At 55.3% G+C, this 138,067-nt stretch overlaps 4 protein-coding genes and 5 long non-coding RNA genes across 24 annotated transcripts; 3 read left to right on the forward strand and 6 right to left on the reverse strand.

The window, feature by feature from the left end:
* Positions 1-2,820: 2,820 nt before the first annotated feature.
* On the forward strand, positions 2,821-40,537 carry FCRL5 (Fc receptor like 5). Of its 4 annotated transcripts, XM_058701538.1 has the most exons (17): positions 2,821-3,036; positions 13,360-13,380; positions 14,602-14,856; positions 16,754-17,008; positions 17,290-17,574; positions 18,992-19,264; positions 21,918-22,196; positions 28,742-29,020; positions 29,394-29,672; positions 31,657-31,935; positions 33,250-33,390; positions 34,870-35,148; positions 35,579-35,695; positions 36,283-36,310; positions 37,260-37,342; positions 37,554-37,622; positions 39,667-40,537. In XM_058701538.1, exons 1-17 carry the CDS (start codon positions 2,895-2,897, stop codon positions 39,789-39,791), a joined length of 3,189 nt encoding a protein of 1,062 aa, XP_058557521.1. In that variant the 5' UTR covers positions 2,821-2,894; the 3' UTR covers positions 39,792-40,537. The 4 variants fall into 4 exon arrangements, with proteins under 4 accessions (XP_058557521.1, XP_058557522.1, XP_058557524.1 ...); XM_058701539.1 differs by lacking the exon at positions 13,360-13,380 and having other exon boundaries at positions 2,824-3,036; XM_058701541.1 differs by lacking the exon at positions 21,918-22,196 and having other exon boundaries at positions 2,827-3,036.
* Positions 13,232-14,616, reverse strand: LOC131496202 (uncharacterized). Of its 2 annotated transcripts, none has more exons than XR_009254378.1 (2): positions 13,669-14,616; positions 13,232-13,432 (listed from the first exon to the last, which is right to left on the reverse strand). It is a non-coding gene; the product is annotated as an uncharacterized LOC131496202 (long non-coding RNA). The 2 variants fall into 2 exon arrangements; XR_009254379.1 differs by having other exon boundaries at positions 13,653-14,616.
* On the reverse strand, positions 15,270-16,873 carry LOC131496204 (uncharacterized). Its single transcript, XR_009254380.1, has 3 exons — positions 16,759-16,873; positions 16,586-16,624; positions 15,270-15,503 (listed from the first exon to the last, which is right to left on the reverse strand). It is a non-coding gene; the product is annotated as an uncharacterized LOC131496204 (long non-coding RNA).
* A 19,886-nt stretch (positions 40,538-60,423) lies between the features above and the next one.
* Positions 60,424-71,562, forward strand: LOC131496523 (SLAM family member 9-like). Of its 7 annotated transcripts, none has more exons than XM_058702163.1 (7): positions 60,426-60,663; positions 62,397-64,431; positions 65,353-65,745; positions 66,114-66,410; positions 67,746-67,880; positions 68,082-68,167; positions 68,424-71,562. In XM_058702163.1, exons 2-7 carry the CDS (start codon positions 64,410-64,412, stop codon positions 68,514-68,516), a joined length of 1,026 nt encoding a protein of 341 aa, XP_058558146.1. In that variant the 5' UTR covers positions 60,426-60,663; positions 62,397-64,409; the 3' UTR covers positions 68,517-71,562. The 7 variants fall into 7 exon arrangements, 6 of the variants coding, with proteins under 6 accessions (XP_058558142.1, XP_058558143.1, XP_058558146.1 ...); XM_058702162.1 differs by having other exon boundaries at positions 62,400-64,431; XM_058702161.1 differs by having other exon boundaries at positions 64,029-64,431.
* LOC131496525 (uncharacterized) lies at positions 63,980-65,467 on the reverse strand. The gene is made up of 2 exons (XR_009254530.1): positions 65,330-65,467; positions 63,980-65,144 (listed from the first exon to the last, which is right to left on the reverse strand). It is a non-coding gene; the product is annotated as an uncharacterized LOC131496525 (long non-coding RNA).
* Positions 71,563-79,732: 8,170 nt separating the features above from the next.
* On the reverse strand, positions 79,733-83,171 carry LOC131496526 (uncharacterized). Of its 2 annotated transcripts, none has more exons than XR_009254532.1 (2): positions 82,042-83,171; positions 79,733-80,432 (listed from the first exon to the last, which is right to left on the reverse strand). It is a non-coding gene; the product is annotated as an uncharacterized LOC131496526 (long non-coding RNA). The 2 variants fall into 2 exon arrangements; XR_009254531.1 differs by having other exon boundaries at positions 79,733-80,503.
* Positions 83,172-116,248: 33,077 nt separating this feature from the next.
* LOC131495295 (SLAM family member 9-like) lies at positions 116,249-123,924 on the reverse strand. 5 transcript variants are annotated; one of them, XM_058700120.1, is made up of 6 exons: positions 123,463-123,921; positions 119,040-119,432; positions 118,375-118,671; positions 116,903-117,041; positions 116,629-116,705; positions 116,249-116,389 (listed from the first exon to the last, which is right to left on the reverse strand). In XM_058700120.1, the coding sequence occupies exons 1-6, from the start codon at positions 123,704-123,706 to the stop codon at positions 116,334-116,336; spliced, it is 1,206 nt and encodes a 401-aa protein (XP_058556103.1). In that variant the 5' UTR covers positions 123,707-123,921; the 3' UTR covers positions 116,249-116,333. The 5 variants fall into 5 exon arrangements, with proteins under 5 accessions (XP_058556103.1, XP_058556102.1, XP_058556105.1 ...); XM_058700119.1 differs by having other exon boundaries at positions 116,629-116,711; XM_058700122.1 differs by lacking the exon at positions 123,463-123,921 and adding an exon at positions 120,354-120,390 and having other exon boundaries at positions 116,629-116,711.
* Positions 119,336-120,798, forward strand: LOC131495297 (uncharacterized). The gene is made up of 2 exons (XR_009253875.1): positions 119,336-119,455; positions 119,641-120,798. It is a non-coding gene; the product is annotated as an uncharacterized LOC131495297 (long non-coding RNA).
* A 7,865-nt stretch (positions 123,925-131,789) lies between the features above and the next one.
* Positions 131,790-137,486, reverse strand: LOC131495504 (SLAM family member 9-like). Its single transcript, XM_058700506.1, has 6 exons — positions 136,751-137,486; positions 135,110-135,502; positions 134,445-134,741; positions 132,973-133,114; positions 132,677-132,759; positions 131,790-132,429 (listed from the first exon to the last, which is right to left on the reverse strand). The coding sequence occupies exons 1-5, from the start codon at positions 136,821-136,823 to the stop codon at positions 132,678-132,680; spliced, it is 987 nt and encodes a 328-aa protein (XP_058556489.1). The 5' UTR covers positions 136,824-137,486; the 3' UTR covers positions 131,790-132,429; position 132,677.
* Positions 137,487-138,067: the final 581 nt, after the last annotated feature.

The following is a 138,067-nucleotide window of genomic DNA, read 5'->3' on the forward strand; positions in this document are numbered from 1 at the left end:
CTTCTTAGGAGGCAGTCCGCACTCTAGCCACAAATATTTACATCCTTCTTACACGAAAAATAAGCTCACCGCCTCCAGAGACCCCCAAAGACTCATCCAATCACAGGATAGGGTTATCAGAGTCAGATTCAATCATCTAAATCAGGTCCAAAGGTAGATGGGCCCCCGCCAATGGGTTCTCAGGTTAGAAACATATAGAGACATTTAAGAGCGGTGAGTCAAACTACCAGAAAGAAATAATTATAATTATATAAATTTATAAATATATATAAATTATAAATAACATATGTAAACATAAATTATATAATTACACAAATACATAAGTAATTTTAAATGTATATGCACCCATAAAACAACTTCAAATTATAAAACAAAAAAAAAGACAAGAAATTAAAGAAGAAATAGACAAATTCACAATTATAGAGGGAAACTTTAACATAATTCTCTTAGTAATTGACGGAAAATCAGAAAAAAAAAAAGCTGTAGCTATATACTGACAATAAATATTTAGAGAGCTTTTAATGATATCACTTACAATAACACGAAAAATACATATCAACTATTTAGGAATAAGCCTAACAAAAAAATGTAATTTCTACAAGAAAGTTACTGACTCCTGGTTTTGGCTCAGGTCATGATTCCAGGGCTGTGGGACCAAGCCCCACGTTGGGCTCTGCACTGAGCGAGGAGCCTGCTTGAGATTCTCTCTCTCCCTCTGCCCTTTCCCCCGCTCCCGCGCTCTCACACACGCACGTGCTCTTGCTCTGTATCTCTGTCTCTCTGTCTCTCTCTCTCAAGTTAAAAAAAAAAAAGGCAACAATTAGGACACTGTGGTTCTGGCATGAGAATAAACAGACAACTGGACGAGAACAGAGTTTCCAGAAGCAGACCCGCATGGCTGTTTGTTTTACAAGGAGGTGAAATTGCATGGTGCTGTGGAAAGCTCGGATTTTCAATAAATTTGAGACCCAGGCAAAGCCGCCATCTGTAAGTGAATATGAACCCTTGCTTATACATAGACGTCAATTCCAATTATACTATGGATACAAAGTAAAAGTAAAAGAAATAAAGTTTCTAGAAAATAACTTGGGAGAATAGTTTCAAGAGCTTGGAGTAGACAACATTTCCTGGAAGGGACAGATAAAGCTCTGACCGTAAAGGAAAAGACTGCTAAATGGACCACCAGAGTTACAGCAGGGATTTGTCAAAGGCTCTATCGAAGCGTGACAGAGACAGGGAAAGACATTCGCAACACATTACCTGGAAAAAGGATCCATATCCAGCTTTAAAAACCCCACAGCACAGAATGAGAAAGACCGAAAAACTAGAAAAAGGGAGAAAGACTGGAAAAGAGATTTCACATTAAAAAGAATATCTAAATTGCCAATTAAATATGAAACATGCTCAGTTGCAAAATTCACCAGGGACACAACAATTGAAACCACACTGAGATCATCCCAGGAGAAGGGCTAAAATTTACAAGACTGTGTATAATACCAGTATCGGCAAGGATTTTGGAGGGACGAGAACTCACACACACAGGTTGACGGGGTGTGCATTAGCACAACCACCCTGGAAGGCAATTTAGCGATTCCTTCTCAAAATATACGCAAGCCTCAGGAGCCGCAGACTCCACTCCTCGGGGTGTACCCAGTAGAAATGTGTGTGCACGCGTGCACTGGGAGACCCGTCCAAGAATATACACAGCGGCGCTCTTTGTGTCCAAAAGCATGGGAAGCCTCCTGGCTCGCGTTGAGGTCCTGCTGGGCTGCCGTGGGTTAAACTCTGTTTACCCTTATGATGCTTCTCCTGTCTCCCAGCGCCGCAGGTCAGGGGGGGCATCACGTATGCAACGGGATATGCATTTGTCCGCATGAAATTAAACGTCCCCTCAGGAGGACCGAGGTGTGGGCCCAGGGGGAGAAAAAAGGTGAGAAACACTACTTGAAATGAAGAAAGTGACATTCCTCATGCTACTAATGTCCTAGGGATCTTCATTGACCAGTATGCCAGGATGAAAGCTTGACTTTTGCAAGTTATCAAAGCAATGCACCAACATAGTATTTGTCACTAATTATTAACATAGTGGTTGTTTACGACTCAAACAATATAGGGACGCCTGGGTGGCACCCGACTCTTGATTTCGACTCAGGTCATGGTGTCACGGTTGGTGGGATCGAGCCCCACGTTGGGCTCCGTGCTGACAGAGCAGAGCCTGCTTGGGATCCTCTCGCTCCTCTCTCTCTGCCCCTCCCCCATTGGCTCACGCTCTCTCTCAAAATAAACAAACATTTAAAAAAAATAAGCAAAAAGAGTAAAGAAAGCCATAAAATGAAGTATTTCCTTTCCATCCACAGTTCTTATCAACACAAATACTATCTTAGGTATACTTTCCAGGAAAAAAAAAACAGCGTATTTGTATCAGCTTGCACACACGTGTTCTATTTGTCACATCTACCCCGCTGGGACGATATTACGAGTACCAACCCACTCCTCGGCTCTCTCTTCCCACTCACCAGGGTGCTGCATGCCTCTCCATGTGGGCTGATCGCCTTCGTAACGGCTGCACTGCATCTCGCCGCAGACATGTACAGAATCTTCATCCACGGTCCCGTATTCATGACCTTTCACGTGCTTTCAGTGTTCTGGGCAGTTATGAACGACACCGCTGTAAACATTCTCTTAGACAATCTGCACATACTTCCTTTAAGGTAATTTCCCAGCCTTAGAGATGTGGGGTCACGGAGCCGTGTGTGTTTTTTTAAGCCTAGAATTTATTTTCTCACCCTGGTCATAGGGCAGGACATTCTGATTCTCAGTTAAAGAAGGGTAGTGCCACTTCCTTCTTTCTAATTCACTAGCACGACCTGCTCTTCGAAAAAGAACTTTCTCAGATGAGCTCCTCGGGGCTGCTGTGGAGCTGTGCTTCTCAAGAATCAAAACCAGCCCTGTTACTCCTGAGAAAAGCCCTCGTCTGGCCTCATCCCGGGGCAGGCCGGGCCTTCATGCTTCTGTGGGTGTCAGTGCTGGTCCTGGGTGAGTACAAGTGCCCAACGCGGGACCAAGGTGGGACGGGGACAGCCTCTCTCTCCACCCCGGGGCTGGCCCTTTCATGGGGCTCAGACGTTCTCTCCTGCGAGGGGAGACTGTTCTCGGGACTCCCCATCCAGCTCAGGGGTTTCTCCCTTGAGTCTGAAGCAGTGGAGGGAGCTGGGATAAACCTTCACCCTTACAGAGAAGGAAACCCGGTGACCACACGGTGAAGGATCTATTCGTTGTTTTTCTGAGATAAATCTTACTTCATGAAGTCCAGAAAATGTATTGTTTGCTTGTTCCCATTGCCTGATTCAGAGGAGACCTTCCTTGTTTCTCTGCAAAGGAGATCATCTATTGCTTGTATGACCAGCCCAGATCCTGGTCCTGGGCACGGAAGGGCACGGTTTCTAACACAACGATGTCTCCTTCCCCTACACCATGGCAAACCCCGGCAGTGATGGGCAGATAAAGATCACAGGGGGAGGGGGACAGCAGGGCTCCAGAGGGAAGGCAGTGAGGCTCGGGGAAAGCCTGGGGCACATAACATTCTTTCCCCCGGGGTTGACTGAAGTATAATTGGCAAATAAAAACTGTACATGTTTAAGATGCAAAAGATGATATTTTGACATACATCTATTGTTAAAATAATCACCACAATTGAGCTAATTAACATTTCTATCTTTTCACTTCACCTTTTGTGCGCGTGTGTGCTAAGAACTCACTGTCAGGATCTACTCTCCCTGCCAATTTCGAGTGTCTGTTCTTATTAACTATGGTCCCCGTGGTGTGCATTAGGTCTCCAGGATTTATTTATCTCGTAAGTGAAAGTTCATTTCCTTGGGTCCACACCTCCCTGGCTCCCCCACCAGCTGGGAAATACCATTTGATTCTCTGCTTCTGTGAGTTCCAACTTTTTTGGACTCCACGTGAAAGTGAGGTCACACAGCATCCATCTTTCTGGGTCTGGCTTGTGTCACTTAGCGTTGTGTCCTCCAGATTCATCCATGCTGTTACAATGGCAAGATTTCCTTCTTTTTTGAGGCTGCATAATACTCCATCATATATATACATATATGTCATATTTCCTTTATCCATTCCTTGGTTGGTGGACTTCCATACTCCTTGGTATGGAAACTTAGAATGTTTCCATATCCTGGCTATTGCAAAGCATGTGGCCGTGAACGTGGGAATGAACACAGGTGTCTCTTCAAGATACTGGTAACATTTCCGGGCCACCTGGGTGGCTCCGTAGGTGAAGCACCCTCTCTCTCTCTGCCCCTCCCCACTCTCTCTTTCTCTCTCAAAATAAATAAACTTAAGGAAAGATTTTTTTTAAAGGTACTGGTATCATTTCCTTTGGATATATATCCAGAAATGGGATTGCTGGATCGTATGATAGTTTTATTTTTAATTGTTTAAGGAATTTCCATACTGTTTTGCATAATGGCTATACTAAGTGCATTCTCACCAACACTGCACAAGGGTTTTCTTTTCTCCACTTCCTAACCAATGCTTGTTGTCTTTTGTCTTCATGATAATAACCACTCTGACAGGTGTGATGTGATATCTCATTGTGGTTTTGATTTGCATTTCCCTGATGACTGAGTGATGTTGAGCATCTTTTCATGTACTTACTGGCCATTTGTATGTCTTCTATTGAGAATATCTGCTCAGGTCTTTACCTGTTTTTCAGTGAGGCTATTTGTTTTCTTGTTGATTTGTTAGAGTTCCTTATACAGGAACTTATACAGTTCTGATAAGGAACTCTCCTTATCAGAATCATGACTTACAAATACTTTCTCCCATTCCACAGGTTACCTCTTCATGCAGTTGATGGTTTCCTTTGCTGTACAAAAGCTTTTTACTTAGATGCAACCCCATTTGTCTATTCTGGTTTTGTTCCCAAGTGCTTTGGGGGTCATATCTAAAAAATTGTGTCCCAGACCAATGTCAAGAAGCTTCCTACCTATGTTTTCTTCTGGCAGCTTCACAGTTTGGGGTCTTACATGTAAGTCATTAATATACTTTGAGTTATTTTTGTACAAATAAAAACAGCACAGTATACAAAAGAGACTATTCTTTCCCCATTGTGTGTTCTTAGCACTTTTGTTGAAGGTCAGTCAGCTGTAAATGTGTGGATTTTTTTCTGGGTCCTTGATTCTGTTCCATTGCTGTATATGTCCGCTTTTGTGCCAGTTGGGATGACTGTATCTTTGTAATATGTTTTAAGTCAAGGAGTAGGTCTCGAGTTTTGTTTTTGTTCAGTATTGCATTGACTCTCAGTATCTTTTGTGGCTTCACACGAATTTTAGGATCCTTTCTTCTATTTCTGTGAAAAATGCCATTGGAATTTTGAGAGGGATTGCATCAGATCTGTAGATCGCTTCGATAATGTGGTGTTTTAACATATTAATTGTCCCAAGCCGTAAACACAGGATGTCTTTACATTTATTTGTGTTTTCTTTCATTTCTTTCAATGTTTTATAGTTTTCAGTATAGAGATTCTTCGATTCCTTGGTTAAATTTAGTCCTAAATATTCTATGCTTGTTGATGCTAATGGAAGTGGGGTTGTTTTCCTGTTTTTTCAAATAGTTTGTTGCTAGTATACAGAAATGTAACCTTTTTCTGTACATTGACTGCGTGTCTTGCCACTGTACTGAATTGCTTATCAGTTCTAACAGTATTTTCGTGGAGTCCTGAGGGTCTTCTATATATAAGATAACCATCTGCAAACAGAGACCGTTTTACTTCTTCCTTTCTGGTTTGGACATCTTTTATTTCTTTTTCTTGCCTAATGATTCTGGCTAGGACTTCCAGGACTATACCGAATGTAAGTGGCAAGAGTGGGCGTTCTTGCCTTTTTCCTGAACTGAAAGGAAAAGCTTTTAGCTTTTCACCATTAACTGTGATGTTAGTTATAGGTTCATCTCTTACGGCTTTTACTACGTTGAGATCCTTTCCTTCTAGACATAATTTGTTGAGAGTTTTTTTTTTTTAATCATGAAAACGTGTTGAATTTTGTGAAATGCTTTTTATACATCTATTGAGATGATCCTATGATTTTCAAAAAAATTTTTTAACATTTATTTTTGAGAGACTGAGACAGACAGAGCAGGCGTGGGGGAGGGGCAGAGAGAGAGGGAGACATAGAATCGATGCGGGTTCCAGGCTCCGAGCTGTCAGCACAGAGCCCAACACGGTGCTTGAACTCAGGAACCTCATCTGCTCAGGTGAGATCATGACCTGATCAGAAGTCAGATGTTTAACCGACTGAGCCACCCAGGCGCCCCTAGATGATCTGATGATTTTTATCATCCATTCTGTTAACGTAGTGTATCACCTTTATTGCATTGCACACATTGGGTCATCCCAGGGGCAAATCTCACATGTTCCTTCTGTTTGCTAGCATTCCATTTTAGGATTGTTTTAAATCTATGTATATCAGAGATATTGGCCTGTAATTTTGTTTTCCTGTAGAACGCTTATTTGGCTGACCTCACAAAATGTGTTTGCAAGTATGTTCTCTCCTCTTCATTTTTTTGGAGGCCTTTGAAATGGTTTGGAGTTAATTCTTTAAGTGTTTAGTAGAACTCACCAGTGAAGTCATCTGACTTCTTTGTTGGGGGGCGAGGGGTTGATTAACAATTAAATATCCTTACTTGTTATCGGTCTGTTCAGATTTTCTATCTCTTCAAGATCCATCCAGTCTTGGTAGATTGCATGTCTCTAGAACTTTATTGATTTCTTCTAAGTTATTCAATTTGTTGGGATATACTGTTCATAGGAGTCTTTTTTTAAATATTTCTGTGCTATCAGTTGCAATGCCTCCTCTCACTTCTGATTTTGAGTCTTCCCTTTTTCTTAGTCTACCTAAAGGTTTGTCAATTTACTTTATCTTTTGAAAACATAGCTCTTAGTTTTGTTTTGTTTTCTTTTCTATTTTTTATCTTCTATTTATTTATTCTCTAATTTTATTATTTCTTTTCTTCTGCCAACTTTGGGTTTCTCAAGGTATAAAGTTAGGGGTTTTTTTATTTTAGGGGTTTTTTTTTATTTGAGGGCTTTATCTTTTTCTTAAAGTAAGAATTTATGACTATTAACTTCTTTCTCAGAATTGCTTTGCTATATCCCATAGGTTTTACAATGTGTTTCCATTTTTATTTCACTCAAGGTAATTTCTGATTTCCCTTTAGATTTTTTCTTCGACCCATTGATTGTTCAAGAGTGTGTTGCTTCGCTTCCGTTATTTGTGAATTTTCCAGCCTCATCCTGTGAACGATTGCTAGTTTCATACCATTGTGGTCAGAAAACTCAATCCTCTCAAATCTGAGACTTGTTTTATAACCTAATACATAATCTGTGCTGGAGAATGTTTCATGACCACCTGAGAAGAATGTGTGTTCTGCTACTGTAGGATAGAATGTTCTGTATACATCCATCAGGTGTACATGTTAGATATGCAAACTCTCCGGTTTAGAATCTTGTACAAGCCTGCCATTTCCTTATTGATTTCCTGTCTGAATGATCTACGCACTGTTGAAAATGGGGTATTAAGGCCCTTACTACTATTGTATTGTCACTATTCCTTATTTCAGTTCTCTTATTTGTCTTCTATATTTAGGTGCTTTCATATGGGGTGCATGTACATTTATGGTTGCATATCCTCCTAATTCCACTTTACCCCTGTATAGTGACTTTCTTTGTCTCTTGTTACAATTTTTGACTTAAAATCTGTTTTGTCTGATACAAGTAGAGTTGCTCCTGGTCTCTTTCAGTTACCATTTGCATGGAATGTATTTTCCATCTTTTTACTTTGAGCCCATGTGTGCCCTTAAATGAAAAATGAATCTCTTGTAGGCAGCACACAGTTGGATTTTTTTATTCATTCAGATATCCCACGTTTTTTATGGGAAAATTTAATCCTTTTACATTAAAGGCAGTTATTGATGGGTAAGGACTTACTATTGCCATTTTGTTCATTGTTTTCCCACTGTTTTGTAGTTCCTTTTTTTTCTTCCTTCTCCTACTATCTTCCTTTGTGATTTGATGATTTTTTTTGTAGTGGTATGCTTTAACTTCTCTTTTTATCTTTTGTGTTATCTACTGCAGTTTTTTTTTTCTCTTTGTGATTTCCTTGTGATTTTTTTCTTTGTGAGGCTTATACTAAACATAACAGTCAATTAAGCTAAGAAATTTATTTCTATCACATATAAAGACTCTACACTTTTTCTTCTCCCTCCCCACATTTAGTTATTAATGTCACAATCTCCTTGTTTTTATAGTCTGCATACATTAACAAATGATTGTAGCTATCGTCATCTGTAATACTTTTGTCTTTTTTAATTTATGCTACAGTTAAAAGTGATTATATATCACCACACAGTATGCTATCGTCTGAATATATGCATCCCCAAATATTCATACGTTAAAATTCCGACCTGTCGGGTGGTAGTTTTAGGAGATGGTGAGGTCTTGAGAGGTGATTAGGTCTTTAGGGCTCTGCAAGGCAATGAGACTAGTACCCTTATAAAAGAGACCATAGAGAGCTCGCTCACCCATCTGCCGCGTTACATGAGAAGATGGCTATCTATGACAAAGCAGGCCCTCACCAGAGATGAACCTGCTGGTGCCTTAATACTGGACTTTCCAGCCTCCAGAACTGTGAGAAATACGTTTCTCTCGTTTACGAGCCACCCACGATGGTATTTTTGTCATAGCAGACTGAATGCACTAAGGTACCATATTTAGAGGATTCTGAATTGGACTATACATTTACCTTCACCAGGGAGTGTGTGTTTTTACGCTCCTAATTAGTGTCCTTGCTTTAGTGCCCTTGAGGAACTCTTTTTGCTTTTCTTACAAGGCGGGCCTAGTGGTGGTGAATTCCCCCCAGCTTTCGTCTCAGAAAGGTTTTTTTTAATGTTATTTATTTTTGAGAGAAAGAGCATGAATGGGGGAGGGGCAGAGACAGAAAGGGAGACAGAGAATCCCAAGCAGGCTCTGAGTTGTCAGTGTAGAGCCCAACGCAGGGCTCAAACTCACAAACTGCAAGATCAGCACCTGAGCAGAAGTCAGATGATTAACCAGCTGAGCCACCCAGGAGCCCCTGTCTTGGAAAGTCTTTATCTCTCCTTCATTTTGTTGGGTATAGTATTTCGACTGGCAGTGTGTTTTTTTTTTTTTTCTTTCAGTGTTTCGAATATATGACCCCACTCTACCCTGGCCTACGATATTGCTAAAGAAATCCACTATAAATCTTACGGGGGGGTTCTTTGTATGAGACTCTTTGATGCATTGTTTTTCTCTTACTGATTTCAAAATTCTCCTTGTCTTTGACTTTTGAGAATTTGAGTATGACGTGCCTCACTTTAGACCTTTTGATGTTCAGCCTGTTAGGGGTTATTTGGGAACCATGAACCTAGATACAGATTTCCCTCCCCAGATTTGGGAAGTTCTTGGTCGTTATTTCTTTAAATAATCTTTCTGTTCTTGTTCTCTGCTCCTTCTGGGACTTCAGTAATAGGTACATTGATTCACTTATTGTTTTCCCAGAAGTCACCGAAGCTTTGTTCACTTTTTCATTTTTTCTTTTTCTTCTAACTGGGTAATTTCAAACAGCCTGTCTTCAAATTTGCTCATTCTTTCTCCTAAGTGACCAATTATGCTGTTGCCACTACTGAATTTTTCAGTTTGGTCATTGTATTCTTTAGTGCCAAGATTCCTGTTTGATTCTTTCTCATGTTTTCTATTTGTTAAACTTCTCATTTGGTTTGTGTATCGTTTTCCTGATTTCATTTAGTTGTGTCCTCTTATAGCTCACCGAGCTTCCTTAAGACTATTATTTTGAGTTCTGTGTCAAATAGCTCATGAATCTCCTTTTCTTTAGGGTCAGTTGCTGGAGCTTTATTCGTTTCCACTGATGTTGTCACATTTGCCTGACTTTTCATGATCAGTGCAACCCTGCATTGGTGTCTCTATTTAGAAGAGCTGATACCTTCACAGACTGGTTTTGGAAGGTAAATACCTTCTGCGGCTTCCCTGGGGTTATAAGGCTGCCTCCAAGATATGGTTGAACAGAGCTGGAGCTGGATCTCACGGCTGTTGCTGGGTCCGCAGTTGGCGGTTCCACTGCCAGGGGTATGAACGGCTCTCATTTCTGCTGGGTCCTTGAGTACTCTCCCACTGAGTTAGGCTGATTCCTAGATGGCCAAGACTGCCTCTAGACTGCAGCAGAATGGCACTGGAGCTGGGGTCACAGGACTACCTTGGCAACAACAGTTGGGTCTGAGCTCAGCGGGCCATGATGCTGGGGCGAAGAAGGGGATGGTTCCTCTCGAGTCTCTCGGCAATAGGATCTAGATGCAAGACCATGAACAAATGAGACCAGATTTGAGTCCCCAGAAAGACGAGGCAGCTCTAGGTCTGCAGCTGGGCTCACAGTCAGTGAGTCTTCTACCAGGGCATGTGCCCGCCTTTTCAAAGTGGTCCTCCTTGGTCTTGGGCTCCAATGGGATTGTGCAATCTCCTGCCCAGGCCCCAAAGCTTCCCCGCTTTTATCTATGGATGGCTGCCAAACATTTGCTTCTGTGGGAGACACAGGTTGGAGAACGCCTATTCCATCATCTCACTCGTGTCATTTTTTTTTTAATTTTTTTTAATGTTTATTTATTTTTGAGACAGAGAGAGACAGAGCATGAATGGGGGAGGGTCAGAGAGAGAGGGAGACACAGAATCCGAAGCAGGCTCCAGGCTCTGAGCTGTCAGCACAGAGCCCGACGCGGGGCTCGAACTCACGGACCGTGAGATCATGACCTGAGCCGAAGTCGGACGCCCAACCGACTGAGCCACCCAGGTGCCCCTCGTGTCATTTTTCTAGTACACGGCACTAACTGCATCTGTGGGTGTGTTTCAGTCTCTATCAGTTCACACACACAAAGGGGGTTGTTTTTACCAACATTGAAAACCTTAGAATAAAATATTTACTCATGTATTTCACAAAAATTTTTAGTGACACGTATGCACAGCCCTGTACGGGGTGCTGAGAATGATGGGAAAGCATGGGAGGCAGCATTTCTGTGCTCAGAAAGCTCATGATCTAAAAGGGCCTCCAGGGGCGCCTGGGGGCGCTCAGTCGGTTAAGCATCCGACTCTCGATTTCGGCTCAGGTCATGACCTCACAGTTCAGGAGTTCAAGCCCCGTATCAGGCTCTGTGCTGACAGCACGGAGCCTGCTTGGGATTTTCTCTCTCCCTCTCTCTCTGCCCTTCTCCTGCTTGTGCTCTCTCAAAATAAATACACAATAAGTAAATAAATAAATAAGTAGGCCTCCAGCAAACCCAGTGTACAAGAAACATCCGCCTAACAAGAGCCCAGTTAAATAAATGTCCAAAGTTACTGACAGTGGTGCAAGCAAATACCACACTGCATGCCAAGGAGCTGGTAATGCCTTCAGGAGACAGACAGAGCAGGAGCTAGAGGAGGCAGACGTGCAGTGGGGCCCAGTGGCAGGAAAAAGCTGCACCAAACACTCCAGAAATAGAAGGACATCCCAACGTTGTGCCAACACAGAGGGACAGGTTAGGGTAATGGCCTGGAGCACATGCTTTGGGGCCAAATAGCCCGTGTTCAGACAAATGGCCCCAAACTCCATTCTGCTGCCTACTGGCTACTTAAACCAGTTTACAGCCTGTAAAACAGGGATGATCCCAGAACGTACTTCACAGAGATGTTGACAAGATCACCTAAAACACTACAGGTAAACATCTACCACGTAGAATATACTCGGGAAAATTTCAGCCACATTTAAAACAATACGAAATCCACGGTGACCAAGATGCTTGGGCAATGGGAAATAATCCGCTGTTCTCTCTAAAGCTCGTAGGTCTGGATTACTTCTCCCCGCCAGCCTCATGTGAGACGGACATGCTCACTGCTGGATCTCCTTTGTCCTATCCAGGCCCTGGCACATAGTCGGCATCTTAAAATTTGCTGAATAGGGGCGCCTGGGTGGCTCAGTCGGTTGAGCGACCGACTTCGGCTCAGGTTTGTGAGTTCGAGCCCCGCGTCGGGCTCTGCGCTGACGGCTCGGAGCCCGGAGTCCGCTTCCGATTCTGTGTCTCCCTCTCTCTCTGCTCCTCCCCCACTCTAGCTCTGTCTCTGTCTCAGAAATGCAATACACATTAAAAAAAATTTTTTTTAATTTGTTGAATAAACGAACGGTCCCTCATCTGGAGTGTCTAGGCAGTTTATAAACTTGCCAACTTTGCCTCCTCTGTCTTCCTGTTACCCATTTCTCAAACCTGTACCTCCTACCTCTATTCACTTAGTTACTTAATTCATTACTTAATAAATACACATTCAATATTTACACAATGTCTCTTAAATGTCAGGCACTGTTGTAGATCCAGGGGGGCATATAACAAACCCAAGAAGCCCCTGCTCTTACAGAACGTCTATTCTAGAGGTGGGAAAGTAAACAAGCAAACAATCTGGGATAAGCCCTCTGAAGAAAAGTAAACATCATCATCTCTCGCCCCTGCCTTCTCATCAGCCTCTCTGCTTCACGTCCGGTCTCTCGGACGTCTACCCACCGTCATAATGCTCCATCGAAGTTACAAATGCTAACCCTACCCTTCTCCTACTTGAAGCCTTTCCATGGCTCCCTGTTGATGATGGTAACACTGCAGCTTTTAGAAGAAAACCACAGCTACTTACCAGCCATGACGTGAGCCCTGCATGCCTCTCCGACCCGACTCCTCCTCACTCCCCTCCTTCCAGAACTCCGTCTCAGCCCCCCTCAACACCAGTGCTACTTCTCCACTTCGGTGCCCTTGCTGCCCTTCTTACCTTTTCCGCCATGTCTTGCCAGGTACAGACACCCCTGCCTGGCTGACCCCTGTTTTCATTCAGTTTTCTCAAGGATCACTCTTTCAGGTACGTGTCACAGCCCATCCCCCTCACCACACACACACACCCACACACCCACACACACACACACACACACACCGGCCCCGCTGGCCCTTCCGCCCTCAAGACGCCCGTGTGTGTTTCTACTACTGAATTTCCATTCCGCACTACGTCATTTTGCTTCGCGCTTCTGCTCCCCCAGCCGTCAACTCCTTGCCAGCAGGTACCTTTTTTTTTTTTTATTCATCTTAGAAGTCCAAGGAGAAGGAGACATTTGACAAGTGTCTGTTAAGTTTTTTTAATGAATTTCTATTGAAAGAAATAATAAAATGAACAGAAAACAACAGCTATGACTTTTGAAAAACCGAAGAATCCTTGCTCTGTGTTCATCTCTGGCTAATTTATTTATTTTGCAGCTCCTGTCCGTGGAAAATCTGGTGAGTTCTCGTCTCTTTTGCTCTTTGGGTGTCCCTGGATAAGAATGTCTCCCTAAAAAACACGAGGTGCTTGCAATGTCTGTCTGAGGGTCTCCAATAGCTCCTGTTCTTGCCGAGACCAGAAGGGATGTGAAAGTGTCACGTGCTCTACTGGCATCACCCAAGGGCCAGGACAGCCACACGCACCCCCCCCCCCCCCCGGCTCTCCCTGGAAGAACTAAGAAATGCACAAGCGGCTCTTGGCCTCTGGTAGACCCTGAACTTAACCCTACCGCAGATGGAACCCACTTGACCATGCAGGACGTCCTCAACTCCATGGCAAACGTGCAGGGCTTGGGATAAGGTTTTCTCCCATCAGCAAGCTCGAAAAACGTCTCTGTAAGCATCGCACTGTGAAGACACGAGCAGGAATACTACGTTCTCTACACGTTTAGAAGTAAAATCCTGCAAGAAATGTTCCTCCTCCAGAAGAACATCCAGCAACCAGGCCCTCAAAAAGAAGAAATGCACCCAAAATAGGAACTGGGGGAGAAGACATATTATCTGTGTCACACATTTTCTTAGTTCTGACTCCCACCACCATTCCCCTGGGTCAGAGAATGTCCTGGATATTTGAGGATTCGCGAACGGCAATACAACCTCTCTCCTTGCCCGAAATCAGCTGCCCCGGGATTTCATCCTTGTCTGGCTCACTTCTGGATTCCAGCAAACGACCTGTCTGTTCCTTGCTCTGCCACAATCAGCTGTGACAAGAGTCTCGGGGCATCTGAAACATCATCTGTGACACGAAGGTGCTAGACAAGTTAATCTCTCAAGCTTTACTCAGTGCCAAAGCCTTCGGAAAATAGGATTTATCCCGTGAGAGAAAGTGCACACCTGTGACGTGCACAGCTCCCTGGGAGGTCCCCATGAGTCGGTGGACGTGATGAAGCAGGAGGGCAGGGGCGGCCTTCTCTAGCGCCCGTAAAAAGCCAACTGACCATTGATCCCACTGACATTCGGCGATGAACCCCGCTGCTTATACTGTCGGCGTGAAATCATTTCTCTCGTTGCCATCCCCTGGGGGCTCCAATCCACAAACAGCCGTGAGCAACCACTGACCCTCCCGGGGGGCTTTCCTGGGGATCCCCCTAAGCCTGGTCCTCGGGTCCGTCCCACGCAGACGGCCGCGGCGGGAACCACAGGCGTCCCCATCTCAGGCTCTGTCTCTCTCTTCCTCAGAAGCTGCGTCCAAACCCGTGATTTCCCTCCATCCTCCATGGACCGTCGCCTTCAGAGGAGAGACAGTGACCCTGACTTGTCACGTATTGCATTTCCACGCTCCAGAGAAAATAAAACGGTTCCTTTGGTACCGCGAGGGTAGAATACTACGCGAAACCCCAAGAAACACCCTGGAGGTCCATGACTCCGGACAGTACAGATGCCAGACCCAGGACTCGCTCCCAAGTGACCATGTGAGCTTGACCTTTTCTTCAGGTGAGAAAAAAAAGAAAGAAAACAAAGAAACCACAGTTTCTTTAGAAACCACACAGTTACCCAGAAGCTGCCTATATTTACGGAATAATAATCTATACAGATGAGACCCAGAGATTTGTTGCTCAGGTCAAAGAAAATTGGAGAAGCAAATTATTTGAATGGTTTCTGAATCTACGTATAGTTTTGGTTTTTTTAATTTTTTTAATGTTTTGTTTTTTATTTTTGAAAGCGAGACAGAGTGAGAGCAGGGGAGGGGCAGAGAGAGAGGGAGACACAGAATCCGAAGCAGGATCCGGGCTCTGAGCTGTCAGCACAGAGACCGACGCAGGGCCTGAACTCACAAACTGTGAGATCACAACCTGGGCTGAAGTTGGACGCTCAGCTGACTGAGCCACCCAGGCACCCCACACGTGTAGTTTCAAACTTATAAAATTTATTTTGAATAATAAGCAGCATGAGGATTTTTCAGATGGATAGGCAGACAGACAGACAGAGGTACAGCTGACCCATGAATGCCACGGGGTTGAAATGCATGGGTCCCCTTCCCAGCAGACTTTCTACAGGACAGGACTGTAAATGTATTTTCTCTTCCTGATGATTTTCTTAATAACATTTCCCTCCAGTTTACTTCCTTACAACAATACGGTCTATGATACAGAGAACACACAAAATACATGCTAATGTCACAAAACGCATAATACTCAGATTTTCCACTGTATGGGGGGGTCGGTGCCCTACCCCCATGTTGTGCAAGGGTATAATGTATACAGACAACAAGAAAAAAAGAAGAAACCTTTCTCTTTTTCCCTGTGTCCTAAAGCCACCTGTTTTTGGTTTTTGTTTTTTTATGTAAAGAGATTCTGATTTATTTTGGTGTAATTTCCTTCTGAATTAAAAAGAAGAAGAGAGAGAATCCCAAGCAGGCTCTGCCCTGCCAGCACAGAGCCCAACACAGGGCTCGATCTCACCAACCGTGAGATCACGACCTGAGTGAGATCGGGAGTCTGATGCTTAACTGACTGAGCCACCCAGGCACCCCAGAAAGAATAATAAATAAAGCCACCTGTTTGAATTCGAAGCAAGTTATGATGTTCTCTGATTTCATGAACAAGGAAGCAGTATGGTAACAAGGAGAAAATGAGATGCTTATCTAACTCTCTGAGCTGGCAATTCCCCTCTTAAGAATTTACCTACTGGAGGGGCACCTGGGTGGCTCAGACAGTTAAGCCGCCGACTTCAGTTCAGGTCATGATCTTACGGTTCGTGGGTTCGAGCCCCGCGTCAGGCTCTGTGCTGACAGCTGGGAGCCTGGAGCCTGCTTCGGATTCTGCGTCTCCCTCTCTCTCTGGTCCTCCCCCGCTCACACTCTGTCTCTCTGCTTCAAAAATAAATATTAAAAAAAAAAAAAAAAACATTTTACCTACTGGAATCATAGACACACTCCTCCCAAACCGAAGGACGCTGAACGGTCAAGAAAAGAAAGCTCATTAAGTAAATTACATGGCATTGCACTGAAGGGAAACTTTGCAGCCGTTAGAAGCCAGGTTCGGTAGCGAGACTGACGGCCTAGAGAAGGGTTCATAGCAGAGTAGGTTGTCAAAGACACAAACATTGCTGCAGTTTCATAAAGAGAACACGGCACACTCTCATGTACGTGCCCATGGAAAAGAGCACCCGACACGTGCACGTCCACATCTGGGCCGCGAGGCGGGAAGGGATCTGTACTTACATTTCTGCTTTCCGAGTCTTCTCAGGACACGTGTTCACTCTAAAATCAGAATAAAAGTGGATTGTAGTTATTTTATGCGTTCTTTTCCCCCATCCCAATCCTAGAAAATCCGTTGGGGACACTAATCAAGAGAAGGCACCGAGTGACCAGGCTCGCGTTGTCTTGCAGAGAACCTGATCCTGCAGGCTCCCCCCTTCGTGTTTGAAGGCGACTCTGTGGTTCTGAGATGCCGAGCAAATGCAGAAATCACTCTGGATACCATGACACTGCACAGGCAGGGCGAGGTCCTGAGCATCTCTGATGAAAGTTCCGACTTCCGCATCGAGCAAGCAAGTCTCAAAGATAACGGAGACTATCACTGTTCCGGATTTAAGAATGGCTGCTGTTCCTACTTTTCCAACACGATCAACATCGAAGTCCAAGGTAAAGCCTTCGTTATCTGCGAGACGGGCTTGCTGAAAGGACGCTCCCTGAGGCAGCAGAGGGTGAGAAGGGTGGGCTGGGATACCCCCGCACCTCAGGGCTCACTCCTGCAAGATTCGGAGGAAGCGCAGGAGTGCTTTGAGCTGAAGGGGGTTGCGGATGGAAAGCGGCCTCCCCCCTGCCTGCCGTGCACCTTCCGCGGCTGCTGCAGACGGGCTGTGTTTCTCTCCAGAGCAGTTCCAGGCCTCACTGCTCTGGGGACCGCTGTGATCCTTCTCTAGAGCTGTTTCCACGTCCCGTGCTGACAGCCAGCCTCTCACCGAGCGTCTCTGGGAAGTCAGTGACCCTGACCTGCAAGACCAAGCTCCCTCCGCTGAGGTCAGACGTCAAACTCTGGTTCCGCTTCTTCAAAGACGACCACATGCTGCAGTTGGGCTTGGAAAGCTTTCTGAAAATCTCGACCCTCACCACGAGGAGCAGAAACCCGCCGTATTACTGGTGCGAGGTCCAGAGAGGGTCTTCCGGCGTCTGCAAACAGAGCCAGAAATCCCAGCTACGCGTGCAGAGTGAGTGTCAGCGGGTTCTGATCCGCCAGGACCTGGGGACGGGGCAGGAGCCAGGCGGAGCCGCACATCAGTGCTTGATTGTCCTGCTGGTCAACTGGAGCCCAGCCCCTCCGGCTTCTTCGGGCCTTGTACTGCCTCCCAACCAATCTCTTGCCTTACCCGCTTCCTGCCTCCTCCCCAAGTCACCTGCGTGGGTCTGCTCAGGCTGCATGGCCTGCACGCAGAAGTGCATTCTCTCACAGCCCTGGGGACTACGAGTCCAAGATCAAGGAGCAGTAGGTTGGTGTCTCAAGAGAGCTCTTTCCATCCTGCAGCTGGCCAGCTTCTCGCCGAGTCCTAACTGGGCTTCTCACCGAGTCCTAACAGAGCCCCGATCTGACCTGATTAGGGCCCCACCTATAGCCTCCTTTAACTTGAATTACTTTCTCAAAGACCCCGTCTCCAAATACAGCCACCTCTGGGGTTAGGGCTTCCACACAGGTATTTTGGAGGAATACAGTGCAGCCAGTGACGTCCTGATGTCTCTGCTGTCTCCCACATCTCTGAACAAGAGTCTCTCTCTGTCTATCGTGGGCCTCGTGCTCTGTCCAGCCCAGGACCATCACGCCCTTCAATGTGTCCGCAGCGTCTCTTCCCTCCCTCCCTCGTTCTCTCTCCCTCCCTCCCTGTTTGTCTCCATCTCTCTTTCTCCCAGGGATGCAGAAGTATCTTTTCCCAATTAGCAGTTAATTTTTGACAATAACCAACACACACATCCTCGTAGGATACAGAGATGGGTAATAACATCGCAGCCACTCCAGAGATGTAGTCGGGGGTGAGGAGGACCCCCGAAACCACCACTCCTTGACCAGGGCACTCAAGGCCCTTAGGGAAGTCATGGCTGCCTAACCCAGCCCGGCCTAAGGAGACTCTTCATTCAGCACTGGGCCAGTACTCAGCAGGCAGACCCCAGTCCTGGCCTCTGGAAACACACAGGCCTCCCATCCTCTTCCTGACCCTGTTTTCTCCAAGGGAAACAGAGGGGGTCAGGATGGATGCGGGGAGAGTGCGGGGACAGAGGAGGGGATCCTGGAACAGTGTGTGAATCTGGAAGGGAAAGGATGAAGGGTGGTGCACTGAGCCCAGCCCCAGCGAGTGGAGAAGCGGAGAACAGGGACTGAGCGGAAGACCCCAGGGCTTGGGCAGGTGGGAGCAGCTCTTCCAGGGTCACAGGCAGAAGGAAGGAACAGGGAGGGGTAAAAGAAGGGACTTCTTCCACCACAGCATCATCTACCCTGGAAAATGGGAGTGGGGTCACCTCAAGGGGGGCGGATGGGGAGAAGGGGGCACGTGGAAGGCAGGGGCTGAAGCCCGGCCAGCACCGGAAACGTGCAGAGAGCAGGCCCAGCACCCGCTGACTGAAGATTCTTTCCCTCAGTCCCTGTGTCTCGTCCTGTCCTCACCCTCGGCCCCCATGGGGCCTCGGTTCCTGAAGGATATACAGTGACGCTTACCTGTAAAGCCGAGAGTGGCTCCTTCCCAATCTTGTACCAGTTCCTTCGCGAAGAAGTCGTCATCCAGAAGATGGAGCCCACTCGGGGCATGAAGTCCGTCATGTCTCTGAGGGCAGAGCATTCTGGAAACTACTACTGCACCGCGGACAACGGCCTGGGTGCCCAACGCAGCCTGCCCGTCTACCTCACCGTGACTGGTAAGTCCTGGGCTTGCGGCCCTCCATCCTCGGCCTCCTTCCCCCAGCCCTCCGGTGGTGCGCTCCCGCCTCCAAGGCCCACCGATGTTCCCGGGGACAGCTGCCTGCCTCTCTGCGCCTGGTCGCTGGCACAGTGCAGGCTCCATCAGAGCCCGGGACGTCCGCACCGCAGCCCCCCTCCCGGCCCCACCCGAGGAGCCCGGTGCTTTCTCGTGCCCACCCCTCGTCCTGCGAGGCCCCATCCTCGCACATGCTCTCAGTAACTGCAGAATCAGTCCCGGGGGCCCAGAGGTGACATCAATTATTGATCACCACACACCTTGATCACTTGGCTCTTGAACATCACGTATGGATCCCAGCAGGGTACAGAGCCACCAAAGGTCCTCAGCCCGCGCGGCGCGATCAGCGTTTCCTCCGCGGGCGCCGGGGAGCAGGAGTGCAGGGGAGAGCGAGTCTGGGGGGCACGGATGACCCCCCCCCCGGCCGATGGCCTTAAGGCCCCCAAGGTGACAAAGGCGAGTGTCGAAAAAGTTACGAACCTACCCGGTTTCTGCGGAGCCTCGAGTCTCTGCGATGTACCGTCGACGCAGAACGAGTTCCGGGCGCACCTTTGGGGGCGGGGATGTACTCATGCGCAGTCCGGTCCCGGCGCAGGACCCACGCAGCCTCAGTTTCCGCTTCTGGAGAAAACACACAACCAGGCTGGTGACGAGCCAGAGTGCAGCCGCTCCCGCAGCTCCTGCGCAGAAGGTCGTACGGAACTGGGCCAGGGAGCCCCGACGGAGGCATCGGACCAAGAGGACAGGGGCTCCGCGCTGCGAACACCCAGAGGCCCGAGGACATCGGGCAGTGACGTCACCGCAAGCGCCCGCCGCGGCGGAAGTGCCTACGTGACGGCGCATGCGCTCGGCTAGCGCTGCGCCGCGGGGTGCGAGCCGTCTGCAGAGGCCTGAGGCGAGCCGGGCCCGGCCTTGCGCACGGTTCTGGGGGCGACCGGCGGGTGTGGACCGGCACCCCGGCCAGCCCCGGGCCGAGGCCCACGAGTACCTGCGGGCCGTGGGGGCAGGGGGGCACCCCGATCTGCACTGCCCGGGACAGGACTCGAGGAGAGCTCGCGGGGGAGCTGAGGGCTGGGAGAGAGCCTGGGACCCGGGCGGAGGCAGGCCCCGAAGGACCCGCAGCGGGAACGAGGGACCCGTCCAGGACCCGGCGGGAGGCTGGCGGTGCAGAGTGCAGCGAGCGTGGAAGGGCCGAGGGGCGGAGGACGGGCGGCAGGAGGCCTCAGACCCATGCTCAGGGCTTGGGCCTTATTCCAAAGGGAGCTCCGGACTCCGCGATCGGGACTCACACCGGAGAGATCACTCGGGGCACCGGGGTGACGAATGGATGGCAGAAAAGAGAAGAGCCCGCCCTGGGAGCCACCAGGAGCAGAGCAGAGGCTCCAGAAGAGAGGCCAGACAGGACCTCAGGCCAGCCCCGCCGAAGGGGAAGGGCCCTGAGCACCGTGGCTCGTGGGAGGAGGCGCCGTGACCCAGAAACCGCAGAAACCAAGGGAAGAACGTATTTGAAGCAGAAGATGTGGCCACTTCAGACAAAGCAGAGCTGCCAGCTGATGAGAGACAAGAACTGAGTCACCTCCCTTGGGTTCAGCCACAAAGCGCTGCATGCAAAAGCAGGAGACGCAGAGGAGAAAAGGGAGTCTGGGTGTGACCGCTGCCTCGCTTACCAGCTGCGCGGTTGACTGCTTTGGGCTTCAGTTTCCTCTTCTGTAAGATAGGGGCAGTAATAGCACCTGCCCCATTGGCTTGTTTGATAGTTAGTGCCTGCATGCATGTGTTTACAAATTATACACGACAGACACCCGTACAGCAGATGCAGATGTGACGGCGCTATATCCTCATTATAATCGCAAAGGCGGAAGATCAACGTTATAGATTGGTGGCGATAAGGCAAAAAAAGCAGGTTTTCACAGACAAAAACAGGAGTGTGAGGCAAAGAAACGGAGACAGGAAACGTAGGCCCCTTCTCTCAGAAATCCGTCCACAGGAGAAAGGGGTGACGGGGAAGAGGACACAGAGATGCGGAAGGTTTTCTGTGGTTGATTTTTTAAATTTTTTAAAGTTTATTTATTTATTTTGAGAGCAAGCCGGGGAGAGGCAGAGAGAGAGGATCCCAAGCAGGCTTCATCAGCACGGAGCCCAGCATGGGCCTCGAACCCACGAACCATGAGATCATGACCTGAGCCGAAACAAAGAGTTGGGCGCTTAACCAACCGAGTCACCCGAGCGCCCCGTGCTTTGCTGATTTTCTAATGTGGAGAGGATTAAATACGTCTACATGGAGTTTGGAAGAAGCCGGTGGAGCCCGAGAACCTGTGTGTGGGACAGAGGCAGGTGGAGAAGGAGGAGGCTTCTTCTGGGGTGGGCAGGTGGGGGCAGCTCTTCCAGGGCCACAGGAAGGAACAGGGAGGGGTAAAAGAAGGGACTTCCTCCACAAGAGCGTCATTTACACCGGAAAACAGGAGTGGGGTCACCTCAAGGGGGGCGGATGGGGAGAAGGGGGCGCGTGGAAGGCAGGGCCTGAAGCCCGGCCAGCACCGGAAATGTGCAGGGAGGAGGCCCAGCACCCGCTGACTGAAGATTCTTTCCCTCAGTCCCCGTGTCTCGTCCTGTCCTCGCCCTCAGCCCCCGTGGGGCCTCGGTTCCTGAAGGACATACAGTGACGCTTTCCTGTAAAGCCGAGAGAGGTTCGCCTCGCACCCTGTACAAGTTTTATCACGAGAATATCAGCCTGGGGAGCAGGTCGGTCCTGTCTGCAGGAGGAGTGTCCCTCCGTGTCACTGTGACGGTGCAGGACTCTGGGAACTACTTCTGTACCGCTGACAATGGCTTCGGGCCCCAGCGCAGTGAGGCCAAGAGCCTCTCTGTCAAAGGTAAGCCCTGCATTCTTGTCAGCCACTCATCTCTGTTTTGCCACTGTGTTACAGAAGAGGAAACTGAGGCCCGATGCGACAAGTGGCGAGGCAGCCGTCACACCCAGACTCCCTTCTCCTTTGCGTCTTCTGCTTTTGCAGGCGGCGTTTCGTGGCTGAACCCCGGGGGCGCTGACTCAGTCCTTGCCTCTCACACGGTTCTTTCCTTTCAGAAGTCTGCACGGATCTCCTCGCAGTCTCCACCTCCCCGACGTGGCGCCCCTGGCAGCCAGCTGTGGGCCTTGGCCCTCCCAGCCCTGGCTCAGCCTGACCCCTGGATAGCTCAAGGGACTTCCCAGCTTTTACCAGAGGAATGCATTCCCTCCGAGGTTTTCGCATGTTCTGTAGATCCCGTCCCCCGGAGACTCTTTCTTAACCCAGTGCCCAGAAGCACTAACACTCAAGCGTGCACTTGGCTGCGAGCAGGGTCACGCAGCCAAGTAGCCGGCAAGCCCGCAACTGGTCCAGAGTTCCCAAGCCGTTGAAGCACTCACGGCAGGGTCGACGAGGGAAGGAGGAAGGGTTTTCTGGAGTTTCCGTGATCTTTTGCCTGAATCCGTGAAAATAAGTTTCATTTTATCGTATCCCATTTTTTAAGTTGTTGTTGAAATATGCCATACGTTCAGAAAAGCACACAAATCAGAGGCATACAGCTCATGGTGACCCATGTAACCACCCAAATAGGTGGCATCACGTTTGGAGTGAAGTTGCTTCTGTTTACACTTGGATCTTTGCTTCTTCGGGAGTGAAAGCCCAGTTGTTTGTGGGTTTGGCCGTTTTTTTGTTTTTAATTTTTTTAATGTTATTTATTTTAGAGAGAGAGAGAGGGACAGAGGGTGAGTAGGGGAGGGGCAGAGACAAGGAGACACGGAATCGGATGCAGGCTCCAGGCCCCAAGCTGTCAGCACAGACCCCGAGGCGGGGCCCGAACCCACGTAACCGTGAGATCATGACCTGAGCCGAAGTCAGATGCTCAACCCTCTGAGCCACCCAGGCGCCCCTGTTGGTTTATCTGTTTTTATGAGAAATAGAAGGATGATGGAAAAACCATGAGCAGGGTTCACCAGACCATTCTACATCATGAGGAAACTGAGACCGGGTGTCCCCAGAGGGGAGGGTTGTTTCGTGGACGTCCAGGGAGCGGGAAAAACAAGACAACACTTGCAGGCACAAGGAAGAGCTGGGAGATCTCTCAGAAAATCACTTATTTCTCCAGAGCAGGTGATACTGGCCTGTGACGAGCTCAAAGCTCACTCTGCTCGCAGGCCACCAGCTGTTTTCCTGTGTCCCCACCGTCATCCCTGCTGCTCCTAAGCACCCTCCCTTCTCTCCACCTCGTGACCTCTGCCATGCCGGCATCAACTTCTCGGCTTCTGGCTGCGACTCCTTGCCGTGTATCTCAGCCTCTGCCCGGCCTCCAGGGCCAGATGGCTCGAGCCAAGGCAGCGGTAGGACCGGGCGGGCAGCCAGGCCCTGGGGGCCACAGGCCTTGCACTGCCCACCTCCAGCCCAACAAAATCGTGGAGACGACACAGCACAGCACGAACTACGGTTCAGAAAATACTTGTTTTAGGGACCCGTGTGCACGGCAGGGACTCTGGGGTTTCCTAGAAAGAGCCAGCGTACTTGAAAACACTTGGGTCGTCCGATCTAAGTATGAGTCAGAAAATCTGAATTCTGGCTCTGGCTATGAAAATGTGGTTCGTAATTCAGGCAAAATGTGTAAACTGCCTTTGTCTTACTGTTTCCACCGTATGCTGGAAGTTAGGCAAGACGGTGATTAGCATCCCTCCGAGCCCCAGAGAAGACAGCGGGGGCAGAGCGGGGCGTGCTGCCGAGCTGGGCCCATTTGCCCGGCCCCCCGGGGGAGAGCGCCACCCGACGGCTTCACCGTCGCTCCCGGCGGCGCGAGGGGAGGCACTGCCAGGGCCATGGGAGTGGGCAGGAGTCGGAGCACGATTGCGGCTGGAGGCAGCAGCTGGTGAGTGTGTAAACTGGCAACGTGCTGGTCTTAGGAACACGTGAGTCTGGGTGGAGTTGTCTTATCTTTGAACAGACAGATCTGAAGGCTCTCTTGCTCCTGGACAACCTCTGTCTCAGCTCACAGAAATCACGAATGACCAAAGGCAGACATTGCCCCAACGTAAATTGTGGGGTCAAGAGATTAGTTAAGAAATTTAAGTGTTGTGAGACCCAGGCTCCGAAGCCGGAATGTAACCTACCTAGGAAAGGCCCCAGCCCTAAGGCGCCGTCCATCCCGTTACCACGTTTTATTTTCTTCTCAAATTTAGCAGTGCCTCAAACTTCTTTATCCCCTGTTTCTTGCCTGCCTCCCTCAAAACCACATTGTAAGCTTCATGAGAACAGAGCCTTGTCACTCTGGGTCTCCGCCACATACCTGTGCCTACTTGGCACCTGGCACAGTGCGGGTCCTCAGTCGGCATTCATAAAACGACGAACAAAAAGCCTTTGAGGCAAGATGAGGAAGAGAACACTGATCTTTGCATCCACTCCTGCACGTGGGCAGAAGTTCATGAGCCCTAGATTTGCAGACAACTGTCTGTGAGCTGGGAAGCTTCACTGTGAGCCAGGCAGATACTCTGACAAAACTATGTACTTTTTTAAGGGACTGTGCCCCAAAGAAACGACAAAGACAGTTTGCGGGAAGGTGTTCTGATAAGATCTACCCATTTGGCATCGATCACCAGCCCTGGGTCAACGAAACACACACAGACACGCGCGCGTGCGCACACACACACACACACACACACAGCATTCTCAAGCAGATACAAGACTCTGAATATACCTCTATCTATTGAAGGATTAGTTATAAGCAAAAAGAAGCAGAATATGGGAGTTTTGCATTGATGCATTTGAAACTGTAAAAGGGGAAGAAGGGACACGTAATTCATAATACTTTTAAAAAGAATTGCCATAGGAAACAAAAAAACCCCACAAATTCTTCTAACTATTCTCAATACAATTAAAGAAAATACAGACTCCAGAAAAAAAAAAAAAACTGCAAAAAGGAACAAACAGGTTAAAGAAGACATGATAAGAAAACAGAAGACATTTTATAAATTAGCAGAGCTCAGAAGAAAAGCCAAAAAAACCCCACAAAGCTCTCTTAGAAATGAAATCCAAGTTTGAAGCCTTAAGAACAGGATGTATCCTTCTGAAAACCGTTAATCAAAGGGAGAATTGGTTTGAGAAAACATGACAGAATGCAAAGTAGAAAAAGAGAAACGAAAGCAACAAAATGTTTGAAATATGGAAACCAGTGAAGACCCCCGTGTGGAATGTCCCTAAGAGAGGAAACCAAACTGAAGAGAAAAAACAAAAGTCCAAGATGTAATAAAAAATTTTCCCAAAGTGAAGAAAATTGAATACGTAGATCGAAAGGCCTGGGTGGCTCAGTCGGTTGAGCGTCTGACTTCGGCTCAGGTCATGATCTCACGGTTCATGAGTTCAAGCCCTGCATTGGGCTCTGTGCTGACAGCTCGGAGCCTGGAGCCTGTTTCGGATTCTGTGTCTCCCTCTCTCTGCCCCTCCCCACTGTGTGTGTGTGTGTGTGTGTGTGTGTGTGTGTGTGTGTGTCTTAAAAATAAATAAACATTTAAAATTTTAAAAAAACATACTCAGGGCGCCTGGGTGGCTCAGTCGTTTAAGCGTCAGCTCAGGTCATGATCTCGCCGTCCCGTGAGTTCGAGCCCCGCGTCGGGCTCTGGGCTGATGGCTCAGAGCCCGGAGCCTGCTTCCGATTCTGTGTCTCCCTCTCTCTCTGCCCCTCCCCCGTTCATGCTCCGTCTCTCTCTGTCTCAAAAATAAACGTTAAAAAAAATTTTTTTTAAAATACTCTAATAAGGTTACTGAATTTCGAGGTTATATATGCACACGTGTGTTCACGTGTGTGCACATGTTTGTTGTGTGCACGTGCATGTGTGTGCATGCACATGCGTTGTGTGTGGGTGTGCGTGCACATGTTATCACAGCAAAAATAAATGAAATTGGTCATCTCAGAAAGAAACATTATTAGATTGGTCTTAGACTTTGCACAGAAACCAATGCTGGGAGAGAGAAGTCATGTCCAGATTTGCTCGCTCTTTCTTTTCTTTTCTTTTTTCTTTTCTTTTCTTTTCTTTTCTTTTCTTTTCTTTTCTTTTCTTTCTTTCTTTCTTTCTTTCTTTCTTTCTTTCTTTTATTAATTTATATCCAAATTAGTTAGCATGTAGTGCAACAATGATTTCAGTAGATTCCTTAGTGCCCCTTACCCATTTATCCCATCCCCCTTCCCACAGCCCCTCCAGGAACCCTCTGTTTGTTCTCCATATTCTGTTTTGTCCCCCTCCCTGTTTTTATATTATTTTTGTTTCCCTTCCCTTATGTTCCTCTGTTTTGTCTCTTAAAGTCCTCATATGAATGAAGTCATAAGATTTTTGTCTTTCTCTGACTGACTAATTTCACTTAGCATAATACCCCCCAGTTCCATTCACGTCGTTGCAAATGGCAAGATTTCATTCTTTTTGATTGCCGAGTAATACTCCACATCTCCTTTATCCATTCATCCGTCCATGGACATTTGGGTTCTTTCCATCCTTTGGCTGTTGTCGATAGTGCTGCTATAAACAGCAGGGGTGTGTGTGTCCCTTCGAAACAGCACACCTGTATCGCTTGGATAAATGCCTAGTAGTGCAATTGCTGGGTCGTAGGGTAGTTCAATTTTTAGTTTTTTGAGGACCCTCCATACTGTTTTCCAGAGTGGCTGCACCAGCTTGCATTCCCACCAACGATGCAAAAGAGATCCTTTTTCTCCGCAGATTTGCACTTTCAAAGGAGGAAAAAGAATGGAGAATTTTATACCAAATCCAAAAGACATGGTCAAACATGCAGGGACCCAGGGAACTTAGTATCCATTAAACCTTCTCGAACAAGTTATATGATGAAAAAATCCAGCCAGCCAAAATATGAATCGATACAAAGGGCTCAAAAGTGCCCCGCCTTGGCTGCAGGCTAGAGTCTGGGAGCTCTGAAAACAGGCTCATTACTAATCATCTCTCTGGACCCATTACATTCAGAATCTCTCAGATGTGGTCTCAGAATCTCTCTTTTTTTTTTTTTTTAACACATCCTTAGTTAAGAATATTGTACACATAGGGTTGAAAACCACTGAATCAGATATGAAAACAAGCCTAATCAACTGTGAGAGTTATGGTCACAGAGAGTGCCAAAGGTGTAAAAAAATATATGTAACAAAGAAAAGCTAGTTGGCCAGATGGGGAAAAAGAAATAAAAGAACAAGAATTTTCTCATGATTACTACTGTTATTTCATAGGGGAGCAGAAAAAAGAATTGACTTGATACATTTTGAAAAATTAATCACAGCTGTCAAATTTTCCATTTTGTAAGCAATATCTGAATACTTTGCAGGCAGTAACTTCTCATTCATGGATCATAGTTCACCAGCAGCCCATGAAAAATCAACAAGTAGACAGAAGAGTCACATAGGATACACGGGGGAGTTGTTCAGATAGAATAACTGTAGGGGCGCCTAGGTGGCTCAGTCGGTTGAGCATCTGACTTCGGCTCAGGTCATGATCTCACGGCTTGTGAGTTCAAGCCCCCCAAGGGGCTCTGTGCCAACAGCTCAGAGCCTGGAGCCGGCTTCCGATTCTATGTCTCCCTCTCTCTCTGCCCCTCCCCTGCGCGCTCTCTCTCTCTCTCTCTCTCTCTCAAAAATACATAATCATTAAAAGAATAACTGTAGAATTTAGGATTAGGAAGAGACAAATAATAAAAATGAGCCTCTGCATTTCTGTGACTATCACTCATGACAGTGTGGGAGCAGGAGCTCTTACCTCCGTTAATGCAAAGGGAAAAGGGTCCAAAGTTTTTGAAGAACAATCTAGCATAATATATGGTTACTTGAAATGTTCATATTCCTCACCTGAGAAAGTCCGCTTCTAAGAACTCATGCTCAGAAGCTCACGTGCAAATGTACCATGACGTGTATGCAGGACTGTGGGACGTGACATCGTAGGAGAGCTGGGACATAAACACCTGCTCGTGGGGAACTGCTTCAGTGTACCGTGGTGAATCCATGCACTGGAATGCTTTGCGGTTATTAACGTAATCGAGCAATGTTTATCCCAAGTTAGCAAATTGTAGATGTCAGAGTTGCATTTTGTGGCGTGTGAATCGTACCACAGTAAGTTGGATCTCTAAAAGCAAATGAGGTAGATCTTTAAGCGATGACGTGGAAAGATGCTCGTGCTGCGTTCCTGAAGGAAAGACCAGGCCATAGACCAGTGCGTATATTGTGGTCCTGTGCATGTGCGTGCCTGTATGCTTTTATGTGTCTATTGATGTGTTGATATGCATGAGTGTTCTGGTACAGGGAAAGATCTAGAAAACGTCATCAATACAGCACAGAGGTCATGTCTGAAAAATGAAAATATAAGAAATGTGAAAAGATACAGGTGTCAACTAACTTACTTTTCTTCCCTCAGTCCCAGTGTCCCGCCCCATCCTCACCATCAAGAGGCCCAGATCCCAGGCCGTGGAGGGGGACGTGGTGGAGCTTTACTGTGGGGCCTGGAAGGGCTCTCCCCCCATCCTGTACCGGTTTTATCACGAGGACAATGCCCTGGGGAGCAGCTGGGACTACAACAGAGGAGGAGCGTCTTTCAAACTCCCCCTGTCCGCAGAACATTCTGGAAAATATGCCTGTGAGGCCGACAATGGCCTGGGGGCCTGGCGCAGTGAGACAGTGTCACTCGACGTCAAAAGTGAGTTGAGTCTTCCAACTTGGGCCTCGTTTCCGACGCGGCCCAGGCTCCGTGACGTCCCTGGCTGTGTGAGTCACGGGTCTCCTGTCCCTCCTTTCCCCCAACTGTCTCCTGACTTCTCGGCAGTCCCTGTAACCTTTGCCTTCAGGCCCCCAAACACACTGGAGACTGTGTATCCCAGTTCTCTGAACTGGATACGGCACCACACGGACCTTATTGTGTCCTCAGATCTGAGGAAATCATCACTGGGCTCTGATAATGTCACAAGGTCACTAAAGACTGAGGAAGACAGGTTCTGGTTTGAAACGTCTTTCCTGTGGAGAGAGATGTTCAAACAGCATGAACTGATGGTTAACTGTTTTTCCTCCCTCAGTCCCAGCGTCCCGCCCCGTCCTCACCGTCAGGACGCCCAGGGCCCAGGCCGTGGAGGGGGACGTGGTGGAGCTTCGCTGTGAGGCCCGGAGGGGCTCTCCCCCCATCCTGTACCGGTTTTATCACGAGGACAACGCCCTGGGGAGCAGCAGGGTCCACAACAGAGAAGGAGCGTCCTTCAAACTCCCCCTGTCCGCAGAACATTCTGGAAAATATGCCTGTGAGGCTGATAATGGCCTGGGGGCCCGGCGCAGTGAGACAGTGTCACTCAACGTCACAGGTGAGTTGAGTCTTCTAACGACAGCACAACCAGGGGCCGACCGTGCCCCCAACTTTTCCGGCGGCCCAGGCTGGAGGTGCCACGGGGCCGTTTGCTATGACATCACAGCAGGCCCTGCCCGCACAGCCTCCATCTGGGAGGTCTAGACTCTCCATTTCCAGGAACCTGCACCTTCCCCTTGCTGTGTGTTCCCCAGAAGCCATCCTGCAGCCACTGTGACCAAGAACGCCCTCACGTAGAAGTAAAGGCTTTCAGACCACAGACCGCATCCTGGTCCGCAATGATGGGCAGGAAAGGACACTTGACGTGGGCGCGTCTCAGCCCAGAAGAGGCTGGGGTGGGGTTTCCTCTGTCTGTCCATCAGGACAAAGGCCGCCTCACTGTCTCACTGGCCCTTGAACTTCTCTCTGGCTCCTCCGGCCCCCTCCCGGAGCTCTGGCTACGAGACTTGCCAGAGCTTCTCCCGACTTTGTCCCCGCCCCTATTGCCTGGGGCTGGACCACCGTGTCCCAGTGTGTGCACCTGCCCCCGTCGCGGGCTGGCCTCCCCGAGATGCCCCTTTCCCCGCAGGGCAGCATCTCACCCACAGCTCTGCCCTCCATCCTGCCATCAGGCCATGGCTCTGACGTGTAGCCGCTGGCGACTGGACACCACGCCTCGTCACCTGCTCCACGCCAGCCTGCACCCCCCTGTACACGCGCCACTCCAACAACCTGCCCTGCTTGCTGCTTCAACCCCTCTGGCCACCGCTGTCCTCAGACCCCAGCAGAGCCCCAGTTCACCGACCTGTCTGCTCCCTCCCGGACGCTGGCCCCCGATTCCACCGCCATATCGCTTGTCTTGGTGCCCACACGGTGACCCCTCCGTCCTCTGCCTAAGGCCCAGAGGAGAGGCCTCTGCTCTCCGTGAGTCTCCACCTGATCCCTGGATTCTGTCTTTCTCGCATTCCCGACATTTGCACACCGATTAGCCCTTTCCGTCCTCCTCCTCCTCTCCCAGTGTCTCCCTCTCTCTAGGACCTTTCCCCGGACATTTATTTAGCATGATGAGTCAGGACCAATCGGATTACCTCACAGCCCTGTACAGATACACTTAGCGACTTCCTGCGGCTGTGTGAAGGGCGGTCAGTGTCCTCCCCGAGGCTCCTCGAGCCCAGCCTCCCTCTCCTACTCATGCCACCCCTCAGACCGCCTCTCACGGCTGCTGCCACCTTGTTACAGTAATTCCAGGGCTCTAGCCTTCTTCCAACTCAGGGCCTTTGCACATGCTGTCTGCCTGCCGGGCACGCTCTGCATTTTCCTCTTCACCTGGTTGATTTCAGATGTCCCTGTGAGGAAGCATTCCCTGACCAGCCCCTGCGAGACCGGGTCCCTGGGATGACACATTTCACAGCACATTAGTCTCCACTTTGCATCAGTCATCGCTGTGTTCGTTCTGCACCTGCTGTTCACGTGATCGCTGCCTATCCCGTCCCCTGGATTGAGGCTTCGGGAGGGCTGGGACGGGGTCTTTCTCGTTCTTGAATCCCTAGCACATGGCGCACTTCCTGGGACTTACTCAGTGCTCCATTAATTTTGGACGAGTGAAGGACTATGAAATGAGCTAATAAGGTGATCAGTACCCATTCTCTGTGGACCTCGTTTCCGACGCGGCCCAGGCTCCGTGACGTCCCTGGCTGTGTGAGTCACGGGTCTCCTGTCCCTCCTTTCCCCCAACTGTCTCCTGACTTCTCGGCAGTCCCTGTAACCTTTGCCTTCAGGCCCCCAAACACACTGGAGACTGTGTATCCCAGTTCTCTGAACTGGATACGGCACCACACGGACCTTATTGTGTCCTCAGATCTGAGGAAATCATCACTGGGCTCTGATAATGTCACAAGGTCACTAAAGACTGAGGAAGACAGGTTCTGGTTTGAAACGTCTTTCCTGTGGAGAGAGATGTTCAAACAGCATGAACTGATGGTTAACTGTTTTTCCTCCCTCAGTCCCAGCGTCCCGCCCCGTCCTCACCGTCAGGACGCCCAGGGCCCAGGCCGTGGAGGGGGACGTAGTGGAGCTTAGCTGTGAGGCCCAGAGGGGCTCTCCCCCCATCCTGTACCAGTTTTATCGCGAGGACGTCCCCTTGAGGAGCAGCTCGGCCCCCTCTGGGGGAGGAACGTCTTTCTACCTGTCTCTGACTACAGAACATTCTGGAAACTACTCCTGCGAGGCCAACAATGGCCTGGGAGCTCAGCGCAGTGAGGTGGTGTCACTCAGTGTCATCGGTGAGTTCATCCTGCCCCACCAGCAGCACAGGCAAGGACCGGCCACTGGAGGGGAGCTGAGGTCCTCCCCCCGGCTGCCAGGACGGCTCGGGCCCCCAGTACTTCCTGCCGCCACAGCCTCCCTCTGTGCATCCAGGATCCTCCCTGTGGTTTCCCCTACAAGAACCTGGACCTTCCTGGCCACCCAGCCCAAGCGGTCTTCCTCAGTGGCATCGAAACTCCTCACTAAAAATGCAGAGGGTTTTTACACCATAGACTATATTCTGATCTGTGGTTAAGATTACAAAGGGAGACTATGGGTCTCTCTGCTCCAGAAACAGGTTTGGCTGTTCCTTGTCCAGGTTTTTCTCTCCTGACCCTCCCCGCCAAGCCTTTACTCTTATGCTTTTTTTTTTTTTTTAACGTTTATTTTTGAGACCGAGAGGGACAGAGCATGAACGGGGGAGGGTCAGAGAGAGGGAGACACAGAATCTGAAACAGGCTCCAGGCTCTGAGCGGCAGCACAGAGCCCGACGCAGGGCTCGAACTCACGGACCGCGAGATCATGACCTGACCCGAAGTCGGACGCTTAACCGACTGAGCCACCCAGGTGCCCCTATTCTTATACTTCTTTATTACCAGGAATATAAATACGCCTCAGACTTCCATATTAAAAACTCCATATTAACATTAGCTCTGTGCGTGGCCTTTTAGGAGACACAACCAGTCCACGTTTTGTTGTTTTTTTTTTTACAAAGTGAATCTTAAAGCAGGGGGGCTGCGGGAGAGCAGCACAGAGAGGTTAGAACAGGACAGCATGGATGCCACGAGCCACCCTCCACCAAATTCCTCCGTTCTCTATGCTGCCCTCTGACCACTTGCCATTCAGTGTTGAATCCAAAGGGAAACGGCTTCTTGTGAGCTCTGAACCAGTTGTGACAGCCCTACAGACCGAACCTCCAACCTCCTGTTCCGGGGGACCTGGGGGAGGGTAGCACAAGTATGCTAAGGGCCACAGAGGTGAGCGTTCTGGTCTCAGCTCTGGAGGCAACTAGCCGCATGACCTTGGCCGAGCATATTTCCCCGTACGTTGACCTCGATATCCACACCCGTAAAGTGGGAAAATCAGACTAGATGGCCATTGTGGTCATCCCCAGCCCTAAAATTCTATGATTTTGGTGCACAGTGACTGTGGAGTATTTTGGACTCAAAGTTTCCTGGAAGGAGCTATTCAAAAGGAGAAACTCCAGAGACTCTTACACACTTACCCTTCAGATCCACCATGCAGGCGTGTAACGTGAGCTAAATGCCACTCCCTCTCCCTTCACAACACAGCGGACCGCGCATCGTGCCCGCCACACTCAGTATTCCTGACGTTCTGCTCACCTTCATGCCTTTGTTTCTATGATTCCTTCACACGATGCAGGCTGTTTCTGCTGCTGCCATCACACCTGAGGGACTCCTTGCCTGGACTCCGTGAGTTATGTCTTAGCTCTGCGACAAGGGTACCGATCACAGAGAACTGCGGGAAAGGGAGAGATTTCTCACCACCACCGCCATCATTGTCCTTGTCATTGTCATCATCATCATCCTCACTGAGCCCTTGCGTGCGCCTGGCCCTGTGCTTAGTAGTTGGCATGCGAGATCCCATTTCATCTTGGAGATTAACCGCCGTTATCCCCAATTCGCAGGAGAGCCAGATGAGACTCCAGAGGTGGGAAGCAGGCAGTCTGCACACAGCTAGCGATGGGAAAGCCGGGCTTCCATGGGCCTGCCCTGGTCTCCACCGTGGCATTCCTTCATCCTTCATGGCCGTGTTTCAGCACAACTTTCGAGTTGTTAACAATTCGTTATTCTGAAGGGATGCATAAATCTTCGTAAGAAAACCGACGGTACAGCAGGGAGAACATAAAAAGTGAAGGTCTCCACCTGCAGCCACACACTTTTATGTCCGTGTACTTCCAAGATATAAGTACTGTTAATAGTTTCATGGGCATTTTTCTAGAAGTATTCAAATGTATTATAAATATAAAAGTATAAAATTTTTCACAGCATCAGATTATACGTAATGATGCAACTTGCGTTTTTCACTTAAAACATACATCTTGGCTTTAGTTTAAAAAATAGATCTTGGCTATCTCTTGTGTTTCTTTAGGCAGCCAACCAGGCTACCTCTAGTTTTTAGCTATTATAAAAATTCTAGCATAGAAATCCTTGCACAAAGACCTTTGCACATCTGATGTCAGTATCCCTAAAGGCAGCAGTCTTAGAGGTAGATTTTTGGGTCAAAGTTGATGTGCGTTTTGAACTTGGCAGGTGTGGCCAAATCGCCGTGCAAGAAAGCGTCTCAAATTTGCGTTCCCGCCTAGAGCATCTCAAGGCACCTGTTTCTCCATAACTCTATCAGTATCCTCTGTCCTTTTAAGTTTTGCCCATCTGATGGGTGTTTTCATTTGTACGTCTTTAATTAGTAATGAAAACAATTGTTCATTGGCTATTTAAAGTTTTTAGTGATTCAGGGGCGCCTGGGTGGCGCAGTCGGTTAAGCGTCCGACTTCAGCCAGGTCACGATCTCGCGGTCCGTGAGTTCGAGCCCCGCGTCAGGCTCTGGGCTGATGGCTCCGAGCCTGGAGCCTGTTTCCGATTCTGTGTCTCCCTCTCTCTCTGCCCCTCCCCCGTTCATGCTCTGTCTCTCTCTGTCCAAAAATAAATAAAAAACGTTGAAAAAAAAAAAAAATTAAAAAAAAAAAAAAGTTTTTAGTGATTCATACCCTTTCACACTTTTCTATTGGGTATTTTGTGCATTTGTAGATTAAGGTTGTTAGCTTTGTCTGCCGTATGAGTTTCAGCCTGTTTTCCAAGATCAAGATCTGACTTCTGCCATTTGTTTATAATTACTGCTCCTTTATGGATACATTAGAAGTAGGAACTTCTATTGGCTTTTGTCTCCCTCAGTCCCAGCGTCGCACCCCACCCTCACCCTCAGGGCGCCCGGGGCCCAGGCCAAGGTGGGAGACATGGTGGAGCTTCGCTGCGAGGCCCAGAGGGGCTCTCCCCCCATCTGGTACCGGTTTTATCACGAGGACGTCCCCCTGGGGAACAGCTCGGCCCCCTCTGGAGGAGGAGCGTCCCTCAACCTCTCTCTGACCGCAGAACATTCTGGAAACTACTCTTGCGAGGCCGACAACGGCCTGGGGGCCCGGCGCAGCGAGGCGGTGCCACTCAGCATGTCAGGTAAGTTTCCTGTTCCCAGGCCACAGATGTGGACAGAATACCTCCTCCAAGGATGTTCTGGTACCCCTGCTGATGTTTGACCAGGACGTTCTCAGGGGCAGGTGCGCAAAGCTGGGAGTTCTCTAACTTGTCATTTTCTGAAGCGTTTCTGGAGTGCTGGTACCTGAGTGGGAGCAGGAGGCCCGAGAGGACCGTTGACTTTAGCGCTCACTGATGGGCTCTGTCCACCCTGGCCCCCCACCCTTGCCCCAGCCGCAGACAGGAGCTTCCTCTCAAAGAGAAGAGCTGTCTCCTGTGCTGCTGCCTCGGGAGTCCTGGCTCCCCAGATTCTTCCCCTCCTCCTCCAGGCCCGGGCACCATCTCCAGGGGTCAGGGCAGGTCAAGGCTACAAGCCTCTCCCTCCAGCTCATGCGTGGGCTCTCCTCTCCAGGGCTGACCGGGAGCAGAAGTGGCCCCATTGCTACGGGTGTCACCGGGGGGCTGTTCAGCACCCTGGGCTTTGGGGTCGTGGCCCTGCTGTTGTATTGCCGGCTCCCAAGGAAAGCAGGTGGGTCACCTCTGCGGGAGCCCCTGCCCTCCCTGTCCTGTCCCCTCAGGCTCGTGCTGAGCTCTCAGCCGCTGCCCCCACCACCATCCCGGTCCCCCCCCTTCCCCTCCTGGTCCCCCGGAACTCCTCTTCACAAACACCGAGTTCCCCAAATAGCCCTAGTGCGTGGAAGATGCCCAGAGGAGAAGAGTTTATCCAGCACCATACCCTTGCGCGCACTCCCCTCTCCACCCTTACGAGGTCCCCAAGGATTGGGAGGAAGAGAAGGAAGACCGAGAAACGGGAGTGGGGACAGAAACCCAGTGGGGCCTCGTGACTTGCTGAGTATCTCAACGGGCAGTGTTGTCACAGCCCATCAGGTCTGCTTCCCCCCTGCAGCCGTCGAGCGTTGCTCTTTACGGAGCCCCCTTTCACATTGCAACTCGGCCCCTCTGGAAGCCAGGCTCAGGAATTTTCATGCCCTCTGCCGCCTCCCTCGGGCTTAGCAGAGAAGGGTCCGCCTCACGGAGCCTGCCCCTCCCTGCGGCCGTGCTCCCGGGCAAGGCCCCCTCCTCCCGTGGCTCCAAATGCTCTGCTTTCCTTTGCAGGAGGAAGGCCGACCTCTGACCCCTCCAGGTAAGACCCGGGCTAAGATCTTGTGTGCTCCGGGAGATGCCCGCAGGGGATAAAAGTTGACCTGGGTCTGGTGACCGCTGAGGACGCAGACAGGTTGTGCTGCCTGCACACTGCGGTCCCCCTTGGCGCAGGTCAAGGCAATTCCCAGGTAGCAATTCACTGCTGCCTTAGCGACCTGGGCCTCCTTGCGTCAAGGGCCAGTTCCTTTTCATTTATTAACTTGCACCCTGCACCACGGTTGCCTTGGCTGTCTGCGTGACCGCTGTAAACACTGGATCCATCCGTGCCCGAAGCTAATCGTAGCTCAGCCGGCCTGGAAATCTCTGAATGTGAGCAACCTGACCCACACCTGCCGTGGGGACAGCCGAGGAGATGGAGTCACGCGACTTGGCCGTCCAGAGAGGCGGTCCGCCAGCCAGACGCGGAGCCGGTGAAGAAGGTTTCCCATCTTGGATCCCGGCGGCTGACCTCGGGAGGCACGCCGCAGCTCAAAACCCTCTCCGGGCGAGCCCGTGGCGGCAGCATCCTGACCATGGGGAGTTCCTGAGTGCTCATCGTGACTGATTCCTCTGAGATGCAGATCTCTCTGAGAGGGGAGGCTTTGGAGCCAGGTTCTAGTTCGCCCTGTCTAGTTACGCGGTCTTGAGCAAGTCACTTTCTCTCTCAGAACCACCATTTTCTCCATCTATAAGAGAAGGATAATAATAGATCGCCCTGACACTGTTATAAGCATCAGCACAGTGCCCGGTAGTGTCACGTGCCCACCACGTCCGGGAACATGTTGCGATTTGTAACGTACTCGTTCATAGCAGCAAACCACCCGGGACGCGGTCGTCTGTGTCTCTGGGCTTGGCAGCCACCTTGCCCAAAGACCTGCCAATGGGGCACGATTCTTACGTTGGCTCCTTCATCAGGGCTCCTGGGAGACACGGCCGTTTCTGTCCCACAGGAGCCCTTCAGACTCCAACATCCGAGAGCCCATCTACCACAATGCACCAGCCTGGCTGGAACTGCAGCCAGTATACAGCAATGGTGAGGAGCGAGGTGCCCCTGTTTGGGCAGCGAGCCGGGGCTGGTCCGGCAGGGGTGGGGCAGGAGAGGACGGGGTGGGTGGGGGGGGGGCCGTGCGGACGCCCGGGGGACACGTGTCCCTGCAGAGAGCGAACTCCAGCTGGGGGAGGAGGAAGTAACTCAGACCAGAGGCAAGAGCCTTGCAGTCTCTCAAACTGCAGTCTCTTTCCAGTAAATCCGAAAGGAGGAGAAGTTGTGTACTCGGAAGTCCAGAGGATTCCGCAGGGGAGCAAACCTGCAGGTAAGACCTGGGGACCCTGGGCTTTGACAGCGCTGGCCGTGCGTGGCCCCGCCTCCGTCCTTCGGGCAGGGTCGCCCTCACTGGCGCCCGCCTGCCCTGCTGGGGTCCCCGGGCCCACCGTGCGGTGCCGCTCTGCCATTCATCACGGACGCCGCGGGATGGCCTGAGGACCGGCTACGCCATCAGGGCTTCTGCACTCGCAGCTGTCACAGGACACAGGGCTACTGTCCCTGTCCTGCCTCTGTCCGATTCCTACTGCTGTCGTGGCAAATGACCAGGAGCTCCGGAGGGGTGGGGGGTTGGGGGGGAGGAGAAGTCAGACCGGCGTCTCCCTGGGCCGCGCTCCTTTCTGGAGGCCCCGGGGGAGAAAGTATTTCCTTACCCTTTCCTGCTTCTCAAGGACACCCCCTCCTCGGTCTTCAAAGTGCTACATCTCTGACCTTTTGTCCCAAGTCAGGTCTCCCTCTGAGTGCAGCTGGGAAACGTTCTCTGATTTAAAGTTCTCAAAATCCCACCTGGATTAATTCAGAATCATTTCCCCTTAATCTTTTTTTTTTTTAATGTTTATTTATTTTGAGAGAGAGAGAGAGAGAGAGAGAGAGAGAGAGAGAGAGAACATGAGCAGGGAAGGGGCAGATAGAGAGGGAGACACAGAATCCCAAGCAGGCTCCAGGCTCCTAGCTGTCAGCACAGAGCCTGACGCGGGACTCGAACTCATGAACCTCGAGATCACGACCTGAGCTGAGGTCTGACGCTTAACCGGCGGAGCCCCCCAGGCGGCCCGATCCTTAATCGTAATCACATCTGCAGAGTCCCTTTTTGTAAGGTCACACTCACAGGTTCCGGGAATCAGGACATGGACATCTTGGGGGCATTATTCTGCACCCCCACACTGTCTCATAGGGGTGAGAGAGCAGATGCGGAAATGCCATTACAGCAGCTTTGAGGGTGACTGACTGCTGGTGGTCTGGCTGTGTCGTTGCCCGCTCGTGAGTGGTCTGCCAGGACTGGTCCCAGCCCAACCCCTCCGGCGTCAGGGAGACAACCCGCTCCCAGCTGCGCTCCGTAAAGAGTGCTGTGTGACTCTAGCCGTTCTGCTTCCCTCTCTGGTTTTCCGATCCTCTTGGATAAGGTCAGATGAACCGTGTTTGTGCCCATTCTTGGTTCAATGGCGCACCTGTAACACATGGACTCACACACGCTCACAACCCCCTTTGAGGCGAGTACTGTCTTCCCTCAATCTTGGAAACGAGGGAACTAAGGCAGAGGACCTGAAACGACTGGCCCGAAGTCGCAAAGCAAGCACATCACTGAACGGTCTGTCTCCGGAGTCCCAGCTCCCGACTGAGCTCTGCTCCTCGGTGTGGCTCCAGGAAGCCTGGAGGGCCACACCGAGCCACGAGGACAGAGCCTGCTTGCAGACTGCCCTATTCCGTTCCAGCTTAAGACCGTGTGCAAGTAATGATAACGTCTGACATCACATCCACACGTGTTCCGAAGTCCCTGTGTGCCAAGTAGTTTTAAGTGCTAAACGTGAATACGCCATAAACGTGCACACGTGTGCGTCTGCACCGTACCTGGCACACAGCAGACACGCGACACGTGACAGACGCTGGAAGGTTCGCACACACACGTGAGCTCACGTGAGGTCACAGTAACCCTGGAGGCAGGTGACGTTACCGCTCCCACCCCGTGGACGAGACCCCCAGGGCAGAAGTGGCGGCGACCCATCCGAGGCCACAGAGGGGCACAGCGCCCCGCTCGGTCGGGGGCCTGCGCTCAAAGCACTCACAAGATTAGAGGGAGGTTCCTGCTCGCGGGGACCGAGGGAGCGGCGTGGGGAGCAGAGTGGGAAGTGAGGCCGAGGAGGGGCCGGGCCCGGCCAGAGGCGAAGGGCTCAGGAGAGGGCCCCGGCGGTACAGGGCGGCTGCCGCGTGGGTGGGGAGAGGCGCCAGGGTGGGACGGGGACACGGGGACACGGGGACTGGGGCGCGGGGAGCTCTGGGCCTCCTTTCCCGGCTGACCAGTGCTCTTTCTCCCTCAGCGAACCCGGACTCCGTGTTAGGGCTCCTCCGGACCCACCTGCCCTCCCACGGCCAGGCCGCCAGCCACCGGCCTTCCGACCCCCCGGGCTCGTCTGTCATCTACTCCCAGGTGAAGGTGGCATGACCCTCGGCCTCCGTGGCTCCTCAAAGCTGAGTCCACACACACGCCCTGCGTCCCAAGCCATCCTGGGGGCAAGGACATCGGCATGGGGTGACTTGAACGGGTCCAGGCCCCATCCCCTGGCCTCTGCCCTCGGTGTGACCGGAGCACGGGACTGTGGGACGCTGCCGTTTCGCAAGTGAAAGTCCGTGCACCTCACGGGCTTTCTGTCTGGTGACACGTTGCTCCCCCCGGGGCCATCCCGTCCCCTGGCTTCCTTAGCGGGCTTCAGCCACAGTCCCTGTTCTGGGTCCCACTCCCGTGCACACGCCAGCCGCTCCTAGTGGAGCCTGCTCCGGGACTTCGAGGAGGCCACCTGCCCCCTTCCTGTGGACACCCGTCACCTGTAGAGACCTCCACCATAGACACCTGCTCCCCCTGGACACCTGCCCCCCCCCTCCCCCCGCCGCGGACACCTGCTCCCCTGCAGCTCCTTTCTTCAGCGCTCTTCCGTCTGGTGGGGCTACCGTGGCAGTCTACCAAGTGGGGACGGGCGCAGCTGGCTGTGGACCTCCCTCCCCACCATGGGGCTGCATTTCATGCCCCCCACCTGCCTGGGACGTTAAGGTCAGCCCCTGACAGCACGAGAGCTTCTCCCCTGCATGCGGGCCCACACCCCTGCCAGTGGGCTCACATCCCCTTCCCGTGAGCCCTCCGGTGTGGGTGCAGGAACGCGTCTCACCTGCGCAGAGCTCCTGTCGGGAGGCTCCCCGTGAGGAGACCTGCACCTCAGAGCATCGGGGGGACGGAGGAGGCCCGACAGGTGGGAACCTCGACCGGGTTCTGGGTCAAGAAAAAGCCACAGGAGAAACTTCGGAGGCAGTTAGGGAAAACTGAATATGAACTATATATTACTGATACTATTGAGTCAATAACCTGGCATTACTTTAAGAATATTTGAAAATACCTGAAATACCTTGAAGTGATTCAGTAAACATTTTTTCACGTGCATGTTAGCGTCTGTGTTCGTGTGTGTTTGTCTTAGCGTGCATTTGTGTGTGCGTGTGTGTGTACGGAGAGAGCACAAACGTGGCAAAACCCACAACTGGTGAATGCAGAGGAGGGCATACGGCATCGGTTGTATCATTCTGTTAACTTTTCTGAGATTTCATTTTTTTAACCAAAACATTGAGGGTGGAGCCCGGAGCGCGTCGGACCCTGGGTGTCGGTTGAGGAGCGCCGCCCGGGCCGGCACCCCTCCCGCCACCAGGGGCTCAGGAGGGAGCCCAGCAAGACCTGGAGGAGGCGGGCCGGGGATTTTGCAGTGAAAACATTTCCCTTCCCCGTCGCTCCTCCCTGAGGCTTTCCTGGTGGAACAGTTGGCTCCCACCATCGGAGCACCTGCCACGGGCATTGGAGGGGCGGGGCTCGCGTGCCCTGGCGGGGTCTGGGGCTCGCGTGGCAGGGAATTCAGACGAAGTGACTTGTGGAGGGGAGCGGGGCAGAGAGGGGCTCTCGGCTTCGGGTGCCGAGGGACCTGGAGTGGCCTCTGACATGTTTGCCCTTCTGACCCGCTTTGGAGCTGGAGTGTCGAGGGACAAAACCCCACTGCCGGGGAGCTCCCGGGAGGAGGCCGCACAGAGGTCGAACGTCGGGTCCGGGGGAGCACCCTGCAGTGGTGGGGTCGGCACGGATACTCCTTCTGCCCACCTCACCCCTGACCGGCTGCGGGCTTCAAGGGTGAGCACGATGGGCCCAACAAGAAGCTAGGGACACGCTGGAATTTTCCCCGAGCACCCCTCAGGCTTCCCCAGTTAGCAGGTGATGATAGATCTTTACCGGGGCCCTGTGCACGGCCTGAGCACGGGGATCTGTTCCCTTCCTCCTTCCCCCCGCCCAGTCGGATCCCCGGGTCTTCTCTGGAGGCGGAGGCTGTCCCTGGGGCGGGCTGCCGCAGGTTCCAGCCGGGAGAGCAGGCGGCCGGCCGGCCGGCCCGCTGGGCTCTCTTGCCTCAGCCTTCCTAGTTGTTTCTCCAGAGAAACAGAACCAGAGGGAGATGCAGAGACATAGGTGTTCATTTGCTGTCAGGAACTGGCTCGTGGGGCTATGGGGGCTGACGAGTCCCGAGATTGGCAGTTGGCAAGCTGAGCTGCTAAGGCTTCAGGCCAAAGGCCAGCGGGTTCGAGAGCCCGGAGGAGCCGCCATGTCAGTCGGAGTCCGAGGCAGGGAGGAGCCTGATGCCCGCACTCGGAGCTGGTCAGGCAAGAGAAGTTGTCCCCTCACTCCGAGGAGGTTCAGCTCTCTTTGTCCCAGCCGGGCCTTCGCCTGATTGGACGAGGCCCACCCACACTCAGGAGAACAATCTGCTTCGCTCCAGCCGATCCAGATGTTAACCTCTTCCAGAAACACCCTCACAGACACGCCCAGAACAACGTCCAAATATCCGGGCACCCTGTGGCCCGGTCAAATTGACACACGAAAACCACCACCCCGATCATAACGGTGGCCTCTTGCCTCCACTAGACCTTTGGGGGTTTTCCTCAGTCAGCTCAGAACAACGAATCCTCACTTGGGGGGGGGGGGGTCTCCTCGAACAGGACGGGCGCCTGCCTGGCCTCCCTCACGTTTGGGGTTAACAGAATGTCGACCGCTCCCGGGTCACAGCTGCTTTCTCTTTCTGTGTGCTTTCTGTGCCTCCCCGAGGTCCGTCTTCCTCTGTGACAGTGCGCTGACCTGCACCCCGTCTCCTGAGTTAACCTCTTCTATTTCGGCTAGCCAGCCTCGTGGTCGCTCCCGTCCTCTCAGCCCCGCTGGTTAGTACTGCCCGCCCGACAGAGACCTAACTCACAAAAGCAGCTACTATTTACTCTTCATGAGCATCGGGTAGCGCGTGAGGCGTTCTGCATCAATCACGCGACCCTCCCAGGAAGTCCGCGCAACAAGTACTCGTCAGCGTCCCTTTTACAGACGGGGAAACTGAGGCTGAGAGTACCCCACTTGCCCGAGGCCACGCATCGGTCAGTTGGAGCCAGAAATGCCCACACTCTTCGCTACCTGACCAACGTCCCCGGCAGGCTTCACGGGTCACCCGTCCCGTGTGGACAGAGGCGTTTGTGAAGCACGGGCGACCTGGAGTCCGAAGGTCCTCCCGCTCCCCATCTGGCCTCCCCGGGCTCTGGCTGCCTCACCCGCAAAACAGGAAAAGTAGCGACAGCTGCTTGACTGGATTACAGGTGGGGACAGTGTTTATGTACACACGGAGCAGGTGTTCTCGGGAGCAGGCAGTGAGGCGCCCGTGCTCGCGGTTTCCTTTGCCTTTATCGCTTCATCGTTACGAGGAAGCAGCTGCTGAACTGCCACAAAGATGCTCCAGAGAAAACGGTGGAAGATGACCCGGTGTCCTTTTTTTGGATGTGCTGCCGAAACGAGCACTTCGGCGTCCTTTCTAACGCGAGAGCAGGGTGATCCGGGAGGAGGCGTCGGAGTGGATGTGCTCAGCGCTTCGGGAACGGACTTCCGTGATTTGGGGGCTATGTGGTCATTTTCCAGAGAAACAGAAGCGAAGGAGTGACTTCTCCAGATGCATTCTCTGGGGGCTCTGACTGACAAAAGCGAGGAAGGCCTCGCGTCGGTGCCCGGCGCGCCTGCAGCTCCCGGGTTCGCGGCCCCCGGCAGCAGGAAAGATCAAGGCCAGGAGGAGAGAGAGGACCCACCGGGGCTCGGCTGGTGGGCACACTGACGGACAAGGGGCCCGAGGAGGGCGGGGCCGGGCCAGCCCGCGTGAGGAGGGAAGGCGGGGGAAGGCAGCAGCGTGAGAGCGACAGACGCCAGTGAGCGAGATGCGATGGCATCGGGCCGGAGGGCTGAGGCCAAGCTCCCCAGATCTGCCGCAGGGCCGGCGTGCGCCCTGGGCAGGCCGCCTGACCCGGGGGGGGGGGGGGGGGGGCGCTTAGTGCCCTCGCCTGGAGAGCGGGACAACGAGAGCACCTGCCCCAAACGGTTGCGGTGAGCACGAAGATGTACAAATTGTAAAAACAAAAAAAAAAAGTTTTCTCGGTCTGGCCGTTTCCCATAAAGTTAAACCCACACTTACTGCACCAGCCAGCCGTCCGGCCCCCTGTGTACTTGCCCGAGGGAAACGAAAACCACCATTTGCACCCCAAACCTGCACACGGATGGTTTTAGCAGTTTTGATTACAGTCACCAAAAACTGGAAACAACGCAAACAAATATCCCTGATGCGGTAAACTCATAAATGGAAGGAGCAAACGGCACACGGCGGAATCCCACGCAGCCCCGAACGGACCAGACTCCCGGCAGGTGTGACCAGGGGCCTGAACCCGGGACGCGTCCCAGCGAGCAAAAGAGGCCACTTCCACACCCTGGAGGCGGCACGCCCCCGTCTTCACGATGTCCTCGCAAGGGGCAGCGGACAGGTCGGCGGCGGCCGGCGTTGGCGGGGTGGGGGGAGGGCTCCCCACGGTGGGCACGGGGGAGCTCGTGGCAGGGGTGGAATGTTCTCTCCTGACCACGAGGGGGGGGGGGGGGGTTCTGTGATTGTGTATACTTGCCGAGACTCCCAGACCACGCGCTGAACGGAACGTACGCTTTTAAGTTGAAGGAGGCCTGCCTTTCGGCGAAGTTCAAGGCCTGCTCCGAGGCGCTGGCCAGGGAACGGGCAGGTGGTGCGGGGTCTCCCGGAGCAGTCTGGGAGCGATGCAGGACTGTTCGCAGCGGGCCGGGCGCGTGGAAGGGCTCCTCAAGCAGCAGCTACAGCACCATCGCCTGTGATCACATTTAAGGGAGGGGGGGGGGGGCCGCGATGATGCCAGTGTACCTGTCACCTTTATTCAAATGACAAACGGGGACGCCTGGGTGGCTCAGTCGGTTAAGCGGCCGACTTCGGCTCAGGTCATGATCTCGCGGTCCGTGAGCTCGAGCCCCGCGTCGGGCTCTGTGCCGACAGCTCGGAGCCTGGAGCCTGTTTCCGATTCTGTGTCTCCCTCTCTCTCTGCCCCTCCCCTGCTCATGCTCTGTCTCTCTCTGTCTCAAAAATAAAAAAAAATAAATAAATAAAATAAAATAAAATAAAATGACAAACGGCCCTGGGGGTGACGAAAGTCGGTCTCCCTCCTCTTCCGGTTCAAGGACACACACACAACGACAAAGGCTCAGCCAAAGCCCGGTCACATTGTTCCGACCGCACGGGCCCAGAGAGGCCTCTCGGAAACCCAAGGAGGGACCAGACGGGGCGGGCGCGGGGCCACCAGGCCACTGCGGCCGACACCCTGTGACGAGGGCCTGTCCCGCCCCGGGGGGCTCAGCCCTGCCGAGGGGACGGGCCCGCGGGGAGGACCGTGTGGTCTCCTGCCTCAGGACGACCCAGGAGCTCTCAAGCTCTTTCTGTCCAGGCTGGGCCTGTGTGCACGTGCTGGCCGGCCCCCGCACGCGTCACCGCAGTGACAAACGACAGCACTGCTGGGCAGCTTCGGTCCCGGGCTGGGGTGTCTGTGACGGAGGCAGGACGGTGGGATCCGGTGCCCAGACTCGCCCCCCGGGACACTCGGTTTGTCCACGTTTCTTCTGGTCTGGTCTGTGGTCTGTGGTCAACGTGAAGAAAGTGGTTGTGGAGAAATGGCGTGGGCGAGGGATGGGCCACTCGGGGAGGCCCGGGCGAAGGCCCCCGAGCCTCCGCCAGCCACTTAGGGGATGAGCCCAGAGCCCCCGAACCCACGGGGTGCGTGCGGTTTAAGCCCCCCGGCCCGATGGCGGCCGTGATGGTTAGCTTTATGCGTCCACTTGACTGAGCTGAGCGAGGCCCGGAGAACCGGCACAGCCTTATTCCCACGTGCGTCTGCGAGGGCGTCCCCAGAAGAAAACAGCACTTGCATCCGTAGACGGAGCGAAAATCATCACCCTCGCCACCACCGGGGGCACCAGCCAATCGGTTGAGGCCCCACCAGAAGAAGAAACGGGGGGACGGAGGGCACATCCACCCGTCCTCGAGTGGGGCGCCCGCCTTCTCCCACCCCCAGTCCCGCCGACGGGGACTCCCCGGCCTCGGCGTATGGCGAGCCAACCCTCATAACGCGACTCTTCCCCTCTGGCGGTGGGTCTGCCTGGACCGTTGGCTCTGTTCCCCCGGAGAACCCGGCTAACCCAGCGGCCCCAGGCGGCCAAGACCACTCGTCACCAGGAAAGTCCCTGCTATCGAGACTTAAAGAAAAAGGAAAAATCTTTGGTTTGTTTGCGCTTTGGTTTTGATTTTGGTTTTCGTCTTGTTCCCGCCTCAAACTCCTAACGACCCACAGAAAGAGAAGACCACCCCCTGATGCAAGGACGCTTCCTTTGTTTCTACAGAATCATACACATTAAAACCTTGGTGTTCCAATAGTGTAAAGGGTGAGATGTTTAGATAAGTTTGTGAAGTCATAAGAAGCCAATTAGGGTAAAAGTTAGAGCTGATTTGGAAAACGAAGGAGGTCTGCACAAATGATTCGGCAGCTTCCTCGTCAAACGGCCCCAGTGCCTGGTGCTGGGGGACTTGCTGGAAGGATCATCGTGCCAGAGGAGTGATTCCGCTGCTCTCTTCCAGCAAAACAAAAATTTTAGGGATTTCTGAATTTTTTTTTATTAAAACCTAAACCTAGGGGCACGCGGGTGGCTCAGTGGGTTGAGCGTCCGACTTCGGCTCACGTCATGATCTCACAGCTCGCGAGTTCGAGCCCCGCGTGGGGCTCTGGGCTGACAGCTCGGAGCCTGGAGCCTGCTTCCGATTCTGTGTCTCCCTCTCTCTCTGCCCCTCCCCCACCCCCACGCTCTGTCTCTGTCTCTCTCAAAAATAAATAAACGTTAAAAAAAAATTTTTTTTTTTTTAAACTAAACCTAACATAGGCTTCCTATTGCGGAAACTTCCTGTTTCATACCTAAACAAGACCTGACTGATCCCAGCTCCCACCAACAGTGGAGAAGGACACCCGGAGGTTTTGGCCACCATCTCCCCACCCGGTCTCCCCTCCGTCCCCCTGGAAGCTCCCCCAGAGCCACTGCCTGTGTGGTTTTCACAAAAACTCTCAGCTGCTGGTAAGCCTCAGGTCACATCTATAGGAGTTCTTGAATTTTCTTAAGCATTTTATTTTTTTTAATTTATTTTTACTATTTTTATTTATTTTGAGAGAGAGAGAGAGTATGAGCAGGGGAGGGGCAGAGAGAGAGAGAGAGAGAGAGAGAGAGACTCCCAAGCAGGCTCCGCACTGTCAGCACAGAGCCTGACACGGGGCTCGAACCCACGAACCGTGAGATCATGACCCGGGCTGAAACCAAGAGTTGGACGCTTAACCGACGGAGCCACCCAGGTGCCCCAGGAGTTCTTGAATTGTGTAACTTGCCTATTTTGTGCCCCTCGTCTCTGTCCCCAGATGAAAAACCAGTAAAACCCTGAAAGAGGCCCAGGAATATCCAAGCACAAGGGAGCTAAGTCCAAAGTCAGGGACAAGGGAGGAGGAAACCCACATTTAAGTGGCTGGTGAAAGCTGCTTTCAGAGAAAGGAGGGCGAGTTGGGCCGGGGGCCCCATGGGAGGGAAGGAGGGGCCGAGATAGCTCACAGGGAGGCTGGTCAGACCCCCAGACACTCCTGAGACTGTTGGTCCCACTGGGCCTGGGCCACATTCACGAGGTCACCAGCTTCAGAAGGAAAAGAACAGTTCTGTGCTTTACATGCGGCCCTTGACAGCCAGTGACCCCGTGTGGTGGGGACGGATTGCACAGGCACCCTCGCAGGGACACGGAAACACGACAGGTGCAAGGCTCAAGGGACCAACACACAGCAGGACGCGTGGCGGCTGTGTGGCCAGTGAGTGAGGCAGGCTTCGTCGCCAACAGTGTTTTCTCGAAGGGCTGGTGACGATAAGCACCTGGCTTCAGAGCAAGATTTTTTTTCCTCCCAACAAGTGCGAAATGAAGGAGACGAAGCTTGAGAAAAATACACACCAAGCAAATACGCAACAGTCGAAACTGAATGTTTCAAACCAAGTCTGGCTCTGGGTAACAGAGCCCCTGGCACAGTCTGTCGCCCACAACCAGACCGTGGCTCCCGTCTGGCCAGCTACATGAGAGGGCGGAAGGGCCCTCGGCAGAGCTCTGGACAGGCGGAAAGCTGCCTGACGGGGCAGAATGGTGCGTATGGGCGTCTGCAGGGACAGCAGCCGGTGGCCTCGGCCCACAGGGACGACAGTCCTCCACGAGGGGCTTTTCCAGTCCTTCCGGGAGCTCTCAGCAAGGGAGCATGCCGGCGTTGGAAGGGAAGGAGGGCAGCAAGCACTCACCGTCAAAGCCCAGAAGCATCCGGAAAGAGAGCCGCTGGGGAAGGTGGGAGCGCCGGCCTCTGCCCGGTCTTCGGGCGACAACCGGGCACAAGGTGACAGACTTGCCCTTGTGTCCCACGTGAGGCAGCCGGGTCCGGAGCAGACCCGCGCGGCTTTCTTCCAGCTGGGGGCAAGAGGCGAGCAGGGCTCAGGAGCCCACGCCCCTCGGTGAACACGTGTTTTGTCAACCATGATGGTGGAAAGGTGGCACCGTGGTGATGGGCCAGAGTTTCATTGACACAGAGGCACGTCAGTTTCTTTGCCCTATTTGGTCAGAGTGCCGGCGCCGGGGCTCAACGTCTCATTGTAAAAAGGTCCCCAGAGCGTCAGGGCCGCTTCCAGACACGTTAGCGCGGCGCTCTCACGCCCTGACGTCATGCACTTGGCCGCCGGGCAGGAGACCTCCAGCCCCGGGAGCCTGGGCCCGTCCCCGCCCCTGCTGGACGGGCGCCTTGAGCGTCTGCTCAGATGCTGGTTAAGCCCTTCTGCTGGCAGGGCGTTGATTCCCCAAAACATCAGTCCGGCGCGACTCCAGCCACGCCGCGTGCATCGTGGGACCACCGTGGTTCTTGGAAACGCCTAACTGGAAACTTCCTCTAAAAGGCACATGACGCTCACTTCTCTCCATATAGTTGCTTCCAGTGGCCGGAGAGCCGCAGTGCACACAGACGGGACAGCAGAGACGAGGGACGGCTGGTCACCCCGTGTCAAGACTCCTTCCCAAGAAAGGGCAGCGTATCCAGGAAGGACCGGTCAGCGGGGCTGCAGTTCCGCCTCGCGCCACCGGGTGTCGCTGACACCACAAGCACAGGCCTTCCCGCCAGGATCTCTGATCCTCTTCAAACTCCAGGTGCCGGGGGGGGGGGGGGGGGGGGGGGGGGGGGGGGGGGGGCTTGGGTGGCTCAGTCGGTTAAGCGGACTTCGGCCCAGGTCATGATCTCGCGGTCCGTGAGTTCGAGCCCCGCGTCGGGCTCTGTGCTGACCGCTCATAGCCTGGAGTCTGTTTCAGATTCTGTGTCTCCCTCTCTCTGACCCTCCCCCGTTCATGCTTTGTTTCTCTCTGTCTCAAAAATAAATAAACGTTAAAAAAAAAAAAAAAAACTCCCGGTGCCCACTTTGAACTCAGCGTTGATTTACAACAATTTGATTACCACACGACCCAAATGGTGGGCAAGTACGAAACCCCTATGCCTTCTGCTTCTCGAATAACCACAAAAATTTGAAGCATAAAACCAGACACACTAAAACCAGACACACAGCAATAAAATGCAAGGTAAAGCTGATTCAATGCCGTGGCTGATGTTATGCCAGCTGGACCTAAATCGGGGACTTGGAATTTCATGGGACTAGTGAGCAGTCATGTTTCTTGGTCCACTGGTTACTTGAGGCCATTCACTATCAACAAGATCAGCCATAGATTGAGTCATTTTTTTAGGTTCAACTTGACTCATTTTAGGGGCACCTGGGTGGCTCAGTCGGTTGAGCGTCCGACTTCAGCTCAAGTCACGGTCTCACAGTTGGTGAGTTTGAGCCCCACGTCAGGTTCTGTGCTGACAGCTCGGAGCCTGGAGCCTGCTTCAGATTCTGTCTCTCTCTCTCTCTCTCTCTCTCTCTCTCTGCCCCTCCCCTTCTCACAGTCTGTCTCTCTCTCTCTCAAGAATAAATAAAACATGTAAAAAAAATTTCCAACGGTTTAATATAAAAATTAAAAATAGAAGTTGACTCACTTTAAGACATCAACCCATTCTCTTGATGACCCAATAAATGGAGGACTATAACCTCACTAATGCAATCCACTCCTACCCCATTTTACACACCCCTTTGCAGTACTGGTTCATTACAATGCTGATGACCTTTGAGTTATATAAATACTGGCCATTCCAGTTATTATTAATACCTTCCTCATACTTGGCAGCCAAAGACATCTTGGGGACCTCGGCAAGAAGGAACTGCCAGGTCCCCTCCATCCTTCCTGTGCCTCCTCGAGGTGTGGCCGGGGCCCAGATGGCCAGGAGCCAAACAGCCCCTCGCAGCCCCAGGGCCCTCACCACAGCCGCCTCTGCCGGTGTTTGCATCGAAGACCACTGACCCCAGAGCCAGGAGACGATGCCGCTGGTGTTGCCTGCGAGGCCAAGAATGTGGGTTCCCCTCCCAGCTCGGCTCAGCTCAGCTCTGCAGCCTCAGCTCTGGACCTCACGGTGCAGAGAGTCTGAAAGGGGCCTTAGCAGAAGACTGTAGAATGCTGGACGACAACCAGAGAGCTGGCGATCCGCGTGGGCGCCACCCACCCCGTAGCCTCTGAAAATTAAAGTAGGAGGTGAGGAGCGTCCCTCCCCAGTTCACCTGAGCTCCCACTGCCTTCATACGGTGCTAGTGCGCACAAGACGCGTGACGCTGGGCAGTTCCAAACAGCACCTTGTGACTTCCACACTCTTGCCACCGTGCTGGGGCGGGGGCGGGGAGGGGGTGCTCTGCCCAGACACCAACGAGCGTCTCAAGTGTGGGGAGTTTCTTGATTCCAAGTGAACATAACTCTTGGCCCTGTGGCAGCCTAGTCTGCTGTGGTTTTTTCCAGTAAAATAGAAAGAAAGAAAGAAAGAAAGAAAGAAAGAAAGAAAGAAAGAAAGAAAGAAAGAAAGAAAGAAAGAAAGAAGAAAAGAAAGGAAGGAAGGAAGGAAGGAAGGAAGGAAAGAAGAAAGAAAGAAAGAAAGAAAGAAAGAAAGAAAGAAAGAAAGAAAGAAAGAAAGAAAGAAACTTTGTAACTTCTGCGAAGCTCTTTATCTCACCCAACAGTTTCTCCCAGAAGGGTTTGCAAAAAAGCAACATTTGCCAGCGTGCTGTTTTCTCCAGGCTCTGCTCCTAGAGATAATGATGCCAATGATGCTGGCTACACAAGGGCCGTGCAAAAATGAACACATGCACACGTGCACACACACACACACACAAATCAAAAGGGCATTCCTGTCACCATGCAGTGGAACCACGTCATAAGCCCAGGCCGCTTGCCTCAGGTGCAAGTTCTCCTAGCAAGTTCAGAGCAAATCCACAGACTAAGCTCGCAGCCCATGGCCTCCCGTGTCTAAACCCACCTGTCGCAGTAACTGAGTAGCCGCAGACATCAACATCCGGCCCAACCACATGGTTCTGAAAGGAGGATCCAAACCGAAAGGGGAGGCACAGTTTTACTCAAAATATCTTTTTGTAAGGTTTTTTTAATTTTATTTATTTTGACAGAGAGAGAGAGAGAGAGACAGACAGACAGCACGTGCGAGTGGGGGAGGGGCAGAGAGAAGGAGAGAGAATCCCAAGCAGGCTCCACTCTGTCAGTGCAGAGCCCCACTCAGGGCTCGAACTCATGAACCGCGAGATCATGACCTGAGCTGGAATCAGGAGTCGGACGCCTAACTGGCTGAGCCCCCCCAGGCGTGCCTACTCATATCTTGAGGCACATGGCACATCAAACTGTCCCCACGGCAACCCAAGAAGTAAAAAACCTAAATGAGTCTAAGACAGAGTTGTAGGAAAGTTACGTTTCCCGCCCCCCTTCTGGGAAACACGAGAAAATCTCGTACACTTAAAATTGGTAACTTCCACTCTACGTACCTTACACATCAATAAAAAAATAGCTGATGAAGCACAAACCCTGCTCCCCCCACTTCTGCGCCTTTCCACGCCCTTCCCTCGGTGGTTCCCGGGCTCCACTGGCCCCTGGAATCCTCTGCTTTGGTTTGGAAGCATTTGCTGTTTGTGAGTAAGGACGGGTGCATCTGTTTCTTTAACGTGCGCTTGACTCTCCCAACGCATGCTACCTCTCACCCGGTCCTGGGAAGGTGAGACGCAGAGGGCTGGACAAACCCTTGTCTGGCGTCTGGATCGGCTCCCCCCCGTGGCCGAGATTGTCCGTGAGCCTCGGGGCTTGAAAGCCTGTCTCAGGGCCCCAGCAAATCCTGTTTGCCTTGAAGGATGCGTAATGCACGCATTTGTTCAGAGGTACCCAGTGAGGGAGCCACCATCACGATGCAGGGGGGGCATATTTCCATCACTAACCCTTTTTTCAATCCGTCGCCCTCCCTCTGGATCCCCCTGGATTCAGGCAACCAACGCCCGATCTGCTTTTGGACTCTGTAATTTTGTCTTTTCTAGAAATTTATGTAAACGGAGTCATGCGGTCTGTGATCTCTTGTGTCTGACGCCTTCCGCTTAGCATCGTGCCTCGGAGAGCCCCTCACATTTCCATGCTTGTTCGTGGCTGGCGTCTCCCTGGTGCTGAATAACGCTGCCCTGTGTGGATGCACCAGAGCGTGATTGTCCACCCACCAACAGATACACTCGAGCTGTTTCCCGATTTGGGCTGTTACACACACCGATGCCACGAACACGTGTGTCTTCGTGCGGCCACGTTTGCTCAGGGCTGGGACCAGGGTGAGGCAGGGAAAGCGTTAGGTGCAAGCTTTAAGGAGGCACTCGCTCTCGGGGTCTTGCAAGAGCAGCCCCGGGTGGGGGAAATTTCCCTCCCTGGACACCTATCTCGTCTCCGCTGGCCTCAGCTTTGGTTTTCATTTCTTTGGGAATGGGACTTTGGAGTCAACAACCAAGAGTGAGATTTTCTGACTCATACAGTCCACGTGCATTTAAAATTATGAGAGACGGGATGCCTGGGTGGCTCAGTCGGTTAAGTGTCCGACTTTGGCTCAGGTCACGATCTCACGGTTTGTGGGTTCAAGCCCCGCTCTGTGCTGACAGCTCAGAGCCTGGAGCCTGCTTCCAATGCTGTGTCTCCCTCTCTCTGCTCCTCCCCTACTCATTCTCTGTCTCTGTCTCTCAAAAATGAATAAACATTACCAAAAAAAAAAAAAAACTAAAAAAAAGCTCCGGTTTGCGTGGCTCCATCTGTCCGTAAGTGGTCCCTCTGCTGTGCTGTTCTTTTCACCGGGTCCCCAGGGTCTCCCTCTTGTGGGAACGCTTTACCTGCCAGGCAGGGGGTTGGCACATTGCTTTCTGGTTTGGGGTCTCAGTCCCTCTAGATTCTCACGCTTTTCTGATTTTTCCTCCAAACTTCCAGCTGCTTGACAGCTCTGAACTCTGGCCTCTGGGACCTTTAGCAGCGCATTTGTGGGTTCTTTTGGTGTTGTGTCCCAGGGTCCGGGTGGGGAAGGGGCCGCCAGGTGCCCTCGGGCCCAGTTTTCCCCTCCGGTCCTTCCCAGCAACCACAGGCACAGGCCCAGCCCAGGGTCTTGGTCTGCGGCTCCAGGAGGCAGAAACAGGGGACACGGGGACCCTGTAGCCAGCACACCAGCAGAAATGCCCTGCTCCTCCCGCTGCTGTGGCACGAGAGGCCACGGCCTGGTGGCGAGTGACCTCGTAAAGCGGCCAACTGCCCTCCGCACCCCAGTTCGGAGCCCTCTGATCGTCCCGTTCTCAAAACAGCTGAGGTAAGGGCAGGAGAAGAGCTTCTGGTACCTGGGCGTCTGAATAACCTGCCTCTTCTCCCAAACCGGAGCCTTCCAGACACTGAATCTCTGGGAAGGGGGGCTCCTTCCAGATTGACTCCGGTTTAAGTTTTCCTCTGCAGGGAACTGCGGGAGGACCCAGGTCATGGGAGAGCACCTGCCTGCTTGGGACAGGTTGAAACGTTAAATGGAAGAAAAGTGATCACTGTGGAGTCGGGCACACAATAGTGCACCTGCTCCTGCCCATGCCGGGGGGGGGGGGGGGGGGGCGGGGGGGGAGGGCGGGGCTGGCTCTGGGTCCCTGGCAACACAGGAACCGCTGCTGTGGAGCAGGATGAGTGGCCCCAAACGGAAGGACGTGCACGGCTCCTCGTCCGCAGGGACAGCAGGTCCTCACAGGCTCCGGAAGCCTCTCCGGTTCCCCCAGGCCCCCCTGAGTCCTTGGTAGTCTCTCCCTCAGGGACCCTCTCTTCACACAATGTAGACGAGTCACCAGCCCACATATGACAGGATTTTCCAAGGGATCATGTTCAGGAATGAGTGTAGAAAATCTGAAAAGAGAAAACACAAGCAGCTCAGAAACCTGGGCTCATGTTCCAAGTTACTGGTGTTCTAGACACACAAGGGCGGTGAGTAGGGAGAAGTGTGAATTGTTCCCAGCATGTTCCTCGTCACTCACATCTGTGAATAAAGCCCAAGGCAGAAAAACCAAAAATATTGGGAACAATTTATGCTCAAAAGTTGTCCACAGTGTTCTCTGTTAAAGACCCTCCCTTTAAAAAAAAATAAAATAAAATAAAAATAAAAAATTAAATTAAATTAAAAAAGACCTTCCCAGTTGTGGGAATAATACAGAGAGATCACAGCATAAACCTATAGGTGAATGAGTTAAAGAAACACTCCACATAAGCAGCAGGGGTCAGGACAGGGACGCCCCGGCCCCCAGGAGTCTCCCTGTGTCCTCACGAATCCCAAAGTCCCCGTCCCCAGACGTGAGCCCTTGCCGCCTGTCTCCAGTTGGACCACCTCCGTAGGCAGCAGGAACGGGATGGCCGCGTTGGCCTGTTCTGGGGGTGCACACAAGGCGGGTCACAGAGCCTGTGGTCTGTCATCTGCGGCCCCTCCCACTCGGATCCCGACCTTCTTCCCACGAGTCCTGGTGCGGGTGCCCGCACCTCTGTAGCGCAGGTGGGGAGGAGAGAACCGCGGAGCCACAGGGGGTCCTGGAGAAGGCGCGGAGCCCCCTGCACAGGGCCCTGCCCGCCGGGGATGCTCGAGGCCTGTGCCCCGCCCCCCTTAACATGACGAGGGCCGGGCTCCCCAGGAGGCGCGACGTCCCCACTCTGTCTGATCCATCTGTGGAACTGACCTACTTCCCAGCCTCCTCCTACCACCCATTCCCCCAGCGAGTCTGGGCCCCTTCCCCCGGGTCCCCAGGGACACAGCTGTGTCTGCGGTCCACACGGCTCCCCTCCCGGGAGGCTTGCTCAGGATCCCTTCCAGGAACAGGACCAGGTTCTCCCAGGGGAGCCCCGCTCTGGGTCCCAGCCCGATTCTTCACCAGGACCCTCCCGGACAGGACGGGGCTGCTCAGCCGGTGATTTCACACAAGCACGTGGGACAGGTTTAATCTGACTTTCAGAGGCAGAAGAATACGGAGGCTCTTGGGACATTTCCTCAAAGAAACCGAGGCAAGGACCATGAACCTGGAAAGTGGAGGCAGAGGGAAGTACAGGGTGGGAGGTCTGGGGTGGGGGTGCAGCGAAGCCGCCTGGCTCAGGGAGGGCAGTGGGGGGGGGGGGCTGGACAAACAGCCGGGTGCCTCAGTTTCCTCTCTTTGTTTCTCTGTCCTTTAAATTATTTTTTAAATTTATTTTTTTTAATGTTTATTTATTTTTGAGAGAGAGACAGAGTGTGAGCAGGGGAGGGGCCAGAGAGAGAGGGAGGCACAGAATCTGAAGGAGGCTCCAGGCTCCGAGCTGTCAGCACAGAGCCCGACGCCGGGGCTCGAACTCACGAGCCGTGAGATCATGACCTGAGTTGAAGTCGGTCACCCAACCTACTGAGCCACCCAGGCGCCCCTGTTTCTCTGTCTTTTAAAAGGGCACTTTTGTGTCCCCACTGCTGTTTCCAGGGTCTTGTGCCATTTTGCAAGGTGGGTCTCTTAGTCGTGCACCAGGTTTCAGGAGGAATTCCTGAATATACCTGTGGGTTAAGGAACAGGCTTTAAGGGCTGAATCACCTGGAGAGGTTGGCAGGAAGAGAAGGGGACATGCCCCAGCCCCCTGCTCATCCCGGGGGAAGCTGTGGCCGGGCCTCAGGGATTTGCAGGACACACAAGGGGGCTGCACTGCCTGGACAGGGGGAGCACAGGCGATCACTGACCCCGGAGGCCAGGCTGGGCACAGCGGGCGTGAGAGGTCTGGGGTGCGGGCTGTCCAGCACAGGGCCCTGGGGGCCTGGAACACCCACAGACCCTCTGCCCTGGAGAACGGAGTGACGACCTCATGGGAGGTTGAGTGGGGGTGCAGACCCATCGGGAGGAGGATGGGCCCCCAAAACCAGTAGGGGTGGGTGGTGTGCAGGACCCAGAATGAGCCTCAGTCATTTCTGCTTGTTTTTCAGCTAATGTCTGGGTGACCTGGCCACACTCCTCCAATATTCGCTGAGTCCCAAGGTGAGGTGAGGGCTCAGGGTCGGAGAAACCCCAGGCACAGAGCCCGCGGTTGCTGTCCCCATCGTGAGCCTGCGCCGGGTCCTGGGTCTGGGCCTGCTGGGGCAGGGGTGAGGCCGGTGCTCACCAGGGTAGGACAGCGGTGGCGGGAACAGGCAGCCTTCTCTGGCCAGATCTGTGGGAACTGGGTGGTCAGAAGCCCGAGGAGCAGAGGTCAGGGGGGCAGGGCCTCTGAGCTCTGACCTGAGTCTAGAAAAACCTTCAGGGAGAGGTCAGCTCAGAGCCTCAGGCCTTCATCGCTGGGGACGCCTGTGGGAGGCATCGTCTGCTTGTATCTGGTGCGGTGTGTGACCCACATCGAAGCTTGGTGCCCAGAGAATTGTCCCAATTCCTCTGCAAGGTCTGTGGGAGTAAAGCCTTCCTCACATCCAGAAAACATGCATTGCGTGCCCACTACCCACATGGCCCGCGTGACACCTGAGGACACAAGATGGAAAGACCTTCCTGGACCTCAGGGGCCCCGATTTCCTTCGGAAGCTCCTGACTTCGCCCCCAGCCGGACGGGGACCCCCAGCCGGGGAGGAGGGGGTCCTGGTCCTGCTGCTCTGCTTGTCCATCGTGCTTGGGTGCCCTGAGACACGGGACTCCGTCAAGTGAGGGGCCTCGGCACCTGGCATACAGTAGGCGCTCAATAATGTCAACCGCCCGAAGATGCAAGGCAGCACTGCTCGGGAACACACGGTGCCAGATGTCCCCGGCCCACAAGGCCTATTGAGACCCCACAGGTAGATTCTGTTAGGACAGTAGAGTTGGGCGTCTGCTCCGGGATGTGGGTCGAACTATTTCCAGGTCCAGATGTAATGGCAGGTTGGTGGCATCCTCAGCGGTAATTTTCCCCCAGGTCAGGTCGGGGCCCTGCTCCGATTGTCAGAGTCTGGCAAGCAGGCCCTCCTCGATCTGGGGACCCTACAGACAATGGGGACGGTGACTTGCCTCCCCCCTCCCCAGGATCCCTCGGCAGGGGCCCAGGAACGGAAGGGGGGGAGGGACGGAGTATTGGACCCTCACCAGCTGGAAAGGGCCGAGGCCGCTGTCACTGGGCCTGGAGGGTCGGGGGCAGGTCTGAGTACGTGGCCAGGGTCCGCCCCCGGGTCGGCCATCTCCAGGAGGGAGGGGCCCTTCCACGCCCGGGTGGGGGGGTTTTGAGGGGTTTGGCAATAGACGGCAGTGTCCTGACTGGGGTCCTGGCCCTGAAGTTCATCGGGGGGAGGCTCCCGGGCCGTGTCAGAGCCGGTGTCCCGAGGGAGGACAGTGCAGGCAGGACCCGGCTGCTCACACACCCCGGGGCGGGAGGGCCTCATCACTAGTCCCGTTCCCTCTGGGATTGCTGTTAGAGACGCCAGGCGCGTGGGGCCCGTGTGCACTCAGGATCCACCCCGCGGTGTGACCTTGGGGTGGACGTGACTCAGTATCTCGCGTTTGTTTCCGGCGCACGCGGGAGGTGGACGCATTTCCCGTTTCCTCTTCTGTCGGTCCCCGTCCAATGGCCACACGTGCGCGTGTTATGTTTGGGCTCAGTGGCCTCCCTCTCCTGGGGGAGAGACTCCACTGTGCTGTTGGTAAGTGTCTACAATATACCCTCACATTTCTGTGACGGGAGCGGGCCGCGGGCTCCTGACCTGAAATGCTGACGGGAGCTGGAGACGGAAGGAGTTTCTATCCTCAGGGGTTTCCCGTCCTCAAGGTCAGTCCTATTTCTATGAAAGGAAATTAGGGAAATGTAGAGTCAGGACGGGGAGCTGCTGGGAATCTGCTCAGGAGTAAATCCAACACATTCCGGACGCAGGAGGTTTCTCCTGGAGACGGGCATTCTGGATACAATTGGAGGCTTTCCGGAGCATTGGTGACCTCACTGGCCCCACACAGTCCCGGTGATTAACCCAGTGACCCCTGGAGCGTCTCCAAATCCCTCCGTGTTGAGAGCTCACTAACTCAGGTCCATGGAGCCATTTGTCCCGGGACACGCAGGGAATGAGTGAAAAAGATGAGATTCTCACTGGGTCTGGTCCTAAAGCCACTCTCCCAGCAGCTGACTGTGGCCCCGGCACGTCCAGGAGGGTTTCCAGCCCGAAGCCCGCGGGTCAGCACAGAAGCCATGTTGCCCAGGGCGCATTCTCCGGCTCAGGGTCATGATCTACATTAGCTGCTGCCAGTCTGGTTAGAAAGTTCCGGAAGCGGCTGAGTGTGGGAGAAGTAAGCCCCACGGTGAGCAGGGCTGGAGGCGCTGGCCCACGTGTGACGCAGGCAGTGTAGGGGGGAGGCTGTGGTCAGCAGGGGCCTCTTTGGCTGCAGGGTTCAGGCCACAGGGCCTGTTTCCTCTGCCTGGGGGTGTGAGAAAGGAGAGAGGCTGTCCGGGGGCAGGCCTGGCCTCCCTCCCCCTTCCCCTCCAGTGGGGCTTCTGAAGGTCAGGAGGGACTGAGGTCTGGACAGACCAGTGGCCTGTGAGCCTGAGATGTGGGCCTCGCCCCGCCATGTCCCGGCTTCCAGACCGTCGGCCCATCAAATACCCTAAATGGGCCCCGACGTTGCTCATCTGTAAAACGGACGCTAATCTTGATATCCGCCGCCTCTCGCAGGGACCGAGCCTGGGAACCGCAGAAACCAGACACGCTGTGCACGGGTGACGTTAGCTCTTGCTGCCCAGGACGGCGACGAGTGACAGAGATCAGCACGTGGGGTCGAAATGTCCCTGGTGGGGTGACGGCGTGGCACGTGTGTTGGCGGCCCCTCCCGTGTCCCTGACCTGCAGCTGCTGGGGGTTCCCTCCTGGGCCCTGGGCCCCGCCCCCCACGCAGTGGTTTGGGTGAGCAGACACTCTTCCCCCGAGGTGCTCCCCGGGGGTGCAGGGACAGGGACAGGGACAGGGGCATTGCCGACTTGCTCCCCATCACGCCGAAGTGACCAGTGGTGAGCTGCCCAGGTGTGGCCTCCGTCCGAGGAGTTTCTAACTGCAAGGCCAGGGACTGAGCCTTCTGAAGGACCGTCCCTGTTATGGGACGGGAGCGGGGGAAGAAGGCGGTGTTGATGCTCTCTTGTCCGAGAGCACAGAGCAGGTCGGGGAGCCCAGAGTGGACGGGGGGACTCTTGGAGGCCACACGGTGGGAAGGGACGGGGGCTGGGATGTTGGATCTCAGAGGTCACGGTTAGGAGTCCAGTCCCTGCTCCGCCCTGCTGAGTGACCTGCGATGGTCATCCAAAGCCTTAGGATGGGCTTCCACATCCCCAGAAGGGACTTCCCAGCCCATAGGCTGACTACCTTCAGTGCGTGTCCCCGGCCATCCTGGGGCCCAGCCTTAGGATCCGAGGCTCTGAGCAGCTCGGGGGAGCCTCCGTGGGCGGGGAAAGGGCACGGCCGGCGAGGAGTTATGGGGCTGCTCCCCCAGGGTCCACAGGAGACAAGGTTCTCAGAGGTCGTGGGGCCCCGTCTGGGGAGAAGAGGCCTGACCCTCAGCAGGTGGCCGTGAGTCTGAGGCAGCCGAGCCTGTGGACGGAGGAGCCCGTCCCTGCCCCCTGCCTGTGTGTGAGAGCGGGCCCAGGGCTGGCAGAGCCTTAGGGGGACGCGCTGGTGGGGTGTTGCCCTGTTGGGGGGGTTTGCCTTCTGTGGGGGGGGCAGGGCGGGTCTGGGTGCCCGGAGGGCCTGGGGTGCCGGCAATAGGGAAATGCCCGTGTTTGCACTGGGGTGTGGGGGTGGGCCCTTCCCACAAAGCGCTTTGTTCTTGTGCTCAGAGCATCTTCCTTAGACACCCGACAGTTAAGTGCAGAGAAAATCAGAAAGGAGATTTGACTCGTTCAATGGTGTTAAGACAGAGGACAGGCCCAAAGCAGGGGGGTCACTGTGTCCTTGGTACAGTGGTTTGTGCGACTTTGGGCCTGGCCATCGGCTGGCCCTGGGGAGCAGGGCTGCCTGAGCAGAGTGTGAACCCAGGGAAACAGGTAAGGGGTCCCGCTGGCTGCCAGCTGGGGAGCTGAGATCACCAGGCTTGTCTTGCCCACAGGACAGGGCATCTCCCACACAGCACCTCACCGAGGGGGGGTTCCTATGTTTATTCCACCATCGTTCCCCGAGTGTCACTGCAGGTCCCAGAGATAAGAGCAAGCATCTGAATGGCTTATCTAGACCAGCCAGCTTGTCCTAGACAGTTAGCTCCGCCCTTGGGGTGGGAAGAGCCTAAGAGTGTTCTGAGCAGAAGCTCGCCTCTTCTCTTGCCTCTGCCTTCTGGATGTTTCCTCCACAGCCAACTCGGCCCAGACCAAGCCTGGAGGAGGCAGCCTGTGATGGGAGCCCACTCAGAAGACCCCCACCTGTGCTGGGCCTCCCGGCTCCTGGGGTTCAGCAGCCTCGTCCTCAGTGAGTGGCCCGGGCTCCCCGGGTGGGAGGCCGGTGTGCGGGGCAGGGAGGCGGGGGTCCCGTGTGTCTGATGTCTGTGGGGAACAGCCCGAAATACCAACTGTGTCAGGGAGCACGAGGGGGGCATCTGGCTCTGAGCCGGGACCCGCCTGACACAGGGGAGAGGCTGCCTCTGCAGCTGTGAGGGGAGCAGGGGGCCGACCCAGGGTCCCCGTGGGAGCTGGACGACGCTGGTCCCGCTTCTGGGGCAAGAGGAAGGCACGGACACAAGGAACCAGGAAGGGAGGGCGGCCTCCGGAATTTGAGGGTGTCTGCGCCCACTTGCTGGAAGGGTGTGGATGGAACAGAGGGCACTGATAATCAGGGCCCTGGGACAGGGTGAACGGGGTGACGGGAAGGGAAGTAGCAGGTCCCCAAAAGGGAACTGAAAGAAAGACTGTCCTGATGAAACCCAGATACTCCCGTTAGCACTTCCCCTGAGACCATCTGCCTTCGTGTAACAGATGAAATAAAAACAAAAGACAAGACCGAGGTCTCGAGAGCCATGGATTCCTGGGAATTTCATTTCCTGCAATGTTTTGCTTGAGTGCCTTGGCCTGTCTGGGGAAGGGGGGTACCGGGGTTCTAGGAAATTCCCGACTCCGGGGCATCTGTAAACAGGGCGTTTCTCATTAGACATGAGCTTGGCTTATAAGGCTTTGACATCCCTGTTATCCAAATAATTTTGTCAATAAAAAAACGTAGGCTTTCTCTTTCTTTCAATTTAATTGACTGGAGAAATATCTGAAATTACATAGAGTTTCTCCACAAACATCTGGATTGGAAAATTATGTAGGAAAGAAAGGAAAAAAAAAGGTAGAAAGAAGGAGGAAGGAGGAAGGAAGGAAGGGAGGAAATGGAAAATTTTATGTTCACTGTTGAATTTTCAATTTTATCTTCTTTAAATAAAGCCTGGCTCTCTGGATCACAGCCACCTGTGTCCCTGGCCGTCTGTCTTTCTGTCCTTCTGTCCTTCCTCTCTGGGATTAGCACCTTCTGCTGATCTGAGAGCTCTCACTGCCTTCCTCCCAGCTTGAGTCGGCTTCCAGCCTCCTGAAGCCCAGGCTCACCATCCAGCCTGGGGGGCAGGCCCTCCCCTGCAGCCTGAGGGCTGAGCCTCCTCCCTCCCTGGTTGCCTCCTTCCCAGCAGGTGCCCGAGGTCTTGCCCTGCCACAGGCGGACAGGTACCTGGGTGCCCTTTCCCAGGAGAATAGCTGGGGCGTGAGAGCCCAGGACTGCTGGGAACCGCTGAGAGTGAGCCCCTTCACAGAGGGCAGGGTAGGGCAGGGAGAGAGGTGCAGGCAGCTCCCTGCAGGGGAAGCCCTGGGCTGGGGGAGAGCGAAGCTGGCTCCAGGTCTGTCTCTGCCTTTCATAAACCAGGGTTAAGTTCACCAGTGACGGAGCCCCTTCCTCTGTGAAAGGTCCCCTCAAGGCCCTTCCCACTATGACATCCTGGGCCTGGGTGCCCCCATCTGGACAGGACTCTCCTTTGGCTTCTCCAAGGCCTGTGCTCTCTGTCTCCATCCTGTCCTAGTCCCGGGTGCTGACAGGGACGGACAGCTGAGGACCCTTCAAAACCAGGAGCCTAGGCTTTCTGCCATCAGTGGCTCAGCCCCCAGGTCGGAAGGATATCGTCTCTTCGAAGCGCAGCTCACAATCCTTGACCCTCTGCTGTCTCTGTCTCCACTCCTGAGCAGGGTCTTCTAGACCATGTGTGAAGGCCAGCAGCCCCATCCCGGGTGTTTGCAAACTCTGTGTGCACGGCAGGCTCAGGACACGAGCCACAGCGGTGAACCGATAAGAAGCCGCTAACCCATGGCCCGGCTAGAGCCGTGCAGGCCTGCCTGTGGTCAGCACAAAATGCCACCTCCTTTCTCTCCGCTTCCCTAGTGCTGAGCCCCTCTCACCAACGCTGGGGGCACGAGACAGTCATTGTTGGCTCAGAATTGCTGGCGAACAGCCCTCGGGAAGGTACCACAGTGGAGGCTGAATAGCAGTCCCTCCCGGAGCCCAGTGCACCGTCCCCACCCCCACCCCGGTTGCAACAAGGGCTGTTTCTCTGAATTTCATGGAAGTTGCAGCCAACTTTGCCTATTTCCACATCAGCTCAGCCCTGACCGTTTAGCTGGGGAGCTGCCTTTGGGTCTCCCCGGACACTTCATTGGGCCCATTCATTCCTGAGGGAGCCAGCAAGTGCTCACAGCCCAGTCAGAGAAGGACTGGAAGGATCGAGGGCGCACTGTCCCGGCCATCAGGAAACTCAAAGTGCAATTACCAACATATGCTACGTGCGCTCGGGTTGATGGTGTTTGCGGCTGCCTGAACAAACATACACGCCCTGGGCATCTGACTCCTGGAGGAGCCTGAGGGGGGGACCCACACCTACCTTCTGCCTCGGCCAACTGCACCATCCATAGGCTAGCTGTGATGAACACACAATATGTTAGAGCCACGAGGAAGCCCAGTGGAGAGAAATGGGGAGATGCCCACACCATGTGGAGCCACAGTATCCGGCCCTCCCTCGTCTCTAGGACGCTGCCCCCCCCTGCACAGGTGTGCTCAGTTTCTCGGTGCTGTGGACTTGACAGGGACCATGGAAACCAGCTGCCGTGGACATGGCTCTGAGAGCTCCATGGCTCTGAGCGGAGGCCCGGCGGGACTTTGGCTCCCGTGGCCGCCTGTGGGGCGGCACCATGGGTGTCTGTCTCCCGGGAGCCCATCTCTGATCCTGGGAGGAGACCCCGAGAGGGCAGCTGGTGGGGAGCACAGGGCTCCATCCGGGACCTGGGAAGTTCGGGGCGGACCCCAGTTGTGCTTGCCAGGAGCAAACATCGTCCTGATGGGAACAGCTCACACCTAAGGGAAAGCTCTCGCGATCTGAGACCCTGGCAACGGTTCCCTGAGGGGAGCGCGGTCATTGTCTCCTCGTCAGAGACTCAAGGAGAAGGCAGGGAGGTTACATGACTGCCTGAGGCCACAGGCTGCAGACAGCGGAGGACTCCCGCCTCCCGGACCCTCCCCCGTCCTCACCGCCCTGCTGCAAGGGACCTCCTGGTCTGAGACCCAAGCACAGTCCCTTCCGGTCACATTCACACACCAACACTGCAAAAGTTCTAGGAGGAATCTAGACCGGGTTCACAGCACACTTTTGCTGGGGGGCCGATGTTTTTCTGCAAGACGTAAAACCAATAAGCCTTACAAGTAACGGGTACATCCAGCTTCTTGAGGCTGAGAGCAGGGCCAGAGTCCACAGACAGAGGCGATGTGCATGTTGGAAAAGAATTACGTTATCTGTGTTAGAAAACAGGCTGATTCTCTTACGACAGGTGCGGCGGCTCCTCTAAAGTAATGGGACACAACATGCCAAGGACACAAGCAGATCCAAACCGCAATGGGACACAGCAGCTGGCACGTGGGGACAGGGACCTGCCGTCCGGGCCGGGCAGCGTCAGGCGGGATGCAGCCGCCTGCTGTCGGAATGAGGGAGTTAGTGAGGGCATCATTGCATAGAAGGATCTGGAATCTTCTACAAGCAATACTGGCCTGAGCCCTTCTCTGGGTTCTCTGCTTCCTGGGAGAGCCAGGAACGATGTGAACACAGTGAGGGTGCAGGCCCCGCGTGAGGACAGCTCACGGACCTGGAGAGGTGTCTGGGGCCCTGGCAGGCAGCGGTCCCCCAGGCGGTCCTGCCCTGCTGCAGGGGACACATGGGCTTCCTTTCAGGACAAGGTCATTCTTTGCCCATCCCCTTCTTTCCTATCCCGGTCTCCAGAAGGACCCAGGGTATCAGGTCCCCTGGGCTGCGCCGCATGGGGCATTTTGGGGTCCGGAGGGGCGGCCCGGAGGCCCTTGCCTTCTGGTCACGGCTCTGCAAGAGGTGACTGAGGAAGGACATTGAGGGTGTCTCGGGGACCGTCTGGGGAAGCGTGGTCTTCGTGGCAGGCACAGCAGAGCTCACCTACCCATCATATCTTCTCCCACATTTTCAAGTTCTGGGTAGGGAGCCAGGGCCCTGTGACTAGGTGGCCAAACCCATGAGCAGAGGTCACGCCGCTTCTGGAGGGAGAGAAGCCCCCACGGGCGATTCCCCTGTGTGCCTTCCCTGCTGTGGCCCCGGGGCGGCAGCCACCAGGGCGTGATGCCTCTACCTTGTGTGACAGGACCCCCCTCAGTCTCAGAATCTCCCCTTGTCTCAGCCCCTGAGCGACTGGAGTGCGTGTTACCGTAGCACAGCCTCCCTGAGCCTGACCTTGAGCCACTCCGCTCCAGAGCAAGTCACAGGGCACGGCCCCCACTCCAGGGCCCGGGCTCCCACAGCGTGTGGGCAGCCACGGTGGAAGCTGCCTCCTACGCTGGGCACTTGGCATCGGCCCAGATGTGCTCGGGGCTCTCGATCCGTGATGTCGTCTCGTCCAGACTCTCAGAGTTAGGCGGCGAGGACACTGCGGGAGAGCAGGTCAGGACCGGGTTCAAGGGGACGCCCCACGAGGACCAGGACCTGATTCCAGCATGGCTCCAAATTCTTGCCCTGTCCCGCCTCCCGGGGTCAAGGGAGTCTCCTGGGCGGATTTCATGAGCGCCATGGGTTCTAGGGTTTTCTCCTTATTCTCAATGACAAAACACTCACCGTGTCTGTTTCCAATGCCCTAGGCGCCTTCAGCACTGTGGTCAACGGTTCTGGAACTCATGGGTCTCAAGTGGAGGATTCTGGAAACCCGGTTTCTCTGACGGGAACTCAAGGAGGTTCTGTGTCATTTCATGTGACCCGAAGTCCAGAATCACTTCCAGGAGTCACGCTGGAGAAGATTTCTTGGGGCATTAAATCTGGAAGAAACTACACGATCATGCTGCACGTGTCTCCTGGGGAAGATGTTCCAAAATGGGTCAACTTCCAGGACAAGCTCGAGAAGAGGGTCCATGTGCTCAACACCACGACCCTGAGGATTGACAACCTGACCCTTGAGGACAGTGGGCAGTACTGGGCTCGAGTCTCCTTAACACAAGGAAGAGAAATGAACTGGCATTTCCACCTCACTGTCTACGGTAGGTGGTGGCTCCTCCCCCAATACATACTTACCCACTTCTTTTGTCCCTGGGAGTGTCCCTGGCCCCCCTGGCAGGACCCCTTCCAGACCTCACCTTGAGGCTCTGGCTTCTCCCTTGAAACTGGACGCAGTGTGTTCACCACAAGTCAAGGCAGAGCTGAGATCACGCCTGAGGCTTCACGCAGTGGCTCCCGTCCTCATAGCCACTCACTGTCTATTTGGGTCAAATGTGTCTTATCTGTAAAGTGGATTCACCATCCTTTCGGGGAGGATGCCAGGGCGACAGTGAGATTCCGCCCGAGAAAGCCTGAGGCGTGATGCTCCCCACTCACATGACCCTGTGTCCTCTTGTCCCTCGGGCCCCAGAGCTCGTGCCCTGCCCCCAGATCATGAGCGAGACTCCATCCATCACACCAGACTGGTGCAATGTCACCCTGGAGTGCCACGCCCCGGGAACCAGAGAGGACGTGAATGTGTCCTGGGAGAGCAAGGGCCTCCCCAGGGAGCTGGAGCAGAGAGGGGTCCCAGGACCGGCCCCCAACCCCTGGACCCTGGCTCTGAAGCTGCCCCTGAGCCAGCCCAGCCCCAGCATCACCTGTGTGGTCAGCAACCCAGGGGACCGGAAAACTGCCACCAAGGACCTTGGGAAAGTCTGTGCCCACGGTGAGTGCATCCTGTCAGAGGGAAGGGGACTCTGGGGCTCAGGTCCCCCTGGGTGAGGGTTCCGGGCTCTGTCCCCCATGTTTACGTCACCTCCTGCCACCCGTCACCTGTCCAGGAGGCTGGCAGGCACATCCCGCTTGCTTCTGCCTTTCGGTGTCTCTCTCCTGCTCCTGTGCACACCTCACCCTGCTGGTCCAGGCAGCCCCCTCGGTACCTCACCCCTGCCTCATCCTTCAGTCCTTGTGTGTCCCGGGAGGTTTCCAACAAGCGAGGGGGGAGAGTCAGTGGTCGGTGCCACCGACCAGAGGGAGGCCGAGCCAGCCGCGGCCTGCAGGGTTCAGGCATCGGGGCTCGTGTGCCCGTCTCCGGTCTCGGGGACACGCTTCCCGCCCAAGTGCTTGCCTGGATTCCCGGATGTGTCCTGGGCTCCCCAGGTTTCAGCCTCTGGCCAGGCTGCTCCTTCTTCCCCCAGACCTTCCAGTCCCGTGTCCTCCCCTTCCCCCTTACTCCCGTCCAGGGACCCCTTGCCTGCAGCTGCCCCACCGTGTGTGACCCCTGCTGGCCCACAGGAGCCCCCGCTGGGGTCCCGTCCAGCAGGCACTGACCTCGAGCAGGGCTCCTCACCTCGTTTGCTCAGGGCCCTGCAGGAGCCCCCGCTGAGCCGCCCTCACCCCTCGGCTCCTCTCAGGAGCACAGGGCCCCCCCCACCGAGAGCTGATGCTGTGGCCAAGGGCACCGGAGGGAGGGCCCGCGGCTGCTTCTGCTTTGCCTTCCTGTCCCACCTCGGCCTCCCCACCTGACTTGCTCACCATCAGCGTGTCCCCTAGCGAGCAGCGACCGGCTTCCCTGTGTGCCGCCTCGTCCTTCCACCCCATCGTCCCCCTGCTGCCTCAGCCTCCCTGAGTCCCCTAGGAAGCTCGTCCCTCAGTGACCTCTAACCTCTGGAGGAGCCTCCTGCCTCCCACTCACCCTCCTCCCTCCGGCTCCTCCCTCAACTCAGTTCGGCCCTCACCTCCTCCGGGAAGCCCTCCCTGGAGACCCGTGTACCGGCTGTGAACCTCTAGTGCACCGCCATGGCCCTGGCTGGCTGACTTCGGCCTTTTCCCTGCCCTCCCCCCACGGCTGAGCCACTCAAGCGCCTGGACCCTGTCCTGTCCCTCTCAGCACCCCGGCCCCAAGCAGGGGCCCGGTGCTGGTTGAGCGACAGGACCTGCCGTGTTCCCCACTCTCCAGCCGAGACCGGGTCCCTTCGCACGTCTCCACGTGCCTGGCAACGGGCATGCGACGTTGTCTCTTGTCTCATCCTTCTTCACTGTCTGTGTGGGAGGCAAACAGGTCCACATGGGCCGGACGGGTCTGCCCACCTGCCAGCTATCCTGGGGGCTCTTGTGGTCGTGCTGCTGATCCTCGGAGCTGGACTGTACCTTCTGTGCTCACGTAGGAGGAAGCAGAGCTTGGAGCCTGGGAGAGGCAGGTGCACTTCTCCTTCCCGTGCCCACGTACCTCCCCCCGCCCCCACTGACCCTCAGCTCCCTTCCCCTGCGTCTTGCTGCTCAGGGATGTCCCCGCAGAAGGCTGGTGGGTGTGGGCGTGACCGAGGGGGGCATGCTGGGGGAGGGTACAGGTTTCCAAGGCTCAGATTCAAGCTCCATCGGTGGGACTCTCGTGCAGGGTCCCAGGAAGAGCACAGGGACCATGATGATGACGTCCAGTATGCACAGCTGAGCCAGCAGAATTCCAGGGAGAGCAAGGACCAGGTAAGGCCGGGCGAGGCAGTCAGCCTGGGTTCTCCCATGTCCCTGTGCCTGGGTGTGAGTTTGTCAAACCCAGGGATCAGCAGTTTCTGGCTCGTTGCCTCTGTATCCCTCTCCAGACAGTGCAGAGTTAACACGGGGTCCGTGCAGTGCTGGGCGCTTTGGGGGGAGGTCACGTGAGCGGCATGGCATCTGTGCGGGTCCCTCTGGGGCCCCTGTGTCCCTCAGCTGTGGCAGGAACCCTCTGTCTGCGTTCCAGCGTTCGGGGGAACCACATCTCGAACAGGAGACACCGCTCACGACAGTCTACAGTGAGGTCCGCCACCCAGGCCAGGGCTTGAGGGTGATTTAACTGGAAGAAGCCCGGAATCCAGCCTCCCCCCCCTCCCCTCCCCCCCCCCCACACCTCTGTTGTGCGCGTGATGCCTGCGGCCCTGGTCCTGCCCCCTCCCCCTCTGACTGCTCTCAGCAGGGACCGGATTCATCCAACCCCAGTGAATCTCTATGCGGACACGTTGTGCACAAGTTGAGCGGAAGACACCCATCGCGGCAGATCGAGGGGGACCTTCGTCGTTAAACGAGTCCAAAGCTGTGGTCCGGTTCCGCTCAGCCTCAGCCCCTTTGGCAACCGTAAACGGAGCCCACTCTCCCCACGTCTGTGCCCCGTCCGTCGTCCTGTCCGGACCCTCGGCCTCTGGGACCCATCGACACGAAGTCTCACCTTCCAGCCTCGACCGGTTCACCACCAGCTGGCTCAGTCTGTGCTTGAGAGCTGTGTAAAAGAATACAGAGTCGCACTAGCCAGGGCTTGCTGAGTCCTGGCCCCGTGACGGGCACTGATCTCGTCACCCTCCTCGTTCGTCACTCACTGGGCCCTCGCAGACACTGTGTGAGCTGGGTGTCCTTGTGCCCACTCTGCAGACGAGGAGCAGGAGGCCAGAAAGGCTGAGTCTCAAGGCCGCACAGCTGGGGGAGCCCGAGCCGCACCGCAGCCAGGGCCTGGGTCCCAGCCGTCGTCTGGTTTCCCGCGTCCTGGGAAACGTCCTCCCTTGTGGCCGGTCGTGCTGGCGCCTGGCAGGGTTTCTCAGGAAAAAGCAGAAGGTGATAAGTGAGTTGTCGTTCTGCCAGCTAACTTTTTCCTGACCGCTTACTGACCTCTGCCTCCCTCTCTCTCCTGTCCCCACGGGGGACATTGAGCTCCTCGTGTCTAAGAAGGACCTTTCCCTACACGTGAGGCCCCGTCTGAGGCCCCCCTTCTCTGGTCCGTCCCCCTGACCCTGCTGGCTCCCTCCCTGCAGCCTGCACCCCGGCTGGGGCTCCGCCTACTGAACGGCTGATCCCGCACCTGGGCCCCACCTCACGGGGACCCCTAGAGCCCCCAGCGGTGACCCCCACACGTCAGCTGCCACCTCCACCCACAGCAGGTGCCCCTTCTCAGGAAATGGGCCACACCCTGGACTCCTTCCTTCCTGCTCAGGGGCCCAGATCCGGTGCCTCTGAAGCCCCAGGCCGGTGCCAAGCGCCTCGGGTGCAACAAGTTTATTTTGTTGTCGCATTTGCAAAAGGAAAGCCAGAGACGCTGAAGCCTTAGCGGTTTCTGCCACTCACTCAAGAGGAAACAGAACCAGACCCTGGGTTGGCACACGTGCTTCCCGCCTGTTGGGGCTGTGGGTTCGGCTCCCCCTCTTCACCCCTGCGCTGTGTCCTCCCCGCCCTCTCTCCCTGCCCTCACGGCCCAGCTTCCCTTCTTGTAATCCAGGGGCCGGGCAAGACAGAGCAGGAGCTCGGCCCCCACAGGAGGGAAAGTGTTTTCAGGCCATGAATGTGCGTGTTCCGTTCGGAGGAGAGGCTGGTCGCCTACCTGAGCCTCAGGTCACCTCTTGGACTCACAAACTCTCTCCTTCCATCTCTACCTCTTCCCCCCATGCATACAGAGTGGCCTGCTATTTGCGGGAATTAGTAATCCAAGCAGGACAGAAGTGGGTCTCAAATGTCCCTGCCTGTCCGCCTCCCCAGCTCAGCCTGAGGCTCCACCGGAAGCAGGTGGATCCCCCGAGATCAGAGGAAAGCAGACGAGCTAATCGCCCCTAAAACCTCAGCTTCTGCAAGGGAGCACGCACACACCAGCCTCCAGCCAAGCAGCGGCGCGTGCCTCAGAACTAAGGCTTCCAGAAACATCCAGATTGCAACTGAAAGGACGATTCTAAGTATCTGAGAACGGTATCCGCATCCGGAGAGGGGGCAGAGCCGGGCTGTGTCTGAACCTTGCAGTAAATGTTGTGAAACAAGCCTCTTCCCCGACCCCGCCCCGGGGTCCTGAAACCTCACCCCTGCTGGTGGGCAGGGAGCAGGTAAAAGCATCTCCTGGACGCTGGGCTGCATGAACTATAGCAGGTGGTTGGTATGATTAACCTCACTGCACACAGTCAGTGAGAGAGGAGCCCCGACCTGAAGTCTGAAATGATTCTTATTTTCAGTGTAGACCAGAGAGTCAGGGACATGAGGTACACAGGACCAGGGTACCACCCCAATCCTGATGGGGCTCCCTGGCACCGGGGACCATCCACCCTTAATCCCCTTGTGCTCGACCACATGGCCCCACCTGCCCCCGCACACCTGCTCAGGGCCTCCGTGACGGCCCCCGGCCTGCAGCACAAACTGTTACATGTCTGTTCGATCCTGCTGCTACCACGGCCCGTCAGTCCCCTCCCCATTGGCCTCTATCCTGCCCTCTTGGCAAACTCGCTTACGAGTCTGGGGAATTTTCTGTAGATTCCTGGGATTTTCGGCGTAGACAAACATAAGTAACGTCTGTGATCAAGACAGCTTTTCTTTTCCCCTTTCCAATCTATATCTTACTTCATTTCTTTTTCTTGCCTTAGTGCATCTGATGAGACTTTCCCTAGATGCTGCAGAGGAGCGGTGACCACAAGCACCGTTGGCTCGTTCCCAACATTAAGAGAAAGCGTCCAGTTTTCCGCCTTCCACAGTGACGTTCGCTGTCGGCTTTTCTGTCAATATGTTTTATTACATCACTCGGTTTCATTTTCTCTACCTTCGTTTTTCTTATTTCCTCTCTTCCACTTGCTTTGCATTTGTTTCGCTCGTATTTGTATAGATTTGTAAGATAAATGCTTAAATTATAAATTTGGAGCATTTCTCCTTTGGTAAACTATGCTTTGAATCATGTTCATTTCCTCATAAGCACCTTGTTCGCGTCTTTTCCCACGTTTTGATGTCTTGTACGTTCATTTCCGCTCACTTCAAATGTTGAGATATTTCCCTTCAGGCGCCCTCTTTGACATTTGCGCTGTGGAGACTTGTTTCGTTTCCTCCGTAAGTGTTTGGAAATTTCCCGTCATCTTTCTGTTATTAAACTCTACCCGAGGTCTGTCACAGTCCGAGAAAACACATTATTTCAGGACACGAAAAATCGTTGACGTTTGTGTTCCGGCCCAGGATGGGACACTGTCTTGGGAGCTGAGAGGGCTCTGCAGGCTGCTGGTGGGGCCGAGTGTTCCTCAGATATCAGCCGGGTCAGGCTGGTCCGTGGTCGTGTCTAGCGTCGCGTGTTCTTGCTGACTGTCCGCCTCTCGCCGCGCTGCCGGGACGGGAGTGCTGGGCCCTCTGGCTGCGATGGTGGACGCACCTGTTCCCTTTCAGTTCTGCCATTTTGCCACGTGTATTTGGTGCCGTGCTGTCTTCAGGTGGGCACACGTCGGGGGTTCTCGTCACGTCTTGCTGAACTGACCTTCCGTCATTGTCCGCTATTCTCCTTTACCCCTGGTAACTTGCCGGGCTCTGAAGTCTACTTTCTCTGATATAATTTAGCCCTTCTACGTTTCTTTGGATTCGTGTTTGTGGGATCTGGTGGTTCATCTTATACGTCACCCGGCTGGGCCACAGTGCCGAGAATTGCGGTCAAGTATCATTCTCGATGTTTCCGCGAGGACATGTGGGATGAGATAAACTGAAAAGGATAAACTCTGAGTAAAGCAGGCTGCCCTCCACAATGTGGGTGAGCCGCATCTCATCGGGTGAAGGCCTGGAAGCTGCCAAGTCTGACCTCCCCTGAGGAGGAAAGATTTCTGCAGCAGACGGTCAGGGGACGAGACCTCCAGCACTGGCTCTTCCCTGTGTGTCCAGGCTGATGCCATTTGGCCTGAACCTCAACAGCAGACCTTCCCTTGTCTCAGCCTGGCTCCCCTCCCTGCAGACTCCAGGCCCGCCAGCCTCTGTCAGAATGGGAGCCAAACCTGTACAATGAATCTCTCTAGACTTGCAAGCATCCCTGTAACTCTGCTTCCCTGGAGAACCCGGAGGGACACCACGGCATGTCTGTTCCTATCCTTTGACTGTGAACCCAGCTCTGTCGAGCCAGACGGGAAGTGTGGTCGCAGAGGGAGCTGATCCCCAGCCGTGTGTGCAGCTGCCCGTCTGCCCCCGGCCGAGGCGCCCCCTGGCCATCCCCTGCCTGTCCTGCTCCTACCCCGTCCCGGCGCCCACACTGAAGGCCCCACACAAATCTCTCTCCCCGCTGGGCACCCAGGGCTTCGGTTCTCCCGGCGGCTGATTTTCCTGAGATCCTCTCCCTCGCCCTCTTTTCTCCCTGCTCTTCTCCCACTCTGACTGACCGTCCCAGCGAGAGTCACGGTTCCCTTGTCCCAGGCGTCCACCCAGCCCGAGGGGACTCCCGGGAACCTTCTGTCCCGGCGGGACCTCGGCCGCTGCGTGAAAACCGTGCCCGGGAACTGGAGGAAGAGGGCGGAGGGGTGAGGGGAGGGAGCCTCGAGGTCACGAGGGGACGGTCCCGCCCTGCCCGCTCCTGCTCAGCCGTGGGACAAGGAGAACGGAGGCGATGGCGTTGCTCCTGCTCGCGGGAGAGGATGTTCCCGTGCTGAGTGTTTTAGAAAACGCTGCTGAAAACGGTAAAAGGGGCGGCAGCCAGAGGGGGAGGCAGACGAACAGGAACAAACGTGGAGCCGGGAGCCGGGGTCCGGCTCCATCCGCTTGCCTGAAGCCACAGGCCGCCGAGGAAGGCTGGATGGAGGACACGAGAGGTGCAGAGTCCCTGAGAAGGCGTTGGACACGTGGCCACGGGGGGTGCGGCTCCGACCGTCCAGTTACAGGGCTGCGGGTCGGGAAGTGAGCGGCTCCATGATGCAGGAGGCGAAATCTGGGTGGATGAGCCCTGGGACGCTCAGTTGACCTCATTCCCTCCTCCCGCGTCCCCATCCAGGGTGGAGGGGGCAGGGCCCCGGTCCCGGCCGGGGCCGCCCGGTGCCAGGGTCCTGGCGCCTCGACTCCCTCTGCCCTCTCCCCCCCTTCCCACCTTCCACATGCGTGGGCTTTAATGGGATAGACCGGATGGTGGGTCCCAGTCAACTCTCCCCCGGGAGCGTCTCTACGAGACTAAAGTTCCTGCCTCCCTTACTTCTTCTGCAAACAGCGACCAGATCGAGCTTGGGTGAGGATCTCTCTCCTGGGTTTGCTTCCCTTCCACACCCGGTCCCCGCGCGGCTGGCAAACGCTGCTTGTGTGCGGGGACGTCCTTAGCTTCCGCGTCGTTAGTCCCCCCCTGCACCGTAGGCGATCGGAGGGCAGAAGCCTCACCTCGCCTTCCGCCACATCCCCCGTCCCTCCTACAGAGGTGCGTCGCAGAAGCAGTTGAGTAACTGCGGCTGGAAGGTGGCGAACATTTGCCCCGAGAGAATCTGTCCCTCGTCTGGGCTTGTCCGGGAGCCCCCCAGCCCCCACGTCAGCTCGCCCGAAGTTGAGTGTCGTTGTCCCTGCGGACAAGCTACTCAGAGCTGCCCGCTCGTTCTGCAAAGGGCAGCCGCCGGGGTCTCCTAGGAGCAGACCTGCTCGGGGTGCATCCGGCCGTGGGAACGCGGCTTCTGCTGCTGGGGCCAAGTCTCAGTCCGTCTCCCGTCATGCGGACCCACCATGGGCATCCCGGCCTGTGACGCGAGCAAGTGAGAAGGACGTAGCGGGTACCCTGGAGCCCTGGGCCGCAGCAAAGCACCAGGAAGTGGACCGTAAGTCTCCTGAAAATCAAGGTTCCTCACATTCTGTTACAGGTTCTAGGGGTCCAGTCACTTAGGGAACATCAGCACATCCCTCCAGTTGAAAGCAAACTGTGTCACTTTTTGCCCTTTCATAGGGAAGGAGACACCAGGCTTTCTAAGGGTTTGTGACTGACGAGCGTGTCACAACGGGTGTGCGACGTCACTCCACTCACACATCACCCCCACTTGGAAGACAAGAGAAGGTTCTCTGGCTGGGGCTACAATGTATGTGGCCCTGTGATCGGCCCTGTGGTGTTGGAGCCACGGGGCTTTGACGTGATCTTGAGACCCGACCCTTCTTGACAGAAGAAAACTCAGAGGTTCCTCTGGGGTGAAGAGAACCACTATTTCCGTGGAAAGCACCTCTCCTCTCACAGAGAGGGTATCGGACTCGAGTAGGCACCTAGTGCCAGACCATGGGCCACACCAAATGACCACGTAACCCGAAGACGGTCCTCAGCCGCGTGTTTTCTGAGCCACGAGACCACACCAGCGGGCGCGTCTGGTCACATTGCGAGTGGAGCTTGCACACGAGAGCAGGCTCCAGCAGGACCCTTGCAGCCGCGATGTGCCTGCGCTGCTGCTCAGACTGGGTCTGTTGGTGGACAAACGCAGATCCACACAGCCTGTGTCCCCACGTGGTTAAACGCTCGACACAGCAAGCTCCACTCTGCCGTGAAGTCCGGTCCTCTGAGCACACTCGGACGACTGCATTGCAACAAGTCACTTATGAAGCTGTCAGCCGAACAGTGGTGTTGACCCCTCGGAGCCACGACTCCTTCCGAAATCAGAGACATCCCTGGGAGGGAAAGGAGGCCTGTGGCCAGCCCTGGGCTGCTGGGGGCCTCCCACCTGCTTCCCCTGATGCAACAGAGTCTCCTGAAGACTGACGGCCACTGGGGGGAGCCGCCCCCAGGCCAGGGGAAACCTGGTCCTGTGAGCAGCAGACGCGGGGCCGTGCCAACGACCGAAGGCACGCCACAGTGTGGATCGGAGGAGAGGGGGGCGGGTTAGAGAAAGGTCGAAAGGCCCGTATGAGAGACCGTGTCTCGGTTAATTTTTTTTTTTAAGTTTATTTATTTCTTTAGAGAGATTGAGAGCGTGAGCGGGAAAGGGGCAGAGAGGGAATCCCAAGCAAGCCCTGTGCTGTCGGCACTGAGCCGGACGTGGGGCTCGAACCCACGAACAGTGAAACCGGGCCCTGAGCTGAAATCAAGAGTCGGGCACTCGGCCGACCGAGCCGCCCAGGCGCCCCCATGTCTGGGTTGCAAGTTGTTAGGTTTCTGACCACACATCAACCACAGGGCAGGAGAGGCCTCCACACATGCAGAGGTCAGAGGGATTTGCTTACTGGAGACTGACAAAAAGTCACACAGCTTTGTGTAAGAATCTGCAAGGGAGTCCGACGGAGCAGTCCCAGACCTCACCAGACGGGCCTCCAAATTACTGTTCTCGGGGCAGCTGTTTGAGGAGGAAGAAAGGTTGGTGGTAATTCGTCGATGGCTGGGTTGGGTGGGGACATCGGTCGGGTTCAGGGACCGGGGCGGGGCGGGGAGGGGGGCACCGCGGGTACGTTGAGCCCCTGAAGTTACATTTGTGCGGAGCAGCCTTCTGAGGGAAGGACGGACAGCGTCCACCTCTGGGCCCCGAAGGGGCCTCAGACCCACTGTGTAAGGGGCGCCGTCCGATACAATGGCCGCGAACTCGCGGCCTGGGGCACGGAGCTGTCACGGGACGGAGCACTGCTCTTAGCGCCTGGGAGTCGTGGGGTATGTGGAATAGATTCGGACAACCCGAGCCCTGCCTGCAGCCGGGAAGGCGGAAAGTCCCTAACGGCTTGTTTTAAGTCAAGGCAAAAGAGGGTGTTATTAACACCGACACCGGAAGCAGACCCCACCTGGGAGTCCAGGAATCCAAGCCAGGAAACGGGGTGTCCGAGTGAGGGGTAGTTTCAGACCGACCGGTAAAAGACCTTAGTCGATAAACCCTTCTCCGCCTGAAAGGGGAAGAGCATCTACCAAAGGGCGCCCTCTGCAGGTGCACGGGCTGTGATCCCAGGGGTGGCCCTGAACTTCCGCAGGCAGGCCGTGTGAGCGACCAGCTCTAAGGCCCCGGGGGCCGCTGGGTTGGATCAAACAACAGTTGCACACGTCACAGCTTGAACCCCCAGCCCCTCCTGTGGGTACAGGGAGACCCCGCCAGGCTGGGTTGGACAGATAAAGCCGTAATTGACAAGCCGGCGCCCCTCAGGGCCAGAGCCATAAGGGACCACAAAGTTACAGGACCGTGGCAGGTGCCCAGAGAAGAGTTCTGCACCGCCCTTGGAGACAGGACAGAGTACGAGATCCCACAGGACAGGGCAGCCCCGTGTCACAGGCGAACATGGTGGTCGGTCGTCCCCTCTCCCGCCTCGGGAGGCGGAATGTGCAAGGACCTATAGGACTCCTCCACGATGACGTGATGGGACGGAGAGAATGGTGTCCACCCGGACTGCAGAGGTTGAAGAAGGCTGACCGGCCGGAGGAGGAGACAAGCAGTCAGAGTGCGGAGGCTGGACCGCCCGTGAGGAGGGCCACTTGTCGGGAGGGGTCGCCCTGGCACCGAGGCGGTCAGGCACGCGGGCAGCCCCCCCCCCCGCCCTGCCACGGCCTCCAGATGCCGCTGGGGTCACCGCACCAGCCGGTGGATTAGCCCAGGCGAGCACTTCTGCGGGGTGCACACGGGGCACCCGTGCAACGCACGTACCTGGGGTCCGCAGCGGAGAAGCCACGGGCAGGACAGCGAGGCTGCAAACCTCAAACATTACCGGTCTGACGGCCTGTGGTCGTCACGGGCTGTGAAAAAGGGATTCAGGCCAAGTTCAATCAAGTTCACGTCTGCGTTACATTGAAGATGACGTTCCAAGAGGCGCTGGAGGAGATAAACTCCCGGCGTTGGTTTTTCAGTGGCACACGTGTCATTCATTAGGGTGCGAGGGCTTTTATGTTGGAGAGGAGCTCAAAAGGCGCCTGCTTACCATCCCCCCCCCCCTCCCCTGCAGGCTGGATGACCCTGCAGCAGCGTGGATCAGCCAAGCCTTCAGCGGGGACTGAGCTGACATCCTCCCTCCTCCCTCCATGGCCGCTCCTCCCCGCTGGGGACATGACCCCAGACAGACTGGCTCCTCAGGAACCACATATGGGAATGGAATCAAATTTCCCAGAACCTCGTAAACAACCACTTCTCTGTCTCTCCTCACCCAGAGTTCGTGACTCCGCCCAGCAAGCATCTCCCTTGGTCTTTTCTCCTTAGTTTGAATTTGACTCTGTCCAGAAGAATCTCGGTTTCTCCCTCAGAGGCTTTGTCACAGAACCTGTCCGCCTTGCCTCAGTCCACTTGTCATACGTCCCCAGGCCTGAACACCCTCTACAAGTCAAGTCTTGTGTGGCCAGTTGGGATGGGGGGGCGAGGGGGTGTACGGACGGTGGAGAAGAGAGGAGGCTTTTCCCTGCACAAATTCCTTTTTGCCAGAGACAACAAGCTGACTTCCAAAAACATGCTCAAATTCACGGATCATCACCGAAATAAGAAATGAAAGAGAGGGGCACCTGGGGGGCTCAGTCGGTTGAGCATCCGACTGCTGATTCCGGGATCGGGTCATGATCTCACGGTTCGTGAGTTCAAACCCCGAGCCGGGCTCTGTGCTTATAGTGTGGAGCCTTCCTGGGATTGTCTCCCTCTCTCTCTCCCTCTCTCTCTCCCTATCCCCCACTCATGTGCATGCTCTCTCTCTCTCAAAATAAATAAATAAACGTAAAAAAAAAAAAGAAGTGGAAGAGAATACCACTTCCATATATCAAATTGACAGTCAGGATAATCATGTTCAGTGTTGACAAGGCTGTGGAAAAAAAGGGAACTCACATACACCATTGGAAACTGACACTTCCCAGACCTTTGTACGACAAGGGAGGGCTGATGAAATACAGGAATTCCGTGGGGGGAGCTCGAGGAAAAGCCCTCTCACCCTCCCCCTCTTTTCTTCTTTGTGGCATCTGGAACTTGCAACAAGATGGCTAGAGTTACAGCAGCCATTTTGCGACCTTGAGGACAGAAGCCACACACCAAGGAACAGAAAAATACAAGCAGCCTGGGACCTCGATGCTTCGCAGAGTCACCACTCCTCCCCTGACCTGCTTGCCTACAGGCTTTTTCTGAACACCAGAGAAAAACAACCCCATCATTTGTTTAGGTCACCACGATTAGATCTCTCTCACGGAAGCCCACGAGAGTACAGTAGAGAGTCCAGAGTACAGAGAGTATAGTAGGCCCCCTTGTTCGTGGTTTCACTCTCTGCCGTCATCACAGTCGGGAGGCAGATGACTCTGCTTGTGACAGCCGTAGCCTAACGCCATATCACAATGCCTGTGTCCTTCGCCTCCCTTCCCCTCATCACATGGGCATTTTATCATCTGACAACATCCTCGGAAGGAGGAGAGTGAGATATTTTGGGAGAGAAAGCACATACACGTAGCTTTTATGATAGTACATGGTTATGATTGTCCTGTTTTCGTTCGTTAGTATCGTTAATCTCTGTGCCTGACTTGTAAACCAACCTTCATCACAGGTGTGTGTGCACAGGAGCGAATACAGTCTCCATGGGGTTTGGGACTCTGTGACCTCAGGCATCACCGGGGGTCTCGGGACGCATCTCCCGTGGGTGAGGGGGCACTACTATATTTCTAAAGGACACAGATATTGGTTGTAACATTGCTTTAGAATAACGTTAGCAGCCTAAACATCCCTAGCTCCCACTTTCCTGAGGCTTTCCACGTCCGACCCACAGCTCAGCACGCAAGATCCTGACCCTCAACCTCTGTCTCGTAGCGAAACTTGAGCATGGGTCTAGTTCAGCACGTGCCTCCCGGCTGCTAGGGAACCAGACGTGTAATTCTAATATTTCTAAATTTCTGGAAAGGAAGACACGAAGTACACAAGACTCAAGAAGTATAAACTGTGTAAAACCCCAAGTTACATCAGCAAAAACTGAGAAGTAGGAGAAAGAAAATGGGATTCGTTCTCACAAAACCCAGGAAAGGAAATAGAGGTCTGTTCGTAGCGTCGATAACAAGAGACAGAGTAGCTTTAAGTTCCTTATTTATTATTTATAAGACACCACTAGTAAAATTAAAATTAAACTAGGAAGGGCGCCCAGAGCATCAGTCAGTTAAGCATCAGACCCTTGATTTCTGATCGGGTCATGATCTCAAGGTTGGTGAGATGGAGCCCCATGTCGAGCTCTGCGCTGATGGCACAGAACCTGCTGAGGACTCTCTCTCTCTACCCCTCCCCCTCTTGCTCTCTCTCTCTCTCTCTCTCTCTCAATGTAAATAAAATAAACTTTAAAAAAATTGAAAGTGGGATGTTAACCTTCCAAATCTTTAGGAGGTAGAGAGGCAAAGAAATAAAGTCTATGTTGGTGGTTCATCATTTATGGCAAGATTGCAAAACGTATGTTAAAAGATTTTAAGCAGACAATCTCACAATATATTTGTCAATTTGGGAATTGCACATTTCAAAGCATACACCAAAAATTACAACCTAGAAAATATAAGATATCCATACCCAGGAAACAAACAATATGTTAAGATCTTACAGTTTGTGATGGCTTCGTACAACATTAGCTAATCCCTCAAGGCTCAGAATGGGTTTAGAAGAGACGTATGATGGGAGTAGGGGCACTGCCATACTTCCGTCTTCTTGAATATTGTGCAAGTGTGGATTTTTGAATTCAAGGATTCAGGCCAGGGGAAGGTAGGGAAGCTTAGACTGTTTACATTCCTCGTCTATTTTAAGGCAACGTCACAACAAACATCCGGTCTGTTAAAAATACATTTGGGGGCTAGTCAGAGAGATCTCATCCTGGAGATCTAAAGAAGTCTGAATCTGTGATGAGCGCCTTGTCCGATTCAGTTGGTGGTCTGTTTTGCATCATAGCGTGCAGACGGAGAGCTCACGCCAGGCGTGGGACAAGCCAGCTCTGGTTTTTCTTCTTCTTCGCTTAGGTGTGCCGTCTTCAAGCCATGAATCCTGGGAGGGGATCTTTTTTGGCAATGCCACCTTTCTGTGCTGGTTCGGTCAGTGATATCCGTGCCCCCCAGACAGCAAGAATCTGGAGTCCAGCCAGTGGGTGGGAGGGCTCCTCCCGGGGCTGTTCACTGTCACTGGGTGACAGACAGATCAGGCCAGGGTGCCAGTGAAATTCTATTACATGCTCGAAGTGGGGTTTTTTTCCCTGATCAAAATGAAAGTATAGATAGACATTCTTGTATTTTCTTTGCATCTCTCACTGGATCATCTCATATAACACACTTTGGAGACCAGTACTTTATCTAAAGGCTAGCTTTTTTGTTTTCATTTTATTTTAAAATGTACAGGAAAACGTACCCAGAGGAACTGTATGTGAATGCCTGCGACTGACTAAATAATGGGCAGAGGCCCTGAGGAGACACTGTTCTGAAGGTGACACTCAGATGGCCCAGCTCAACATGCATTTCCTCAGGGACACGCAAATCAAAACCACAGAATCACCTCCCGCCCAGTAGCGTAGCTGGAATCAAAGACCCAGGGGGCAACGAGCAAAGACACAAGGGGCAACGAGCAAAGACCCAGGGGGCAACGAGCAAAGACACAAGGGGCAACGAGCAAAGACCCAAGGGGCAACGAGCAAAGACACAAGGGGCAAAGAGCAAAGACCCAAGGGGCAACGAGCAAAGACCCAAGGGGCAAAGAGCAAAGACCCAAGGGGCAAAGAGCAAAGACCCAAGGGGCAACGAGCCAAGACCCAAGGGGCAACGAGCAAAGACCCAAGGGGCAACGAGCAAAGACACAAGGGGCAACGAGCAAAGACACAAGGGGCAAAGAGCAAAGACCCAAGGGGCAACGAGCAAAGACCCAAGGGGCAACGAGCAAAGACACAAGGGGCAACGAGCAAAGACACAAGGGGCAAAGAGCAAAGACCCAAGGGGCAACGAGCAAAGACACAAGGGGCAAAGAGCAAAGACCCAAGGGGCAACGAGCAAAGACACAAGGGGCAAAGAGCAAAGACCCAAGGGGCAACGAGCAAAGACCCAAGGGGCAAAGAGCAAAGACCCAAGGGGCAACGAGCAAAGACACAAGGGGCAAAGAGCAAAGACCCAAGGGGCAACGAGCAAAGACCCAGGGGGCAAAGAGCAAAGACCCAAGGGGCAACGAGCAAAGACCCAAGGGGCAATGAGCAAAGACACAAGGGGCAACGAGCAAAGACACAAGGGGCAACGAGCAAAGACCCAAGGGGCAACGAGCCAAGACCCAAGGGGCAACGAGCAAAGACACAAGGGGCAACGAGCAAAGACCCAAGGGGCAAAGAGCAAAGACCCAAGGGGCAACGAGCAAAGACACAAGGGGCAACGAGCAAAGACCCAAGGGGCAACGAGCAAAGACCCAAGGGGCAACGAGCAAAGACACAAGGGGCAAAGAGCAAAGACCCAAGGGGCAACGAGCAAAGACCCAAGGGGCAACGAGCAAAGACCCAAGGGGCAACGAGCAAAGACCCAAGGGGCAACGAGCAAAGACCCAAGGGGCAACGAGCAAAGACACAGGGGGCAACGAGCAAAGACACAGGGGGCAACGAGCAAAGACACAGGGGGCAACGAGCAAAGACACAGGGGGCAACGAGCAAAGACACGAGGGGCAAACTGGCACAGCCACTGTGGAAAACACTGTGGAGTTTCCCCAAAAAACTAAAACATAGAAATGCCATACGACCCCACAGTTTCACATCTGGGTATTTACCTGAGGGCACTGGAATCCAGATTTCAGAGACTCTGCCCCCTCCCCACATTCACGGCGGCATAGTCGCAACAGCCAAGATGCGCGCGCACCCCAGGGTCCAGAGCGGGATGGGCAGATCACGGGACATACACACCATAGGGAGTCCTAGTCAGCCACAAAAAGAAGGAGGTGGCCGTTTCATGACCACACGGACGGACGTCGAGGGCCATGTGTTAGGCGAACTAAGTGCGACAGAGAGAAAGACAGACTCAATGCGCTCACTTACGTGTGGATCCACACCTGTTACACTCACCTGTGATCAGCACCGGGGCCACATAAGGAAACGTTGAATCGCCACATTGTACACCTGAAACCAACAATACACTGTGTGTTAACCAACCAGAATTTAAATAAAAACTTTAAAAAAAAGCAAGACTAAAAGCTGAACGCCCGGCCCTAGACTAGAGCGTGGTTGCCAGCAGCACGGGCTGGGGCGGGGAGGCAGCTCACGCTTGCAGGGCTGAAATGAGTAAGTCGCAGGATCTAAGGCACAGCCTGGTGACTAGAATTAATACTGCCGTGTTATAGGGACGCCTGGGTGACTCAGTTGGTTGGGCGTCCAGCCTCGGCTCGGGTCACGATCTCGCAGTCTGTGGGTCCTCGCCCCGTATCCAGCTCCACGATGACAGGGAGGAGCCTGCTTGGGCTTCTCTCTCTCCCTCCCTCTCTCTCTGCCCCTCCCCTGCTCGTGCTGTCTCTCCCTCTCAAAATGAACAAACTTAAAAAAAACAATAGCCGACATTAAGAAAAAGAAAATACCACTGCGCTACAGACCAGAAGGGCACTGAGAGGGCGGATCCTAAGTGTCACGGCACCACCATGACGCGAGGTGTGGAGGTGCTAACTGTCCTCGTGTGGTGACATTTTCACAACGTGCATACAGTCACACACGTTGTGTGTCTATTATGACTCAATAAAGATTGGCTCTGGGAGGCGTGATAACAAGTGGTTTTCGTTCTTCTGTGTCAGTTTCTATGCTTTTCCGAATTTTAAATAATCAACATGGATTATTCTCATCAAAAAAACAAAAACTTATTTTTCAAATCCGTACGCCTATAGCTCAGCAGGTGGGGGGAGGCCGGTTGGTGCCACCAGTTTTTGGCAGTAGATGCAAAGTGCGGGGTGGGGTGGGGGGTAGGAAGCGTTGGGAGGGCAGGGGACAGCCAGGGCGATAGGGGCAGGGGGCTGGGGGGGACGGGCACAGGGAGGGCCGGGGGCTGGGCAGAAGTGGAGCAGGTGTGCTGGGTGTCCCCGCACTCAGGACTGTCAACAAAACAGACCCGACTGTGCTCCTTTGCTAGGCAAACAGGGCGAGCAGAATCTTATTTGCATGTGTCTGCACCTGTGAGGACGACTGTCCTTCCTGCTCGTGCACCCGACCTGTTTCTGCTCACTCCACGCATCTCTGCCCTTTGCGTGCTCAGAGGACAGAGGCGGGGGGCCCGTAGGAGCGGATGCCGTCCCTGTGTCACCTCAACCCCTCAGGCCACACAGGAACCCCTTCTCTATTCGCAAACTGCTGGATCATGAGAAAAACTGTCAATAAGGAAACGACATGTCATTCCACACGCACGAGGGAGCTGGGTCCCGTGTCAGGCCCTGCTCGGAAGCTGCACTGGGTCATTTGATGTCCCAAGTAACATCTGGCTTAGGTGTCATTCTCTCCATTTGACGGGTGAGGCAAAACAAAGCTCAGGAAGGGACAGCAGACAGCCGGTGTTCCAGGATCTGGGACAATGTGCCCCAAATCTTAGGGCCAAAGGTGGCAGAACCAGACTTGGGGACCCAGGGGGTCTGACTGCAGAGCTCAGCCCCTCTCTCCACCCTGGGGGGGGGGCTCTGGGGCCAAGGGCGGGAGCCAGGCTACCAAGTCTGGGTCACCCTACCCTGCTTTTGCCTGTGAGGAACCGAGGCTCGGGGAGGCCAGGTAAGAAGCCTGAGCTCAGAGCTACTAAGTGCACACAGGGTCCCAGTAGCCCCGAGACGCTGTCCCCTCTGGGACGCACAAAGCAGGGGACCCTCTGTGGCTCTCACTGCCCTCCCCCGCCCCACGCAAAGTCTTCCGACCTCCAGTTGGGGGCTGGAAACACTGCCACTATTTGAAATAATGCTCTTCTCTCTGAGCTGTGCCTCCTTCCTACTCCAGCCTCGGGGAAATGATGACATGAGTATTTCTCAACGGGGAGACAGCTGCTCTGCTACGGTCTTCCCCCAGTCTGATTCTCTCCTCTTTGCCACCCAACGGTCACTGTGGCTTCCTGGTTAGGGTCAGGGACCCCGTGGGGACAGGGAGCCGTCCAGGGAGTCCTGCTGGGTTTTTTCCTGGAGACACGGAGACATCCACACTGGCTCCCCTGCCCCCAGACCACACCACTGTGGTGCCACACAGAGTGTGACCCCTGCATTAGGCACCGTTCTCAGAGAGCCCTGAGGGTGGCTGCACGAGGGGTGCCCAGAAGCCACCTTTCTAACTTCTTATAAGTCAGTGGGTTTCGCCAGGATTCCTGCCCCTTCTTAAAAGAGTTTTGCCAATACGATTTCCTAGAAAGGCAGTATTTCACTTACATTTTAAAATGGATTAATGTGTAGTCACACATAGTGTTTCCCTGTGATTGTTAATGTTGTGTCCATACTCTCGTTCCTGTCTGCAAACTGGTAAGACCAGAACCTGTACCAGAACCCGGTACCGCCTCGTCCCCGGGACCTACCTGTGGGGCCGGCCCGTGGGCACCCCCTTCCCAGCATCGGGGGGCCAGGGGGCTGACCTAGCAGCAGAATCCAGGCAGAGGAGGGAAGAATTTGAAGAGGAAAGACTGAGGACCCTGAGGGCACCCCACCCGCAGCTCTGGGACCTCAGGTCCAGGGACACTGGTTGTTCTGCACACAGGGCACAGTCAGCCTGAGAGATGCCTTATTCTTAGCCTCGGGCCAGCTAGTAAGACGTACCAAACTTCAGATCTGCAGGGGAGGCCTCAAGGCCCAGAGAGCCAGGCCGGGTGGGGGCAGGAGAGAGAGGAGGCGCTGGGCTCCTGGGTTGGAGAGACCCTGTGCTGACCTCCGCCTGCATCGCCCTGTCCTGCCCGTCCCTGTCGTCAGCTGTCCAGCAGTGAGGTGGACGAGGTGTGGGCCGCCTCTGCTCTCCCAGCAGGTGTGTGCAGGCGGGTGTGGCCCGGACCTACAGCGTTCATCAGGGGGCTGTGGCAGCAGCAATCCCCCCCTCCACCCAGGAAACCCAGTGTGTCCACAGAGCAGGGCCAGAGGGGGGCGTCCCCCACACGACTCTCATCCAGGACACACAGGAATGAGGGGCAGGAGAGGAGGGCACCTGGCAACCGGCCCTTTCCTGTGGTGCCTCAGTTTCCCCTTCCTGGGCTGTTGTCTTTGAGAGGGACAAGCCCTGTGAATAGGGGTGGGGCCATGGCACCTTTCCCAGTGGTTCTGGCAGGTTAAGGGCCGCCTGTCACCCCACTCTTCCCTGCTCTCTACTCTGCTGCCCTCGCTCCTACCCCCTGCCCTGTTCCCTGGCTCCCAATGAGCCCCCGGGGACCCGCAGCGGCAAACACAAGAGGGACCGACAAGGGCCAGCCCCAGGGAGCGCGGGGGACAAGCTGACTGTGCACCCTGCACCTGCCCAGGCCGCCCCGGGGCCGCCCTTCCTCATCCCCCTCCCCCCTCCGCCCTGCAAACCAGGCTGGCTGCCCTCAGGCCTCTTCCCGGGGCCCAACCGGAGGCAGACACGGAGACCCGGGCAGCGAGGCTGGCAAGGGCCCTGAGCACGGGCTGGGCTGCGGTCAGGGTCAGGGTCAGGGCGCGGGCCAGGGGCGCCCCTGAGTCTCAGCCTCAGCAGGTGCAGGGCCTGCGGGCAAAGCTGTGCCGGCAGCGCCCCCTGGCGGAAGGAGCTGCAGCGGCGGCCGCGCGCGGCCCGGTCTCCCAGCCCCGCCTGCAGGGCCCAGGGAGCAGGTCTCTCCTGGACCCTGAAGGTGGACGGCACAGCCCTGCACCGGGCCAGGCCAGGTCAGCTCCGGCCAGACCCGGGTCTGAGAAAGGCGTTCAGGGGGCAAGTTCTCTCCCGGTGCCTCGGGGCGTGCGTCCCTCCTGTTCCCTGGTTCCTCAGCCGTCCAGCGGGTGGTGGGTTATGGGGCAGCTCCGAGGCCCTTCTGGCCCTGGGATCCCAGGATTGTAGGTCAGGATGGACCCGATCTGGCTCCCTGATACCTGTCTGATCCCAATCTCCCAACTGTCTTGTCTGGGCTCACGTATGCTCTGGGCACCTGACCTCTGGCTCCTGGAACACAACAGCCCAGGTCCCGCCTGAGGCCATGTCACCTCTGCCCGGAGAGCAGCTCCCCAGATGTCCACGGTCACTCCTCACCTCCTCTGGTCTCCTCTCAGAGGGGTCCTGGGGAGGCCGCCCCGACCTCCTGGTGTGACCTTGAAACCACACTCCCAGGCCCTGAGCCTCCCCCCACCTGCTCTTTGCTCCAGAGCCCCTCCCCCTCTGTGTTGTGGGCACCGCCCACTGCCTTTCTCCTCCCAGTACAGTGAAGGGGGCGGAGCCCGGGCTGGGTGCTTCCTGCAGGGGTCTGTGCACCCAGTAGGAGCTCAGGAGCAGGCGTGGAAGGAAGGAGTCCACCGTGGGAGGGTCCGGTTGGGGGCAGACGGTGCACCCTGAACAGCTCGCGGTCGGTGCCTGCTCGTGGTCCTGCCGCTGAGACCAAACAGGGGTCACCAGACAGGAGCGGGGGGGGGGGGGGGGGGGGCGTCCAGGAGCTGCCCTGTGGGGACAGAGAGAAGGGGCTGGAGGGAGAGGCCGGCCCGGCCCGGCCAGGCCGCTGTCGCTCAGCGTGTCCACAGCCGGCACCCGGTTTGCCTGCATCGGGGACTCCGGGTGCGAGCGGGGAGGGTGAGTTCTGCGGGAGGCTCCTCAGAGTGGGGCGGGGCACGAGGTCAGAGAAATGGGGGAGACGCAGCGGACGGGTCCCTGCTGACCTGTTCAGGGTCCGACTCCAGCGGGAAGAGCGGCAATGCTCTCATCCGGGGTTCCCGGCATGAGGGGCGCGGAATTCTCACTCCTGTCTTTTGGAGCAGAGGTGCTATGGGCTCCTGCTACGCCAGTGTCGGCTCGTCGCCTGCCTGGGAGACGCCACTTTCAGGACAAAGCTCCGCGCTGAGACCAGGCCTTCGGGGTCCCTTCCCGTCTCTCTAATCTAGCCCCCCCCCCCCCCCCCAATGGCGATGCTTCTCCTTCCCAGGGATTCTCTGTGAGTCCCTGGACCTTTCTGCCCCTCCCACCCCTGGAGCCAAATCAGCTCTCACCCCCTTTCCGCACCCCTGCCTGTGTGCTGTCTCCCCCATCCCTCTGCTTACTCCCCCTGCGTGAGGTGCGTCTTTGCTCCGCTGCCCCCCACCCCCCACCCCGTGCACCTGTTCCTGCCCCGGGGGGGGGGGGCTGGCTCTGGGTCCCGGTGGCACAGGAGCTGCTGCTGTGGAGCAGGACGAGTGGCCCCAAACGAAAGGACGTGCACGGCTCCTCGTCCGCAGGGACAGCAGGTCCTCACAGGCTCTGGAAGAAGGGGGCCGTGGCCCCTCCGGTTCCCCCAGGCCCCCCTGAGTCCTTGGTAGTCTCTCCCTCAGGGACCCTCTCTCCGCAAAATGTAGTGGTCTCACCACCCAAATATGACGGGATTTTCCAGTGGATCATGTTCAGGGATGAGTGTAGAAAATCAGAAAAGAGAAAATACAAGCAGCTCAGAAACCTGGGGCTCATGTTCCAAGTTACTGGTGTTCTAGACACACAAGGGCGGTGAGTAGGGAGAAGTGTGAATTGTTCCCAGCATGTTCCTCGTCACTCACATCTGTGAATAAAGCCCAAGGCAGAAAAACCAAAAATATTGGGAACAATTTATGCTCAAAAGTTGTCCACAGTGTTCTCTGTTAAAGACCCTCCCTTTAAAAAAAAATAAAATAAAATAAAATAAAAATAAAAAATTAAATTAAATTAAAAAAGACCTTCCCAGTTGTGGGAATAATACAGAGAGATCACAGCATAAACCTATAGGTGAATGAGTTAAAGAAACACTCCACATAAGCAGCAGGGGTCAGGACAGGGACGCCCCGGCCCCCAGGAGTCTCCCTGTGTCCTCACGAATCCCAAAGTCCCCGTCCCCAGACGTGAGCCCTTGCCGCCTGTCTCCAGTTGGACCACCTCCGTAGGCAGCAGGAACGGGATGGCCGCGTTGGCCTGTTCTGGGGGTGCACACAAGGCGGGTCACAGAGCCTGTGGTCTGTCATCTGCGGCCCCTCCCACTCGGATCCCGACCTTCTTCCCACGAGTCCTGGTGCGGGTGCCCGCACCTCTGTAGCGCAGGTGGGGAGGAGAGAACCGCGGAGCCACAGGGGGTCCTGGAGAAGGCGCGGAGCCCCCTGCACAGGGCCCTGCCCGCCGGGGACGCTCGAGGCCTGTGCCCCGCCCCCCTTAACATGACGAGGGCCGGGCTCCCCAGGAGGCGCGACGTCCCCACTCTGTCTGATCCATCTGTGGAACTGACCTACTTCCCAGCCTCCTCCTACCACCCATTCCCCCAGCGAGTCTGGGCCCCTTCCCCCGGGTCCCCAGGGACACAGCTGTGTCTGCGGTCCACACGGCTCCCCTCCCGGGAGGCTTGCTCAGGATCCCTTCCAGGAACAGGACCAGGTTCTCCCAGGGGAGCCCCGCTCTGGGTCCCAGCCCGATTCTTCACCAGGACCCTCCCGGACAGGACGGGGCTGCTCAGCCGGTGATTTCACACAAGCACGTGGGACAGGTTTAATCTGACTTTCAGAGGCAGAAGAATACGGAGGCTCTTGGGACATTTCCTCAAAGAAACCGAGGCAAGGACCATGAACCTGGAAAGTGGAGGCAGAGGGAAGTACAGGGTGGGAAAAAGGGAAAATGTAGAGTCTGGACGGGGAGCTGCTGGGAATCTGCTCAGGAGTAAAGCCAACACATTCCGGACGCAGGAGGTTTCTCCTGGAGACGGGCATTCTGGATACAATTGGAGGCTTTCTGGAGCATTGGTGACCTCACTGGCCCCACACAGTCCCGGTGATTAACCCAGTGACCCCTGGAGCGTCTCCAAATCCCTCCGTGTTGAGAGCTCACTGGCTCAGGTCCATGGAGCCATTTGTCCCGGGACACGCAGGGAATGAGTGAAAAAGATGAGATTCTCACTGGGTCTGGTCCTAAAGCCACTCTCCCAGCAGCTGACTGTGGCCACGGCACGTCCAGGAGGGTTTCCAGCCCGAAGCCCACGGGTCACCACAGAAGCCATGTTGCCCAGGGCGTGTGTTCGGGCTCAGGATCATGATCTCCTGCCACCAACCTGGGGATCCCCCCAGAAGGGGGAGGGCAAGAGCACTGGGGCAGGCTGCTGGGGTCATTTGAGCTGCTTCTGGAGGGGTGAGCAGATATTCAACCCGAGTGGGAGGGACGGGCTTAGCCCAGGGGTTGGGGGCAGGTGGGCAACGGGGCTGCGGGGGGTCCCTCTCAGGTGTAAGGGACTGGGATGGACCCCTCCGAGTGGGGAGCTATTTCCCAGTTAACTCTCCTTCTGGGTCTCTTGTCCCCTGTGTGTCCCCATGGAGGGGGCTCAAAGATCCACGGGCACGTTCTCAGGGGCTGCAGTTGGGGATCCATAGAGCCCACCCTCTCCCTGAAGGACCCTGTGATGGGGCCTGCGCCCCTGGGGTGGGCAGAGGCCTGAAGGGGTGTCATGGTCTGTCCTTCCCCACCCCGCGAAGAGAGATGCAGAGAACCCGCCCAGCCCAGACCCACCAGAATCCTGTGACAAAGGAAGCAGGGCAGGAAGGGCTGGTGTCCCGTGTGGGTCTCCTGCATGGGGAGCGGGCACCGGTGGGCTTCTCTGGGTTGTGAGGAAATGTCGCCGGAATGGCTGATGGGTGGTTGAGAGCAAGGAGGAAAGTGGCCGTGAAGCTGCCCTGGGAGAATGGCCTTCAAGCCCCGAGGGGAAGGAGAGCGGTTTCCCCGGGGCTCCTCCAGCTCACCGTCTCTCAGGGTCCCCGGGCCCTGTGGGGAGACCAGTCTGGGCTTCTGAGGTCAGCAACCTTGCGGGTCTAGGCCGCCCTGGAGGCGCTGGCCCGTTCGTGGCCCGTTTGTGGCCTGTTTGTGGCCCGTTTGTGACGCAGGCTGTGCAGGGGGGCGGCTGTGGTCGGCAAAGGGCCTCTGTGGACCTCAGAGGCTTCTGACTTGCAGCCACAGGCCTGTTTCCTCTGGCTGGGGGTGTGAGGAAAGAGAGAGGCTGGCCTGGGGCAGGCCTGGCCTCCCCTCTCCCCCACTGTGGCTTCTCAAGGTCTGGAGGGACTTGGGGCTAGAAAGACCAGAGGCCCAGGAGCCCGGGCAGAAGGAGCTGCACTGGGGTCCTGAGGAGTGATTAATTATATACTTAGGTGTTGGAGGAGGTAAATAAAAAGGGAGGGGGAGGTTTCCAGAAGGACTTTTTTTTTTTAACCTTTAATGTTTTATTTAGTTTTGAGAGAAAGACAGAGACAGAGCATGTGTGGAGGAGGGAGACATCTGTGTTCAAAGCAGGTCCAGGCTCCGAGCTGTCAGTACAGACCCCCACGCAGGGCTTGACCTCAGGGCCAGCGAGATCATGACCTGAGCCGAAGTCGGACGCTTAACGGACTGAGCCACCCAGGCGCCCCTCCAGAAGGACTTTGCTGAGCTAAAGAGGACTCATATAAGATACCAGAGTCCTGCTGTTGTCAAGCTAAGGTTGTTTTCCCTCTGGTAAGACATTAACCTTAGGACAGTAGGGTTCCTGGAGAAATGTTCTACTCTGTATTTGCCTCAAGTATTTATCAACGGGCTGCAGGTTATAAATTTAATTTTATCAACGTTTTCTTCCTGCCTTTGTTCCCCACAGCATTGCGGAGGGGCGGGTGCTGTTAGGGCTCCAGGAAATGGAGTCTATAGATTTCTGGAGATCGCCTTTTTTCTTGTCAATATTTTTTTCTTAAAGAGCGTAGAAAACTTTATAATTTTTTTTACATCAGACAAAACCGACCTTATTTTTTTATATATAATTTATTGTCAAATTGGCTAATATACAGTGTTACACACACTAGTATTCTTTTCCCTTTCCCCTCCCCCATGGTCTTCTGTTAAGTTTCTCAAGATCCACATAGGGGTGAAAACATATGGTATCTGTCTTTTTCTGGCTGACTTATTTCACTCAGCATAATACCCTCCAGTTCCATCCACGTTGCTGCAAATGGCAGGATTTAATTCTTTCTCATTGCCAAGTATTATCCCATTGTATATATAAACCACATCTTCTTTATCCATTCGTCGGTTGATGGACATTTGGGCTCTTTCCATAATTTGGCTATTGTTGAAAGTGCTGCTATAAACATTGGGGTACGAGTGCCCCTATGCATCAGCACTCCTGTATCCCTTGGGTAAATTCCTAGCAGGATAAATTCCTATTGCTGGGTCGTAGGGTAGTTCTAATTTTTAATTTTTTGAGGAACCTCCACACTGTTTTCCAGAACAGCTGCACCAGTTTGCATTCCCACCAACAGTGCAAAAAACAAACAAACAAAAAACAAAAAACAGTGGAACAGATCAATGAAACTAAGAGCTGGTTTTTTGAAAAAATAAACAAAATTGATAAACCTCTAGCCAGGCTTCTCAAAAAGAAAAGGGAGGACCCAAATAGATAAAATTGCAAATGAAAATGGGTTTGTCACAACCGATCCCTCAGAAATACAAATAGTTATCAGAGAATACTATGAAAAATTATATGCCACAAACTGGAAGAAACGGACAAATTCCTAGACACCCACACACTATCAAAACCCAAACGGGAAGAAATAGAAATTTTGAACAGACCCATAACTAATGAAGAAATGGAATCAGTTATCAAAAATCTCCCAACAAATAAACATCCTGGGCCAGATGGCTTCCCTGGGGAATTCTACCAGATATCTAAAGCATAGTCAATACCTATCCTTCTCAAGCTGTTCCAAAAAATAGAAATGGAAGGAAAACTTCCGGACTCATTCTAGGAAGCCAGCATTACCTTGATTCCCAAACCAGACAGAGTCCCACGAAAAAGGAGAATTACGGGCCAATATCCCTGATGAACATGGATGCAAAAATTCTCAACAAGATACTAGCAAATCGAATTCAATAGCATATAAAAAGAATTATTCGCCATGATCGCGTGGGATTCATTCCTGGGCTGCAGGGCTGGTTCAACATTCTCAAATCAATCGATGTGATACGTCACATTAGTAAAAGAAAAGATAAGAACCATACGATCCTGTCAATGGATGCAGAAAAAGCATTTGACAAAATTCAGCATCCTTTCTGAATAAAAACCTTCAAGACAGTCAGGATGGAAGGAATATACTTAAACATCATAAAAGCCCTACATGAAAAGCTCACAGCTAATATCATCCTCAATGGGGAAAACCGAGAGCGTTCCCCCTGAGATCAGGAACACAACAGGGATGTCCACTCTCACCGCTGTTGTTTAACCTACTGTTGGAAGTCCCAGACTCAGCAATCAGACAACGAAATGAAAAAAAAAAAAAAAGCCTTCTTGTAAATATTTAAAACAGTAGCAAACTGATGGAGACTCCTGTCCCGCAGGACTGTGATCTCTATCGTTAGCCATTGTTTTTCCCTTCTCCTTTGTTCTTGGGCAGTGGGGAGTGCCTGAGGAATGTCACCCGCATCCCACCCAAGGAGGGAAGGAGGGGTTAGCAAGGGGTTTTACGGGTCTCAGCTGGCCTTACGCTCCCTCATCACTGGGACCACAGGAGGAGGCAGAGGGAGCCCAGAGCTGCAGGACAGAGGCCACCCAAGTGGCTTCAGTGTGGTTCCAGCCCCCGGAACCTGTGTGGGATACAGGCCCTGGGTGTGCCCTGAGCAGGACATCCTGTGGCATTTGTGAGTGATGGGTGGTTGTAGCCTTGAGTCACTTCCTCACTAACTACTGCTTCTCAGCTCGACTGCTCTGCATGACTGGGCAGGCATGTTTCTCTCTCTCTCTCTCTCTCTCTCACCATGTGTCTCTGCCTAGCCCTCACCTCCCTGCTGCCCCACTCACAGCACTCTGACACCAGGCATGGAGGGGACAGGTGTCTCTCCCGCACCAAGCACTGTGCTGTGACCCCGGGTGTCTGTCCTATAGTTCAGTTCAGTTATAACACTACCTACATGGACAGAGTGTCAGATCCCACAGGGTAATGATGAGGTTTGGGAAATGGGGGGGGGGGGGGGGGTTTGGAGCTGAGGGCCAACAAAGAATTCTTGAGACATCTTTGGTGCAAAAAGGGATTTTATTGGGGCACCTGGGTGGCTCCGTCGGTTGAGTGTCCGACTTCAGCTCAGGTCATGATATCACAGGTTGTGAGTTTGAGCCCCTCATCAGGCCCTGTGCTGACAGCTCGGAGCCTGGAGCCTGCTTCGAGTTCTGTGTCTCCTTCTCTCTCTGCCCCTCCCCCACTTGTGCTCTGTCTCTCTCCATCTCTCAAAAGTAAATAAATGTAAAAAAAAAATTTTTTTAAGGTGATTTTAGTAAAGCACAGGGACAGGACCTAAGGGTAGGAAGGGCTGCACCGGGGTTGTGAGGACTGAGTAGTTACGTACTATGGAGTTGGGGGAGGAAAAGGCCAAAGGGAAGCCTCCAGAAGGACTTTCATCTGCTAAAGAGGACTCTTATGACGCCGTGGTCATAAGAGTGGTCAGGCTGTGGTCAGGCTAAGGTTGTTTTCCCTCTAGTGAGGCATTAACATTAGGACAGTAGGGGCTTCCTGGAGAAATGTTACGCTCTGCCTTTGCCACCAGTATTTGTCGATGGGCTTCAGGTCAGAAGGAAATGTAATCTCACCTGCCATTTCTTTCTGCCTTTGTTCCCACATCACTGTGCAGGGGAGGGTGATGTTGAGGCTCCAGGAAACTGAGTCTATAGGTTTCTGGAGATTAGGCCATTGATGGGATTGCCTTTTTCTTGTAATTTACAAAGACATTTGCAAAGTGATAGAGACTCACTTCCTGCAGGACTGTGATCTCTACCAGTTAGCGGTTTATTTTCTGTCCTTTCCTTTGTCCTTGGGTGACTAGGAGACCCTGAAGAATGTCACACATCCCACTTGGGGTGGGGGGGGGCGGGTGGTATGGATACCTATAAGGAGGGGGCTAGATTGTGTTTGGCCCTCAGCTTGCCTTATGCTCCCTTGTCAGCAAGGGCTCGCTCCCACCAGACCGCCCCCCACTCCAGAGGCCAGCAAACATCTAAGGTGTTTCCGGTGTTTCTGACTGATCACTTATAAATTAGAAGTTCCCGTGACTCCTTCCTTGGGTTCAATTAATTTGCTAGAACAGCTCACAAGACTGAGAAAATAATTACTGTTCACCAGCTTACTAAAGGCAACGATACAGGGTACCAGAAGAGATGTGTGGGGTGAGGTGAGGGGGAAGGGGTGCAGGGCCTCAATGCCCTGTCCAGGCAGCCCCTCCCCCCACTCCTCTGACTATTCACCCACCTGGCAGTTCTAGAACCCCATACCTCTGGGATTGTATGGAGACTTCCTCAACGCAGGCACGATGGATCATTGAGTCCATTTCCAGCCCCTCTCCCCTCTCTGGAGAAACAGATTAGCAGCTTCTAATCAGGGCTCTGTCTTTCTGATGTGACCAGCCCCCACCCAGGAGCCCTCCCAGAGCCACTTTGTTAGGACAAAAGACACTCCTCTCACCCAGGAAATTCCAAGGGAACCCAGGGCAGAGACGACACATGTATTTTCTAGCATCTCACAATTACCAGCATCAGTGGTCCTGCAGACCCTCACACTGAGGCCCCAGGCTGGGGCTGCCCTCCTGCCCAGGGTCCCCAAAGGTCAGCCTCCCTCCACTGGATAGGGCGTCCTTGCCTTCCGTCCCCACACCCTGCCCTTGCCAGTGACTCTACTGTCCCCGCATTACTCTGTCCTACGTCCTGTGATCCCAGGCTTCCAGAACTCCCGAACCGGATCTGCTTTTGAAGAAGGTGGCCAAGTGAGTCAGGTGCACATTCAGGCTGGTCGGATTTCTTTCTAGCATGTGTGTGATCAAACGTAGCAGCTATACGAGAGCGTAAATATACAGTGCACCACACCATGCACGGGACAGCAAACGCGTACTTACAACCCTCAGGGTCCTGCTGGCCCCAATCCATCTTCCCAGAGGCAACCACATGTCTTGTTTCTGGTTTCGGTTGTCTCGTGGTTCCTTCTGTGTCTCTAGATAACACTTCTCAGGCTGTTTCTGGAGTTTTCAGGCTGAGACCTCATGGAATGGGTCCCCGCTGGGCTACAGGGATTTAACACCCTGATGCACCCCCTGGGGCCACTGGCCAGCGGTTGCAAAGGATCCTTGGATCCTCATTTGCCTGCCTTTCTCAGGTGTGTGGTGACCCCTGGTTTTCCTCTTAACGTAAAAAGGAGCCAGGCAGCCCTGTGAGTCCTCAGGCTCCACCCTAGGGTGCAGGCAGGGAGGCGGCTCTCGGCTGGGGAAGCCCTGAGTGCCACAGCCAGGAGGCTGCTGGAGTTCTCTGCAGGGCATTTGGGGGGTTTTTAGAAAAGCGTTGCTTTCTTGGCTTCCAAGCTCCATCACACTCTGTGCCTGGAGTGGGCAGTGGGCCCGGGCCCTTCCAAGCACAGACCTCCTGGCCCTGCCCCTGTCTCCCCCGAGAAGCCCTCCTGTTCCTCGCTGGCCTGAGCCCAGAGTCCCTGCTGGTTCCTCCGGGCGGACGGCTCCAAGCTGTGCTGCGTGTGTATTCCAGGAGGGTGCTCTCGGCCCTGGCTGCGTAATGGGCGCACCGTGAGGGGTCATTAACCGTTCCCTGGACACTACCCCAGAGGTCCTCGTGTAACCGGTCGGGGGTCGGGCTCTGCCGACCCAGGCAGCCCTCTTCCTTCTCTCTGAGACTCCAGGCATCTCTGGTCTGCTGGTCAGGTGTCTCCCCGTCTCTCTCTGCTGTGATTTATACCCTTAAAATAGACTTCCTGTAGTTTTAAGGTTCTGGGGAAGGACAGGAGACGCATGCGTTTACACGGTTTATGAACATCTTGAACAAGAAACCCAAAACCTCGTCCCAACCCCCACGTGCAACCAAATCTCCAGCCACTCCTTTGCCCCCTGTCACTGGCAAGTAGAAACCAACGGGCCAACGGCTCCACAGTCAGCCCCCGTCACTCGGCCCGTGAGCACCTGCCCCTTCCCGCGGCTGTGACACCCTCGTGGCTCCCTGGTAATTTCTAGGCCGAGAGGTAAACTGCACTGGGTTTGGATCAGCACTCGGCGACACCGGGGCTCTGGGTCAGCCTCGGCCATCTCCTGACCTCTGCTCGGGGGTGGCTCCGTCGGTTTCCAGCCCCCCCCCTTCTCACACAGAGGTTCAGGGGCAGGAGCCGGGGAGCCACGACAGCAGGGACCCCTCTCCCCTCCTTCCTCTTATCGGGATGGAGGTCATCCTCAGAAACCCCATGTGACCTCCTCTTACGCACCACTGGCCAGAATAGGGTCACATGCCCACCGTGGTGACAGGGGCACAGCCATCTGTCCTTGACCGCTGAGCCGAGGGGGGCTCTGTTAGCAAGAACAATGGTTTGGGGACGTTCCTTCTATCCCTTCTCCGGGGACCGAGTTTTCTATGTTCGGTCTCTACTGTGATTTCACGCTGTTCTTCTAACTTTTCTCTTCTGCTCACCCTGTCCCCACGTCACTATTTGGTTTCCTGTAGTGTTGATTCTGTTCTTTTGCATTTTTTAAGGATTTGCTGTATTTTTTTTTGACAGAGGGAGAAAGAGAGAGAGAGAGAGAGCACGAACAGGGGAGAGGGGCAGAGGGAAAGAGAGAGAATCTTAAGCAGGCTCCACGCTCAGCACAAAGCCCAACATGGGTTCGATCCCACGACCCTGGGATCATGATCTGAGCCGAAATCAAGAGTCAGAATCTCAACCCCGGCGCCCCTGTTCTTTGCATTTTTAAATTCTGCAGAAGAATCCCTTTTCTCCCTGATTATCTTCTTAGCCCTGCCCCTCCCCCATCACACTCTGATATCTGAGTCCTCCTTTCTTCTCTGACTTGCTCCGGTCTTTTGCAAACGCTTATGTCTTTCCTGCGTTTGGGAAGACCAAATATGTGTGGAGGTCTCTGGTTAGGGTTTTTCTTTTTCTTCCTTTTTCTGCTTTCCTATCTTTGTGTGTTGCTGTTTTCCTTCGCAAACGTGTATTTGGATTTCTCAGGACGTTGTCTTCTGGACGCTGAGCCCTTGGCACAGGGGTCAGGGAACCAGACAGGATGGCTTGTGTTTGACAGGCGTCTGCCCGCTGCCCGTGGGGTCCAAGGCGAGTGGGAGCACCCAGCAGCGGTGAGAGGACTTTCTGCTCCAGCTCTGCGGTCTGTGAAAGCCACAGAGAAACGGTCTCCACTGGGCAGGGTGTCCCTGCCCACGAGGCCCCACATGACCCTTCTCCCTCCTCCGCATCAGGCTGGGCCAGCCGTGTGGCATGTTCCTGTCTGGGTCTGTTGCCCCTGGAAGGGTAAATCTCAAACTGCATTTGCAGTCTCAGGGGCTGGCAGGTGCTGTCAGAATGTTTAGATTTCGTGCTTTCCCCCGACGAGAGTTGGGACAGGAATGTGTGCACGTGCCGGATCCTGTACCTTAGAGGAAAAGCATTTCCAGGGCCGTGTTCACGTCAGGGTGAAAGCGTCTTACAGGAGAACACGATGAGGGCAGGGAGCGGAGCGTGGTCCTGAAGGGGACCGCGATGTGCGCGGTTCACCTAGAGGAGACAGGCAGGGAAAGGGCCACCGGACGGGGCCGGGGAGAGTGCCAATGGTGGCACCTACCGGGCCCGTGCGAGGCCAGCGCTCCCTGAGCGCCGCGAGGGTGTTAACACGATGACTCTTGCCACAAGGCCGCGAGGAAAGGCCTCTGATGACTCCGCCTTTACGGCCGAGGGGACTGAGGTCCGCGGAAGCCCAGGGCTTGCTTCCAGACCGCCGGGAGGTGCACGCGGGTTTCACACGGGCAGCTTGGCCCCAAAGCCGCATTTCCTGCCCATAAGCGGTAAAGTTCACATCAACCTGCCCACAGGTCAATCCGTCTAGAATCTGTTTGCTGAAAGATACTTGACCGAAGAATCCGTTTCTTAGATGAGCAAATCCCTGAGCGGAAAACTTACTGCATTTGCTAAACTTACAAAATATCCATTTCTGTCATTGCTGATAAAGACTATGACAATTTGAGTTGATGGATTAAGAGCCTGTGAGAACGCTGGGGAGCAGACTCAGGGCTCGGGCTCCAAATGTCCTCCCTGCCCTCGGCATCCCCATCCGTCCCCCAGGTCAGGGAACACCAACCCAGGCCGCCTCGGGCACCGACGTCTCTTTCTCCTGGCAGGGAGTGGGGCAGAGAAACTGAACGTTGCCGAAGGTGCTCTTAGGAAGAAATCATGGAAACCTGTCAACGGACACCACAGAAATCTTCAAAAGCTTTAAACTCTTCCATCCAATATGAATTGCTTTAAGCTTTATACATAGATGAAAGGAAGAAGTTTCTGGAAAAAGATGGATTCGATCATTTTGGGGTCCTGGTCACCCACTGAGCTGGTGCCCGGCACCCTTGCCCACTTCTGCCCACACCTCCCCTCCCCACCGAGTGTGCCAAACCCAGAAGTCCCCGGTCTGTGGCTGGCGGGGGCAGATTTGGCTTACAGGCGGCGGTATGGGACTCTGTCTTTGTGGCCACAGCTCACAAAAGTTCACGAGCACAAGGATAATCGATGCCCCCCAGGGTAGCAAATCCTCAGCGAAGAACTTTCTTGCTCTACGATTCCAGTAGTAAGTAGATAGGCGCGTCCAGAGCAGTGCTCTCAGCTACCATGTCGATTTGTTTTCCAAGTGTGTACAACGATCTTGTGCAGCTATCAGCTGCCAGCTGGCAGAGTTTCGGTCAGGGTGGAGACTGACCGGCTTGAACTGGTAAATGAATCAGTCAAGCCTTCTGCAACAAACCTAGATGAACTACCATGGTTCGTTGGAAAGTTTTCAACATTAAGTCTAGAGCCGGCTGGGAAGCTACATTTTCCCCCACGATCCTCACATTAATGATTTCGTTTTAGCCAAACGAAAACAGCCATCACGTTAGGTTAAAATCGTAGGCTTGAATAACCATTCCTTGCTGTCTTGTTGCCTCGTTCTTATTTACTTTATGCATGTTTCGTGGCTTATGGTATAAAAGCCATAAGCACAAGCCATTTTTACGTAGTTGTATGTTTATGTATCTCTAAGTAGCTTATAATCAAATAATTTAAATCTTGGGGTGCCTGAGTGGCTTGGTCGGTTAAGCATCAGACTCTTGATTTCAGCTCAGGTCATGATCTCACGGTTTGTGGGATGGAGCACCCCCCCCTCCCCGCCCCCATCGGGCTCTGCAATGACAGTGCAGAGCCTGCTTAGGATTCTCTCTCCCTCTCTCTCTGCCCCTTCCCTGCACACACACGTTGTGTGCTCTCTCTTTCTCTCAAAATAAGCAAGTAAACGTTAAAAACATACAGGAGAATTTTATTTACGAATAAGGATTCAGAAGTCCCAAATAAAACTGTTATCAAACAATAGCACATTAAGAGAATAATACATCCACTGGGGTTGATTCCGATAACACAGGACTGGTTCAATATGAGGAAATCTATTAATGTGTTTGTTATTCATAGAGGAAACCGGGGGAAGACCAGATGATCTCACCGCAGATGATAAAAGTGAAAGAATAAACTTTAACATGCTATTCATGGTAAAACCCTTAAAATGGCAATAAGAACATACTTTTAAAATGCCTTCTATGCCTTAACCGTAAACATTACGTTTAACAGGGAAACCCTAGGGGCGCCTGGGTGGCTCAGTCGGTTAAGCGTCCGACTTCGGCTCAGGTTGTGATCTCGCGGTCCATGAGTTCGAGCCCCACGTCGGGCTCTGTGCTGACAGCTCGGAGCCTGGAGCCTGTTTCAGATTCTGTGTCTCCCTCTCTCTGACCCTCCCCCGATCATGCTCTGTCTCTCTCTGTCTCAAAAATAAATAAACATTAAAAAAAAAAAAAAAAAAAAAAACAAACAGGGAAACCCTAGAAGCACCCACACTGAGGAGCCAAACGAGACCGCCCTCCAGAATCGCTAGGATGACACTGTCTGGGAGCTATTTGCCCCCACAGTGTGACACAGGAGAGGAGCGGGGCATAAAAATTGGAAAGAAGGAAGAAAAATTATCATCACTTGTTGACACTATGGTTATTCACCCAGAAATACAAAGGGATCAAATGAAAAACTGTTACAAACAGTAGAGAAATTCCGCGATGTGACAATATGTGTTATGTTCGTATTATTTTTGTAACGTTTATTTATTTATGTTGAGGGACAGCAAGTGGGGGAGGGGCGGAGACAGGGGGAGACAGAGGATCCCAAGCAGGCTTCACGCTGTTGGTGCAGAGCCCGACACGGGGCTCGAACCCACGAACCTCGAGATCTTGACCTGAGCTGGAACCAAGAGTCGACGCATAACCGACTGAGCCCCCCTGGGCGCCCCTGTGTGTATTATCTTGAAACTAATTAGAAGACACAACAGGAACAAGGTCCTATTTGCAATAGCGGCCAAAATTATGTAATATAATTTCAACAAGACGTGCCTTTGACTTTCTTGCCGTTTACCTACATTAGGTCATAAACATAAAAGAATTGATAAATTACTCAAATTTTGATGGATCTTGAGATGCGATATTTCCTCTGTTTACAGCGAAGCCTGGCGGGTGAAGGAGCTCAAAACCCCCTGTTTCCTTTCCTTTCCCTGCCTCCCTCTGCTGACCCTGAGCCTTATCTCTGCAGCTCTTGATTTTCCATCATCCAGGGCCACCCCTCCTCCTGTCCAGGCTGCGCAGTGACATCCTGACGGTCCCCCCTCCGAGGCCCTCCCGATTCCGGGAAAGCATCACTGTTCCCAGACGTGCCTCGGCAGGTCCTGCCTGACGACAGGTGCTCCCTCACGGGGGTGAGTGGCTCAGAGGTCAGCAAGCGGACTGCCTGCCGAAGAATTCGCTTCTCATACAACCTGTGAAGTGAGAAAACCCTGGTGAGGAGCCCAGGGACACACCGTATTGCTTTGCCGTCCCTGGGGGTGCGTCAGAAAGACGCGGGGTCTTGTCCTAGTTCCACCAAAGGAGGGGCTTCGGGGGCTCGGGGTGGAGTGCAGGATGAGGCAGATCTTGCCAAGGCCCCTCACCGCCCCATGTCTTCGTAACCTAGGCGCCCTCCTGGGGCTCTTGGCTCTTCCCGTAGACAGTGTAGACGGTGGGGGTGCGATCAGGGCTAAGGGGATGGCAGCCGCCCTCCTCCACGTCATTCCGCGGTTCAAGCAGAGTTTAGGGGCGCTCTCGGTCAACTCCAAAGAATCAGGCATGGAGGTCATCAAGCTACCCCTCTTCCCGTGCTTCTTGTCCTCGACCAGGCAGTTCCTGGGAACCCCACAGCACAGCTCAGTGCGGGCCCCTCTTGAACACCGCACGATCTTTGCACAGGCTCTGCCCTCTACCCAGATGCTACCCCTCTCCTCGCCCCCAGCACCCCTCGCTTTGCTCACTCTCTCACGTCTCTTGGGGTCTCCTTCCCTGACTGCCTTGGTGAAAATCACACCTGTCCCCTTCCTGCCGGAAGTACTTCCGGAGTATTTCCCGGAGTGCGCCCCGTTCTCCCCTCCCCCAACCTAGAATGTGTCTTCTCTGAGGCCAAGGTTCTTGTTGTTTTGTCAACCTCGGTGTCCCAGATCAGAACAATGCTGGGAACGCAGTAGACCCTCACTAGGTATTAGTGGGACAGGGGCGCCTGGGGGCTCAGTCGGTTGAGTGCCCGCCTTCGGCCCAGGTCATCGTCTTGCCGTTCATGGGTTCGAGCCCCGCGTGGGGCTCTGGGCAGACAGCTCGGAGCCTGGATCCTGCTTCAGGTTCTGTGTCTCCCTTGCTTTCTGCCCCTCCTCCACTCACGCTGTGTCTGTCTGTCTCTCTTTCTCTCTCTCAAAAATAAATAAACATTAAAAAAAAATTTTTTAAGATTAAACAAGAAGTATTAGTTGAACAAGTTTGTAACTCGCCTTAGCTGCTCTCATCGCAAAAGTGCTCTGAAAAACTGCCAAGCATCAGATAAATGTTACGCCTTCTTCCTGTAATCTGCACTTTGGGAAAGAGGCAACTGAACCCCAGGAAGCAGTTTTTTCGAACGCTGATGGAGAAGTGGGCACGAGAGCCTCACGCCCACCCCTCCCGATGCTGCTCCTTCAGGCCACCCCATCTCTACTGTGCTTGCGTCCCGGGAGGGAAGACATTCTCCACAGGCTGGGAGCTCCCCGAGGGCAGACACTGAGGGGGAAGGGCTGGGCATCGGGGTCAGAGGTCGCCCTCTTTGTTCTTTGTTTCCCCCCTCTTCCCCTCCTGTGCTTCTCCAGGGTGGGTATGGGGATTTGGGTCTTGAGGAACTGCTTCGAGGCCTGTGTGGCCCAGGTCAGAGGGGGACATGACTCAGAGGGGCTGAGTTGGAAAGTCACAGCGAGGCAGGTGCTGAGACAGCTGGGGACAGTGCACAGCGCACTCAACTGGGGGCAAGGAGATCCCATCCAGCCTGGTGCCGCCGTGCTTTTCTGCCTAAGTCCTTCTTAGTGTCCCTTTTGGACCCCACTTTCCCCACCATGATCTGCTGGGACTGGACCAGGGGACTTCCAAGGTCCCGATGTCTTGTGGGTCAATGATCCAGACCTGCCGCCCTTCCGTGCAGTCAGAGGTCGCGGCCACTGGCTGCCCCTGGGAGTCTGGACAGCGGGGCTACTTCCTCGCTGCTCGATTTTAGTTCATGGTTCTCGAAGGATGGGGCCATCACTGGGGAACATGTTAGAAATGCAAGGCCTCAGGTCTGCCCTAGACCCACTGAGATAAGTTCTGGGAGGGGCACCAGCGAGCCCCCGGGGGTCTCTGATGTGACTCCGGTAGAGACCCATGCTCCTGGAAAGGTGCCCTGCCCTTTCCGGGTCACTCCCATCTCCAGGCCTTCCTGGGTCATCAGGCCATCGGCCACCACATCAAGTGGGGGCGCAGACCTGAGATGCTCTCCCAGGGGCGGCTCACAGGGGGGACAACAACGCCTTTACCCAAAAAGGAGGCGTTAATGGCAGGATCTCAGGCAGGTAGGAGGGAAAGAACCATGGGAAGGGGGAGGAGTGGATGGGGCTTTCTTGAGGCCCCTCAGAGCCCTGGGTCTGCCCTGCCTCCAGAACCTGCTAGAGCCCCTGACTCCTACTTGCTTCGGTTCTTCTGTGGATGACAGGTCCTGCCGAACACCCAGTCACACTCCTGCCTCCCCCGAGGGCTTGAGTTGGGGCCTGTGGGCGGTGAGCGCCTCCAGGGAGACCTGGGCTCTCTCCCACCCCTTCCCCTGCCAAGTCGTGTGCCCTTGGGCAGTCACACACCTCGCGGAGTCGTCCCCCTCCCTCTCCAGCCTCCACATCCCTCCTCCTTGGTGGGGCCAAGGCCCTGACGGGATTGTGTGCATACGAGCCGGGTGGTTTCCAGCCTTTGCTCTCAGGTCCAGACACGACAACCGCACCGTTCAAAGCAAGGATGGGACCAGAGCCTGACCAGGAGCAGGGTACCCTGGCTTTGCCGTCGCTCATGGCCTCTGACCACAAATCGGTTGACCTGGCTTGATTCCCCCGGACCCACCTTAGGGTGTCTCAGGAGGCTGATCTCCACAGGGAGGGTGCTGGCTGTTGGTGCCACCAGTCGGAGAGCAGGGTGGTCTGCGGAAAGGGCCTGGGGAACAGCGTTGTGGCACAGAGTGGGCCCGCCTGCACACAGCACGGGGACAGTGAGGGCATGTGGGATCGGGGGGACCCCCCCTCAGCCCCAGGACAGGGCAGCCACGCTCCATGGGCTGTAATCCCCGCCATCCAGCACCCTTCCTTTCTGGGCACACAGCCCTGACCGTCAGCACCGCTGGATCCCGCCTCCTACCCCACGACCCACAGGAGAGGTCGGTACGTCCCTCCCGGGGTCCCCCCACCCACTGCCCTCCCCAGAGCTCCCCTCGGGCTCTCCCTAGTGCCTACCTTTCCCCGACTGCACCTGCCTCACTTCCTCACCCAGATGCACACCCCCTGCCGGGCTCACCCTCAGAACCGTGGGAAGGACGGCCCCCGAAGCCCTCTGCTCAAGGAGAACCGGGGTCCCAGGCTGGGGTCGGGTGGAGAAGGTATCCCAAGTGCACATCCTTGCCGCAGCCCCGACAGGCTCCTGCCGCTCATCTCGCCCCTCTTTCCTGCCGTCAGACTTCAGGGCGACACCGGCTGGGAGGGAGAGGGGGGAGGCCGCGGGGCCGGCTGGCTTCAGGGCCCTGGGCTCGCTGTGCGGGGCCTGGTTCCCTCCCTGGCACAACAAACCTGCTCATGCTCCAAGGCCCAACCCAAGTGTCCCCGTCTCTGGGACGCCTCCCCGGGTCCCGCGTCGACCGCTCAGATCTGTCTCTCCTTCGTACTTGAACTGGGCACTTTGTATTTGCCTGAACTTCAGCAGCGGGCGTGCAGCTCTATGTTTAGGGACGTTCCCCTCCTCGCCTGGGGACGTGCCCCCTAGGACGTGTGTGCCCCGTGCTCTGCGGACACCTTAGCGACGACCCGAGGAAGTGGACGTAATTACACGCAGAGAAGGCCCCGGAAATTAAGTCACTCTGCCCAGAGTCTCACAGCCAGGCTGTGGTGATGCCCCCCCACTGTCCTGAGCGGTCCCTGGAGGGGGGTGGGAGGCGAGGCCTCCCTCCCCACGGGGCACAAGGAGCGCTCAGTGCGTGTGTAGGAGCCGAAGGCTGGGTGGCTGAGCCGGGAAATGGCAAGGAGGAGACGGCTCGGAGGAGAGCCCCAGGGAGCAGGCAGAGCTTGGGAGGACACCTCTGGGGCAGGACAGACACACTGATTATTAACCTCCTTCTTTACACCCTTGTACTAGCTCGGGGGGGTATAGGTGAAGTAGGGGATTTGGTATTTTATAAGATCAGGACCTGGGCTCTTTTGTAAGCCTCCCCCCTTACCTACCCTGCACTGCATACATAGTCCCTTTCTACAGAGCCAAGGGGACACCTGAAGCTGAAGGGAAAACGGGGTAACTGCCTGCAGTGACCACAGGTGCTCACGCGGCTCAGAGGAGGGTTGAACTGTGGTTTATGACTTCAGATGTGGTAACCATCCTCAGGAAGGTCACGTCTAGCACACGGGGCAAAACAAATGGACATTTATCAGAGTGAACGGGCTGTGAGTATCCACACCATCCTGGTTCCGGGGACTGGCATTTCCAGGGCTGGGGCCGGGTGCCCCCAGGGTCCTCAGTCTTTCCTCTTCAAGTTCTCCCCTCCCCTGCCTGGATTCTGCTGATAGGTCAGCCTCCCAGGCTCCCGGATGCTGGGAAGGGGGCGCCCACGTGCCAGCCCCACGGGCAGGTCCTGGAGGTCACGGCGGTCTCCGGGTACCGTCCAGGTTCTGGACCGGCGGGTGTGCAGACAGGAACGAGGGTGTGGACACGCACGTGCCTCTGGATCGCTCCCCAGAGAGCACCTTAACACTGCTCCTCTGCCTCGAACATTCCCCGAGTCCCCCGCAGGCACGCACCTCCCCTCTCTGCCGGCCCTTCCCGGCGGACCCCGGACCCCCTCACCCCCCCACGGACAGATGCTAGGCAGGGTCAGGTGCATCCTCCTCGTTGACGGGGTTGCTGACACTACAGGTGAGGTCGTGGCCCCTCAGCTGGCTCAGAAGCAGGCTCAGGCTTAGATTCCTGGAACTGCAGGCTGGCCCCAGAGCCCTCTCTGCTCAGCTCCCCGAGGAGACCCTGGCTCAACCAGATCCCTGTCCCGTCTGTCCCGTTCTCTGTGGCCATTGGAGTCCCTCACTCCAGGCTGACATCGCACCAGCCTGCCCGGCTGGATAATGAATGGATGACAATCTGGGTTCAGGGGATGGGCTCTGGGGTAGGAGGGGACCAAGGAGAAGCTGCGATTCAGCACTGGAGGACACACAAGGTCATCAACACCATCACCAAGTGAGGCAGCTGTGGGAGGTTCCCAACTACAGGCCTGGAGAAGGATCCTACCACCAGGGCCAAGGGGCTCTGACTCCCAGCCCAGGCGCACGTGGCCGAGGCCCTTCCGAGCTCAGTTTTGTCTGGTTATTTCAGTAATCCTGATGTGTATGGTAATTCTATAATTACATCTACACATGACGATGATACATAAGAGAATAATTATATCTATCCTCACGTATACAAGAAACACCCCAGGAGTCGAGAATACGGCGGGAAACACGTTAAAGTTCTGTTCAGAAAAAGGAATACCGGTTAACCTTAAATGTTGAAGTAAAAACGTACATTTCGTGTCCATTCAGAAAAAAAAAAAAAACAAATACGAGGTGGTACAAATTCCAAATACTAGAGATCTTTGGACCAAAGGAAACTCTCTCAATCCAACAAAAGGCAAGAAAAAAAATCCAGAGGGTGGTCAATAAAGAACGTTAACTGCCGGGAGTAGGTCCATTCATGGAAGAAGTCAGGGTGCATGACACCCCCTCGTAAAAACCCAAGACCCCGATTCCGAACATGCAGCCAGGTGAGGCTCCTTGTATTGCCTAATGACACAGGAGGATTGAAAAGAAAGGAATGGAAAACCGTACAGAAGGGAAACGTCAACAAAATCATCACAGGTGTGACAGGGGTCACTGCAGACCAAACGATCTGTAAGATGGAAAGCATTAAGCAAGCCGACCAGAGATTCTTTAAATTCCTGTGCGCCCAACAGCAGGGCCTGGAAATGTGAGAATGTTCTCAGGCTAAACAAAAAACCCAAACCACAACACCCTGGGAGATCGAAGCGTGAATCAGCAAGCATACTCTCACCACAGTGGATTCTTTCGCTCTGGTGACACGGCAGGAAGAGCAGAGCAAAGGGCACCACGGACACTGACGGCCACTGGCCGGCGTGGGGCAGGGGGGCGGTGGGGGGTGGGTAGTGTCTCCCTCCACAGGCAGCCACAGGGCCCTCGCTGTCCTCGCTCACCAGCTGCACAACCCAGAGAGCTTCCCGGACCTTCTAACAGCTGCCTTGGTGCTGACCATGAAAGCAGGGGGACCGGCTGGATGGGAGGAAGGTCTTTACTCCTGGAAGGACAGAACTCAGGACAGAAGAGACTGCGGCCTTCATCCTTCTGGTTTGCCACATTCCCCGTGGCGCTGTGTCTGCAGCAACAGCTGTCTGGGACCGTGAGTCAACGAGCCGGAGGACAAAGCCCCCGCGCCAAGGATGGGGAAGCAGAAAGATGGGCGAGCCTGGGTGCCCGGGGACGTGCTGAGCAGCTGGCCCGACACCAGCAACCGCCAGCGCCTGACTTCCTGTTACAGGAGAAAATAACCCGCACCTGCTGAAGTCTTCGAAGGCCAAGTTGTATGCCAGCTGCGGGCAGACTGAGTCCTAGCACAGAAGACAATAGCGAAGGAGATTTAATGAGCAAAATCAAAAGTTGATTTTCTTAAAAGCCCAACCCAAAGCAGAATACTGATGTCTGACCACAAAGTTGAAGTTATACCTAATTGTCATTAGGAATGAAGATCAAGGCATAAATACAGACAAGAAACATTAAAATTTATGAGGAAACACGGTATGTGACTACACATTAAAAAATTTTAAATGTAAGTGACATAATGCCTTTCTAGGCAAGTGAACTGGTCAAAATTCTGTTAAGACGAAGGAGGAAACCTGGTTATACCCACCGACTTAGAAGAGATTAGAAAGGTTGCCAAGATCCGTCCTCATAAAAGGCGTGAAGGGCACACGGTTGCAGGGACGCACACTAGCAAATGGCCAAAGAAAATAAAAAGCCCGTTAAAAATCCCGTGCTATATACAGCATTCCAGCTTAGAAACAGGCAGAGAGATTCCAGGTCACAGAAGTATAGCTCAGCTCTAATGCTGATATGAGACAAGGAGAATCCAAAAACCAAAACAAGACAAACACACGTTAATCCATGGATTAAAGTCGGTTATACACAGAGAACTTAAAATTCCTAAATTAGATATTAGCAAATAAAATCACACCACCGATCACGATCATGAATTTATTATAGGAATACAAGGATAGTATAATTAGGAAACTTATTAGTGTAATTTACTCCCTGAGCCGATGAAAAGAAAAAAAGATAGCATTTATTTATCGACCAGGTATACGTTTGCAGGCACAGCTCCAAGGGCTTTCCATTAGCCTCTTTAATCCCCATAGTAACCCACACAGTTACCTGGATCTGAAGTGTCTGCAGCGTCATCCGGGAAAGGGCAGGCGAACTCATAGTAAATCTGTTAGGAGTCACTCACCATATGGTCTCTGTCCCAACTGCACATCTTGGCCACTATGGGGAGAAAGCAGCCAAATACAACACGTAAATGAAGCGATGTGGCTGTGTTCCAATAAAACTTTATTTATAAAAACAGACAGGTGCTAGATCTGACCAATGGCTATATTCTGCCAACCCCTGATCACGGGATTATTAAAAATACAAATCTGGGGGCGCCTGGGTGGCGCGGTCGGTTAGGCATCCGACTTCAGCCAGGTCACGATCTCGCGGTCCGTGAGTTCGAGCCCCGCGTCGGGCTCTGGGCGGATGGCTCGGAGCCTGGAGCCTGTTTCCGATTCTGTGTCTCCCTCTCTCTCTGCCCCTCCCCCGTTCATGCTCTGTTTCTCTCTGTCCCAAAAATAAATAAAAAACGTTGAAAAAAAAATTTAAAAAAAAAAATACAAATACAAATCTGTAGCCCATCCCAACACCCACTGATCATGTGTCTGAGGAAGATGATACTTTTAAGTAGCTTCTTTTTATCATCAATTTTTTTTTTAATGTTTATTTATTCTTGAGAGAGAGAGCAGGAGCAGGGGAGGGGCAGAGAGAGAGGGAGACACAAGATCCAAGGCAGGCTCCCGGCTCCGAGCTGTCAGCACAGAGCCTGACATGGGCTTGAACTCACAAACCGTGAGATCATGACCTGAGCCGAAGTCGGACATTTAACTGACTGAGCCACCCAGGTGCCCCTTAAGTACCTTCTTTAAAATAGGTGATTAATTAACAGATAATTTAAATATAAAATTAAATGGAATGTCTTTTACAAAGTATTAAGAAACAGGTATTTAGAAAGCTAACGGGTTTTGTTTTTTTTTTTTAGGCATTTATTTGCTCTGCAGGTGGTTTATCTGAATGTTTGGTATAAACTATTTTCAGTGGGTGAAGGAATATGAATCAGGCTTCAATCATCAATATCCAAGAAAAATTAGTGTGTTTCTGTGGGTTTCCTCCAAATATTGCTGAAATCTACCCAGTTGAAGGTATACTCCCAAGTGCATGCTGGGAGACGGCCAGCTCAGCGGGCAGGTGCCATGAGGGCAGGGCAAGGAGCAGGCTGTTGAGTGGGGAGTAGACCTCCCACGCAGAAGCAGGGCAGGGTGTCTGCTTACTGGGGCTGCTGTCTATGCAGGATCTGGACCCGGTCTCAGTACCCCGTGCTGGGCGGGATCTAGCATGGCCTTGGCCTTCCCGCCTCGCTGTCCCTGCAGGCCACGGGGGCACATAGTGGGCGAGGCTGGACCAGACCACGGATGTTACAGCCCAGGTGCGGTCGGCCTGTGTTATTCCTGTCTCTCCCTCAGACCAGGTCCTGGCACCCCATCACCCGGCAGCCCTGCACACCCAGCGCGGGCCTGTCGGTAACTGACCCCCTAGTTTGGCTCCGGGGCCGTGGCTGCTGTGAGTACCATAAAATGAATGTCTCTGCTCAAACTCCTTCTGCACGAAGTCCTCTTCCTGGAGGCCAAACCCCACAGGCGGACTAGGAAGAGTGCAAGCGCTGGGAAGGGTTCAGCGTCTTTGAGGCATCTCAGGAACAGCCAGGAAGCTCTGAGTCCCCAGCTGCCTCAGGCAGTGAGCCTACCTGCCCACGCCTGTCCCCGCACTCAGGACTGTCAACAAAACAGACCCGACTGTGCTCCTTTGCTAGGCAAACAGGGCGAGCAGGATCTTATTTGCATGTGTCTGCACCTGTGAGGACGACCGTCCTTCCTGCTCGCGCACCCGACCCGTTTCTGCTCGCTCCACGCACCCCTGCCCTTTGCGTGCGCAGAGGACAGAGGCGGGGGGCCCGTAGGAACGGGTGCCGTCCCTGTGTCACCTCAACCCCTCAGGCCCCACGGGAACCCCTTCTCAGGAAGGCCATATCTGCAGCCCAGCCCCTTCCCCCGGAAGAGCGTGGAAACAGTTTGTAACCACACGTACAGGTCACCGGCAGATAAGAAGGGAAGGCCCCCCCTTACCCTGCCCACCCCGCCCCTGAAGACAGAGCCACAGATTGGCTGTCCCTAATGCTGGGCTAACAGGGGGCCGTCCTGGCCCCTCGCTCACACATGCCGTCCTCAGCCTGGTTGCTGCAGATGCAACCAGGCTAAGGGATGGAGAGGGGTGCAAAGGGGACCCTCAGATTGTAGAGGAAGATCCACAGAAAACACAGGACACTGAAAAAGGAGACGGAGTGCCTGATGATCTCAGCCAAAGCAGGGCAAATAACTGCCTTTCCAATTAGACATTTGGTGGTGGTTTCCCTGCCCTGGGGAATTTGAGGGCATCCCAGAAAGGGCCAAGCCCCCCATCCCTCTCCCTCAACCCTTTAAGACTCTGGAAAAATCAGCATGTTGACGCCAGAAAGCCCCCACCCCCCACCTGCCTGCCTCACACCTGCCTCCTGGCCCCTGGCTACACCCACCCGGGAGCCGCCCCTCTGTTCTGCCCCCCACCCCGGCCACCCAGAAGGAGGCAGATCTGGACCATCGGGGTCTGGGCGGGAAACCAGCTAACACATGGAGTCCCCATCTGTTGGGCCCCGGGTCACACCTGCTCCTCTCCTCTCTGCCCCTGCAGTCCCAGCAACCCCATCACTCCCTTCTCTCCTCCCCACCACCACCCTGACCCATTCTCCTGGTGCCCAGTCCCCCAAGGTCCCTCCTGCCTCTGAATCCCAGACCTCCTTACTGGTTTCTCCTTGCCTGAAGAGCTACAGACATACAGAGTTGAAAAATAAGGGTTGCTTCCTTGTTTCTTTTTTTTTTTTTTTTAGCTTTATTAATTTCTTTTGAAACAGAGAAAGTACACTCATGAATGAGGGGAGGGGAACAAAGAAAGAGGGAGACGACTGCAGAGCCCAATGAGGGGCACAATCCCACTAATGGTAAGAACATGATTTCATCCAAAACCAATAATCAGATGCTTAACCACTGAGCCCCCCAGATGCCCCATGGGTTTGTTCAGAAGAGAATAATCCCTGTTGATTCTATAAAATTCGGTAAACAGAGAAAATAATACAGAAGAATGAAAATCGCGAGACATTTAAATAACTTTGAGGGATGTGCTGATGTTCCCTAAGTGACTGGACCCCTAGAACCTGTAACAGAATGTGAGGAACCTTGATTTTCAGGAGACTTACGGTCCACTTCCTGGTGCTTTGCTGCGGCCCAGGGCTCCAGGGTACCCGCTACGTCCTTCTCACTTGCTCGCGTCACAGGCCGGATGCCCATGGTGGGTCCGCATGACGGGAGACGGACTGAGACTTGGCCCCAGCAGCAGAAGCCGCGTTCCCACGGCCGGATGCACCCCGAGCAGGTCTGCTCCTAGGAGACCCCGGCGGCTGCCCTTTGCAGAACGAGCGGGCAGCTCTGAGTAGCTTGTCCGCAGGGACAACGACACTCAACTTCGGGCGAGCTGACGTGGGGGCTGGGGGGCTCCCGGACAAGCCCAGACGAGGGACAGATTCTCTCGGGGCAAATGTTCGCCACCTTCCAGCCGCAGTTACTCAACTGCTTCTGCGACGCACCTCTGTAGGAGGGACGGGGGATGTGGCGGAAGGCGAGGTGAGGCTTCTGCCCTCCGATCGCCTACGGTGCAGGGGGGGACTAACGACGCGGAAGCTAAGGACGTCCCCGCACACAAGCAGCGTTTGCCAGCCGCGCGGGGACCGGGTGTGGAAGGGAAGCAAACCCAGGAGAGAGATCCTCACCCAAGCTCGATCTGGTCGCTGTTTGCAGAAGAAGTAAGGGAGGCAGGAACTTTAGTCTCGTAGAGACGCTCCCGGGGGAGAGTTGACTGGGACCCACCATCCGGTCTATCCCATTAAAGCCCACGCATGTGGAAGGTGGGAAGGGGGGGAGAGGGCAGAGGGAGTCGAGGCGCCAGGACCCTGGCACCGGGCGGCCCCGGCCGGGACCGGGGCCCTGCCCCCTCCACCCTGGATGGGGACGCGGGAGGAGGGAATGAGGTCAACTGAGCGTCCCAGGGCTCATCCACCCAGATTTCGCCTCCTGCATCATGGAGCCGCTCACTTCCCGACCCGCAGCCCTGTAACTGGACGGTCGGAGCCGCACCCCCCGTGGCCACGTGTCCAACGCCTTCTCAGGGACTCTGCACCTCTCGTGTCCTCCATCCAGCCTTCCTCGGCGGCCTGTGGCTTCAGGCAAGCGGATGGAGCCGGACCCCGGCTCCCGGCTCCACGTTTGTTCCTGTTCGTCTGCCTCCCCCTCTGGCTGCCGCCCCTTTTACCGTTTTCAGCAACGTTTTCTAAAACACTCAGCACGGGAACATCCTCTCCCGCGAGCAGGAGCAACACCATCGCCTCCGTTCTCCTTGTCCCACGGCTGAGCAGGAGCGGGCAGGGCGGGACCGTCCCCTCGTGACCTCGAGGCTCCCTCCCCTCACCCCTCCGCCCTCTTCCTCCAGTTCCCGGGCACGGTTTTCACGCAGCGGCCGAGGTCCCGCCGGGACAGAAGGTTCCCGGGAGTCCCCTCGGGCTGGGTGGACGCCTGGGACAAGGGAACCGTGACTCTCGCTGGGACGGTCAGTCAGAGTGGGAGAAGAGCAGGGAGAAAAGAGGGCGAGGGAGAGGATCTCAGGAAAATCAGCCGCCGGGAGAACCGAAGCCCTGGGTGCCCAGCGGGGAGAGAGATTTGTGTGGGGCCTTCAGTGTGGGCGCCGGGACGGGGTAGGAGCAGGACAGGCAGGGGATGGCCAGGGGGCGCCTCGGCCGGGGGCAGACGGGCAGCTGCACACACGGCTGGGGATCAGCTCCCTCTGCGACCACACTTCCCGTCTGGCTCGACAGAGCTGGGTTCACAGTCAAAGGATAGGAACAGACATGCCGTGGTGTCCCTCCGGGTTCTCCAGGGAAGCAGAGTTACAGGGATGCTTGCAAGTCTAGAGAGATTCATTGTACAGGTTTGGCTCCCATTCTGACAGAGGCTGGTGGGCCTGGAGTCTGCAGGGAGGGGAGCCAGGCTGAGACAAGGGAAGGTCTGCTGTTGAGGTTCAGGCCAAATGGCATCAGCCTGGACACACAGGGAAGAGCCAGTGCTGGAGGTCTCGTCCCCTGACCGTCTGCTGCAGAAATCTTTCCTCCTCAGGGGAGGTCAGACTTGGCAGCTTCCAGGCCTTCACCCGATGAGATGCGGCTCACCCACATTGTGGAGGGCAGCCTGCTTTACTCAGAGTTTATCCTTTTCAGTTTATCTCATCCCACATGTCCTCGCGGAAACATCGAGAATGATACTTGACCGCAATTCTCGGCACTGTGGCCCAGCCGGGTGACGTATAAGATGAACCACCAGATCGCACAAACACGAATCCAAAGAAACGTAGAAGGGCCAAATTATATCAGAGAAAGTAGACTTCAGAGCCCGGCAAGTTACCAGGGGTAAAGGAGAATAGCGGACAATGACGGAAGGTCAGTTCAGCAAGACGTGACGAGAACCCCCGACGTGTGCCCACCTGAAGACAGCACGGCACCAAATACACGTGGCAAAATGGCAGAACTGAAAGGGAACAGGTGCGTCCACCATCGCAGCCAGAGGGCCCAGCACTCCCGTCCCGGCAGCGCGGCGAGAGGCGGACAGTCAGCAAGAACACGCGACGCTAGACACGACCACGGACCAGCCTGACCCGGCTGATATCTGAGGAACACTCGGCCCCACCAGCAGCCTGCAGAGCCCTCTCAGCTCCCAAGACAGTGTCCCATCCTGGGCCGGAACACAAACGTCAACGATTTTTCGTGTCCTGAAATAATGTGTTTTCTCGGACTGTGACAGACCTCGGGTAGAGTTTAATAACAGAAAGATGACGGGAAATTTCCAAACACTTACGGAGGAAACGAAACAAGTCTCCACAGCGCAAATGTCAAAGAGGGCGCCTGAAGGGAAATATCTCAACATTTGAAGTGAGCGGAAATGAACGTACAAGACATCAAAACGTGGGAAAAGACGCGAACAAGGTGCTTATGAGGAAATGAACATGATTCAAAGCATAGTTTACCAAAGGAGAAATGCTCCAAATTTATAATTTAAGCATTTATCTTACAAATCTATACAAATACGAGCGAAACAAATGCAAAGCAAGTGGAAGAGAGGAAACAAGAAAAACGAAGGTAGAGAAAATGAAACCGAGTCATGTAATAAAACATTGACAGAAAAGCCGACAACGAATGTCACTGTGGAAGGCGGAAAACTGGACGCTTTCCCTTAACGTTGGGAACGAGCCAACGGTGCTTGTGGTCACCGCTCCTCTGCAGCATCTAGGGAAAGTCTCATCAGATGCACTAAGGCAAGAAAAAGAAATGAAGTAAGATATAGATTGGAAAGGGGAAAAGAAAACCTGTCTTGATCACAGACGTTACTTATGTTTGTCTACGTAGAAAATCCCAGGAGGGGCGCCTGGGTGGCTCAGTCGGTTAAGCGGCCGACTTCGGCTCAGGTCACGATCTCGGGGTCCGTGAGTTCGAGCCTCGCATCAGGCTCTGGGCTAATGGCTCAGAGCCTGGAGCCTGCTTCCGATTCTGTGTCTCCCTCTCTCTCTGCACCTCCCCCGTTCATGCTCTGTCTCTCTCTGTCTCAAAAATAAATAAAAACGTTAAAAAAAAAAAAAAAAGAAAGAAAATCCCAGGAATCTACAGAAAATTCCCCAGACTAGTAAGCGAGTTTGCCAAGAGGGCAGGTTAGAGGCCAACGGGGAGGGGACTGACGGGCCATGGTACCAGCAGGATCGAACAGACATGTAACAGTTTGTGCTGCAGGCCGGGGGCCGTCGCGGAGGCCCTGAGCCGGTGTGCGGGGGCAGGTGGGGCCATGTGGTCGAGCACAAGGGGATTAAGGGTGGATGGTCCCCGGTGCCAGGGAGCCCCATCAGGATTGGGGTGCGTACGGTGCCCTTGTGGCCTTGTGGGACAGAGGCAGGTTTTAATAACTAGTCAGTTGACAGCTAACTAGTAGGAACTAGAAACTTCTGCTTTTTTCCTGAGAAACCCTGCCAGGCGCCAGCACGACCGGCCACAAGGGAGGACGTTTCCCAGGACGCGGGAAACCAGACGACGGCTGGGACCCAGGCCCTGGCTGCGGTGCGGCTCGGGCTCCCCCAGCTGTGCGGCCTTGAGACTCAGCCTTTCTGGCCTCTGCTCCTCGTCTGCAGAGTGGGCACAAGGACACCCAGCTCACACAGTGTCTGCGAGGGCCCAGTGAGTGACGAACGAGGAGGGTGACGAGATCAGTGCCCGTCACGGGGCCAGGACTCAGCAAGCCCTGGCTAGTGCGACTCTGTATTCTTTTACACAGCTCTCAAGCACAGACTGAGCCAGCTGGTGGTGAACCGGTCGAGGCTGGAAGGTGAGACTTCGTGTCAATGGGTCCCAGAGGCCGAGGGTCCGGACAGGACGACGGACGGGGCACAGACGTGGGGAGAGTGGGCTCCGTTTACGGTTGCCAAAGGGGCTGAGGCTGAGCGGAACCGGACCACAGCTTTGGACTCGTTTAACGACGAAGGTCCCCCTCGATCTGCCGCGATGGGTGTCTTCCGCTCAACTTGTGCACAACGTGTCCGCATAGAGATTCACTGGGGTTGGATGAATCCGGTCCCTGCTGAGAGCAGTCAGAGGGGGAGGGGGCAGGACCAGGGCCGCAGGCATCACGCGCACAACAGAGGTGTGGGGGGGGGTGGGGGGGTAAGGGGGGGGGAGGCTGGATTCTGGGCTTCTTCCAGTTAAATCACCCTCAAGCCCTGGCCTGGGTGGCGGACCTCACTGTAGACTGTCGTGAGCGGTGTCTCCTGTTCGAGATGTGGTTCCCCCGAACGCTGGAACGCAGACAGAGGGTTCCTGCCACAGCTGAGGGACACAGGGGCCCCAGAGGGACCCGCACAGATGCCATGCCGCTCACGTGACCTCCCCCCAAAGCGCCCAGCACTGCACGGACCCCGTGTTAACTCTGCACTGTCTGGAGAGGGATACAGAGGCAACGAGCCAGAAACTGCTGATCCCTGGGTTTGACAAACTCACACCCAGGCACAGGGACGTGGGAGAACCCAGGCCTCACCTGCTTCCTGTGGTCTCGGAACATCTTCCCTGCACGGTGGACGCCACCAAAACGGTCCCTGTGCTCTTCCTGGGATCCTGAGCCTGAGTCCCACCGATGGAGCTTGAATCTGAGCCTTGGAAACCTGTACCCTCCCCCAGCATGCCCCCCTCGGTCACGCCCACACCCACCAGCCTTCTGCGGGGACATCCCTGAGCAGCAAGACGCAGGGGAAGGGAGCTGAGGGTCAGTGGGGGCGGGGGGAGGTACGTGGGCACGGGAAGGAGAAGTGCACCTGCCTCTCCCAGGCTCCAAGCTCTGCTTCCTCCTACGTGAGCACAGAAGGTACAGTCCAGCTCCGAGGATCAGCAGCACGACCACAAGAGCCCCCAGGATAGCTGGCAGGTGGGCAGACCCGTCCGGCCCATGTGGACCTGTTTGCCTCCCACACAGACAGTGAAGAAGGATGAGACAAGAGACAACGTCGCATGCCCGTTGCCAGGCACGTGGAGACGTGCGAAGGGACCCGGTCTCGGCTGGAGAGCGGGGAACACGGCAGGTCCTGTCGCTCAACCAGCACCGGGCCCCTGCTTGGGGCCGGGGTGCTGAGAGGGACAGGACAGGGTCCAGGCGCTTGAGTGGCTCAGCCGTGGGGGGAGGGCAGGGAAAAGGCCGAAGTCAGCCAGCCAGGGCCATGGCGGTGCACTAGAGGTTCACAGCCGGTACACGGGTCTCCAGGGAGGGCTTCCCGGAGGAGGGGAGGGCCGAACTGAGTTGAGGGAGGAGCCGGAGGGAGGAGGGTGAGTGGGAGGCAGGAGGCTCCTCCAGAGGTTAGAGGTCACTGAGGGACGAGCTTCCTAGGGGACTCAGGGAGGCTGAGGCAGCAGGGGGACGATGGGGTGGAAGGACGAGGCGGCACACAGGGAAGCCGGTCGCTGCTCGCTAGGGGACACGCTGATGGTGAGCAAGTCAGGTGGGGAGGCCGAGGTGGGACAGGAAGGCAAAGCAGAAGCAGCCGCGGGCCCTCCCTCCGGTGCCCTTGGCCACAGCATCAGCTCTCGGTGGGGGGGGCCCTGTGCTCCTGAGAGGAGCCGAGGGGTGAGGGCGGCTCAGCGGGGGCTCCTGCAGGGCCCTGAGCAAACAAGGTGAGGAGCCCTGCTCGAGGTCAGTGCCTGCTGGACGGGACCCCAGCGGGGGCTCCTGTGGGCCGGCAGGGGTCACACACGGTGGGGCAGCTGTAGGCAAGGGGTCCCTGGACGGGAGTAAGTGGGGAAGGGGAGGACGTGGGACTGGAAGGTCTGGGAGAAGAAGGAGCAGCCTGGCCAGAGGCTGAAACCTGGGGAGCCCAGGACACATCCGGGAATCCAGGCGAGCACTTGCGTGGGAAGCGTGTCCTCGAGACAGGAGACGGGCACACGAGCCCCGACGCCTGAACCCTGCAGGCCGCGGCTGGCTCGGCCTCCCTCAGGTGGCACCGACTACTGACTCTCCCCCCTCACTTGCTGGAAACCTCCCAGGACACACAAGGACTGAAGGATGAGGCAGGGGTGAGGTAGCCGAGGGGGCTGCCTGGACCAGCAGGGTGAGGTGTGCACAGGAGCAGGAGAGAGACACCGAAAGGCAGAAGCAAGCGGGATGTGCCTGCCAACTTCCTGGACGGGTGACGGGTGGCAGGAGGTGACGTAAACATGGGGGACAGAGCCCGGAACCCTCACCCAGGGGGACCTGAGCCCCAGAGTCCCCTTCCCTCTGACAGGATGCACTCACCGTGGGCACAGACTTTCCCAAGGTCCTTGGTGGCAGTTTTCCGGTCCCCTGGGTTGCTGACCACACAGGTGATGCTGGGGCTGGGCTGGCTCAGGGGCAGCTTCAGAGCCAGGGTCCAGGGGTTGGGGGCCGGTCCTGGGACCCCTCTCTGCTCCAGCTCCCTGGGGAGGCCCTTGCTCTCCCAGGACACATTCACGTCCTCTCTGGTTCCCGGGGCGTGGCACTCCAGGGTGACATTGCACCAGTCTGGTGTGATGGATGGAGTCTCGCTCATGATCTGGGGGCAGGGCACGAGCTCTGGGGCCCGAGGGACAAGAGGACACAGAGTCATGTGAGTGGGGAGCATCACGCCTCAGGCTTTCTCGGGCGGAATCTCACTGTCGCCCTGGCATCCTCCCCCCAAGGATGGTGAATCCACTTTACAGATAAGACAGACTTGACCCAAATAGACAGCGAGTGGCTATGAGGACGGGAGCCACTGCGTGAAGCCTCAGGCATGATGTCAGCTCTGCCTCGACTTGTGGTGAACACACCGCATCCAGTTTCAAGGGAGAAGCCAGAGCCTCAAGGTGGGGTCTGGAAGGGGTGCTGCCAGGGGGGCCAGGGACACTCCCAGGGACAAAAGAAGTGGGTAAGTATGTATTGGGGGAGGAGCCACCACCTACCGTAGACAGTGAGGTGGAAATACCGGTTCGTTTCTCTTCCTTGTGTTAAGGAGACTCGAGCCCAGTACTGCCCACTGTCCTCAAGGGTCAGGTTGTCAATCCTCAGGGTCATGGTGTTGAGCACATGGACCCTCTTCTCAAACTTGTCCTGGAAGTTGACCCATTTTGGAACATCTTCCCCAGGAGACACGTACAGGAGGAGTAGGTAGTCGGACTTGTTTTTAATGCCCCAAGAAATCTTCTCCAGCTTGGTTCCTGGAAGTGATTCTGGACTTCGGGTCACATGAAACGACACAGAACCTCCTTGAGTTCCCGTCAGAGAAACCACGTTTCCAGAATCCTCCACTTGAGACCCAAGAGTTCCAGAACCGTTGACCACAGTGCTGAAGGCGCCTAGGGCATTGGAAACAGACACGGTGAGTGTTTTGTCATTGAGAATAAGGAGAAAACCCTAGAACCCATGGCGCTCATGAAATCCGCCCAGGAGACTCCCTTGACCCCGGGAGGCGGGACAGGGCAAGAATTTGGAGCCATGCTGGAATCAGGTCCTGGTCCTCGTGGGGCGTCCCCTTGAACCCGGTCCTGACCTGCTCTCCCGCAGTGTCCTCGCCGCCTAACTCTGAGAGTCTGGACGTGACGACATCACAGATCGAGAGCCCCGAGCACATCTGGGCCGATGCCAAGTGCCCAGCGTAGGAGGCAGCTTCCACCGTGGCTGCCCACACGCTGTGGGAGCCCGGGCCCTGGAGTGGGGGCCGTGCCCTGTGACTTGCTCTGGAGCGGAGTGGCTCAAGGTCAGGCTCAGGGAGGCTGTGCTACGGTAACACGCACTCCAGTCGCTCAGGGGCTGAGACAAGGGGAGATTCTGAGACTGAGGGGGGTCCTGTCACACAAGGTAGAGGCATCACGCCCTGGTGGCTGCCGCCCCGGGGCCACAGCAGGGAAGGCACACAGGGGAATCGCCCGTGGGGGCTTCTCTCCCTCCAGAAGTGGCGTGACATCTGCTCATGGGTTTGGCCACCTAGTCACAGGGCCCTGGCTCCCTACCCAGAACTTGAAAATGTGGGAGAAGATATGATGGGTAGGTGAGCTCTGCTGTGCCTGCCACGAAGACCACGCTTCCCCAGACGGTCCCCGAGACACCCTCAATGTCCTTCCTCAGTCACCTCTTGCAGAGCCGTGACCAGAAAGCAAGGGCCTCCGGGCCGCCCCTCCGGACCCCAAAATGCCCCATGCGGCGCAGCCCAGGGGACCTGATACCCTGGGTCCTTCTGGAGACCGGGATAGGAAAGAAGGGGACGGGCAAAGAACGACCTTGTCCTGAAAGGAAGCCCATGTGTCCCCTGCAGCAGGGCAGGACCGCCTGGGGGACCGCTGCCTGCCAGGGCCCCAGACGCCTCTCCAGGTCTGTCCTCACGCGGGGCCTGCACCCTCACTGTGTTCACATCGTTCCTGGCTCTCCCAGGAAGCAGAGAACCCAGAGAAGGGCTCAGGCCAGTATTGCTTGTAGAAGATTCCAGATCCTTCTATGCAATGATGCCCTCACTAACTCCCTCATTCCGACAGCAGGCGGCTGCATCCCGCCTGACGCTGCCCGGCCCGGACGGCAGGTCCCTGTCCCCACGTGCCAGCTGCTGTGTCCCATTGCGGTTTGGATCTGCTTGTGTCCTTGGCATGTTGTGTCCCATTACTTTAGAGGAGCCGCCGCACCTGTCGTAAGAGAATCAGCCTGTTTTCTAACACAGATAACGTAATTCTTTTCCAACATGCACATCGCCTCTGTCTGTGGACTCTGGCCCTGCTCTCAGCCTCAAGAAGCTGGATGTACCCGTTACTTGTAAGGCTTATTGGTTTTACGTCTTGCAGAAAAACATCGGCCCCCCAGCAAAAGTGTGCTGTGAACCCGGTCTAGATTCCTCCTAGAACTTTTGCAGTGTTGGTGTGTGAATGTGACCGGAAGGGACTGTGCTTGGGTCTCAGACCAGGAGGTCCCTTGCAGCAGGGCGGTGAGGACGGGGGAGGGTCCGGGAGGCGGGAGTCCTCCGCTGTCTGCAGCCTGTGGCCTCAGGCAGTCATGTAACCTCCCTGCCTTCTCCTTGAGTCTCTGACGAGGAGACAATGACCGCGCTCCCCTCAGGGAACCGTTGCCAGGGTCTCAGATCGCGAGAGCTTTCCCTTAGGTGTGAGCTGTTCCCATCAGGACGATGTTTGCTCCTGGCAAGCACAACTGGGGTCCGCCCCGAACTTCCCAGGTCCCGGATGGAGCCCTGTGCTCCCCACCAGCTGCCCTCTCGGGGTCTCCTCCCAGGATCAGAGATGGGCTCCCGGGAGACAGACACCCATGGTGCCGCCCCACAGGCGGCCACGGGAGCCAAAGTCCCGCCGGGCCTCCGCTCAGAGCCATGGAGCTCTCAGAGCCATGTCCACGGCAGCTGGTTTCCATGGTCCCTGTCAAGTCCACAGCACCGAGAAACTGAGCACACCTGTGCAGGGGGGGGCAGCGTCCTAGAGACGAGGGAGGGCCGGATACTGTGGCTCCACATGGTGTGGGCATCTCCCCATTTCTCTCCACTGGGCTGCTGCCCATGGAGCCGGCTTCCCTCTCCCCCAGCCCAGGGCTTCCCCTGCAGGGAGCTGCCTGCACCTCTCCCCCTGCCCTACCCTGCCCTGCGCAGGGGCTCATTCTCAGCGGTTCCCAGCAGTCCTGGGCTCTCACGCCCCAGCTATTCTCCTGGGAAAGGGCACCCAGGTACCTGTCCGCCTGTGGCAGGGCAAGACCTCGGGCACCTGCTGGGAAGGAGGCAACCAGGGAGGGAGGAGGCTCAGCCCTCAGGCTGCAGGGGAGGGCCTGCCCCCCAGGCTGGATGGTGAGCCTGGGCTTCAGGAGGCTGGAAGCCGACTCAAGCTGGGAGGAAGGCAGTGAGAGCTCTCAGATCAGCAGAAGGTGCTAATCCCAGAGAGGAAGGACAGAAGGACAGAGAGACAGACGGCCAGGGACACAGGTGGCAGTGATCCAGAGAGCCAGGATTTATTTAAGAAGATAACATTTATTTTATTTTATTGGTTTTTTTTTTTTTACATTTATTTAGTTTCAAGAGACAGAGACAGAGAGCGGGGGAGGGGCAGACAGAGAGGGAGGCACAGAATCCCAAGGAGGCTCCAGGCTCCCAGCTGTCAGCACAGAGACCGACTGGGGGCTCAAACCCACCAACCGTGACATCATGACTGAGCTGAAGTCCCAAGCTTAACCGACTGGGCCACCCAGGAGGCCCTGAAGAAGATAAAATTTAATATTCGGCAATGAACATAAAATTTTACTTTTCCCCCCTTCCTTCCTTTCTCCTTCTTTCTTCCATTTTTCTTTCCTTCTTTCCTACATAATCTTCCAACCCAGATGTTGACGGAGAAAACTCTACATAATCTCACATATTTTTGCAGTTAATAAAAATTAAAAGAAAGAGAAAGCCTACAATTTGTTGTGGCCAAAATACTGAGATCAAAGAGATGTCAACGCCCTACAAAGCTCATTTTCTTTTTTTTTTTAAATAAATTTTTAAATGTATTGATTTATTTTGTGAGAGAGACAGAGCATGAGTGCAGTGGGGACAGAGACAGAAGGAGACACAATTCCAGCCTGACAAAGCACAGAGCCCGACGCGGGGCTCTAACACGTGAACTGTGAGATCATGACCTGAGCCAAAATCAAGAGTCAGACGCTCAACTGAGCCCCCAGGCCCCACAAACCTCATGTCTAATAAGAAATGCCCTGCTTACAGATGCCCCAGGTTCGGGAATTTCCTAGAACCCCTGCACCCCCTCCCCCAGAGAGGCCAGGGCACTCAAGCAAAACATGGAAGGAAATGAAATTCCAGGGGAATCCACGGCTCTCGACCTCGGTCTTGTCCTTTGTTTTTATTTCCTCTGTTTCACAAAGGCAGATGGTCTCGGGGGAAGTGCTAACGGGAGTATCTGGGTTTCCTCAGGACAGTCTTTCTTGCGGTTCCCTTTTGGGGACCTGCTGCTTCCCTTCCCGTCACCCCGTTCACCCTGTCCCGGGGCCCTGATTATCAGTGCCCTCTGACATCCACACCCTTCCAGCAAGTGGGCGCAGACACCCTCAAATTCCTGAGGCCACCCTCCCTTCCTGGTTCCTTGTGTTCCATGCCCTCCTCTTGCACCAGAAGCGAGACCAGCGTCCTCCAGCAACGACGGGGACCCTGGGTCGGCCCCCTGCTCCCCTCACAGCTGCAGAGGCAGCCTCTCCCCTGTGTCAGGCGGGTCCCGGCTCAGAGCCAGATGCCCCCCTCGTGCTCCCTGACACAGTTGGTATTTCGGGCTGTTCCCCACAGACATCAGACACACGGGACCCCCGCCTCCCTCCCCCGCACACCGGCCTCCCACCCGGGGAGCCCGGGCCACTCACTGAGGACGAGGCTGCTGAACCCCAGGAGCCGGGAGGCCCAGCACAGGTGGGGGTCTTCTGAGTGGGCTCCCATCACAGGCTGCCTCCTCCAGGCTTGGTCTGGGCCGAGTTGGCTGTGGAGGAAACATCCAGAAGGCAGAGGCAAGAGAAGAGGCGAGCTTCTGCTCAGAACACTCTTAGGCTCTTCCCACCCCAAGGGCGGAGCTAACTGTCTAGGACAAGCTGGCTGGTCTAGATAAGCCATTCAGATGCTTCCTCTTCTCTCTGGCACCTGCAGTGACCCTCGGGAAGGCTGGTGGAATAAACATAGGAACCCCCCCTCGGTGAGGCGCTGTGTGGGAGACGCCCCGTCCTGTGGGCACGACCAGCCTGGTGATCAAAGCTCCCCAGCTGGCAGCCAGTGGGACCCCTTACCTGTTTCCCTGGGTTCACACTCCCCCCAGGCAGCCCTGCTCCCCAGGGCCAGCCGATGGCCAGGCCCAAAGTCGCACAAACCACTGTACCAAGCACACACCCCTCCCGGCCCCCTGCTTTGGGCCTGTCCTTTGTCTTTACACCATGAACGAGTCATGTTTCCTCTCTGACTTTCTCTGCACTTCAACTGTCCGGGGTCAAAGACGCTCTGAGCACAAGAACAAAGCACTTTGTGGGAAGGGCCCACCCCCACACCCCAGTGCAAACACGGGCATTTCCCTATTGCCGGCACCCCAGGCCCTCCGGGCACCCAGACCCGCCCTGCCCCCCCCACAGAAGGCAAACCCCCCCAACAGGGCAACACCCCACCAGCGCGTCCCCCTAAGGCTCTGCCAGCCCTGGGCCCGCTCTCACACACAGGCAGGGGGCAGGGACGGGCTCCTCCGTCCACAGGCTCGGCTGCCTCAGACTCACGGCCACCTGCTGAGGGTCAGGCCTCTTCTCCCCAGACGGGGCCCCACGACCTCTGAGAACCTTGTCTCCCGTGGACCCTGGGGGAGCAACACCATAACTCCTCGCCGGCCGTGCCCTTTTCCCGCCCACAGAGGCTCCCCCCAGCTACTCAGAGCCTCGGATCCTAAGGCTGGACCCCAGGATGGCTGGGGACATGCACTGAAGGTAGTCAGCTTATGGGCTGGGAAGTCCCTTCTGGGGATGTGGAAGCCCATCCTAAGGGTGTGGACGACCATCGCAGGTCACTCAGCAGGGCGGAGCAGGGACTGGACTCCTAACCGTGACCTCTGAGATCCAACATCCCAGCGCCCGTCCCTTCCCACCGTGTGGCCTCCAAGAGTCCCCCCGTCCACTCTGGGCTCCCCGACCTGCTCTGTGCTCTTGGACAAGAGAGCATCAACACCGCCTTCTTCCCCTGCTCCTGTCCCGTAACGGGGACGGTCCTTCAGAAGGCTCAGTCCCTGGCCTCGCGGTTAGAAACTCCTCAGACGGAGGCCACACCCAGGCAGCTCACCACTGGTCACTTCGGCGTGATGGGGAGCAAGTCGGCAATGCCCCTGTCCCTGTCCCTGTCCCTGCACCCCCGGGGAGCGCCTTGGGGGAAGAGTGTCTGCTCACCCAAACCACTGCGTGGGGGGCAGGGCCCAGGGCCCAGGAGGGAACCCCCAGCAGCTGCAGGTCAGGGACACGGAGGGGCCGCCAACACACGTGCCACGCCGGCACCCCACCAGGGACATTTCGACCCCACATGCTGATCTCTGTCACTCGCCGCCGTCCTGGGCAGCAAGGGCTAACGTCACCCATGCACAGCGTGTCTGGTTTCTGCGGTTCCCAGGCTCGGTCCCTGCGAGAGGCGGCGGATATCAACATTAGCGTCCGTTTTACAGATGAGCAACGTCGGGGCCCATTTAGGGTATTTGATGGGCCCACGGTCTGGAAGCCGGGACATGACGGGGCCAGGCCCACATCTCAGGCTCATAGGCCACTGGTCTGTCCAGACCTCAGTCCCTCCTGACCTTCAGAAGCCCCACTGGAGGGGAAGGGGAACGCAGGCCAGGCCTGCCCCCGAGCAGCCTTTCTCCTTTCTCACACCCCCAGGCAGAGGAAACAGACCCTGTGGTTGCAACTCTGCAGGCTCTGAGGTTCACAGAGGCCCCTGCTGACCACAGCCACCCCCCTACACTGCCTGCGTCACACGTGGGCCAGGGCCTCCAGCCCTGCTCACCATGGGGCTTGCTTCTCCCACGTTCGGCCACCTCCTGAAACTTTCAAAGCAGACTGGGAGCAGCTAACATACATCATGACCCTCAGCCCAAGGACTCAGAACCCTGCCCGCATTCCTCTCTACGGGGGAGGGGAGGGGACACGCTTTCCAGAAACAGGGCACAGAGGGAGCCAAGGTGCAGGGTGGATGTAGGAACAGGTGCTCGGGCTCACGAAGGAAGTCTTCCCTGAGCCTGGACACGTGCCTGCTGCTGGGGATGGGGTCTGGGGGCCGTGATGGAAGCGGTCGGGGCCTCGACAGGGACCAGAGCCCCTGCCCCTCCAGACACGGGTGACAACCAGAAACAGTGTGCCAGCAGCAACAGCCCGATGGAGAACGAGCACACAACCGCCTGTCTTCCCAGAGGGGCTTGGGGCTCAGCAGTCGCACCAACTGAGCTCCAGACAACTCGCCAACGTTCTTCAGACAAGCCACCCACATGTTTCAGTGGGGCGATCCTGTGTCCTCCAGAAAGCCTGCGGCTTCTCATGTAGCAACCTACGTGTTGGCTTGATTCTGGGACCTGGTCTTTCCTGGAGCTGCTCTGCCTCCGATAGGTATAGAAGAGACTTGGGCTCCTTTGCTTTAGACTAGTTTGTTCTAAATTGACCTCGGCAGCTTGGAAAGTATGCATGCTATTGTGTCTGTACAAGAGTTTGGTCTTTACTCTGTGTCCCAGTAAGCAGGAAGACGGGGTCCACCTGGGCAGATGAGTGTTAACGGCCTAGCTGGTATCAGTCCACAAAATTACTTTTTTCTATTGACTTCTGATTCCAAAAGAAACTGAGCCCAACACCCACTCATGATGATAAACTCACAGAGTTAAACTAGGAACAGAGGAGAATTTCTTCAACTTGATAAAGATCATCTCCACAAAAACCACAGCTACCATCATACCTAATGCCTACAGGCAGGAAATGCTTCCTCTAAGGCCAGGAACCAGGAAGGATGGCTCCTATCAACACCCTCTCTCAGGGTTGTACGTGAAGTCCTAGCTGACACAATAAGACAACAAAATGCAATAAAAGATACACTGACTGTGGAGAATGAAATAAAACCATCATTGCACACATGTGACGTGGGTTTCCATGTACAACGTCCAAAAGGATCGACACAACGAGAAGTACTCTTCATCTGATGACGGATGATAGCACGGTTCCAGGAAACACAAGGTTTCTACTCGACGCTCAATGACTCACTTACACACCAGGAACGAAGAAGTGGAATTTTAAACTGAATGCACGGTACCGTTTACACTGACAACGCAAAACTGAACTGTTTAGGCATAAATATCACAAAATATGCAAGGATCTTTATGAGGAAAACTACAAGACTCTCATAAACAAAATCAGAGAACAGCTAAGTATATGGGGAGATAGACCATGTTCATGGATAAGAAGGCTCAATGTTGTCTAGATATCCAAATTCCCAACTTGATCTATACATTCAGTCAACCACAATCTGCAGCCCAGCACGTTATGTTGTAGACATTGGTCACATGATTCCGCAGTTTGCATGGAGAGAAAATGACCCAGAGGAGACATTTTTTATGTTGCAGAAGAGCGAGGTGGAAGACTGACACCCCCTCCTTCAAGACCTCCTACACACTTACAGCCATCAAGACACTACGGATTTGGTGAGAAGAACCAAACAGATCGTGCAACAGGATAGAGAGCTCAGAAATAGACCCACGTATAGACGGTGAACTGATCTTTGACACGGAGCAAAGGCAATGCCATGGACGAAAGACAGTCTCTTCAACAAATGGTGCTGGAACTACCAGACGTCCACGTGCAAAAAAAAGAACCGAGACACAGAGCTCACACCCTTCCCAAAAACTAACTCAGTGGATCAGTACCTCTATATAAACGAAGAATTGGGAAAATCTGACAGGACAACATAGGAAAATCTAGATGTTCTTGGGACTGGTGAACACGTTTCAGAAAGACACAAAAGGCACAATTCATGAAAGAAAGATGACGTAAACAGGAATTCAGTGAAATGAAACAGTTCTGCTCTGCAAAGGCAATCCCGGGAAGGAAAAGACAAGCCACAGACAGGGAGAAAATATCTGCAGAAGATACAGCTGATAAAGAAGTATTAGCCAACATATATAAAGAACTCTCCAGACTCAACATTAAGAAAACAAACAACCCAATGAAAAGAGGCCCAAGACACTAACAGACACCTCACCAGAGAAGACACGCTGATGGAAAAAAGCACAGGAGAGTTGCTCCACACCGTATGTCATCCGGGAAAAAATGAAATAGAAGCAGTGAGACACCACTGCACCTGTTGGAATGACCACAGTCTGCACACCGTCTACACCCGGTGCCGCAAGGAGGTGCAGCACCAGGAGCCCTCGCTCACCCTGCTGGGAAAGCAAAATGGTGCAGCCGCCTTGGAACACGGCTTGGTGCTTTCTTACAAACCCAGAATGTTCCTACCATGCAACCCAGCCGCCTCACCCTGGGTAATTGCCCACAGGAGTTGAAAACTTGGTTCAGACTAAAACCTCCATCTAGATGCTTTTAGCAACTTGGTCATCATTGCCAAGATCTGGAAGCACCAAGAGGTCTGGCGCCAGATGAATAAATAAATAAACAGCTAAATCCAGACAATGGGTCGTCACCCAGCACTAAAAAGAAATAAGCTATCAAACCACAACAAGCCTTGCTGGGAACGTAAATGCCTGTTACCACACCCAAGACGCCAATCTGAAGAGATTACACACTGTATGATTCCAGCTACATGAGGTTCTGGAAAAGGCAAGTTAATTTTTTAAGTCTATTTTAATATTTTCAGAGACAGAGAGCACCCAGCAGAGAGACAGAGGGAGATGGAGAGAGAGACAGAGACACAGAGAGAGAGAAGCCCAAGCAGCCTCCAGGCTCTCCTCACAGAGTCCAATGCGGGGCTCCGACCCCTGATCTGTGAGAGCATGGCTGAGCGGAAATCAAGTGTCGGAAACTTAACCAACTGAAACACCCAGGGGCCCCAAAGGCGAACTTATGGAAATAGTAGGATTTTTAATCATACGTGTAAAACATGATCTTTGTCATCGGGAGCCACCTTCCAGAGAGAACACAGAACAATTGATTTCCTGTGTCATTCATTTTGTTTAATTGAACCTAACAAACCTTAGACTACTTTTTTTTTGTAGGCTCTGCTCCCAACGTGGGGCTGGATCTCACCACCCTCAAATGAAGAGTCTCGCCCTTCACAGACTGTGCCAGACAGGCACCCCTAGACTTTCCCTTTAAATTATTTAAATGTATATTTAGTTTTGAGGCAGAGAGTGCGCCAGCTGGGGAAAGAAGAGAGACAGAGGGAGACACAGAATGCGAGACAGGCTCCAGGCTCTGAGCTCTCAGCGACTCCTCCTCCAGGGAGCAAACCTTCTCTCAGGACCAGGTATCACCCCCATGACCTGCGACCTCAGGGATCCCCTGCGTCCCATCTCCCTCCCCCGGGATCGGCCCTCACCTCTCAGGGTCTGTCTCAGGGGATGGGGCAGGCACCCCACTCTGCCCTCCAGCCTGTTTCACCGCAGAAACCTGGATCGGGACCTCGGACCTCAGACCCAGGATACTCCAGGGATCCCCCTTTCCCAGCGGTCACCCACCCCCCTCCCAGCCCCAGATACCCCTCCCCCCCTGCAATCACAGTAGCCGCCCTCAGATCCTCGCCCTAACCCCCCCCCCCCACCCCTCCTACCTCACGACCTCGCCCCCATCACTCACCTGGGCTCCTACCTTCCACGTTTGGCTCCTGATCCCGGACTCCTGGCTGCACATTTATGTCTGCACTGCCCCCCCTGCCACCTGCCCCCCCTCCCAGTGTGTCTGGCGCTGATCTCTCCCTTCTGCCCTGTGGTGGGTCTGGGCTCCAAGGGAGAAGTTCCGCCGCCCCGCCCCCCTCAGCACCACTTGTCCCCCCCACCCCCCCAGTCGCCCTGAGCAGCCTCCCTCCAGGCCCTGAGCGCCGGCCACCGCCGCCACCTGGCGGCCGAGGACCGAACTGCCGCTGGAGACTTCCTGCCAAGAAGCCTTCACCATGGGTTCACCTGCACACACAGGTCATGAGCGCCTACTGTGTGCAGCACAGGGGCAGGGAGAGACAGGGAGCTGAGTCCTCGTCCCAGAGGAGCTCCCAGGCTGGCAGAAGCAGTTCAGGCCTCGGGAAGCAGGTCAGTTCCGCAGACGGAGCAGACAGAGTGGGGACATCTCGCCTCACCGCGGAGCCCGGCCATCGTCATGGGGGGTGGGGGTGCTGGGGGGGGGGCGCTGGGCACAGGCCTCGAGCGTCCCCCGCGTGCAGGGCCCTGTGCAGGGGGCTCCGCGCCTTCTCCAGGACCCCCTGTGGCTCCGCGGTTCTCTCCTCCCCACCTGCTCTACAGAGGTGCGGGCACCCGCACCAGGACGCGCGGGAAGAAGGTCGGGATCCGAGTGGGAGGGGCCGCAGATGACAGACCACAGGCTCTGTGACCCGCCTTGTGTGCACCCCCAGAACAGGCCAACGCGGCCATCCCGTTCCTGCTGCCTACGGAGGTGGTCCAACTGGAGACAGGCGGACAAGGGCTCACGTCTGGGGTTGGGGACATTGGAGTTTATAAAGACATAGGGAGACTCCTGGGGGCCGGATGCAGGAGGCACAGTCAGCTTGTCCCCCGCGCTCCCTGGGGCTGGCCCTTGTCTGTCCCTCTTGTGTTTGCTGCTGCGGGTTCCCGGGGGCTCATTGGGAGCCAGGGAACAGGGCAGGGGGGCTGGGGGTGAGGTCAGAGCAGAGTGCAGGGAGGAGTGAGGGTGACAGACCACCCTTAACCTACCAGAAACACTGGGAAAGGTGCATTGGCCCCACCCCCACTCACAGGGTTTGTCCCTCTCCTAAGACAACAGCCTAGGAAGGGGAAACTGAGGCACCAGAGGACAGGGCCGGCTGCCAGGTGCCCTCCTCTCCTGCCCCTCATTCCTGGGTGTCCTGGATGAGAGTCGTGTGAAGGACGCCCCCCTCCGGCCCTGCTCTGTAGACACACTGGGTTTCCGGGGCGGGGGGGGGGGGGGGGGGGGGAGGGGTTGCTGCTGCCACAGCCCCCTGATGAACGCTGTAGGTCCGGGCCACACCCGCCTGCACACACCTGCTGGGAGAGCAGAGGCGACCCACACCTCGTCCACCTCACTGCTGGACAGCTGACGACAGGGACGGGCAGGACAGGGCGATGCAGGCGGAGGCCAGCACGGGGTCTCTCCCACCCATGAGCCCAGCGCCTCCTCTCTCTCCTGCCCCCACCCGGCCTGGCTCTCTGGGCCTTGAGGCCTCCCCTGCAGATCTGAAGTTTGGTACGTCTTACTAGCTGGCCCGAGGCTAAGAATAAGGCATCTCTCAGGCTGACTGTGCCCTGTGTGCAGAACAACCAGTGTCCCTGGACCTGAGGTCCCAGAGCTGGGGGTGGGGTGCCCTCAGGGTCCTCAGTCTTTCCTCTTCAAATTCTTCCCTCCTCTGCCTGGATTCTGCTGCTAGGTCAGCCCCCCTGGCCCCCCGATGCTGGGAAGGGGCGCCCACGGGCCGGCCCCACAGGTAGGTCCCGGGGACGAGGCGGTACCGGGTTCTGGTCCGCGTTCTGGACCTGCAGGAAGCTGGGGCCGAGCGCCAGAGTAGGACGCGGGCGCTCAGCGAGGACCTCGTGCAGAGAGCAGGGCAGATCCGGGGACACACGGGCTGCCGGTGGTGTGGACGCCAGCAGGGAGCGAACGAGGGAGCAAAGGGGACCTCCAGGTGTTGCTGAAGCCAGTGGGCGGACGGTGGGACCCGTGGGAGCTGGAAAGGTCATCACAGCCCATGGAGGAGCCGGGGAGGGGGAGGGTCCCCGTGAGACAGGAATCGGGTTTCCCACAGGTGACTGCCTCCAAGAGCCCACGCTCATCAGGCGGCCGCCTGAGGCTGTCGGTTCAGGACTGGAGACGCGGGCTCAGCACGGCCAGGCTCCGGCCTCAAATTGTTCGGAGTCACCGGGAGAGAGGTGGTGGCAGGGGAGAGAGGAGGGCTCCGCGGGGACCAGCAGAGGATGGGGGGGTGGGGGCAGTAAGAGACGGAGAGGGAGGGGCTGGGGGTCCTGCTGTGGGTGGAGTCACAAGGGTCAGAGTGAAAACAAACTTTTTCAAATTAAACCTGAAATTACAAAGCCATAATAGGTCTTAGACAAATTTCATCTGTTTTTTTTTTTTTTAAAGTGGTCATTTGCACAGGTATTTGGGGAGAGAGACAGAAGGAACATGCACATACTGACTATTGGCTGGTGGTGAACCGGTCGAGGCTGGAAGGTGAGACTTCGTGTCGATGGGTCCCAGAGGCCGAGGGTCCGGACAGGACGACGGACGGGGCACAGACGTGGGGAGAGTGGGCTCCGTTTATGGTTGCCAAAGGGGCTGAGGCTGAGCGGAACCGGACCACAGCTTTGGACTCGTTTAACGACGAAGGTCCCCCTCGATCTGCCGCGATGGGTGGGTGTCTTCCGCTCAACTTGTGCACAACGTGTCCGCATAGAGATTCACTGGGGTTGGATGAATCCGGTCCCTGCTGAGAGCAGTCAGAGGGGGAGGGGGCAGGACCAGGGCCGCAGGCATCACGCGCACAACAGAGGTGGGGGGGGGGGGGGGGGAGGCTGGATTCCGGGCTTCTTCCAGTTAAATCACCCTCAAGCCCTGGCCTGGGTAGCGGACCTCACTGTAGACTGTCGTGAGCGGTGTCTCCTGTTCGAGATGTGGTTCCCCCGAACGCTGGAACGCAGACAGAGGGTTCCTGCCACAGCTGAGGGACACAGGGGCCCCAGAGGGACCCACACAGATGCCATGCCGCTCACGTGACCTCCCCCCAAAGCGCCCAGCACTGCACGGACCCCGTGTTAACTCTGCACTGTCTGGAGAGGGATACAGAGGCAACGAGGCCAGAAACTGCTGATCCCTGGATTTGACAAACTCACACCCAGGCACATGGACCCAGGCTGACCTCCTCTCCTGGACTCACCTCATCTCTGCCCTCTCCTGTCTCGTGTTCTCCTTCTCTGACGCCAACAACAGAGTCTAAACCTTTCTGTTCTGATCCTGCCCCTGAGACACACACAGATCGAACTTGCATCTGAACGTCGGAAACGTGTACCCTCCCCACCACCATGACCCCCAAGATCATGCCCACACCCACCAGCCTTCTGCAGTGATGTTCCCTGAGCAGGAAAATGCAGGAGAAAGGGAGACGAGGGTCCCAGGGGAAGGGAAGTATGTATGCACAGGAAAGCGAAATGCACCTGCCTTTCCCAGGCCTACCTCTCACACATCAGCCATATGCGCACCGTAACCCCGATGACCAGAAGCACGACCACTAAAGCTCCCACGATCAATCCCACATTGACACCAACAGTCGCCAAGATGTCTGGCAGGCGGGCAGACCCATCCGGCCCATGTGGACCTGTTTGCCTCCCACACAGACAATGAAGAAGGATGAGACAAGAGACAACGTCACATGCCCGTTGCCAGGCACGTGGAGACATGCGAAGGGACCCGGTCTCGGCTGGAGAGGGGGGAACACGGCAGGTCCTGCCGCTCAACCAGCACCGGGCCCCTGCTTGGGGCCGGGGTGCTGAGAGGGACAGGACAGGGTCCAGGCAATTGAGCGGCTCAGCCGTGGGGGAGGGCTGGGAAAAGGCCGAAGTCAGCCAGCCAGGGCCATGGCGGTGCACTAGAGGTTCACAGCCGGTACACGGGTCTCCAGGGAGGGCTTCCCGGAGGAGGGGAGGGCCGAACTGAGTTGAGGGAGGAGCTGGAGGGAGGAGGGTGAGCGGGAGGCAGGAGGCTCCTCCAGAGGTTAGAGGTCACTGAGGACGAGCTTCCCGGGGGACTCAGGGATGCTGAGGCAGCAGGGGGATGATGGGGTGGAGGGACGAGGCAGCACACAGGGAAGCCGGTCGCTGCTCACTCGGGGACACGCTGATGGTGAGCAAGTCAGGTGGGGAGGCCGAGGTGGGACAGGAAGGCAAAGCAGAAGCAGCCGCGGCCCCTCCCTCCGGTGTCCTTGGTCACAGCATCAGCTCTCGGTGGGGGGGGCCCTGTGCTCCTGAGAGGAGCCGAGGGGTGAGGGCGGCTCAGCGGGGGCTCCTGCAGGGCCCTGAGGAGGTGAGGAGCCCTGCTCGAGGTCAGTGCCTGCTGGACGGGACCCCAGCGGGGGCTCCTGTGGGCCGGCAGGGGTCACACACGGTGGGGCAGCTGCAGGCAAGGGGTCCCTGGACGGGAGTAAGTGGGGAAGGGGAGGACGCGGGACTGGAAGGTCTGGGAGAAGAAGGAGCAGCCTGGCCAGAGGCTGAAACCTGGGGAGCCCAGGACACATCCGGGAATCCAGGCAAGCACTTGGGCGGGAAGCGTGTCCCCGAGACCGGAGACGGGCACACGAGCCCCGATGCCTGAACCCTGCAGGCCGCGGCTGGCTCGGCCTCCCTCTGGTCGGTGGCACCGACCACTGACTCTCCCCCCTCGCTTGTTGGAAACCTCCCGGGACACATAAGGACTGAAGGATGAGGCAGGGGTGAGGTACCGAGGGGGCTGCCTGGACCAGCAGGGTGAGAGGTGCAGAGGAGCAGGAGAGAGACACCAAAAGGCAGAAACAAGCGGGATGTGCCTGCCAGCCTCCTGGACAGGTGACGGGTGGCAGGAGGTGACCTAAACATGGGGGACAGAACCTGGAACCCTCACCCAGGGGAACCTGAGCTCCGGGAGTCCCCTCCCCTCTGACAGGATGCACTCACCGTGGACACAGACTTTCCCAAGGTCCTTGGTGGCAGTTTTCCGGTCCCCTGGGTTGCTGACCACACAGGTGATACTGGGGCTGGGCTGGCTCAGGGGCAGCTTCAGAGCCAGGGTCCAGGGGTTGGGGGCCGGTCCTGGGACCCCTCTCTGCTCCAGCTTCCTGGGGAGGCCCTTGCTCTCCCAGGACACATTCACATCCTCTCTGGTTCCCGGGGTGTGGCACTCCAGGGTGACATTGCACCAGTCTGGTGTGATGGATTGAGTCTGGGCCAAGATATGGGGGCGGGGCACGGGCTCTGGGGCAGGAGGGACAAGAGGACACGGGGTCACGTGAGTGGGGAGCATCACGCCTCATGCTCTCTTGGGCGGAATCTCACTGTCACCCTGGCATCCTCCCCCCAAGGATGGTGAATCCACTTTACAGATAAGACAGACTTGACCCAAATAGACAGCGAGTGGCTATGAGGACGGGAGCCACTGCGTGAAGCCTCAGGCATGATGTCAGCTCTGCCTCGACTTGTGGTGAACACACCGCATCCAGTTTCAAGGGAGAAGCCAGAGCCTCAAGGTGGGGTCTGGAAGGGGTCCTGCCAGGGGGGCCAGGGACACTCCCAGGGACAAAAGAAGTGGGTAAGTATGTATTGGGGGAAGAGCCACCACCTACCGTAGACAGTGAGGTGGAAATGCCGGTTCGTTTCTCTTCCTTGTGTTAAGGAGACTCGAGCCCAGTACTGCCCACTGTCCTCAAGGGTCAGGTTGTCAATCCTCAGGGTCGTGGTGTTGAGCACATGGACCCTCTTCTCGAGCTTGTCCTGGAAGTTGACCCATTTTGGAACATCTTCCCCAGGAGACACGTGCAGCATGATCGTGTAGTTTCTTCCAGATTTAATGCCCCAAGAAATCTTCTCCAGCGTGACTCCTGGAAGTGATTCTGGACTTCGGGTCACATGAAACGACACAGAACCTCCTTGAGTTCCTGTCAGAGAAACCGTGTTTCCAGAATCCTCCACTTGAGATCCATGAGTTCCAGAACCGTTGACCACAGTGCTGAAGGCGCCTAGGGCATTGGAAACAGACACGGTGAGTGTTTTGTCATTGAGAATAAGGAGAAAACCCTAGAACCCATGGCGCTCATGAAATCCACCCAGGAGACTCCCTTGACTCCGGGAGGCGGGACAGGGCAAGAATTTGGAGCCATGCTGGAATCAGGTCCTGGTCCTTGTGGGGCGTCCCCTTGAACCCGGTCCTGACCTGCTCTCCCGCAGTGTCCTCGCCGCCTAACTCTGAGAGTCTGGACGTGACGACATCACGGATCGAGAGCCCCGAGCACATCTGGGCCGATGCCAAGTGCCCAGCGTAGGAGGCAGCTTCCACCGTGGCTGCCCACACGCTGTTGGAGCCCGGACCCTGGAGTGGGGGCTGCGCCCTGTGACTTGCTCTGGAGCAGAGCTCAGCTAAAGTGATGGACGTCACTCAGCGACAGCAGGTCTCACGGGAGTGAGACGTCCGTCTGGCTCATACCCTGTCTTTCGCTGCTGTGACGACCCCAGTGCCGTGTTGGGGGCTGCGCTGTGGAGACGGCCATTGGCAGGGACTGAGGGCAGCCTCGGGCCAGCCGTGTGAACAGTCCGCACACATGGAAGGATCTCATTTAACGTTGCACACGTCCCCTCGTGGACTGGAGGTCTCTCCACGTGTGACAGAGAGTTCGTTGTTCTTCTCTGCAAACGCTGTCGCGTTGAGTAGCCTTGGATTGGAGACTGTGCACAAGTGGATGCACATACCCCAGCCTCTGTGCACACCCACCGTATACAGGGGTGTATACATCTAACACACACATACACCACACATAGGTGTGCATACGCTGGGTTAACCCAGTGGGTGGGTCCAGTGCACCAAAGGCAGGTTCATGTACTGGGGACAGGCCTGCCTCAGTGCCGTCCTGACAGCGACCGACACGTAACAACCAAACTTTTTGCCTTCTGCGGAATAGATGAGGGAAAATCCGGTCACGTGATATTTTAACGAGCGTCTCTCCTGCAAAAGACCCTGGTCACCATGTCACATGACTGTTTGATCTGCTTTTCTGTCAGCTGTCAGCTGTCCGCTTACAGCCTTTCCCCGTGCTTGGCTTTTCCTGTTAGTTTACAGGAGCGAGACCCATAGGCTCAGAGCCAGATGCCCCCCTCGTGCTCCCTGACACAGTTGGTATTTCGGGCTGTTCCCCACAGACATCAGACACACGGGACCCCCGCCTCCCTGCCCCGCACACCGGCCTCCCACCCGGGGAGCCCGGGCCACTCACTGAGGACGAGGCTGCTGAACCCCAGGAGCCGGGAGGCCCAGCACAGGTGGGGGTCTTCTGAGTGGGCTCCCATCACAGGCTGCCTCCTTCAGGCTTGGTCTGGGCCGAGTTGGCTGTGGAGGAAACATCCAGAAGGCAGAGGCAAGAGAAGAGGCGAGCTTCTGCTCAGAACACTCTTAGGCTCTTCCCACCCCAAGGGCGGAGCTAACTGTCTAGGACAAGCTGGCTGGTCTAGATAAGCCATTCAGATGCTTCCTCTTCTCTCTGGCACCTGCAGTGACACTCGGGGAAGGCTGGTGGAATAAACATAGGAACCCCCCCTCGGTGAGGCGCTGTGTGGGAGACGCCCTGTCCTGTGGGCACGACCAGCCTGGTGATCAAAGCTCCCCAGCTGGCAGCCAGCGGGACCCCTTACCTGTTTCCCTGGGTTCACACTCCCCCCAGGCAGCCCTGCTCCCCAGGGCCAGCCAATGGCCAGGCCCAAAGTCTCACAAACCACTGTACCAGGGACACAGTGACTCCCCTGCTTTGGGCCTGTCCTCTGTCTTAACACCATTGAACGAGTCAAATCTCCTTTCTGATTTTCTCTGCACTTAACTGTCGGGTGTCTAAGGAAGACGCTCTGAGCACAAGAACAAAGCGCTTTGTGGGAAGGGGCCACCCCCCACACCCCAGTGCAAACACGGGCATTTCCCTATTGCCGGCACCCCAGGCCCTCCGGGTACCCAGGCCCGCCCTGCCCCCACACACAGGGCAAACCCCCCCCCAACAGGGCATCACCCCACCAGCATGTCCCCCTAAGGCTCTGCCAGCCCTGGGCCCGCTCTCACACACAGGCAGGGGGCAGGGACGGGCTCCTCCGTCCACAGGCTCGGCTGCCTCAGACTCATGGCCACTTGCTGAGGGTCAGGCCTCTTCTCCCCAGACGGGGCCCCACGACCTCTGAGAACCTTGTCTCCCGTGGACCCTGGGGGAGCAGCCCCATAACTCCCCGCCGGTCGTGCCCTTTCCCCGCCCACGGAGGCTCCCCCCAGCTGCTCAGAGCCTCGGATCCTAAGGCTGGACCCCAGGATGGCCGGGGACACGCACTGAAGGTAGTCAGCCTATGGGCTGGGAAGTCCCTTCTGGGGATGTGGAAGCCCATCCTAAGGCTTTGGACGACCATCGCAGGTCACTCAGCAGGGCGGAGCAGGGACTGGACTCCTAACCGTGATCTCTGAGACCCAACATCCCAGCCCCCGTCCCTTCCCACCGTGTGGCCTCCAAGAGTCCCCCCGTCCACTCTGGGCTCCCCGACCTGCTCTGCGCTCCTTGGAC

Source organism: Neofelis nebulosa, chromosome 15, assembly GCF_028018385.1.
Source record: "Neofelis nebulosa isolate mNeoNeb1 chromosome 15, mNeoNeb1.pri, whole genome shotgun sequence".
Lineage (NCBI taxonomy): Eukaryota > Metazoa > Chordata > Mammalia > Carnivora > Felidae > Neofelis > Neofelis nebulosa.

Excerpts from the sequence above, each read along its gene's own strand:
- FCRL5 (XM_058701538.1), top strand. The coding sequence starts at position 2,895 with ATGAGCTCCTCGGGGCTGCTGTGGAGCTGTGCTTCTCAAGAATCAAAA. Across the intron at positions 33,391-34,869 it reads GGACTCCTTGCCTGGACTCC|TCCCAGCGTCGCACCCCACC; the intron begins GTGAGTTATGTC and ends TGTCTCCCTCAG. Across the intron at positions 37,343-37,553 it reads GCAGCCAGTATACAGCAATG|TAAATCCGAAAGGAGGAGAA; the intron begins GTGAGGAGCGAG and ends GTCTCTTTCCAG.
- LOC131496523 (XM_058702158.1), top strand. The coding sequence starts at position 60,591 with ATGGGAGCCCACTCAGAAGACCCCCACCTGTGCTGGGCCTCCCGGCTC. Across the intron at positions 60,664-65,352 it reads GTTCAGCAGCCTCGTCCTCA|GCGCCTTCAGCACTGTGGTC; the intron begins GTGAGTGGCCCG and ends CCAATGCCCTAG. Across the intron at positions 67,881-68,081 it reads GAGCTTGGAGCCTGGGAGAG|GGTCCCAGGAAGAGCACAGG; the intron begins GCAGGTGCACTT and ends ACTCTCGTGCAG.
- LOC131495295 (XM_058700119.1), bottom strand. The coding sequence starts at position 123,706 with ATGGCTTATCTAGACCAGCCAGCTTGTCCTAGACAGTTAGCTCCGCCC. Across the intron at positions 117,042-118,374 it reads TGGGAAAGTCTGTGCCCACG|GTCCACATGGGCCGGACGGG; the intron begins GTGAGTGCATCC and ends GGAGGCAAACAG. Across the intron at positions 116,712-116,902 it reads TTGGAGCCTGGGAGAGGCAG|GCTCAGGATCCCAGGAAGAG; the intron begins GTGCACTTCTCC and ends GGTGGGACTCAG.
- LOC131495504 (XM_058700506.1), bottom strand. The coding sequence starts at position 136,823 with ATGGGAGCCCACTCAGAAGACCCCCACCTGTGCTGGGCCTCCCGGCTC. Across the intron at positions 134,742-135,109 it reads TTTCCACCTCACTGTCTACG|AGCCCGTGCCCCGCCCCCAT; the intron begins GTAGGTGGTGGC and ends CTCCTGCCCCAG. Across the intron at positions 132,760-132,972 it reads ATATGGCTGATGTGTGAGAG|GGGCAGGATCAGAACAGAAA; the intron begins GTAGGCCTGGGA and ends TGTGTGTCTCAG.